General features: G+C 37.4%; 7 protein-coding genes and 2 pseudogenes across 12 annotated transcripts; 3 read left to right on the top strand and 6 right to left on the bottom strand.

The window, feature by feature from the left end:
* Positions 1-29,623: 29,623 nt before the first annotated feature.
* Positions 29,624-32,504, bottom strand: LOC306865587 (phospholipase A2-like). The gene is made up of 4 exons (XM_079410289.1): positions 32,134-32,504; positions 31,433-31,601; positions 30,790-30,896; positions 29,624-30,348 (listed from the first exon to the last, which is right to left on the bottom strand). Exons 1-4 carry the CDS (start codon positions 32,168-32,170, stop codon positions 30,200-30,202), a joined length of 462 nt encoding a protein of 153 aa, XP_079266415.1. The 5' UTR covers positions 32,171-32,504; the 3' UTR covers positions 29,624-30,199.
* A 1,016-nt stretch (positions 32,505-33,520) lies between these two features.
* On the top strand, positions 33,521-56,886 carry LOC306865595 (zinc finger CCCH domain-containing protein 7A-like). The gene is made up of 23 exons (XM_079410301.1): positions 33,521-33,759; positions 35,995-36,100; positions 36,567-36,606; positions 36,693-36,890; positions 37,100-37,258; positions 37,336-37,416; positions 37,581-37,634; positions 37,708-37,747; positions 38,063-38,370; positions 38,462-38,705; positions 42,982-43,013; positions 43,102-43,273; positions 43,389-43,547; positions 43,629-43,834; positions 44,143-44,243; positions 45,257-45,438; positions 45,520-45,590; positions 45,669-45,805; positions 49,430-49,535; positions 49,660-49,768; positions 54,177-54,310; positions 55,310-55,473; positions 55,556-56,886. The coding sequence occupies exons 2-23, from the start codon at positions 36,033-36,035 to the stop codon at positions 55,743-55,745; spliced, it is 2,955 nt and encodes a 984-aa protein (XP_079266427.1). The 5' UTR covers positions 33,521-33,759; positions 35,995-36,032; the 3' UTR covers positions 55,746-56,886.
* Positions 56,887-58,801: 1,915 nt separating this feature from the next.
* LOC306861709 (stannin) lies at positions 58,802-61,993 on the bottom strand. Its single transcript, XM_079404123.1, has 2 exons — positions 61,871-61,993; positions 58,802-60,599 (listed from the first exon to the last, which is right to left on the bottom strand). Exon 2 carries the CDS (start codon positions 60,511-60,513, stop codon positions 60,250-60,252), a length of 264 nt encoding a protein of 87 aa, XP_079260249.1. The 5' UTR covers positions 60,514-60,599; positions 61,871-61,993; the 3' UTR covers positions 58,802-60,249.
* A 1,335-nt stretch (positions 61,994-63,328) lies between these two features.
* On the top strand, positions 63,329-65,539 carry LOC306861717 (lipopolysaccharide-induced tumor necrosis factor-alpha factor homolog). Its single transcript, XM_079404136.1, has 4 exons — positions 63,329-63,487; positions 63,734-63,964; positions 64,841-64,997; positions 65,095-65,539. Exons 2-4 carry the CDS (start codon positions 63,748-63,750, stop codon positions 65,201-65,203), a joined length of 483 nt encoding a protein of 160 aa, XP_079260262.1. The 5' UTR covers positions 63,329-63,487; positions 63,734-63,747; the 3' UTR covers positions 65,204-65,539.
* A 114-nt stretch (positions 65,540-65,653) lies between these two features.
* LOC306868237 (recQ-mediated genome instability protein 2-like) lies at positions 65,654-71,180 on the bottom strand (annotated as a pseudogene). Its single transcript has 3 exons — positions 71,077-71,180; positions 67,340-67,698; positions 65,654-65,798 (listed from the first exon to the last, which is right to left on the bottom strand). The product of its transcript is annotated as a recQ-mediated genome instability protein 2-like (transcript).
* Positions 71,181-73,023: 1,843 nt separating this feature from the next.
* Positions 73,024-85,383, bottom strand: LOC306868247 (uncharacterized protein; the record flags this gene model as incomplete). Its single annotated transcript, XM_079414334.1, has 41 exons — positions 73,024-73,569; positions 73,680-73,920; positions 74,029-74,123; positions 74,269-74,414; positions 74,814-74,947; positions 75,033-75,188; positions 75,264-75,451; positions 75,578-75,701; positions 75,990-76,080; positions 76,224-76,414; positions 76,899-77,028; positions 77,145-77,227; positions 77,326-77,458; positions 77,563-77,612; positions 77,924-78,076; positions 78,166-78,336; positions 78,527-78,739; positions 78,827-78,944; positions 79,028-79,152; positions 79,285-79,415; positions 79,844-79,935; positions 80,027-80,217; positions 80,313-80,438; positions 80,508-80,638; positions 80,846-80,931; positions 81,035-81,243; positions 81,333-81,488; positions 81,565-81,683; positions 82,307-82,446; positions 82,531-82,742; positions 82,844-82,984; positions 83,095-83,185; positions 83,273-83,300; positions 83,383-83,404; positions 83,506-83,528; positions 83,622-83,719; positions 83,813-83,844; positions 83,938-84,114; positions 84,207-84,325; positions 84,844-84,869; positions 85,298-85,383. The coding sequence occupies 41 exons, from the start codon at positions 85,381-85,383 to the stop codon at positions 73,490-73,492; spliced, it is 5,058 nt and encodes a 1,685-aa protein (XP_079270460.1). The 3' UTR covers positions 73,024-73,489.
* Positions 85,384-86,232: 849 nt separating this feature from the next.
* LOC306862577 (uncharacterized protein) lies at positions 86,233-89,507 on the bottom strand. Its single transcript, XM_079405465.1, has 12 exons — positions 89,457-89,507; positions 89,229-89,289; positions 89,085-89,110; positions 88,822-88,843; positions 88,678-88,712; positions 88,446-88,571; positions 88,146-88,348; positions 87,962-88,056; positions 87,757-87,872; positions 87,512-87,661; positions 87,282-87,356; positions 86,233-87,029 (listed from the first exon to the last, which is right to left on the bottom strand). Exons 2-12 carry the CDS (start codon positions 89,263-89,265, stop codon positions 86,823-86,825), a joined length of 1,092 nt encoding a protein of 363 aa, XP_079261591.1. The 5' UTR covers positions 89,266-89,289; positions 89,457-89,507; the 3' UTR covers positions 86,233-86,822.
* Positions 89,508-98,755: 9,248 nt separating this feature from the next.
* Positions 98,756-106,920, bottom strand: LOC306868922 (ubiquitin domain-containing protein UBFD1-like). 4 transcript variants are annotated; one of them, XM_079415400.1, is made up of 7 exons: positions 106,215-106,920; positions 104,207-104,485; positions 103,465-103,673; positions 103,279-103,344; positions 100,210-100,315; positions 100,051-100,133; positions 98,756-99,874 (listed from the first exon to the last, which is right to left on the bottom strand). In XM_079415400.1, the coding sequence occupies exons 2-7, from the start codon at positions 104,466-104,468 to the stop codon at positions 99,764-99,766; spliced, it is 837 nt and encodes a 278-aa protein (XP_079271526.1). In that variant the 5' UTR covers positions 104,469-104,485; positions 106,215-106,920; the 3' UTR covers positions 98,756-99,763. The 4 variants fall into 4 exon arrangements, with proteins under 4 accessions (XP_079271526.1, XP_079271523.1, XP_079271524.1 ...); XM_079415397.1 differs by having other exon boundaries at positions 106,220-106,493; XM_079415398.1 differs by lacking the exon at positions 106,215-106,920 and adding an exon at positions 105,357-105,451.
* LOC306868923 (UNC93-like protein MFSD11) lies at positions 106,264-115,078 on the top strand (annotated as a pseudogene). The gene is made up of 14 exons (XR_013785807.1): positions 106,264-106,399; positions 107,059-107,239; positions 108,104-108,159; positions 108,703-108,810; positions 108,899-108,979; positions 109,487-109,583; positions 111,302-111,360; positions 111,537-111,660; positions 112,094-112,143; positions 112,323-112,388; positions 112,486-112,611; positions 112,723-112,897; positions 113,077-113,212; positions 114,517-115,078. The product of XR_013785807.1 is annotated as an UNC93-like protein MFSD11 (transcript).
* Positions 115,079-144,179: the final 29,101 nt, after the last annotated feature.

A 144,179-nucleotide genomic window follows, 5' to 3' on the forward strand; every position in this document is an offset into this window, starting at 1 on the left:
TTCATTTTGAAATCACCTCTTATTAAAACATGTGGTGGCTCCCATCCCACAGCGGCATCTTACATCTGGTAGGCTAAGCAGGATAAGCCAAGTCAAGCCCACGGCGCTCTTCCATGAACCTATTGTTTGTGACCGTCCCATCTGCTCAGATTCGCCAGTATCAAGCGCAGGAGCAGATGAGAGGGCATCCGCAGGGACCCCCGCTGTAACATCACAGAAGGAATGCTTCATTTGAGGAACCGAATCAACACCCCTCTTCAACCGAAAATGAATTGCACCTCAGAAAATGGAAATTAAATTCTCATGATAAGAAAAAAAATGCCAAATTACTTTGGTCTTCCATCTTTTGAGTAACCCATATTTAAAATAATATTTTCAGTCAGTTGCTTGTTGTATGATGGGAATCTCCACAGAACCAATTGTTTTGAAGTTACTAAAACATTTTCAGATTCAATAAACTTATTTAAATAGATCCGTATTGTTTCCCATTAGTTTTTACCTAAAAAAAAACATGGAAAATAAGTGAATACAGTATTCATTTGCATAGATTTCCATGGCATCTAATCTTTATGGCCAGTGACACCAATGACTGTAACACAACTATAGCCTATAAACTACACAATAGACATGCCAGTCTTTCAGATGCATGTCACCAGGTCTTGTGTGCGCCGCCTCGGCGTAACCATTTCAGTAGCTGTGACAGACTAATATGCGGCTCAAGCCTTCAATAAAAAGGCGATGACAGCATGTTAGGTGAATGAGGATTTGAAGAAAAGGAGTGAGTTCAGCAGGTGTTCCTTTAGCTATGAATCAATTTGAAACTCTAGTTACTATTTCTGATTCCAGAAAACTGTATATTCATTAATCATCAAATGCGAAAGGACAAAATATTTACTATGGCTATTCGGTTTAGTGCACTGTAATTTTTTTTTTTTGGAAGTTTCTGGAGTTGGTTTTAAAGAAGATACTATTTCAGTCTTTCTACTTTGAGTGTTATTTGTCTTTTTTTTTTTGTAATCATGAAATTTACTAAAAAAATTCTTAGTGAAAAGTAAATCCTAAACTTATGTTTTTGTTTTTCAGTGTAGGAGTTTTTAGTTTTAGTGTGATGAAAGAATTTACCCAATGAAATTAAAGGTAAAATCAGCAAGTCTACCACAGTAGGAACTTTTAATGACTTACAAGCAAGTGAAATGTTATTAGACAAAACTAATAGATATGCCAAAGTGTTCCCTTTTTAGAAATCAGACAGATGTTCAATTAGTGTAAATTACAACTTTTAAGTTGGTAAATTGCAGTGAAAACATGGTGAAACAAAGAAAAAACATCATGAGTGAAAAATGAATGATCATTCCGATGTCATGAAATAAATCCTCTTGACAGGAGAAAGAAAACCAATTTCTGGCCAGCATTCCTCTGTGTTGGTTTTTGTTACAGCTGCCAGTGCAAATTTACCCCTCCTCGTAGTCTGTGCTTGAAATAGGCTTATCTTTTGAGGGGCCTGATCAGTTGACAATAGCCCATTTAGATGTTAAAGCTGAGTGCTGCTCTTCTCATTTCTACAAAAGATAATTATTCCTTCAAATAAGTTACTTCAAGACTCATTTTAGCACTTCTGTAAAAAGTGGAATAATAAGGCTTTGAATTATGAGGAAAAACTGAGATTTTGGAGATACAACCGACAATAGACAAAGCAGCACATGCCTGAAATGGTTGGGCTGGGAGCACTATGAAACAAAGACGACGAGGGTCCGGTCGAGAAAAGCTGATTTATATTTGAATGATTGGGACATCAGAAAGGGAAAATGTCTTTGGTGTATTGATAAGCTGCTTTTTTTAGCGCTCGCAAGTCTTGGGAGAAAGGTGGCATCTAAAGACTGTCAGAATGCAGTCTGGAGTCCTGCTGATATCTTTTGTCATAGCTGAATAAATTGTGACTAACAAGGCCAAGAGTGGATTAGCCACAGAGGATTAAACAGGTTGTTGCTTGAGGTTTGTCTAACACCAAACTACTGATTACTGTTTCCATACGAAAACATGCACGAAATGCTACATTCAGCCACTTTAGCTTATTTGGTCGGCAAACAATGTGCCGCTAATGACATGCTGCAAATGGGTGAAAGATTCAGATCGCTAACAAATGCGCAGTCAGAGAAGCTTAAAAGCTTGTTACTATCGTCAATGCTACAAGCTAGAAACGCACAGCAAGCAGTCGCAACAATTGAAGCGGCGTCTTTGAAATCGAGAGGGCCGTGAGAGACATGAGCCTATGAGACGTAAATAATAAAGACACTGACAAACAACGCTACGTGGAAGAAGAAACCGCCGCCATTATCAACGGCACACAATTGATGCACATGTCATCTTCACGGTTACCTCAGTGTGTGCAAGAACAACTTTTTAGCCGTTCTTCAGCGTAGAATTTCCTCAACGGAACGAATCTCGCGCTACGCAGTCTGCGGCATCGCTGGCCGCCATCTTTAAGCACAACTGGGTTTAGTTTGCGATGGTCCTCCCCTCCATCTTTCTTTATCTTCTCGCTTTCCACCCAGCCCCCTCTCGGTTTGTTATGAGGGCTCTTCTTTTGACATCATATCGTGGTATCGACAGGTTCACGGACAGCTCGGTCGGGAATCGGCGAGAACATGGAGCTCTTGCTGCTGTGCTTCACCCAATGGTGGATTCTCTGACCATGCTTGATTATCTCGAAACATATCTGCCGAGGACAAATATTCATCCCAGATCTGAGGCCTTTGATCTGATGAAGGCCCGATTTGAAAGCCCCCTTCAAAGAGTCCTTTATAGACAGCGTTCCCTCAGATGTTCCAAGTAATGAGATTTAGAGTGCTATGATTAATCTAGGCCAATTTCATACACACATACACACACACACACAGACGAAAACACAAAGACATGGACATATGCATACTCGGACCGATCGAATTAAGTTTGCGTTATGATTCCTCCCATCCGCAAATTAACGGAAAAATATATACGAAAAGCGAACAACAGCCCAGCTGGAGATCTTTGATCACGCTTTGGAAAAAAAAATCGATCTGAAGAGGCTTCAACAATCATATTGAAAACTACGGCCGCGCTGTTTCTTCTCGCTTTCATTTGCCCAACGTTGACTGTCCAGACTATTATTCCAGGACGAGCAGCATTTATTTGGACTGGTAATGCTAATCTCGTTGACCACCATCTCTGAAACATTTCACGGAGTCGACTCCAAGAACAATAATGTGAGTTAAGTCTCAAAATGGTTGATGCTCTCACCTGCCTCTCCTGCTGGGTGTCTCCTCCGCTGTGATTTCTGCAGTCCGCCATGACTGGGCGCAGTCGCCTACTTGCCACCCCGGAGTACTTTCTTATACTCATGAATCTCTTTCTGTTTCTTACTACTGTGTTGCTGAAAGATGTGCATCTTTACTTTATGTTGCAGCTTCAGCTCTGCAAGCTGATTGGTGGACGCAAGGACCAGATGATAGACCTTGGAACCCTATTGTAACTATGGCAACAGACCCCACAGGCATGAGTGATTTGCTCCTAATTGCAAAGTAAACATTAGAAATGGAACTGGATCTTATCGCAAAGTGTGACGAACCTTGGGGTGACGATTACAGAAATGCAATAAGCTTTGAAAGGAAAACAAAGCTGAGTGCTGTCCGATATGCTACCCATTCTGAGCAGGATGAAAAGGGAAGCACAAAGACCACTGAGTAGCGGTCCTTTTCAAACAGCTATGCACAGTTTCCAGCGCTTCACGCCAATGCTATTTGATGTTTGGAAGCGTTTCATTCATCGTGAGACAACAACGACAGACCAGCAATGGGAAAAATGCACAAATATACATAGCGAGGCGAGATGAACAAAATCGGTGTAGGCAGATGAGAGTGCTGGAAAGGAAAACGTAGAGAACGTGAAAGATGATATTGCCTTTGTTGTGTAATGTTATCAGCTGCTTACCTTTCATTCGGATTTCACACTTGCTTGTCTAGTAGCAGCCAGGGTCAGACCCAGCAAACCCTTCCCACAATGACCGATTTTCCATTCAAACCATCCTGGCGAGAATCCTTGGTATTGCCTGCCACTTGCATTTGCATTGGCGCCGCCACTCTCAAACAAATTTACCACACACACTTTGTCTTGTTTTCAGGACTTCACATCATGCTGTCTTTGGGCTCGATTCGGCTAGCGGTGGACTCTTATTGAAAAAACAGTTTTGATTCCGCATGCCACACGTTCAAGAACAGCGATGTGACTAGTGAGAAAAGAAAGTCACTACAAAATAGCAGCTGGCCATTAGTCTCAGTGGCCCCTCGGCACCCTGCACAGGCTCATATGTTGGGGGGGGGGGACTCAGGTGGGGGGTTTCTTGACTGAGGGAGGGAGACCGTAGATATATTTAATGAGTCTCTCATTGTTTATCATAAAAAAATACTTTAGAAACTATCTATTTAAAAACTGAAGCAGTTTAACTTATTATTTTACATATTTAAAGAGGCATTTCTTTTATGGATGGAGCACAAATACAGATAATTAGAATAGGTATTAAAATAATAAATGCATTTAATAAACTTTGAATAAATAAGTAATGCCACTTTTTTAAAAATGCACTATCCTTCAAAAGTTAGGGGTCAGTACGATGTTTTTTGAAAAAATAATAAGACTTTTATTCAGCAAGGATGCGTTAAACTGACCAAAGTGGAAGTAAATTACTTAGTAATGTTGCAAAAAAATGTCAAATAATTGTTCTTTTAAACTTTCTGTTCATCAGTTTTCCACAAAAATACTAAGCAGTACAACTGTTTCTAACATTGATAATATTAATAAATCAGCATAATAGAATGATTTCTGAAGGATCATGTGACCCTGAAGACTGGAGACATTGCTGCTGAAAATTCCGCTGTGCCATCACAGAAATTAATTACATTTTAAAATAATTATTAAAATAGAAAACAGCTCTTTTAAATGTTAATACTATTTCACTAAATTACGGTTTTTAGGGTATCTTTGATAACAATAAATGCAGCCTTGGTGAGAATAAGAGACTTCTTTCAAAAACAAATGAAAACTCTTACAGACTCCACACTTTTGAATGCCTGTATCTTTAAATTCAGCTTTTGATTTTTGACCACACTTTTCAGCAGGCATCTAAAATGCAACATGTTATAATAATACTGCTATAAAAATTGCAATTACTTTGATAATATCAGGTATGCAACATTTGTTTTTGTCAGGATTATCAAGATCAAAGAATGTCTAGTATAGCTATTTTAATCATCTAATAAGAGCTATTTTAGCCCAGCAGCAACAGCGTTGCTAGGATTGCAACATTTGTTTTTCATTTTACAACAATAAGTAAAATAATTTCCAAAATAAGTAGATTACAATGAAGGTAAATAACATGCAAACTAATAAGTATATAATAAACCAAGCAACAAGTGAAACTAATATTATGAGTGGAAGTATTAAGTAAACAGATGAAATATTCTAATCAAAGTACAAACAGTTGCTGTGGTGGGACATCTTTTGCTGATGAAAGACTGTCAGTTCACTTTTCCCCTTCAGCAGTGAAAGGGCACATAATAAACAAGGGCAGCACATCATTAAAATACTGCACACCACATACAGAGCATAACAACATTAAGCACCAGGGGAGATTCAAAATCATTTGTTTGGCTCATAAGCAAACAATACCTAGCCATACTGTAGCTGAGGTCAATGTATAGGTCATTATAGAGCAGACTGATGTATTATTCAGAAGAGAATTCTCTTCTAAATAATACAAGAGATTCAACCATTTTTACCGCCACTCTAGTTGACACAAAAATTATTGTATGCATGCGATTAAACAAAAATCTTGGACAAACTGATGTTCTGAGTGCACATTTTAGCCCAAAACGACTAATTAAACAGACAAGAAGAAATAAAAAAGTGCCAAATAATAGTAAGGTATCCATTTCAAGGACTTAAACAGACGGGAAATGTCAGGAGGAGTGTCAGCAAAAACAGAGTGAAATATCCTGAGGCTTTGAAGGTGTGTCAAAAGCGTATCCAGTTTCTTGCTGGTAAAATAAGGGCAGCTAACAATTCATATCGCTTTAATGTTACACCTCTGAAATAGAGCTAACATTAGCATACCCACTGGCATTACATTTTAAAATCAAACGTACACTGACTGAACTGCTCCAGCAAAAAAAAAGGACATTAAATTCCAATAAAAATGACAACAGCCAAAGATAAATCAACAGAATCATCGGTTCTTGATCTCTGTTATCCTCCTCGAGGACTGCACGTCACATGCTGAAATCTATTTTCCTTTGTAAGGCAGACAGACTGTCATTTTATCCTCAGGATCATCTATCAGAATTGTCTTGCAAGAGCTACCGAGAAAGGCTTTTCTCACCTCAAACAGTGAACTGCTTCACCTAACATAATTCACAGCTCGAAGACATTCTCAGGATTCTCTGTTCTCACCAAGACGGTATGAACAGACTTTTTAGTCGACTGTTGCATGAACAAAAATGCCTCATTAAGGGATATTGAGACTCAGGGATGGTTATACCATTGCGGTGCTGCATTGATTTGAAGATCAATGGAGAGCAAAGGTGTTCAGAGGACTGAATCAATTCTGCATAACAATAAAATCCAACACCTCAAAGATCGCTCCATCCCCCAAATGACACAAGCTCACTCGCTTAAGATAAGATGAGACATAGCGTGCTGATTTTGATATTTGATGAACACAAATCAAATCCCACCTCATAAATTACAAAGAGATTCATGCTATGCTAATCTGCATGTTGTAAAATGTCATACTTCAGTATGAGCACACAAAATATATGTGACAAATCTATTCTGAAATTAGTTAACCAAACAACCAAATTCAATTACAGCATAGCCTTCTCATTATCTCTAAAAATCATTATTATTATCATCTCTAAATTATCATTATCTCTGAATTATCATGACTATAATAACTACAGTTACAAACGGTACTTGAAGTTCTCTATCCATTCATTTTCTATTCATAATTTCAGTTCATTAAAAAGAAAATGAAGAAAAGCATAATATAACAAAATGTTGTATTTTTAGAAAGAAAAAGAAAACCATGCAAATAAAGCATACAAAATTTAAAAATTAAAATGTCCAAAAGTATGTTTTGAAACACTTAAGTACATAAAATAAAATTACAAATTTCTGATAATACCACTAAACCAAAAATGCTAATGTTGCTATGGTATTTATTCTATTCTGCTTTGTCATAAAATGAACACAGTGAATTTTTTGCTTTATATGCTAATTATTACTTTTTTATTTTGTAATAACAGGAAACACTTTCAAATACTGCATACCCGGAAACTCTGGTACAAACTTGAATGCTATAATCTACACTGTTTTAAAATCCCAAGTATTATAATAATATTTATTATTATAATTTAATATCTATTATTATTTATATTATTAGACATGAAATATTTGCTCAGCTATAGCAATTACTGTGTGTTCACGTATATAAGTATATATACACATACACTATATATGATCAGATGCCTTTCTTTACATTTGTGTAAAAGGGTATCATATCTCTTTCTGACATCATGCATATTAAATTATAAACTGTGTGAAATATGAACTATGAATATCATTATATGTATACTTTTTCATCTTTGTCTACATTAATATACGTCAAAAGCAGCACAAACACTGTTGGTATGGGCAGATATCACACAGCGCTTTGAAAATATATCACTTACAGAGCATTATTCAAAATATGCCCCTTGTCTGTACAGTGTCTTTCCTATTCGCTCTGAAATCTCAGTCAAGAGCTCAGCATGCTCAGGTTTCAGCAACAAAAATGAGCTCTTCTTGCATTCCCACCCCCATCTTTGTACAGCTCTCCCCCTCCCACCTCTGGCTGTCTCTCCCAGAGACTCTTGTTTATTCCTCCCCTCAGGCTGTAAGATTGGAGCCTGGGCCTGCCATGAAAGAGCGCACACAAAACAAGAGAAGATTAAAGGACAGAGAGATATAAGGAGTGCATCTGACCAAACCATCTGTGCTACTCAAAACCAGGTTTTTTTACCCTACACTTACATGCAAAGGTGTAAGAACCATAGTGCAGGCAACCACATATAGGAAGCTGCAACATAAATACAAACCATGAGGGTTTATTTATGGATTCAGACATAGAGGCTGCAAAGTATACAATGAGTTCAGCGAGAACAAACTAGACGTACGATTGACCCGCATAGAACCTTTTGACAAATACCACAAAACCACATAAACTCCAGTGTAGCTCTTCCCCCAGTTTACATGAGATCTACTGCAATGGATGAATATCAAATACTGCAGATTTATGCAGTTGTATTTAGGGAGGCAGAAATTATATTTCTAATACAAATTTATGAGCTTCACTGTGCTGAACGGAAAATACAAATTACATACTTCTGGAAGGACACAATCTAGTATATTCTTCAAAATCTGTTTAACTTTTTTTGTCTTATAGAAGAGAATATGGAATTCACTGTTAAGGTCATTTAGAAAAGAAAAGAGACAAGAAAATAGACAATGTATTCTCATACTCACACATCATATCAAAATTGAAAAGGACTGATGTGAAAAGGCCCTTAAGTGTGTGCAGAATAATGATCATGCAGTAGGTTATGTGCAAGAAGGGTCTCTGAAAGGAATGTTGTGGACTTAACACAGGACTTTCTTTGTGTGTATATACATGCACCGGCCACTTTATTAGGTACACCTGTTCAATTGCTTGGTAACACAAACTGCTAATCAGCCTATCACATGGCAGCAACTCAATGCATTTAGACATCTAGATGTGGTGAAGACTACTTGCTGAAGTTCAGTCCGAGCATCAGAATGGTTGTTGGTGCCAGACGGGCTGGTCTGAGTATTTCAAAAACTGCTGATCTGCTGAGATTTTCACAGACAACCATCTCTAGGGTTTACAGAGAATGGTCCGAAAAAGAGAAAAAATTCAGTGAGCGGCAGTTGTGTGAACGAAAATGCCTTGTTGATGTCAGAGGTCAGAGGAGAATGGGTAGACTGGTTAGAGATGATAGAAAGGCAACAGTAACTCAAATAAACACTCGTTACAACCAAGGTATGCAGAATACCATCTCTGAACGCACAACACGTCGAACCCTGAAGCAGATGGGCTACAGCAGCAGAAGACCACACCGGGTGCTGCTCCTGTCAGCTAAGAACAGGAAACGGAGGCTACAATTTGCACAGGCTCACCAAAATTGGACAACAGAAGATTGGAAAAACGTTGCCTGGTCTGATGAGATTTCTGCTGCAACATTCAGATGGTACGGTCAGAATGTGGCGTAAATTACATGAAAGCATGGATCCATCCTGCCTTGTCTTAACGGTTCAGGCTGGTGGTGGTGGTATAATGGTGTGGGGGATATTTTCTTGGCACACTTTGGGCCCCTTAGTACCAACTGAGCATCGTTTAAATGCCACAGCCTACCTGAGTATTGTTGCTGACCATGTCCATCCCTTTATGACTACAGTGTACCCATCTTCTGATGGCTACTTCCAGCAGGATAATGCACCATGTCACAAAGCTCAAATCATCTCAGACTGGTTTCTTGAACATGACAATGAGTTCACTTTACTCAAATGGCCTCCACAGTCACCAGATCGCAATCCAATAGAGCACCTTTGGGATGTGGTGGAACGGGAGATTCGCATCATGGATGTGCAGCCGACAAATCTGCAGCAACTGCGTGATGCTATCATGTCAATATGGACCAAAATCTCTGAGCAATGTTTCCAACATCTTGTTGAATCTATGCCACAAAGAATTAAGGCAGTTCTGAAGGCAAAAGGGGGTCAAACCCGGTACTAGCAAGGTCTACCTAATAAAGTGGCCAGTGGGTGTGTGTGAGTGTGTGTGTATGTATATACACTGTCAAACGATTAATCACGATTAATCGCATCCAAAATAAAAGTGCAAAAAGAGCAATTTTGTCTTTACTCTTCCAAAACTTATAGAAGGCACTGTATGTATATATATATATTTATATAAAATTAATCGCATCCAAAATAAAGTTCTCGTTTACATAATATGTGTAATAAGTTATGTATAAATACACACACATACAGTATATATTTTGAAAATACTTGCATGTACATGTATATATTTATATTCATATAATTTATATATATATATATATAAAAATTAATATTAATATTAAAATATATAAAAAATAATATTATAGATAAATATGTTTAATATAAAAACCTAACATATTTAAAAAAAAAAAAGTAACATATGCAAGCATGTGTGTGTATTTAATAATAAATACACAGTACACACACATATATGTAAACAAAAACTTTTTTTTGGATGCGATTAATATATATATGTATATACACATTATATACGTGTATATACGTATATATAGTTGTGATCATAATTATTATCCCTCGTTGGAAACATTAGCAAAGCAGAAAATAAACCTGCATTGCTTGACCTATAAATAAAAATTACAAAAATCGATTTAAGTAAAACAATTGAAAGCGGGGGGAATCACATTATGAAATATGTTCTTCTCCAATACACGTTGGCCACAATTATTATCACTCCTAGTATTCATACATCTATTTTAGCACACCAGGGTGACAATAAACATGAATTGGACATGACGTGAACGAACATGCAGGAGTATAAATATGAGATAACACAAAGTCCAAATTCCTCTAATCATCCAAGGAGTAAAACCAAGGAATATAGGGCTGATGTGCAGTGAAAGATTATTGAGCTTCACAAATTAGAAAGTGGCTATAAGAAAAGGGCTAAAGCACTGAAAATTCCCATTTCCACCATCAAGGCAATAAGTAAGACGTTCCAATTAACTGGAGGACTTATGAATCAGCCTGGAAGAGGATGCATGTCTATGCTGTCTTAATGCACAGTAAGGAGGATAGTGGCCAAAGACTAGAAGAAGGATCGCACCTGGAAAACTGCAGAAAATAGTTGAGTCTTGGGGTCAGAAAGCTTAAAAAAAATGTGATTTTGTGATTTTTTTTTTTTTTTTTTTTTTTAATGAAAGAGCTAAAGGATAAAAATAAAATAAAAATCTGATTTATTTTCACAGCAGAGTCCGGTTGTGGTTCCAGTTATGCATGTTTATATAATTCTGAGTGAGTTGCATATAAAACCAGCCACATACATTCTGTAAATAGAATTTAGAGGCTAGCTATGAGGAACAGAGTTTGGTTCTGATTAAGATGATCGTGCAACACATTATTTTGAACACACTGGATTGTTTACCCTGATACAAAGTAAAAAAAAACCTAGTGTCAAGGCAATCCAGTCCAAAGCCAGGGTTATATCCAGTGCAGCTATTTTAGCCAAGAAACACACCACTGCATTAAGAATCCTTCCATTACTTTTCACATACATTATCAGGTTTAGACAGCAGCTCGATGTATATTATGGGCATGGCAATCATGACAGTGCACCAACAAAATCTCTGCTATGTTTTTTTTATCACAAGTAAAGCCACGATTCAACAGCCTCCCCTGGTGGATGTAACGATTCATATGCAACGAGGATGAGATGCGCTTTGAGCCTTTGGGAGTCCAAAGCATTTTAGCGAATCGGTTCCCTCGGACAATTCACTGCAATAAACTGATTCAAAACAGCGATTCGCTGAGACACTAGACTCATCTATCAGCAACGTTTCAAGTAAACACATGTGAAATGCCTTTCTTTTTATATAATTACATGTGCCAAAAGTCTGTTGTTTATCATTTCAACACGCCACAGCATAGTTTTGGTCTAGTCCCAAACAGAGTCGACTCTATAATGAATCATTAAAAACAATGTTTTCTTCTGGGCTAAAGTCATCGGAAATGACAATTTTATGTAAAACACGACACCTCATCCACTGACAGCGTTAAAACACTTCAAAACATACATTTTTCTTATGGATGCTCATACTGGACAATCCTACAGAGGAAAGCAGATGCAATCTGAAGTATCCATCAGTCTGGTGTCCTGCTGAACTCGAGACCCATTGTTCTCATGAAATCTGAACATGCATGGGTAGCGTTAGGCATGTGTTAGTTAGTTAGTTGGTTAAGTCTAAATGCTGTTTGTGGTGCGAGGGTCCTCTGGTGGTTTATGCATCCCCAGGGTCGCTGCTGTAAACTGGGTGAGGAATAATAAAGGAAGCTGTGTCTTCAGAGCGCAGGCGCGGTGGCCAAGTGGTAAGGCGTCGGTCTCGTAAACCGAAGATCGCGGGTTCGAACCCCGTCCGTGCCTTTTAAGTCCATTACGGTCCTACATAGACTCATATAGACTCATATGCATTGACTTGGTGAACAAAGCATGTATAGCAGAACGTTGCACAGCTCCTGGTGTACTTCCAGACGAAATACACTCAGAAATGGGCATAATAAGATATGTCTGGAGACCTAAATACACCGGATCGCTTTAAAATATCAGGGAGGCTGGACTTCATCCAGACAATGGGTCAGCACCAGACGCGGAGCTGAAGATCATCACATTTCATGAGAGACAGATTTGCTGCCATCAGATAAAGTTGAAGCATAGCATCAAACACTCCGCGGCGCCACTTCCGGATTGTTCCCGGATTTTGTTTTGCATTAGTGCCCCATTCAGATGGAGCTGAAAGTGAAATATGGGAGGATGAAACACGTGATTTCTTATTTTATTTTTTATATCATTGAGCTTTTAGGAGATTTTTGAATTGAAGATGTTTTATATTTCTAACACTATCCGTGGATCAGTACAAACTGATATTAATTAGAGCAATTAATAAGCCAAGTCAAGTCATCGCCTCCATTATAGATATGATCGCCTCGGCTGTAATAATGATTGACCTGCATTTAAATAATAATCTGACTCTAAAAAAAGAATATAAACTCATAACGTAGTGAAATGTGTATTAAAATAATAATAATAAAATCTTGTAGGCCTGATTTTCATTTAATTTGTTTTATATGCCATTATTTCTAAGGTTTAGAAATGTTGTGTTATTCAACAACCTGTAACACGTCTGACGAATTCAAATTCTTATTAAAATAAAATAAATCTATATTATAAAACGGCAAGTGTGAGTAATAACCCGTTAATATGGTGCATCAGAAGCAGCACAGCATCTTGTCTGAGAAACCCGGAAGAGCGGCTTCACCATCATTTCCTCTTTAGCAAAAGGCAATGTCACAATCTCAGCGACAGAGGGCGACAGAGAGCAAGAAATCAGTGCAGCAATCCTACAGGTTTGATTGCAGATCAATAAATCACATATTTTCATGCATTTAAAGACTCCGCGTCTGTCATACTTCAGCGCAGAACAAGAGCGATATAGAGCTACATGCACTCTATCATTAATGCAGTTTAGGTCTTCAGTTCAACCAACATGACATTCTAGTAAAAAAGAAAAAACCTACATAGATGGATGAAGAGAATGCAAAACCTACATAGATGGATGAAGAGAATGCCCCTATGATGAAGAGGCTACTTAGCTGACAAAACGGTGAAAAGAAGTAAACTCGGCCATCACGACTCTGGGGTTTCTAAGAACGTCCCTTCCTAGCTTCTATATTTGGAAATGACTTCTAGGAAAATAGAAACTGCCAGCTCCATATCCAGTTCCACGTGTTTAACTTCGCTCCCTTTTAAAGCAAAAGAAAAGCATCGGGCAGCAGCACGTGAGCGATTTTACAGACTGACACCCATTGATGATCATTAATAGACTGGAGAATGTCAGCGAGGAATTTAGCGCACAATTGGCGTGTGTTGCTGGAAATGGCATCTTCCCCTGCACGGCCCCTGCTTACCTAGTAGCGTGAGCATTGAAGCAATGCATGAGCAGATAGATCTTAACATGCACAGAGAGTCAGTCTGCTGCTCATCTCGCCAGCGGGAGCACGTACAGCGTGCACTCAAAGACACAATATCTGATTCACATCAGCCACATGTTTCTTTCAACCCCGCAGCGCGTCTTTATTCGTTCGAGGTAAGTTTCCAGCGATATTGCAAAGATGTGCGTTTGCGCGTGCTTTCAGGGGCAGGTGTGATCGGAATCGAAATACTTATTAATTCCACTGATGATGAGGATGATGTCATAATAGACATTCTGCTAAACCATACAATGGGAATTTGCGGTTGAATTTAACACGGACATATAGAGATCGCCAACGGGGATGCGTCTTTTAAAGCAACAGCATGACATTTTAGGTGCATATTGCTGCTTTTCGCGGATGTTGCTTCCCGACAGAGGCAGACAGATTGTGTCTGAGAGAGTACCTGAACTCTCTGGGGAGTCGAACACACTGTCTGGGACTCACTGACGCCCAGTTGTCTCCAAACAAACAGCGCTTAATAGGTCGGATAGCGTTTTAATAAAGCCTTGCTCAAATTATACGCTTGAAAAGTTCGTTTGATCACTCACGGTGTTCTGTTATTGCATATGTGTAACATTTTCCCTTGAAGCCATGGCTAAGGTCACTTGCTGTGATAAAAACATCAAATTAATGAACATGCATGGCATTTGCTATATTCAGTTCAAGTTTAGCCTATTTGTATATAGCACTTTTAACAATAGGCTACATATCGTTTTAAAGTATAGTTTACATATATATACATACTATACATATAGTTTCACAGAAAATGCATGTTTCAGTGTTAGTATTTTGTCATTATTCAGAGATGAGTGTGTTGAAGTAATGCATAATGGCAGTAATACAAAGCTTATTTGATGTGGTTAGTAAAAAAAATGCCCAGAGACTGCTGTATATATCATATTACAAAGGAAATTAATGAATGCTTTAGTCTTAATTGTGGTAAATTTATTTAGTCATAATAGCTTATCATTATCTGTCAGTGTTTGAATATACTGTGATTTCAGTGACGGGACTTTGGGGGCAAGATGAGTATTGATCTCAATCCAACTGGCCCGCAAAGTCCCGCTTCTGGGACTCACTCTAACAGCGTGACAAGAGTACATCAAGTTAAACTTAAAGTAGTTATTTCACAATCAACTGTATCAGTAACAGATACTTCATTTAATATGATTACATCATGTTGACATGTTTGTGCCGGATGATTGTTAGGCAAATGGTTTTATTGCATAAAAGTTGTGCATAAACTTGTTCAATCATACATTGGTTTTGCAGCGATTGCATAAAAAACAAAAATCGGTTCGACAAAGAACCTTTCAGTAAACAATTCTTAAAAGAACCATTACTTTCTTAGGGCAAAGAATGGAATGGTTCCATGGATGTAAAAGGTTTTTTGTGGAATCATGAATGCCAATATATATAACATTATTTTTGAGAGAATTGTCTCTAAATCAACACTCTGTTGCAGAAGAATATGATCTGAAACTGCGCTAAAGTTTCTAAATGTAATGCCGCAGGGAGAATGAGGGGCTTTTGGGGGCACTTGTGTTTCAGTTTCACCATCATAATGCCCCTAAAAATCCTTATTGCTCTTGCACTGATCACCATTTATATTTTAGATATTTACATGCATATGTTATGAATGCGTAGTCTGATTTTACTGCAGATGAATTTTGCTTTTGGCATAGAAAGGAGTTGTGTATTCCAAGGACTGACCAACCACAGTCTGCCTACACTTACATTAAAATGACATTGCTAATACCACCAGTTCCATTAATTTGGGAATATCACACATAATGTTTGGTGCTCAGTTATGTTGTGCTACACCGAAGGCAGCTCACTAAATGCCTTAAGTATCTGCTGCATCTACTCAAGCGTTCTGTCATCCAGCTGATGGTGGCAACAATCCGCTTTCATTCTCAGTCTCCATTTTATGTCATGCACAGTTTTATCTTCTTGCTGCAACATATAGAACGGGCCCGTCCCCTAAGGGCCGCTCAAACAGACAGAACAGACAAGCAACAAAGGAATTTCTACATTCCGAGTAAATTCGCAGCTCTATGGTCTGTCGTTATGAAGAATGCTGGTCATGAATGGTTCTATAGGAGTTTGACACTCTACAGGGGCCATTCACGTCAGTCATGATTTAATTATAAGACACTGCTCAAAGCTATTGCTCACAAGAATGAATGAAATTGGAGTAATATAGGCTGCTATGTGCTTTATGTAACAATACATGTATTTTCCTGATACAACAAAATCAAAGGAATGATCAGCAGGAAAAAATCAATAGAAACTTTCGTTAGTGTGTTTCGGTGATCTTTTAGTGCACTCTAAAACACATCATGCCATTTTTTTATAAGAACAAGGGGTCTATTGCTAGTTGGGGGAGCAGGATGTGATTTCCAAAAATGTGAAGAGCCTAATGCCACATGTTAGTAGGGGATAGTTTTGTTACGACTTGCCAAAGTGCAATACTTGAGATTATTGTGTAGTAAAATTTCACATTCTCTGTGTCTATTTTTATTCATCTTAAATATAATTAAATGGTTTATGGTTCATAATCACTACGGTAACATTACATTTATAGGCCTTTTGGCTTGCATTCTGGCTTATATCTCTTTAAAATCTCTGGGCACTGGGCACAAGTCCTCCTGGAATTAGCCGTGGTGCTTTCTCTGTTCTGTGGCTCTGTTACGGCTCAACTCATGGTAATAGGAGAAAGGGAGAGTTTCAGATGGGAAAGTAATTATTGACACCCAACACAGCCAACAGTTCATCCTTCCTCCCTGAACTCACTTCACATGACAGAGCTGTGGTGCCTGCATGTACTTTCATAGATTTTAGTGACACATTTGTGTATTTTAATGTTTATTGATTTAAATTGGAAAGCAACAACCCACTTAAAAAAAAAAAAACTTCTTTAAATATAAGAAAACTCCAAAAAGAGTTCTCACTTAAAATATTTTAACACTTTAAAGCATAGTGTTGTATTTGCTGCAAAGTCAATGAATACAAAGTTATTGCTTATTGTTCCTTTTGACATCGTTAATGCCTCTGAATCAGTTTTAAAGAATGCACTGGAGAGCCTTTTGTGCTGAGTTGGCAGTTCACATTAACAGTTTTACATGAAATGGTTTGGCTTGTCAAAAAGCCCATGTAGAATCTTGCCCTGACAAAAAGAGTCCTCACGTTCCTTAAAGGAATAGTTCACCCAAAAATGAAAATTTTGTGAAAATGTATACACTCTCCGTTCAGGATGAGTTTGTATCGTTATTGAAATTGAAGATGCGATTCAATTCAATTGAATGTAGCACTACTTGCTTAACATCTACAGTGAATGGGTGCCATCAGAATGCGAGTCCAAACAGCTGATTAAAATATCACAATAATCCAAAAGTTATGTAAAATATGAGTCTTCTATACATAATATTGCTTTCTCCAGTAAAAAAAAAAAAAGTAGTTTCGTCTGAATCAGGAGAGAAATATGCACAGATTAAGCACTGTTTACAAGCCAAAACGGTTTCAAACAAAGTGGATTTTGATATGAGACAACAACAGAGGATGCCTAAAAGTGACGGTTTAAAGTTAACTATGTATTAAAGATGGATTTGACTTTCTTACAAACACAGATTGCCACAATACATTAATCAATGAACTTGAGTTGTGTGGATTATTGTGATGTTTTTATCATCAGACGGCACCCATTCTGGTAAACAAGTGATGTAATGCTAAATTTCTTCAAATCTCTTTCGATGTTTTTGTCATGTTTTATTTATTGTACACAAATAGAAGTTAGCAGGAAAGTCAGCAGAGCTGTCATCACTGTCAGTGTACATTATTTGATAACATAAGAAAAGCCAATTATATCTAATTATAAACTAAGCTGTTAGATTAGCTTAATTTTAAAGATCAAAAACCGATAAAAAGATCTTATCGTTTCCCCAAACAAGCAAACCTCTAGAGAAGTGATGGGTTGGAGCATAATGTAAGTGAGAACTCACAGCTTGTGCCTCCTGAGTGTCATTCCATGATTTTTTATTATGTTTATCTTGCATGTCATAGATAGTAGAGACAGACAGATCAAACAAAAAAGTTACTTTGGAAACGGGCAGCAAAAATTGTTTCTCTCTTCTGTAATCTACATCTGCACTCTTTCCTCTGGGTAAATCTTATACCACAAAAACACTTCTGTTTTGTAAACATCACGTGCCTGTAATTTCAGGGTATTTAATTGAATGGATTAATAACTGATAACTATTGCATGCGATAGACTATAGAAAGAATATATTTTTTAAAATTTACATAATTGTGTCATTTTTTATTATAGTTTGTCAGTCTAAATCATTATAGTTTTGTTTTTTAATCAGGCATTGTGAGGTTTAGACAAACTGAACTGAATCCATTGGGAAATAAACTTTGAGCTGAGAATGCAATTATTACAGTTTAAAAAGTATTGTAAACAACCAAATCATCAGTATGGCTCACAATAGGCCAGTAAAATGCATTTTTATACAGTTCATACAGTGCATTGCATAGGCCCTCAGTCAGCAGCCATAATTAGAGAAGAAATTCATGCACACCACTTTCTTCATAAAAAGACCTTTCATAAACAAGCAGAAACACTTAATTTGCAAGGTAGGAAATATCACACCATTAAATATTACTGTTGCGGTGCTTGTAAATGCCGATAGGCAGAGATGGGCACAATTACATCTAAAAGTATTTAGTTACAAATTACAAATACTTGCTCATCAAATGTGTTTAATTTAAAATACAAAATACTGGTATGAAAAAAGTAATTTGTCATTTGAAAATACAAAAATACTAACAATAGTTACAAGCAATCAAGAGAAGAGACAGTGCCATTACATTTAGATACACATATAAGAGAAAGATAAGTGCTTTCCCCTCCTTGAACAACTTATAAACAACATATTTATTAACAACATATTCTTTAAAGGTTTATTTCACCCAAAAATGAAAATTCTATCATTAATTACTCACCCTTGTGTTGTTTCACACCCGTAAGACCTTATGCAACGCAACTTATACATTCAAAGCCCAGAACCGTAGGAAAGACATTGTTACTTCAGTGGTTTATCCTCAATTTTATTGAGAGCATTAAAAAGCATTGTGTTGTGTTCATGCCAACGCACATGAGTGAGTGTTCACTAGAGTACCACAACACGTGTGTTTGGATAATATTTTCAGACATAAAGTAAATTATTTTTTTAGTGTGCAAAAAAAGTACTCGCGTCTCTTAATGAAATTGGATTACTTAATGATATACTTAATGACATGGATTACTTAGTGATGTCTTTTCTGGACCTTGACTGACTGTAGAAGGGCAGAAAGCTCTCGGATTTCATTCAAAATATCGTAATTTTTGTTCCAAAGATGAACGAAGGTCTTACAGGAGTGTAATGACAGGAGGGTTAACAACTGAATTTTTATGGGGGTGTTGAACTAATACATTTAATTGAAATACTGCCCTTCTCTGCCGATAGGTATATCTTAAACGTCAAGACGTAACATGCAATAATTCTTCTGCTAGAAACACCATCCCATGCAATGATTCTCACAGGTCTCAGCAGGGTAAGATATATACAAAAATTACATGTGACAAGTCCGCCTTGCGCAACACAAGTGGCATATGTTTACCGTTTCTTGTCCTACAGTTATATTTAGAAATCAAGAGAAAGTTTGAACTGAAGACAGAGTGCATGTCATTAGAGAGCATCATACGTCACCTTGCTACTTCTGCCATGAGAGTATATCTATATCTGACACAGATCAATCCACAGCTTAAGCCTTTCAACTTCACTTTGATGTCATTTTGCTGATTATTTCAAATATTGCTAACTCTTTGATATCTTTAAACAAAAGGTTGGTTTTAACTGTTACTTAATGTTGTTTATGGCACAGAAAAAAAGAAGAAAAAATGTATATGTGTATATATATATATATATATATATATATATATATAGTTCTTTCCAAATACTGTGAATGCAGTAGTTTTTGTTTACTGATGCCATTGTGGAATTAATTCGCTGTAGTCATGATTTATTTATTCTGTGAGCGAATGTGTCCACTGTCTGGTAATGGGGGTTGCCTAGATAAATCATATAGTATTCGGCTAGTCATATGATCTCAATCATGCCCTCATGAGACAGTCTGCTCAGTGTAAAATAAAATTGCTTGCTGATATGAATGTAGTCTTCATGAGTGGACATCATTTAAAACATATTTTTCAAAAGTAGACTGGCAGACAGACAGATATTGATCCTTTGTGAGAAACGGTTGTGCATTAGCTACAACACAGTAAAAACCGTATAATAGACCAAGTCCACATCTTAAACAAGATACACAATTTATACAGATAGGCTAAAATTTATTTCTTAAAGGGGTCATATCATGTGATTTCAAGTTTTCCTTTCTCTGTGGAGTGTTACAAGCTGTTCATGCATAGATAAGATCCCTGAAGTTGCAAAGACTAAAGTCTCAAAACCAAAGAGATATTATTTATAAAAGTTAAGACTCGACTACGCCCTCCTAAAACGGCTCATTCAAACACGCCCCCACATGTTTTCGTCATGGTGTGGGAAGATTTGCAAAACACCGCCCAAATGTTTATGCAAAGAAAGAAGGCAGGGCTATTATTCTCTCTGTAGTATTGTTGCTACCGCCGGCGCGGTGGAGATGCTGTGTTTCGTTTTGAAAGCAAAACTACTTTGTTTGTGCTTCTAAAAGAGGACACAACTAGAAATCAGTGGTAAAGTTGTATTTACAACACTGTTCCAGAACAGTTCAACCTAAATATTAGAGTGTGTGCAGCACATTTTACAGAGGACTATTTCCTGAACCTGGAAGAGTAGCCTACAATGCTGGCTTGCTCAAAGGCTGTTTCTAAAAAGTGGGGCAATTCCAACTTTGCAAGGACAGTCTGGCGCTTCTGACTCACAGCCTGTAAGTATGTTTTCATATTTAAAGAATTTGTCACTGACTATTCAAACGCGAGTTTTGAGCAGTGTAGAGTAGCGCTTGTTGTTTGTCGTTTCTCCGATCACAAATGCAGACATGGTAATGTTTAAAGACAGTATAAGTCATTATAATCAGTAATTATGTCCCCACTGGATGCAACAAATGCCTCGTTTGTAATGGGTTTTATTGTTTTTGTGTCGTCGCACCGGGACACTGCATCACAACATAGTAAGGGGCGTAGCATTTACGTCTCACGGATAGCTGGCCAATCAGAGCACGCCTCGCTTCTCAGAACGATGAGCTTTGTAAAAATCGGCGTGTTTCAGAAAGGCGGGGCATAGAGGAGCAACAATAAAACAGTGTGTGGAAAATAATGTGTTTTTAGAACCTTAAACCGCATAAAAACATTGCATTACACCAAATTCACAAAATAATGTTCCTTTTTAGCAACGTCATCTGACCCCTTTAAGGTGTTACACTCTTGAGTCTGCTTTAATCTAAAACATTTTACCATTTCTGCCTATTTTCACTCTTACAGGTAACATTAGACTTCAGAGAAATAATTGTCAATGATTGTCCAAATTGTCAGACTGACTTTTCCAGGAAATTACTGCTGTTCACTTAATCAACGTCTTTCTGTTTTACCATTAAAATAACATTAAGCACCAAAGTACGGGTAAACTGGGTGATGTCAATCATCAGAAATAACCTTTAAACACTGTGCTGTTGTCTTCATCTGCATGGCTGATGAGAAGTGCTTTAGTATCTGTCCAATTTGACAGCAATTTTTGACTTCCTAGGGGCCGATTACACATTTTTGCCTTTAAAAATTGCATAATATCTGACTGCAGAGCTCCAGCATTGATGAATGAAAAAGAATGTGGGATATATTTTTTTAAAAGTGTGAAAAGGATGATGGTGCCACGGTAAAAGATGCTAGTCTACCACGTTTATGGACGGTAGTCTGTTTATTATAAGTGTGAGCTGCACTTTTCTCATCTGCTGCTTTGAAGAGAGTTTACCCCAAAATGAAAATGTTATCATTTACTCACCCTCATGTCATTCCAAACCTGTATGAGTTTCTTTTTTCTGCAGAAAACAAAAGAATGTTTTTAAGAATGTTGCTAAGAGTTGACTGTGGCAATTGACTTCTATAGACATGAGAACATAATTTTCATTTTTGGGAATCACTTTAAATGTTTGAACTCTTTAAATTCTGATTGACCGTCAAAGTTTTTATTGTTTAGCAGCTGGAGAAAACTTTTTCTTTTTAAAAGAATTTCCAACCATATTACTCCTCTGTATAATTATAGTTGAAGTGTGGTCTTTGCTATTCTTACAGAATTATAATGATTTTTAAAACCTTATAGTTATTGTTATGGCTATCGTCCTTAGTGTGAACGGGCGTTTAAACAGTGCAGAGTGAGGATGAGTGAACCACCCAAATGATTCAGTCGTATGAACACTTGAACTACTCTGATCGATTCCAACTCAAACTGACAACTTAAACGATTCAGACCTATTGAAAAGAATTGATTCAAAAGGGTTGTTTGCTCCTGGATCAGATTTCACTAGTTCTGATTGCAAACAGCACATCAGCGAATACTGAAGTTTATACACACATCTTTATTGATTAAATATTGTCAAGAAAATGTTGACGTTTTAGTGGTTTACTATGCAATACATGCTACTTAAAATAGCTTTGCTACTGAAAAGCTATGACTTTAAAAATAGTGACACTGCCATCTCTTTACTGAGAAACATATCGTTGCCATTGTAAACGACATTACTGCATAGCGGTACATCTTCTGTGTTTTTATTGTGTTGACCACTGATGTTAGAAAACCCAGAAGTAGATAGTTTGCCACCACAGCAGAGATATCATGACGGTTAACAGTACAAAACTTTAAAGACCTGGGTTTACAAAATAATTATCTCTCACCAAACATGCTATCAAATATGTCTTGCCATCTGGTGCGCATTTAAAAGAGATTACAGACCTGACAATGCTGGTTTTGTTGTTTTGATTTGCCAGTGGGCTCAGTAATGGATCATGCTCTTTGGCTTTCCACACTGTCTTTGTGGTAATCACGAGCACATCACACACTGACTACATGTTCCTGTGATACAGTAAATTGGCTTCTGACTGCTGTCGCAAACATCTTATTTCTCAACACTCTTAAAAATAAATGTTCCAAAGGGGGTTTTGGCAGCAATTGCATAAAAGAACCATTTTTTGGATTCCCAAAGAACCTTTTAGTAAACAGTTTTTAAAAGTGTGTGAAGTGTGTTTTTAATCATCTAAAGAGCATGTTTTTACTATGTTGTCCAATGGAATATATACCTGTATATGGGAGATATACCTACTTGTTCAATGGAAAGGTTCCATGGATGTTAAAAGTTCTTCATGGAACCAATAAAGAACATTTATATTCAAGAGTGTACGGTAACTTTTATTCACAAATGATCATGGATGCAATATCTATATTAAAGGAGTGCAGTACAGTACATTCTACAGCATTCATGACATAGGTTACACTGACACACTTTGAAAAATGTAGATTGTAGATTGAACTTAATAGGATATAGTTTACCTAAAAACCTAAAAATAAAACATTCTGTCATCATTTACTCAACCTTATTTAGTTAGACTTTCCTCTGTGGAGCATGAAAGAAGACGTTTTGAGAAACATCTCATTGTTGATTTTTGCCCTTACAGTGAAGGTCAATGGGCACTAAAACAATTTGGTTCCCAATATTCTTCAAAATATCTTCAATGTTCTACAGAAGATACATGGAAAGACATGAGGCTGAGTAAATAATGACTTTCCTTTAACATGAGCTATTCTTTTAAAGGCATTTCATAATGCAGTTGTGAACCTCCCAATAATACATAAAGAAGCACATGTCAACTACAGTGCAAGTTATCTATTGAGAGGTGTTTTTGTTCTCTTGATCTATTAAAGAGATCTGAGGGGGTGAGGAAAATGCTGACTGGCTCTATTGTCGATGAATGCCTTGCAAGGCTTAAATTTTATGATCCATGCATCCTCTTCCTGCAGGGTATTACCGCGTGGCAAACCATTAGTCTGCATTCTTTGTATCTGTAATGCTCCTGTTGTGTGGGAGAGGAGCGTAGCCATGCTGTCATGAGTCATGGGGTCAGGGAGAAGCAAGAGAGAGACACACACACACACACACATTAGACGAAGCTCCCTAGCAGTTCAGCTCTTAACTAAAACCACATGCCACCCCCTCACAGCCAAACCAAATGAATGAATGTCTATTTTGAATAAAAGCTGAGCCCAGCTTCACACATTAAGGTGGCTGGCAGTCATCTGATATTCATTTGCTAGCATGTTTGTCACATCACTGTCATTTTTCTTGTCTGCGTTCGCAGTGAGGAGCTATTGTAAGTCTTTGGGTTTTGGGGGAAACTCGTTGCGATGATTCCCTAGTGGTAGTCCTTGAAGATTTACTTCCTGTGCGCTCTTGTGGCTGCTGTGTCTTGGGCCTTTTTCAAGGGGAAATGAGAAAGGAAGCCAATGCATATGGCTTTTATTTCTGAGTCACATCTTCAGTGTTTCTGCCCACCGAATGGATTTATAGGTCCAGAGTGAAGGACAAGATGCACATAAATTACATGACAGTATGTGCAGCATCTGTAAAGACAGAGGGCAGTTATGGATCTGTGGCAGGGCTTCCCTATTTGTCATTTACATGTTTATATGACAAGGCCAGGGAAGAGTTTTTAGACTGAAACAGGTAAGACAGGTTACGACTTGAGTCACTGCTCCCAGAGAAACAGCCAGTTGTTTCAGAAAAAAAAGATTCACTGTATGCTACAAGTCCAGACATTTCTCTCATCAGTCAAATCAAACGAAAGTATTAATCACAGATCCATGCTGTCTGTCTATATAGCTAGCTGTCTGACAATCTCATTGAACACATTAATTATTGAATACTACTGGAATCAGTATTTACAGTATTGATGAAATACAATCAAATCATAAAAATAGCTACAAAAAACAACTAAAGTACAGTAAAACTTCAACAGTGTTTCTTCAACTTTTTAACTGGCTTAATGTAAAATGTATAATAAAGGATTGACAACTGTAAACATCTGAAAACATGGTTTGGAAAAGAAGTAAAAAAAAAAAAAAGTAAAGTCGTGACGTATTGTCAAGTATGGTGACCCATACTCGAAATTGGTGCTCTGCGTTTAACCCATCCAAGTGCACACACACAGCAGTGAGTAGTGAACAAATACACACACACACGCACGCACGCACACGCACACACCCGGAGCAGTGGGCAGCCATGCTGCAGCGCCCGGGGAGCAGTTGGGGGTTCGGTGCCTTGCTCAAGGGCACCTCAGTCGTGGTATTGAGGGTGGAGAGAGCGCTGTACATTCACTCCCCCCACCTACAATCCCTGCCGGCCGGGGACTCGAACCCGCAACCTTTCGATTACGAGTCCGACTCTCCAACCATTAGGCCACGACTTCCCCAAAGAAAGATGATGAAAAAAAGATGATGAAATATTATTAATATTATTAAAATAAAGTGTGACCAAAATCTCATTAATAAAAAACAATAATGATTCTTTATTGTTGACAGATTCTGTTTTTTCCCTCAGCAAAATCAAGCAGTTCTGAATGCCATATCCAAAGGCAGCAACTAAGTCATTTGTGGCAAAGAGGAAACGGTTAATTGAATAAACACTCATTTAGTAAATGAACTGGCATCTCTAAACTGGCAGTAGCATGTTGGATCAGTAGCGCACCAAAACAAACATTCATTCACACAGACCATCCAAACAGTCTTGCAATTTGAACAAAATGAATGGAAAAACCCATGAAAAAAATTACAATCATGTTGACTTTACTGACAGAAATGTCATAAGACTGCAGGTCAGCTGATACAACACCATCTACACTCATAACTCTGTTACTTGAATTCAAAGGTTCCGGGAAGAAAAAAAGGCAATTCTTTTTTTTTTCTTTTTTTTCGCCAGTTTCCAGGTAGAAGACAGTGAGAGGAGCTCCATATGCTAGCAGTGATCTCCAGAGACTTCAATTAGATCCATCTCTCTGGGTGTGAAAGCCACAGCAATATGCTATCATGTTACACCAGTTAAGCCATGGTCAGCCTTATCATGTGATTATAATGCTTTCTACACAGCCAAAAGTGAAGTTTAAAGCCCTTTTCTGGCAAGACATGAGGAATGCTTCTTTTTTTTTTTTTGATGAGTAGCTAATGCCAAGCTCCAAATAAACTGCTGATACAATTTGTAGAGCTGTTCGAGTGCAGGTCATTAAACCTTGAGAGTAATTATATGGCTTGCTATTATGAAGGTGATCATCTAGGCTAGATTACACATGGGAACAAAATTACACAGTACTTTACTTTCTGAAGAGAAGCAATTACACCCCTGGTGAAACGTTAGTAATGTTACAACGTTTTATGAACCATCTTAAAGACAAAGCAGTTGGTCACCACCACTAATGTACTGCATGGATGTTCCTAAATGTTCTATTTATTTTCTGTTTGATGACATTATACTAACAAAACCTGTTTATTGTAATCACTAGATTCCTTTAAATGTTTAGAAGAAGCCACTGGAGACCTTCCTGTTCCCTTTTCCCAGGAGCTACTTGTTAAAGGTGTTTAAAGTTGTCGACTGTGATATTTCTTCCTAGTTTTCCACTTAACACTCAATTGAGTCCAGGTGTTCGGGACAATTGCACAATTGTACTCAGAATTCATGATCATGTTTGCATGTTGCCTTTGCCTAGTTTTTGTTCTGGGAACTTGGACAGAAGCCCTCAAAAACACATTAGGACACTGTAGAAAGTCATTTTAAATAAATTTTGTTGCATTACATAAAACATCAAATTGAGTGACTTTTTTAAAGATGGCACAAACACATTTCAAGCAAAAGATTATAATTCTTTGTTAGGTTTAAATGAAAACTACTTTTTCTGTTTTCTCAGTGTCAAACATTAGTGCAACATTATGTCTGTAATGTAGTTATTTTGAGTGAACTTAAGGAGAAATGACTTCATTCGCTACTGTTCAAACACGTGGAGTCATTTTTGTTTTTAAAGAAATTATTACATTTATTGAGCAAGGATGCATAAATTGATCAAAAGTTGCAGTAAATACATTTATAATGTTACCAAAGATTTTAAATATGCTGTTCTTTTGAACTTTCTAATTATCAAAGAATCCTGAAAAAATTCATCAGTTTCCACAAAAAAGCATTGCAACTCTTTCTACCTAGATAATAGTAAGAAATGTTTCTTGAGCAGCAAATCAGTATATTAGAATGACTTCTGAAGTCATCTGACACAGAAGACAGGGGTAATGATGCTGAAAATTGAGAGAAAAGCATAATTGTTCAAGCATAATTTGTTGAACTGTTTGATATTCCCATCTTCTAATAAATTGATATTAAAAATATTTAGGTGTGTCTTAAATAGTTTTGGACTGCTAAAGTTCTTAGATTGATTGATGAATATCCATTTTCCAAGTGGAAAAGTGAAGGGTGATTAAGCATGTTAAGATATATTCCTTTTCATCATTGTTTTATGTTTACCCTAGACCTATATACAACCCTGAAGGACTGAAGTTACAGTTGTTTTGTTTTTCAGCTTCCAGCAACCAGATGCACTTCATGGCGATAGATAAAGAAAACCCCATGCGCAAGGAGTTAATAAGTCAAACAAGTAAGAGCATTGTCTACAATTTCAAGATGCTCTCGGAGGAAGTAAACAAGCAGACATGAAATTAAGAACCCTCTTCTTTCCCCCCTCCCATGTGACTGCAGAGGCATATGACTTCCATAACTTCATCGCTCATTAACCGCTGATGGTAGGACACAATTGAGCGAGTGTTTGTGGAACTTGCCCTAGATATTCAGATCTCAGTCCTTGGCTCTGGCTGTTGGGCAGATCTTCTCCTGTTTCATATATCTTCACCCTGCCTGACAACAGACCATGATGAGCTTCACATGAGAGTCCCGTGTAAGGAGTGAACTATGGGATACAAAGGCCAGTTATGTCCATTTAAATCCCTTAACAAGCACCACAGCAAACAAAAGACAGATAAGCATGATTTACCATGGTGGTATCATTAAATTACCTCATCTACACATGAGCCAAGAACTGAGTTACTTTTATAGATGTGTGCAGTATACGAAAGCACTGTGTGTTCTTTGTTCATTAATGGTTTGGTACACCAGATTTTGTAAGGTCTTGAATAGAGCTAGCACTGGTTAGACCAAAAATGCATAAAGGAAATAGTCAGAGGTATCTTTCAAAACTAATATTCCCTATTAGCATTAAAGCTAGGCATGAACGACTTTAGGCTAGGCCTCGTCTGGGCTTGACTGGGATGGGATCTCGTGTAAAAATCACTGCATTACATAAAATATAGAATTCAAATGTTGATTATATTATGTTGTATATTTTTAAATAACTGTGATAACTCTCAAACAATAAAGTGAAAACGATCAAAATGCTATTGTTGTCTGTGTTTTGTGTGTAAATAAAAACTGATGGTATGATGCCACCTAGTGGTACTGTGGTAGATCTCATGCAACCAGCAGGCCTATGTCTAGTTTCATTCAGCTCATGCATTCACAGAAAAGACAACAAGCTCTATTAATGAACCTGATGTCATTTCTGTGTAATGCTGGGAATGAGAGCGAGGACAAGCATTAGACCTAGAGAAAGGACGCACACCATTTATGAGGAGACTTTTAAGGACACAAGATGGGTGGGAGCTAGATTTCCTCTTTGGCCTAGAAAAGACAACACAATCTTTGATAGGCTTCAGAATTCCCATCGTTCCCTGGATATTAACACATTAATTTTAGGTAAAGGAAATTGCACACCAGTCCAGCTATGGTCGTATTCAAAGCTCTGGAATGATCCATGTTCTGTGTAATTCCTCTTTAATGTTACATAGAAATTCTTCTAGGCATAAACTCTGTATTAAAACTATCTTTCCTTTGGGACTTAAACAAGTATTCAGATTAAGTGTATGAACGGGTATATTTAAAAGTTAATTCAGCGGTTCTCAGCCATTTTCACATTGTTCACAACAACGTTCAAAAGACCACTTTTACATTTTAGTCTAGGACTAGGTTTAAGCCTTGTCTGTGAAACCGGGGGTATATGTCATGAAGCAATTAACTGTTTGTAGTTTTTGCAATGTTGGAGCCCCCTACAGTTAAGTGAGTGGAAATCCCTGTCGTAAATACTGTATATCACTGTCATTAGAGTGGATTGCTTTACATGTGCATTTGTTGCTTCCGTAAATCTATAATTTCGCCCTTTTTGTGTATCCACTCACCAAACTTATACTCTGAATAGAGGTTTGGGACAGAATCATAAGACATTCGCCTTATTATAAGTATCATCAGATTTAATTTGAAACTAGCCTTCAAGATTTAAAAAAAAAATGTACATACAGTTGTTTTAAGTACACCATGGAAGTGTAGTGTGGTGTGGCCCCCTATTGGGCCCTGGCCCCTGGTTAAGTTAAGTGTTGTCTGTAAAGTACACAATCAATATGAAATCTGTGATCTTTATTCAATCAAACATTGATCTATCCATCGCAGGGCTATAGTTTGATGTTTGATAAAATTTTGAGATTTTACAATAAATGTATTATAATTTCTTTTGCCATGAACAATAGTTTGGATTTTTTTTTTTCTGTTTATTGAGTGAATTATGAAAAGAAAAAAGCCATTAAATGTTCCATTGAATCTTATATTCTCACCATCTAAAAAATGCAACTGACATAGTCTTTCAATCACATTGAATCTGCCCCAGATGCAATTAAGTGCTTCTCTGTCTCTAAAGGTGTGAACCAAACGGTCCATACAATCTGAACATCAAAGGTGTTTCCCTGGAAGTTCCAATCCTTTACTTCTTGCAGCTATTTTGTGTATTGTGTCTGCATGTGGAGGTCCTACATGCCTGTATGTTTGTGACACATTTTTCTAAACTGACTTTAAATAATCTTGAGAAATTCTAGTGTGACAAGTAGCCCCTCTCTCCCCCACGGACCAAAGCGGTGGAGTGCTATTCACAAAACACTATGCCATATCTAAAAAATGAGCAATACTGTGATTATTTTGCACATATTTTAATCCATTGACTTCTGAAAGTCAACTATGTAAATATAAAATACAAATTTATGTAGAAAATAGAAATGATTTGAACAATATAAAGTCTATAAAAAGCATCAAACATACAATACAAGCTCAAAAAGATTTACCAAATTTCATACTGGCATTAGTAAATGTTGCAGGTAGGATGAACACATCCACATAGGAAATCTGGCCACAGAGCATATTTCTGGTTGTACGGTGCCTTTCGGAGGCATCTGGCTGCTTCCCTGTCACATTGGCAGAGGATTTTCGCACATCTGTCATTAAGCGTATCTGCATTGAAGACACAAACGTAAATTGTCGGCTGTGTAAAATGAGTAGTTTGCATACAGAGTGAAGGAAACCATACTTTAATTTTTTTTTTGCATTATGCCTCTTCAACAATATACTGAGTGTTTCCTATAGTATGTTAAGGTGTTTACTGCAGGAACAAGATCTTAAAATATCTTGTGGCTTGCTTAAAAACACTGCCTCTTTTTAGCCTGAAGTCTCCCATCTGTTATAATACACACAGTATTACTACTACTTCCTGAAGCTGAAGGAAAAGACCAAACAAAACGTTCACAGTCATATTTTTTTCCACAAGTTCATTTTCCATTTGAAGCTTTACAGACTTTTTCTGTTTCTTATTTTGACCCCAGGCTATTATAATGTATAAAGTGATTCTAAAAGAATATAAATATGCCAGTTTAATATCTAAATAACACATCATACCACAGTCAACCTGATCTTCTTCGCACGTCCACTGATACCTGTCCATTTTTGTCTGACAGCCTGCAAATTCTGCATCCCCATAACAGCAGTCATGTTTGTGGCAACACCTAAAGAAGAACAAATGCCCTTGAGATTATCTGTAATGAAATGGCACACAGGACCTAGCCCAGTTCGGTCTGGTTTTGAATTGTTTTGTCATTATGTAACATATAATTCAAGTAGACTTGCAGAAATACAATGTGATCTCACACACGGAGGGCCGCTGAGAATGTCAGCCAGATAAACTGCTGACTTTGTAAGATTAGATTGAGCAATCCCTCTGTGGAATGTGGTGTAATAATATCAGCAGGATTGTTTATTCATTTTCATCCCGTCTACATCCAAAGAGCTCTTTCACTGGGAACGGCGATATTGGTCTCTGCATCCTAAACTGAGGTTATTGGGACTTGTAATTTTGTGTGTGGGAGAGCTGGGAGTAAGCCTTTTCCGGATGTCTGAGGGAATGCCACAGAAATGGACACACTTTGACCAAGATGCATGCATGGAGTAAATTTAAGAAGAACAAGCAAATTGAAAAAAACTATTTTTGTTGCTTCCGTTACACAGAACTGCACAGATATTTTTAGGTAATGTGATGTCTTACCAATCTGCTCTGTCTTTGGGCCACCCTTGACCCCCGAGACCACAGTAACAGCCGTACATCGCATAAGTTAAAGCTGATCGTCCCGTGCTGCACTTGATCACACCAGCTAGATCCAGCAAACCCCTTTTGCTCCGTGAAGACCTCTGTGGCTGCAGGGAAGCCATACTGACTGAAAATAGTCAAATGGTGAATTTGGTCAAGGCTTTTCATTGTATATAACCATATAACCAAATTTCTTTACTAGACATTTAACATATTATGCTGTTCACTTTTAAAATATTTTGAGACTTATAATGCTATGAGACAATATCCCATTTTGCATTAATGTAAGTTATTGTAACTCTTACATTTACTTAAGTTATTATCTGTAAGTCTCACGAAACAACCTCAAATCTATTGTCCAGAGTTTCCCAAGGAAATAATAGGGCCATTTTTCACCAATTTCAATAATTATTACTAGCTACTATGAGTAAATGCATGCATTTAAAAAAAATACTAAATGCATTACTCAAAGTTGCTTTTAACAATTATTTTTATTTTTAATAAATAAATTATATAAATTAATTATATATAGCCTACTATTCACACTAACAATACATCTCCAGTAGTCCCCTAATCTTATTTAATTTAATAAAAATATCGATGTGCTCTAAGAAATCAGTGTGAGAGTGAATAGTTAAATGAGAAGTGAGCAGCCTCACCTGTAAATAGCAGGAATGTGTGATACAGCGCAGTCATTGTGCTCACAGGTAATAGTCCAGTCTCTGCTCAGTCTCGGATAAACAGACTTCCTCAGTGCTGAGCTTTATTTAGATACTGAGTAATCTCAGGACATCACTCCTACTGTAATCCTCGCTCTCTCTCACTCCTGGAGGCTGCTGTTTCCTCAGGGTTAAAATTACGTTAAAAGTTAAGGTCTGGGAATGTTGGATAATGCACCCCCTTTGATGACTGGTTGGGTGTTCAGCTCGGAGTCGGGACCGCCCTATGATGGCTGGTTGGCTTTTCCATACAAACAGCTTGAGCTGGATCAGCTGCCAACTGGGAGGTCATGATCACGCCTCTCCTGCATCTGTAAATGAACCAACTGATTTAGACTTTAGGGCCACACTGCAGTCTGGACAACTGGAACAATTCGGAAAATCTACACTGTAACATCTGATGTAGTATTTTGTACTTTGTATACAAGATTTATTTCGATTCTTTCTGGAATATTTGATTCTGATTGGTCCCTCAAGGCTTATTTACTACATAAATTGTGACCCTGGACCACAAAACCAGTCATAATGGGTATTGTAGCAACACATTGTATGGGTCAAAATGATTGATTTTTCTTTTATGCCAAAAATAATTATTACACTGTAAAAAGTGATAAGTTGACTTAACTTAAAAAAAGAGGAAACCCGTTGCCTTAAAATGATTAAGTAAATAATATATATATATATATATTAAAGATAAGTGAACTTGACAATTCACTTAACTTATGTTTTTTTAATTATTATTTACTTAATAATTTTAAGGCAACGGGTTTCCTCTTTTTTTAAGTTAAGTCAACTTATCACTTTTTACAGTGAAAGATTTTTAGATGATGTATAAATCTCAATTTGCCAAAACTGACCCTTATGACTGGTTTTGTGGTCCAGAGTCACAATTATGCAAGTGTTTCTCTCCTCTTTCTTCTCACAAAATAATTTACACCCCAATTTATTAAATAAATAAATAAAATAAAAATAAAATCCATTTAAAACTGTGCAAAGACAGATTCAATGTCCATTTAATTTTTCAAGGTGGAAGTAGCTTAAAGATCTGTAAAAATAGACCACTGACTGTATTATTATTATTATTTTTCAGGTGTTTTACCTGTATTTTGAATTTTGCACTACTTTAATGTACATAGCAACAACAAAGTAATTTTATGTAATGTTATTTAACGTCAAATAAGACGCATTAATTAACTGATGTTTAATACACTTCTCAAATTAAGAATTTGGGAAATAATATGCTTATTGTGTACAGTAACTTGATTACAAATTAAATAAATGTTCAGAAACCATAGATACTATGTATAGGCCCTACACACACACACACACACAATTTTACGTTTTATATTGATTTAGCTAGTTAGCATGGCATCGTCGGTTTGGAAATGAGCGCAGCAGTGTCTAAAGAGGGCGCTGTAACCATCTTCAGCCGCTAAATGAAAAAGTGAACAAGACTTCAGGAAGATCACGTTGCCCAAACAGAGACGGGACCGACGAACACGTGAAATCATTACCGATTGATTGTATGGGCCACTCTCTTTCCCGCTGAACACTGATCTATTTAAGGTGAGTATTTGTTTTAGGTTAGTGTCTTCTATATTTTGTTCATATGCTCGGGTGGCCGCTGGGTGAGTGACTGAGTGGGCAGAGGTGCAGGCTAAAAATGCTATCATGCTAGTTTACCTAGCGACTGCTCACACAAGAGTTTGCATGACCAAACATTGACTAGCACACAACATCTGAGTCTTTCTGGTTTCACGGATAAACGGCTCAGAGTCTCGGTGCCAGCCTTACAGCAAAAATGCCCACTGAAGTTGTGCGTTTGTGAAAGCATTTGGCTGTGCTTCAATAATGAGCGAGCTTTCTCTGTAGATTTAGACGTCGAATGCGCTCTTGAACAAACGGGTCAGTTTGAGGCGAAGTTAGTGTTTCTTAATCGCGGATGCTTTGAAACGCGGCTTTCTTTATGAACTATGCGAGAAGTTTCTCTGGCGACATCAACCCTTTTCTGTCAATGCCCCTTGTCTGAAGTTAAGGAAGTATGTTGTTTTATACTGCTTTCCTTGCTGGTTTTGCCGGTGTAGTGCCGAATTCTGACCCCCGCCAGATTATTACCCCCCTAGTATTGTTAGGTTTAGGGTTAGGTGTGGGGGAGGGGTTATGATTAGGGGTGGGGTTAGGATTAGGCAATCAGGTAGCGATTTCAACGAGGGGGGTAATAATTTGGCAGGGAGTCGAAAATAGGCACAACACCGGGTATAGTCCGTAATGAAATGTAGTATATCTTTGTCCGATATGTTGTGAATGAATCAGTTTGCAAACCCGAACAGAAGGATTTGTCGCTCAATCGTTGAACTGATTGATATCTTTTGGGTTTGTGATGAGTTGATAGTGAGAACACTTCTAGAATAATCCAGATATGTGATTACATTTTAGCATTCTTTATATTACCAATACATTATATTTAGTTTCAAGTTACTTTTTCTATGTATTTCTAAGCTGTTGCACAAAACTAATAATTATGGAAGCCCGTTCCCGCCACCTTAAGAAAAAATATGTTAAAGGTGCCATAGAATGAAAAACTGTCTTTACCCTGGCATATTTAAATAATAACAGTTCTGTACATGGAAATGACATACAGTGAGCCTCAAACACCATAGTTTCTTCCTTCATATGTAAATCTCGTGATTAAAAAAGACCACTGAAAAACAGGCGAATCAGAACATAACACCGACTGTGACGCAACAGTCGGGATCACTACGCCCCCAACATTTGCATAAACCGCCCTTGTTCTAAGCCGGCCGAACCATCAGAAGCTCTCTGCAGGTAATGTTATTGTAAATAAACAAGCGCAGACAACAGCGAAAATAACAAAATAAATGTTATGTTCCAGGCCGTGCAGGGGGTGTGAAGTGCAGGTCAAAGCTTAACGAATAGATGTTCATTTCGATGATTTGTTAGTTTTTTTATTAGCGGTCACTTTCCATATGCATCAAATGCATAAGCCCACAGTAGCCCAATCTCCTCTCGCTAGCACAAAGCATCAGTGTTCGTTACCGTGGCAACCGCTTGGTCTTCAGCATCCCACACCGCTTCTTGCAGGTCATGTGAATGTGAAAAATGTGGCTTAAAGTACAATGACTAATTCAGGATACAGTATTATTGATCATGCATACAGGCAAGCATAAGAACCCAGAATTTGAACACAACACCCAAAGTTGCATGTTGAGCGTTTTCCTATAGAAAACCGTTATAGAAAATGCTGCATAAGAGTTGCTGTTTTGCGTTGCATTCATATTTTGGGTCCACCTGAATGCCTGTATATACAGTATGCATGATCATTAAATTATGTACTGAATTTGGTTCAATCTGTCTTTGTACTTCAAGCCACGTTAAGCAGTTTTCAGGTTAAGCGTTTGTCCTGCAAGAAGCTGTGTGGGATGTTGAAGACCAAGCGGTTGCTGTGGTAACGAACAACGATGCTTTGTGCTTTTGAAATGAGATGGCTTGTGATGCGTGAAAGGGATCTATTTGAGCATATAATGTGTCATGGTTTTACGTCATCGTTCAATCGTCGAATTGATTCTTTGAAGCAAACTGTTCTGAAGAACCAGTTTGCACGAATAAAAGTCGAGCATCCCCTCACTGTTGAGAAAACACACCTTTTTTTGAACATGAATACTTTCCCAGTACTTTTCCTATTTCACTATAAGACATGTCGATACGTGATAATTAGGAAAATTTGTTAAATCAATGTAGGCCTATCTGTCTGATTTCTGTATATATTTATATAAATCGTAGGTGTTGACCACAGTCAAGTCCTGCACACGTATGGGAAGATGTCAGCCACAGGGCAGGACCGAAGCAGCCGGTGGCAGGACATTCAGAAGGGCTTGCAGTTCATTCAGTAAGTGTTCAGTGTGTAAACCTGTGAGTCAAGTCACCTTTATTTATATAGCGCTTTTAACTATACAGATTGTGTCAAAGCACTTAACATTATCAAATTGGAGGATAGTGTCAGTAATGTATAAAAATAAGATTAAACGCTCAATTTTCAGTTAAGGCATTTCATTATTGAATTCAGTGATGTCAGATGTGAGCATCAGCAAGTTTTGATCATGAAGAGACGACTTCAGTGGCTACAGAGATAAATAGTTTCAAGCTGACTTCATCCACTGATGTTTTATTTCTGTCCTATCAAAGGAATTTGGTTGCGGTTCAAACACTTTCTGGAATGCAAATTACACACAGCTTTGTCACCCAACCTCACTTTTTCATGGCATGTTGTTTCTCTGCAAATCTGTCATTCCACATGTTCTTTGCACCTGTGTTGTAATGGTTTCAGATTGTTTTCTTAATCTACTTAATTGTAGGTCTACCCTGCCTTTTCCTGGCAGTCAAGAGCAGTATGAGGTATGTGGTTTCCACTCACAATCAATCCAGCACTGATCGCAGTTGTGCATTAGATGTTTATATTATGCACTGATTCGTTCCTCTAGGTGTTCATCCAGAGTTTGGTGAGGAATCTGTTTGGCGAGGGAAATGATGTGTTCCTTGAAGGCCAATGGGCGCGATCTGTTGAATTATACACAGAGGCCTTAAACATAGCAGAGTATGCAGAATCGGAGGACATCCTCATCTCTCAAAGCCTGAAAGAGAAGCTTTATGCGAACCGTGCTGCATCCTACTTGAACATTGTAAGAATATGCATTCATACGTATATGCAACTTTTATTCAGCAAGGATGCGTTAAATTGATCAAGAATGACAACAAAGGCATTTCTAATGTTGCAATTGTTTTTTTTTTGTTTTTTTTCATGCAGTGTTTGATGACGCTTATGCTGCAAAGTTAATTGTCCCAGTTGGTTTTTAAATTCATTGTAATGTTTTTGTGGTTATTGATGCAGGGACTGCACGATCAAGCCCTACAGGACTCTGAAAAAGCTCTTCAACTCAATGAAAGCAACTACAGAGCACTTTACCGGAAAGCTCAATCTCTAAAAGAAATGGGAAGACATCAAGAGGCTTACGAGGTGGTTGCTAAATGCTCCATGGCAATGCCTCAGGTCAGAGCACTTTACTCTTGGGTTTTAATCAAGCCTTTTTACATTACTTGGTTCTTCAAGTTTAATTTGCCTTGCAGGATACTCGTGTGATTGAAATGACCCAGGAGCTTGCCAAAATGTTGGGATTGAAAATCCGTAAAGCTTATGTCAGAAGCAAGGTAAAAAAAAAAAACAAGCAAAAAAATTGGGGTGGGTCTACTTTATAGCTAGTTGGGGAAAAATTAGTTAGTTACAATTGTGCCAGGAAAAATAAAGCTCATAATCCATATTTATTTCTCTGATCAGACTTTTTTTTTTTTTTTTTTTCTTTTTTTGAAATTAGCCTGCCTTAAATGCATTGCCTGGTTCAAGTCTATCAGGAGCGGATAATGATAAGGTAAGATGGTGTGTATGTGTGTTTAAAATAATTAATTTCAGCAACCCTACTGAGCTACTTTATTTCCCAACAGCATACTCGCAGCTCTTCCTCTGTGGAGGATATTGAAATGGGTAAGTCAGTGTATACCTACCATCAGTAATGTTACTACTGGTCAAAAGTTTTGGATCAGTAAGATTTTTTTTTTTTTTTTTTTTTAGGAAGTTAATACTTTTATACAGCAAGGATACACTAAATTGATCATAATGACAGTAAAAATCATTTGTAATGTTACAAAATAATAATTTTTTTTATTAAAAAAATAAAAAATTCACAACTGATTTCAGAAGGTTGACACTGAAGTCTGGAGAAATGGCTGTTTAATACATTAATTTAATACATACTGTTAAATTTAATACATTTAAAGCAATGCCTCCTTGTCTCCATAGAAGTGGGCCAGTCTATGCAGGGCATGGGCGACCCAGTACAAGTCACCATGCCATTGTGTTCTACAGTAAGTGAGAAGGAAGAAGTAGAGTCCAAGCCTCTTGTTGGTGTCATCTCACCTCCGGTCGTCCCGGTTGAGTCCCATAATCCAGAGCCTGTTCCCATGCCCATACATATGCCCATGGCTAACGGAACCAGGCCCAATGACTCTTACACAGTACCAGACACCGGCTTGGACTATGATACAGATATTATCGGGGATGATCTGGATGAGCTGTTGGACAGAGCAAGTCCTCCTGAGATGTCTTTGGTAAGCTTGAGGAGGGCCACATTTCTGCTTTTGGTTGGAGTGCGTACAAGACATGTTAATTATTATTATTTTTTTTTCTTTCCCTACCCAGGATATTCCCACAGTGGATGGACCTATTCCATTACCGACCAGTATTGCCGTCAGTAGTTCAATACAGAGTTCTTTGCTCATGCCTTCCCACCTGGGCCATCCGTTTTTGAGTATGGCTCCACATTGCACAGTAAATTTGCCCGCACTGTATCACAAGCCAATTTCATCGTATTCTCTTGGTCTGGACACATTTTCATCACCCCTGGATTCATTGGATAGTTTGTCAATTTCAGAGTCTCCGACAGGTGCGTTGCTCATCATGGCTTCTTAGTAAGTAGGATCTTAATCCCAAAGTATATTTTGGTTTTTATACGTACACTAGGTTATGCATACAGTGCATGTGACGCAATAGTAGCATAGTACATATGCACCCAAATATTTTGCACTAATTTTGTCCATTAGTGTGGCAACACTACAAGTGGGTCGTATCAACACAGAAGTATACTTTGGGCTTTGGTCATCTCAACATACTTGCATCCAGGATCCAAAATTAGTCATTTGCCTCACCTAAAAATGCTGAGTGAATTAAGATAATTTACCAGCCCTAAAGATTTGTTACTCCGCTATGTTACGTAGGGCTGTGCAGACGAATCGCCTTCGATTATGAACGAGATATTGCGTAGCTTGTCAGTGAACTACAGCTCTGTGTAGTAATTGCCGCTCCATCTGAAAGCAGGAGATGGCGATTTACTGCTAATCAAGAAACCGGCTTTACTGATGAGATGCGCATGATAATCGAATTCGATTAATTGCACAGCCCTACGTAACGTTGCTGAGTAACAGATCTTTAATGTTACGTTGTTGAGCATGTTTCCTGGTGTATTTGTGATGAATGGCATGGGTCACATTCGCTAATAATTGCATGGATTATTCTGTATGGATTATTCTGTATTTGCACGCACAGGAGAATATCTCAAGTAAAATACATTTGTATGCATTTTAGTTTTGTACGTTTGTTCTTAAAAGGGTCATGAACTGAGAAACCAAAATTCCCTTGATCTTTTGACATAAGTAGGGGTGGTTATTGTTTACATTCTATCGATATCAATACCGGTACTTATCGATACTGTTATCGATACTATTTGGTGCAAAAAGATATGATGTGAAAAGTTGTTGAAAATTTCAAGCTATTTTATTACTACTGAACTTAAGCAACTGTATTAAAGCTCTTCAGTCAGGAGCAGGGAGTTATTTTTCTCTTGTGTTTTATTTTAGTAACATTAAAGGAATAGTTCACCCATAAATGAAAATTGTCATTTACTCACTCTCAAGTTGAAAACCTGATTGAGTTTCTTTCTTCTGTTAAACATAAATTATTTTGAAGAATGTGTTAATTTTTATTCTTGTGCTGAACACAAAAATATATTTTGAAGGATGTGTGTAACCAAACAGCTGCTGGTTGCTGACTTCCATTTTTTTTTTTTTTTTTTTAATGTTTAAATGTTTTTTTTATCAAAGTCAGTGGGGACCAGCAACTATTTGGTTACCCACATTCTTCAAAATATATTTTGTGTTCAGGACAAGAATAAAAATGAATACAGGTTTGGTACAACATTAAATTTTGGGGTGAACTATCTCTTTAATGACAATCGGCAGCATGTTTAGTACTGTTGCTATAAGAGCTGCATGCATCTGTTTCTCTCTTAACTGTTTACTTTCACTTTAGACATAACTTTATATTTAAACTGTGTTTTTGACATTATTAGTGCAATCAGACGATAACTAAGTAATCGTGCTGTTTGACTGGCCTTTACTGTACACACGCTTCAGGTGTACTCGCTCTAAATAAGCGCACGTCAGAGCAGCACGCGAATGAAATGTTTAACCGGCAAGGTTTTAAACTAAAGCACACGCAAATAATGTACTTTTGTGATTGCGCATAAGTGCAGTGTCTCGTGAGTGTAACTTTACTTTACTTACTTTACTTTTGTCATTTAGCAGACGCTTTTGTCCAAAGCGACTTACAAATAAGAAAAAGTAACTAAAACTAAAAAGTTACAACTCTATAAATACTATCTACCCACATATTTAAGAAAATAAAGAAATTAAATAAAATTAACACATGCATATAACAACAACATTTCAATAATAAACATATCAATGAAAAAATTAAATAAAAAGCTACTACTATCCCTTGCCGGTGTCCCTGCCCGGTGGAGTCGCACGGTAGAGTCGATGGTCTTTACACTCTTTGGTCTTCACACTAAGAGGGCTTCACACGACGACTGCCGCGACCGCTGCCGCGGTATAATAACCTTCATTATACCAATCTAACAAATGATCATTTCAATTCAGCTGGACCCACTTTCCTGTTTATCAACTACAAATGGCCAAGCAAGTGCACACACTGACAAGATACACGATACAGTACGAGACCAAACGCGATTTCAGCAACTCTCATCCTAGTAAACAAAATAAGCGTTTCCTAGCAACGGCAAATGCGCTAAACACTGAGTCAAGTAAATACACTTACGAGCTGATTTTAAACTTCCGCTGATAGACTGCTTCTCTTAAAGACCACTTCCATTACACTGCCTTCTGCTGGCGCTTGAACCCACTTTCCTGTTTATCAACTACAAATGGCCAAGCAAGTGCACACACTGACAAGATACACGATACAGTACGAGACCAAACGCGATTTCAGCAACTCTCATCCTAGTAACTCTACCGCTGAATCAACATTTGATGTGAATGTATCTCGCGAGTTGCAGTTGGAGCTGGAGCCGGGAGACATAGTAAATACATCACATTTCTTGAGGTAGATGTTGTTTTGTTAGTAAAGGTTTCATTATATTACTGGTGTTGCCTCCTTTGTTCACTATTACACTACTGCATATATTGCTTAGTTTTAACGTGAGCCCCCACTTTCGAACGTTTCACTCTTGCCGCCACTGATTGCACGCAAACACACACCGCACATGCGCACGGATATCACACGCTCATTGAGCAAACGTCGGCCACATAATTCAGTGAAGAAAAATGTCAAGCAGCAGCTTCTAATTAGTCATTAACATTGAAGTATACGGAGATAAAACAACGCAAGTATCGATAACAGTATCGTTTGTCCTGAAGCTTACCGGAAGTCCGGTATTGACCCAATTACGTACCGGTCCAAAAAATACCGGTTCTCTGTATCCAACTCTACATATAAGAGGTCATTTCTTAAACATCCTGTAAGTTTTAGAACTCAATTTAGTTAAAGATTGAAACTAAATGACGATGCTGTGCTGACTATATTGGATCCGACAGTAATGTAGCAACACACACGTGTGAGTAAATGTTTTCATTGCGTAGTCACTGTTTCTTTGTATGTTTCTGAGTATCTTTGCATTTTTGACCTAAAACACAGCAGCTTCTTATCTATGAGGAATGAATGTACACTGTCAAACCTACACAACGTTTAGTCAATCATAGCAGTGGGCGTTTACTTCCGAGTCTACAATCCACCACGCCTATTCAAACAGTGTGTAATGATGAGGGGCGTTAAAACGGTACAGAAAATGGCCTAATATGTCTAAATTATGATGTAGAAATCTTTCTTTATAAGTGGACCTTTTAGAACGGCACAAAATAAAAAAAACAAAGGCAGTTCATTACCCCTTTAACATCGTTCTGATGTTAGTGAATTTGAAATATTCGAAATGACCGGTCGCGTGCAGGAGGTTAGTCATTTGCATAAAACACGGCAAAACCAACTCCATATAAAGGATTTCCATCACTCGCCACTGTTTGCAGATGCGCTCTCGCCTATGAAAGCTTGTTTCTATCACGGAATAAAACATTTAAAAAAATAATTGTGATTTTTCTAACTCTGAATTACGAGATGTGAACTTGCAAATGTGAGAGAAAAAGTCGCAATTCTTTTAAAATGTTTTATTCTGTGGCAGAATCAAGCGTTCACACTCGCCTGATCCTCGCGCAATGCCAAGCTTGTAATTCTCAGCAGTTCTCACAATAAGCACCTCATACATGCCAGCGGTACATGCGTGTAAATCGGTGTTTTTCAGAGAAACCTCACAGCAGAACATACGACGCAGCTTTTCTCACTCTTCCACTTGTATATGATGGAATGTATTTAAGATTAAATTGTATTATTTATTAATTACTTTATATTATATATAATTGTATAATACAATTAATGCAATATACTTGAATATAATTATAGTTGTGCTAGGATGAACTAAATCTTAACACGATTATAAGTGCTTTTTGTGTATGTATGGTTTGAATTTTATTAATTTTTGGTGAATCGTGATTTGTTCTTAAAATGTTCATACGTACATTTCACGCACAAATTTGTGCATACGCAAGCATAGTGAATGAGATCCATTGTTTAATTCACTGAAACTTTAATGTATTAGCCTATAGTGTAGATCCCATGTAGTGTTGAGTATATGTAGGTTTTTTTGGGTTTTTTTTTTTTTTTTTGGTCATCACAAATATTTACTTTGGACCCTGATGCCACTGATTCCTTTGCTCATTTCTGTTTTCTCTTTTGTTTTTTAATTCCTTATGGACCAGATAAACCTTTTAGTCAGCATCATTTTATGCTGGTAAGAGTTCATTTACAACAATATGATAAACATTTTCCTGAACATGAAGCTGTGCTTTTTGGTTAATCTCAGTTATTTGCTCTTTCAGATGAGTAATAGCGACATGCCAGTGCCAACCATTCCACCCATCGGCATGGGTTTCAGCACATCCGATGGGACATTTGTGCAGGATTATCCACCGCAGTTGGACCTTGCCAAGAACCCACTTGCTGATTCCCATGAATTTAAACAGGCCTGTTCCTCATGCTACATTAAAACTGGTAAGTAGCAGTCATGCAGGAGTGTTGCTAGACAGCGTTTCCAGTGTATGACCTTATAAAGATGCAAACACTGAGGTTTTGCATTAGGTTGTTGTTCACCTGATTTTATTTACAGGCCCTGGAGTGCTGGATTACAATTACCATCCAGAGGACCACAAATGCAAAAAAGATTTGCTTTTGGGAAGAACCAAACATTCTGAACTTCCAACATGGAAACTTATTCGGCCGAGACCCACTAAAAACCAGTACATGGGGCCGTATTATATTTGCAAAGGTAATTGCAGTGATCTCCTTTGAGGCTTTATTTTACAGTTTCACAGATTATTTGCTAAAATATTCAAATTCTGCTTTATAGATGTGGCGATTGGACAAGAATGCCAGTATCTTGGCCATTGCACCTTTGCTTATTGCCAAGAGGAAATTGACGTGTGGACGCTAGAACGCAAAGGCTTCATCTGCAGAGAAAATCTGTGTGATCCTTATGGATCTAAACCTAAGATCAATTTGACTGTGCCCAAAATCTTACAGGAGCACCATGGGATATTTATGTTCCTCTGTGAGGTAAAACGTGCCATTGTTTGAATGGCTTGTTTATTGTAGCTATGACTAACTAATCCATGATACATCTGGAGGTCAGCCGACCAAAATAAATCAAGATTATGATTAGCCCTTTTTCCTGTTGGAGATTTGTTTTTTTAGCAGCTGACTGTGTGTCTTTTAACACACCTTTCATTTCATCATTGAACTGGAATGACCGGTTTTCAAACAAATAGATTTTTAGTTTCTCTGTTTGTTTTTCGTCATTGCTGAAATTGGCATTGGTTTAAAGAAGCTGTACAAATACCTAACATGTGTGACTTGGTCTGTAGGTGTGTTTTGATCACAAACCCAGAATAATCAGCAAAACCAATAAGGACAACCCCAGTCTATGCTCTCACCCAGTGACAAAGCATGCGTTTGAGGAAAAGAAGTAAGCATCTCTTCTTGTGAAGACATGTCCAGACACTGAAGATCATTGCACACTGCCTCCGAAACTTTCGTCCGTCATAAAAAAAAATTCTGATCTTGTTCAATATTTTTTTGCGTTTTCGAATCTGTAGCATGCATTTTGATAGGAAGTGATGAGGAATACGAAGAAACGAACATTTCGGACTCGGTGTGCAAATGACCTTAAATGTGCAGATTCATGCTTTGCAGTGAATGCCGTTGGTCTGAATTAATGACTTCATCTGACCAGATCAGGGCTGGGCAATATATTCAGTGCCTTTTTGTTTGAGCATTAAATTTAAACTGTCAGTGGGTCAACTTCGCACCCACACCTTGTCCATGACTTGTTTGAGAGTTAGTTACACTTAATTTTAAGGTGTCCTTGTTAAAGTGTAATTATACATTACAAAAGTAAGTGCATGTAACGTAACAAGGACACCTTAAAATAAAGTGTTACTTGAGTCTTATGACATGATTACAGTAATCAACATTTGAATCGGATCAAAAAAGTTAATCAAAGTTGTCCTAAGACAAGAACGCATTTGACAACTTTGAAGGTTTTGATTCACTTCAAATGTTTACTACTGTATTTTCGGCAAACTATGTCAGTGAATTAATACATTATCACTACATACAAATCTACTGTTAGATAGTATTAATAATATGGTATGAACAAGATCAATTATTAATAAAAAAACTATAAATTATTAATAAATTCTACTATTACTAAATTAAGCATTAAAAAATTGATTATTTTTAAGTAAGTGGTTTCTCGCCCATTTAAGCCATTTCAGAGCAAATACACTACAAAATATGCAGTTTAGCAGTCTTTACTTTTATTTGGTCTAATATTTTTATATAAAGCCTTCTAGAGAGCCAGGTAGTGATGAGATTTTTATTTTTATAGTCTGTATTGCCTGGCCCTAGGTTAGACTGCTTTAATTTAAAAAAAAAAATGTAGTATTAACACTTTAATTTTTTTTTTTTTTTCCTCAGGTGCCTTGTACATTATTTAAGGGACAAAACTGTCAGGTACTCCAAAATCCGTCCGTACTTCCCTCATTTCCAGATGGATCTGTGTAGGCATGAGGTGCGGTACGGCTGCCAGAGAGAGGATTACTGCTTTTACTCCCACAGCCTCATCGAGCTCAAAGTATGGATGATGCAGAGTGAACAAGGTGAGCTGCCGCTCGAGACTCATGAATTATCCGACATGAACGCTGACAGGAAAAGCTAACTGTTGTGTTGGCTTGTTTCAGGTATCACACATGAAGGTATTGTCCAGGAGTCACACAAATATTGGAATATGGATGCTGCTGTTCATGCTCAGGTAGAATTTATAAATTCGTACTAATAGATGGTATACCTGCGAGAGATGTCTTATGATGTTCTTGTGCCAATCCCATAGGAGCTCCCACCGTCCCTGCGCAGCTTTGGACCAGCTAACCTGAAGATGCAGTTTGTATGTTCTCAGTGTTGGAGGAACGGCCAAGTCAGCGAGCCAGACAAAAACAAGAAGTACTGCAGTGCAAAGGCCCGGCATCCGTGAGTCCAGCTCATTTTATCAAAAAATGGAAATTCTGTAATTTACTCTAATTTTCTATCAAACCCAAACAACTTTCCTTCGTGGAACACTAAAGGAGAAATGATCATGAAAGTGAATAGAAGAACGTGAATCCCCTTTAATTTTATAGGTGAAAATGGCCAGTACATTCTTCAAAAATTTTTCCTTTTGTTTCCTGGAAGAAATAAAGTCCAGTGCTTAAAGTTCTCCGGCACCGTGCCAGATATCCGGCATGCAGTGTTTGGCTGTGGAAAGAAATAGTCCTACATTTTAAAAAACAAACACAAAAATTTGTTTATCACTTTCGAGTCCACGAGTTCTCCTACCAATGGTATGAGAGGAGCACAGCTTTCACTCTCAACCAAACTAACATTACTAGCCAATCAGAATTTTTTTGGTCTTATAAACACGAGATGTGCATAATAGTATCCAATTGTTGAGTCGCAGTCTTATGAATGGAGAAGCGCGACAAAAAGCTGCGAGGCGCGATGGTCAAAGATGTCCATGTAGTAGGGGTGGGACAATAAATCGATATGGCGATATATCGCGATCCTTCTCCATGCGATACGAGAATCGATATCTGGCGACAAATATCAATATTTTCATTAATACAATAAGGCGCTCTAAATAGATTGCCTTGCGTCTAAAAATGCGTGGAAATCACGGCCGTGCCATTTCCAGCTTCTTTCCAAAGCACTCTGAGCAACCATGAACCACGTTCTCTATGAAGATGAAGCACGAGGAACCGAAGGATAAACAGATTTCCAGCCACTGTATTAGCTCTACTGCTATATTATATATGTTTATGGAGATGAGAACTAAAAAAACTCCCCCGGAAGTGCCAGAACAGCTATCAGCGTGGACCATAGGCACCGATTATGTTATTATTGTAGAGCGCATATTCAGTCCGTGAGTAGCCTCTCGGCCCGGATCGCTGGTGGATATTGTGATGTATCATTATATGATTGTCTAGCAATATATCGATTATCGTTATTGTGAGCCATGCATCGTGATTATATCGTATCGTGAGGTACCCTGCGAATCCTACCCCTACCATGTAGTGCATATTTACATAGAAAAGCTCATTAAAAAGCAGCGGAGTCATGTCATCTCCATACGATCGATATGATTCCCAGAGCAAATTTACTAGGATTTTTGAAAATTGTGTGTCCTGTTCACACACAATCTCTTATGTGTGGTATGTATGTAATGGTAACTTACCAGTAATTTTCCAGTAAAGGCTGGTACTTATGTGTGAAAGGGGCTAAACTCTTCCTCTGCATTTATAAACTTATAAACCTTTGCCAGCACAGGAGAATACATCAACCTGTGTCTAAATATGCCATGTATTGTACGTCACGATTTCAAGATAAGTTTCTGCATTTGGCCAAATATTAAAATTTAATGAGTTTAAACATCGTTTAATCATGCTGTAAAGTTAACGTCACCTGTAAAGTTAATACACCATTATGTATTATATTTGTTATAATACATAATGTACTTAAGTTGGTTATGTAAGGGATAATCAACGGTTTGCCGTGCATTAAAGTGCCCCTGTTATGGGTAATGAAAGGTTCATATTTTGTTTTTGGGAGTCCCCAATAAAAGGTTGACATGCGTGCAAGGTCAAAAAACACTTTCATTTTCTTATTATATGCATTTATTTTTACCTTACTTGCTCAACGACTCCCAAACGATTCGCTCAATGATAAATTTTTCCAAACCCCTCCTTTGCGTGACTCTAATCTGTGGTGGTTGGTCTATTTCATTTAAAGCAGTGCTGCTTTGTGTACAGCCGTTACCGGGGAAACAGCTATTTTTAAAGGAACACTCCACTTTTTTAAAAAATAGGCTCATTTTCCAACTCCCCAAGAGTTAAACAGTTGAGTTTTACCGTTTTTGAATCCATTCAGCCGATCTCCGGGTCTGGCGGTAGCACTTTTAGCGTAGCTTAGCATAATCATTGAATCTGTTTAGACCGTTAGCATCTCGCTCAAAAATGACCAAAGAGTTTCGATATTTTTCCTTTTTAAAGCTTGACTCTTCTGAAGTTTGTGTGCTAAGACTGACTAGGTAACTAGTCTATGCTAAGCTACGTTAAAAGTGCTACCGCCAGACCAGGAGATCAGTTAAATGGATTCAAAAATGGTAAAACTCAACTGTTTAACTCTTGGGGAAATGGAAAATGAGCCTATTTCCAAAAAAAGTGGAGTGTTCCTTTAACGCTCCATCTAGTGGCAACAAGTTGGCGGGATATATGCTAATGTTTCATGTTGACGTCAACATGAAACGGCTTAAGAGTCGTTTTAAAAACGACTCGTTTCAATGATTGAGTCGACTCTTTCTTTTGAGACAATAACTTTTATACACGGTGCACTTTCAGATTTAAAACTTTGCAGGATGTTTTCATTCACTTAGAGCTGTGTTACACACTGCATGAAAGGTAATTTTCAAAAATCCATAATAGGGGCAATTTAAATGATTTTAAATGCACGACGTGGAGGCCAAGAACCACCTGACGTGAAGCCTCCGCAAAGTGCATTTAAAATAATTTAAAGCACGGCAAACCGTTGATTGTCCTGCTTATTCCATGGTCATTTGTCAAGTTATAGACAAGTTAAAAATAGTTTTGCTCTTTGCAGCGCAATATTTGACCGGAAGGGTAAAAATGATTGTGTGCGCAGCGCAATCTGCGATCTCCGACTTCTCTCTCCCTCTCTCTGTGTGTGTGCATCAATTAAAGCAGTGCATTAATATGGAACAGTGATTAAACTGACTTGGAACGACCTGTGCATTAAACGGTTTTAATGCATACCTGCCAGCCAATCAGAATCCAGTTTTCAGACAGACCATGGAATAAGTTCATTTTATGTATAGGCGTATTACGTTATGTATTTTAACAGTGTTTAATAAAACCATGTAATTACTTGGGTTTTGTTATTTTATTTGAGTCAGTTATTATTGCCTCATCGTTAGTTTATATATAAATAGTCATACTAAAGCCTGGTTTTCACTTAGGTCTATTTGTTACTAAAAAATATCAGAATACTTAATTGTCAGTAGATTACTTCATTACCAAAATAATCCTTAGTTACAGCCCTAGATTAGTTAAAATATTTCTGCATTGTTTTGCTTTTTGTAATTAAGACTAATATTTTGTCATTTTAAAAGTTATTAAAATATTGTCTCTTTCTAGTGAACCAAGGATCTGTTTTTTGTCTCATCTCGTGAGCGTATTATTACACCCCTAGTGTCGATAAGCAGCAAGAGAGCTCATAATTTTCCAAGTTTATGATATAGCTTTCATTCTTCAGGTCAACCATATATTCATGAAGAAAAAATCAGTTTGAATAAGGAAATCAATAACTTTGCCATAGTATCGTTTCAAATGTTAAAGTTGCCACAGTCATTGCATGTGCTGCCCCATACCCAACCCCCGCCCCCAGAAAAAAGTTCAGGCTCAGGATTTTTTTTTTTTTTTTTTTTGCTTTAACCCCTGTCATACAGTTTGAGTAATTTGACAGATTTTTAACTTTAATTCACAAAACTGCCATTTTAACTTAAATATTCTGATAACATCTCATGTGTTACTTTCTGTGGACCAGCTGGTCTAAAGAGAGACGGGTGGTTCTGGTTAGCTCTATTGAACGGAAAAAGTGGACTACAGTTCGACCTCTCCCAACCAAAAAGCCTATTCCTGCTCAGTTTGAAGTAGGTGAAATATTTTTATTTCATGCTAAAAACATTGGCCCTTGTTTTCAAAATGAACATAAATTGATGGTTTTTAAATACTGTCACTGTCTCTTGAATAATTGTTATTCCTGCATGTTCGCAGATTTGTATGCATGTGTCAGCTGGAAAAAAGTGTCAGTACATTGGAAACTGCTCCTTTGCTCACAGCACAGAAGAGCGAGATCTGTGGACCTTCATGAAAGATAACAATAGTAAGTTCCTTATGCATTTAAATGCATTACAGCAATTTAGGAATAATATATACATTGTTCAATTTGATTGCATAATCGTTGTTCAGGGTTTAGGTTTTGTTTTGGCTTTATTGGTCATTATTTTCAGATTATTACAAACAATAGAGTGAGTAGTGTTATGTACTCTTTTTGTTTGTTTAAAGTAATGTTTAATTAAAAGATCATAACTTGGTCATCCTCCCAAATAATTTAATCAACAGTCCAGTAGCTGTAAGCTTATTCATACACTACGGTTCAAATCTGGGGTCAATAAGATTTTAAAATGTTTATGAAAGAAGTCTCTCATGGTCACCAAGGCTGCATTTATTTGATCAAAAATACAAAACAAAAGGGTCAAATTGTGGAATATTATTACTGTTGGGGAATTTACAGTTAAATCCAAGGACATTGTTACATGAGTGAAGACCAGGGATCAGAGATGCAATCAACTGAAGAAAAATAGTTTGCAGTTTTATATGCAGAAGTCAGATTCAATACTCGCAAGGAGTTTGTAGGCCGCTCTGCATACACTCTCCATACAACAGTAATTATACTCTTAACAGAGGTGCCTAGCTTATAGAGGTGCCGAGTTATGACTTGGGTAAAAAAAACTTCTGATTGGTTAAGTCGTAGAAAAACATGCAAAATCTTATCAGATGTACATAAAGTTCAAAGCATATATCCAAAGGTTATTTAGGTGACGAGATTTAGAGTTCACAAGCAACGTGTCGCTCCCAAGACGTAAATGTGGCACGGTAAAAAAATGCACAGACCTAATTACTGCAATTAATATTGCATAGGCTTATATACAATAGTAAAATCCATATAACCTTAAAACAACCCAATCACCTATCAATAAAAGGACGGGAGAAAAGATGAGTTTTTAACAGACATTTAAATTCAGACACTGTAGAAGCAGTTCTGATAGATGGAGGCAGAGTGTTCCATAATTTGATACCAGCAACAGAGAATCTCCCCTCCATAATAGTCTTGTTCTGGGAACCCACGACATGTGTGTATTCTGAGATCTCATTATCTGACAGGATTGTGGATAGTAAGCAACTCTGAAAGATTGGGGAGCAAGACAATTCAAAATATTTAACTCTATAAGGTACTGCAGCGGTAAGCAGTACAGCGAGTGTAAAATAGGTGAAATATGTACCATTTTGAACCAACTGAAGTCGATGTACAGATGAGAATGGCAAGCCAAAGTAAAGCGAGTCGCGAAAATATGAGAGCATGTATTACAGTCTCAAAACTCTTCGCTAATCTACAAAGATGGTAGAAGCCGGCGCTCACAGTTGTGCTAAAATCAGTTTTGTCCTTTTGATCCAAACAAAACAACTTGTTTTATCATTATTAAGATGTAGAAACTTATTTGTAAGCCAAGTTTTCAGTTCAAGCAGACAGGCAGTTAATTGATTTACAGCAGAATTAGCAGAGTATTAAATCACAGAGTATCATAATGATACACCAAATCTCCTAAATATAGATCCCATGGGTAACATATACAGTGAAAACCCCGGTTTTAAATTCAAATTCAAATTTTATTTGTCACATACATATACATACATAGTACGACATGTAGTGAAATGTATTGTACGACTGTCCAACAAATTGTCCAACAAAATTAAGAAAAACCTCGTTTACAAAAATACAAATAGAAAAAGTACAGTAAATATAAAAAAACATATATATATATATATATATATATATATATATATATATATATATATATATATATATATGTATGTATATATACACACACACACACACAAAATACTTGAGGAAATATTAACATAATAAAGGAGAAAGCTTTGGGAATGTCTGCACAGGGGGATTTAACACAGAATCAATAGCTGAAAATAGTGTTCTGGAGCAATGAGAATTTTTGGCAATGATTTCTGACAAATGTTTCCCCTTTGCAGCCTTTTGAAATGTGCGCAATGAGTCCCTCAGCATTTCATAGGATACTTGAAGCCTGTCTTTCTTCCACTTGCGTTCACATTGGTGACATTGCTGTCTAAGCGCCCAGATATCACTATTCATTCATGGTTGTGATCGGTGCTTGAAATTAATAAGCTTGCGCTGTGCGATAAGGTCTAAAATGTTAGAACACCTGTTATTAAAGAAATACAACTGATCCTCAACTTTCATGTTAAAGATAACGAAGTAAAAGGTTGGTGAGCCTCCAAGTACATATCAGAGAAATCATCACTGGACTGCAGTTAAAACACGTGACCAGCGCTCTTGAGTTAATGTAGTACATGGTGAAGGCAACAAAGCTGTGAACAATACAAGTATATGATCGGAAAGAGGGGCATTACATGTCTCAATGTCCGCGATAGACAGACCATAGGTCAAGACCAGATCTAATGTATGGCCGAGGCAGTGAGTGGAGCCAATGACCCATTGCACACAGTTCAGAGAGAACATAAGATTTAAAAAGCATTATTAAAACTGAGCAACCACATTGCTACATTAAACTATGTAAAATGTTAAGCTGGTCACAGTGCCATTCACTTAATGCCTCATCTGCAGTCGTTCTAGATACACATTAATACTGAATTAGCAGCGCTCTTACTGCATGACTTCAGTGGCGCCAGTGCGACTATAGGTTAAAGAGCTTAAAATACGGTCACGCAAGTTAACAGCTTAAAGTATCAGTTTAGATATTAATATGGCAACACTTTACAATAAGGTTCAATAGTTAACATTAATTACATTAGTTAACATGAAATAAGAATGAACAATACTTCCACAGCATTTATTAATCTTAGTTCATGTTCATTTCAGCATTTACTAATGCATTGTTAAAATCACAAGTTGTGTTTGTAAACATTAATGCACTGTGAACGAACATGAACAATGAACGACTGCATTTTTATTAACCTTAAAGATTAATAAATTGTGTAATGCATTGTTAGTTAATACAGTAATGTTAACAAATGACATCTTATTGTAAAGTGTTACCATTAATATTTATTCATCATACTGTTGAACTTGACAGTATTTTCTCTCTTGTAACTTCATAGGAGCTCCAAAGAAGACCGAGAAAGCCAGAGTCTTTCTCTGCCCAACCCCCCAAGGTTTCTATAGATATCACGATATATTGATATTGTGAACTCTTATGGCCACAATAACCGTGATATGAAAAATCTAATATCGTGACAGCCCTATCGAAGACAATAGGGACACTAAAAACATCACAGGAAACGCCAAAAGTAGACGGCCTGCCACACACACCGGCGCCATCTAATCAGGAACTTACCCCAAACATCCTGATATGAAGTACTTTTTCTCAGCTAGAGGTTTCAGAAAATATTCTTCATTATTTTCTAATGTTTAAAGAGAAAAAAATAAACTAAATGCTTTAATTGTAAATTGGTCATGTAGATGAGAGGGCCCTAATGACCTCCGTGATCTAAGCTGTCATTGTAAGTCAGAAGAATAAATGTGTGTTTTCATGTGTTGGGTGCTTTTCTCAAACCAAGGAGAGAGCACATTCCAGTGTGAGACACTATTCAAGCTTCACATGGGAAACTCCTTCAAATCATTTAATATTTCGAAGAATAACATTAATCACCAACTTACTAAACCACTCGAAAGGATATATTGAAGCAGCAATGGATTCCAGAATCCCCTTCATTTCCACTTTCAATTTTAATTTCATTTTAAACTGTATTCCTGTGATGTAAAGCTGAATTTTCAGCATCATTACTTCAGTCTTTAGTGTCACATGATACTTCAGAAATCATTCTAATATGCTGATTTGATGTTAATCAATGTAAACGTCTTTTATTGTGACTTTTGGTCGCCTTTATATACTGCGCTTCATACAGTACAGATTGTTTCATCCATCTCAGTTCAAGTTTTCACACACAAACGCAACAGGTCGGGTCAAACGATTTATTTAATTATGTTGGTAATAGGCACTTAGCTAAAGCCAAAATAAGTTTTGTGGCTTTCAACCTTCTTTTTGATCTGAATGGTGTGTGGAAAACTACTTTTAAACAGAAAATGTCAGAATATTTCCGTACATATTTACAGCTGGTCTATTCGGACGGGATTAACATTACTTGAGGTAATTTCTCTGGACCTTTCTACAGAAGGTAAAAATTGCCATAATCTTGTAAAACTAATCCCGTCCGAATAGGGTTTAAATCCCTTTAGGGGCCCTGTAGAGCACTATTAATCCAGATTTGGTAATCTGAATAGGTGTGTATCTGGATTATTGTGGTCCAATTCAATTTTGCTTTGAAAAACCAGCAGAATATTAAAATGGATTATTCTGATCCAGCTTTTTGAGCACCTGGCCCTCTGTGCTGACAGATACTGATGTTGTGACTGATTTATCATGTATACCTTATGTCTGTGTTTGTGTATGTAGTTGCAGACATGGAGCAGCTGTATGAAAAGTGGCTGCAGTCTCAGAAGCCAGGCTGGAGTGAGGAGAGCAGCAGCAACGCTAACCGAGAGAACGGCAAACAAATTCACATGCCCACGGATTACGCTGAGGAAGTGGTATGGAAACTTGAGCAGCATTCATATTTCTGCACATCATTGTCACGCTCTTCTTACTCTGACACAACCTTGGTCTGTTTTAGTGTCCTATACACATAGACAAGGAAATTACAAAATGCTGACTGTCAAGGACATCACGCGCACACACCTCAGGGGTTTTATCTCATGTTTGCATGCTCTTGTCTGTCCTGCTGCGTCTCTCTATTTTCTCTTGGACTACAGTTTGGTGTTTCAAGAAAAAATTGTTCCACTTAATGTATCTCAACCTCTGCAATGTGTCCCAGTGCATTGTGCTCTCTAGCTGTTTAAACACTCAACACGTTCTGCATGTAAAATTTATAAGGTAAAGTGTAGTGAGTTAATATTAATTGCGAAATACAGATATTGCTTGGCAACCTTACTGGGAGCATTGTGTCGTAACTTAATAAATACTCATGAATCATGTTAGCTCACCAACTGATTAGCAAATACTCAACATCTGTATTTCAGGCAGTGAGTTTGGCCTTCTGGGCCAAATGTCAAATAATTCAATTAATATTCATGAGCAAATCCTTCACCCAAATAATGGTAATAGTGAAATAGTTCACTTTACAAGTAAATTGCATACAGACCCTGAAAAAACACGAGGTGGTTCATTTGTGGCTTTTAATTTGTATTAATATATTTAGCCATTTTAAATGATTTATGTTTTCATCAATATTTGAATGTTCATTAACTAATAATTATATAATATTTCACTCACACACACACACACACATATATATCTCATTCAAAAAATTTGGGATCAGCAAGATTGTTTTATTTTATATTTAATAAATTACTATTGTACCATGTTCTTGGTCAAATACATGTAGCACGATATTGATATACGCATATATCGTGTGTGTGTATAGATAGATACATGTGTAATATTTTGCACATTTTCTTTTCTAAAAGTGACTTAACATTCCTTTTCTGAAAGTGAATACATTCCTCAATCTCTAAATGCTGTTTCATCAGGCTGGCAACCATTGCTGGTTGTGTGGGAAGAACTGCAACAGTGATAAGCAGTGGCAGCAGCATATCACCTCCGAGAAGCACAAAGAACGAGTGTTCAACTCCGAGGACGATCAGAACTGCTGGCAGTATCGCTTCCCCACAGGAACCTTCAAAGTTTGCGAATGGTCAGTCTAACACCACTCTTATCACATTAACCGTTAACAGACGTCGCTGACAGACGTTTTTTTTTTTTTTTACTCGCTCCAGGTTCCTCAAGGGTACCTGCACAGAGGAGGAGCTTTGTAAGATGGCACACGGAGATGAGGAGCTGAAGGAATGGAAGGACAGAAGAGAATTTCTTTTGATGAAACTTGCCAAAGCCAGAAAAGATCACTTGATAGCACCAAACGATAATGACTTTGGCAAATATAGTTTTCTGCTTGAAGATATTAAGTAATGTTTTAATTAATCTGAATCTGTTAATGCAGGGTGTTCTGGAACTATGATGTATTGAATCGGGCGAGCGTGGTGTGGCTCTCCGGAGGAGGAGGGCATCTTCCTTCTGGGTTTTCACTGAAAGCACAGAGCTGGCCTTGTGTTCAGAGTAATCACGGCTTTGTTGCTTTTATCACCGGTTAAAAATAAACACACCATTGCCTTTTATGTTTCTTTTATTAAATAGCACACAGCGGATCACCTTTCAGGAACTGGATTTTGCTCTTGAAACCCAACGCAGAAGACAAGAAATAGCGCATCTGAGATTCCAGTGTCAAATTCCCTCCCTTTTTGTTTTTTTTTGTTTTTTTTCTCTTAACCACGGTTTGTTTGGGAATGTTGGGTCCGGAATCTGTTATTCTACATCCGCACAGAATTACTTTACTATGTTGTGTGGTTGCTGTGTTAATGCCTGTTGGTATTCTATATGGATCGACATAAACACAAAGTCGTGTTATTTTCAGTGTCTGTAGTTCCTGAAAGCAAAATGGCGAGGGAAGTAATACCATAAGTGTATTAATGAAAATTGATAACAGAAACTGACATGTAGGCGAATTATATCAAGACATATTTTATCCACTAGATGGAGACAGAATAAGTGACAACCTGCCAGCTGCACTTCTGTATCTTTATAAATGCATTTTGGGCTGGATCTGCTGTACATTTCCTGTAATATTGCATTTTATTTCCATTTAAATGCTTGTTTGATCTAATAAAACTGGTGTATGCGAGTATGTTTTTGTTTATATTCAGCAAGCATGTTTAGTTAAAGTAGTAAAATCTGCACCTTTTACAGTAAAGTAACAGTAAAGTCACTTACAATGTTACTATTTATTTCTATTTCAAATAAATGCTGTTCTTGAGCAGCAAATCAGCATATCGGAATGATTTCTGAAGGATCATGTGACCTGCGAGACTGAAGTAATGATGCTGAAAATCAGCTTTGCATCAGTAATAAAATGAATTTTAAAATGTTCAAACAAAGTTACTTGTCTTGGTGGGTATTTTTATTTAATTTTTTTCTCAATTTTACCAAGGTAAAGTAAAAATTTGCTAATTTTTTTTGTGTGATTTGTTCCAAATAAAAGACTTTGTTGACGCACAAGTTGCAAAAACTAGACTAATCTTTCAAGCAATGCTGATGAACCGAGTTCACACTGCACACGCTTTGAGATGCGTGGCGTTTTCTTCACAGTTCTGCACTGCATGTACAGGTACGTCTCAAAACATTTGAATACCGTGAAAAAGGTCAATATTTTTTGTCACTCATTTCAGAAAGTGAAACCCATATATTATATAGATTCATTACACAGAGTGAAATATTTCAAGCCTTTATTTCTTGAAATTTTGATGATTATGGCTTACAGATAATGAAAACCCAAAATTCAGTGTTGGTTGGGCCTCCTTTTGCATGAATTACTGCATCAGTGCGGCTTGGCATGGAGGCATTCAACCTGTGGCACTGCTCAGGTGTAATGGAAGCCCAGGTTGCTTTGATAGCGGCCTTCAGGTCATCTGCATTGTTGGGTCTGGTGTCTCTCATCTTCCTCTTGACAATACTCCATAGATTCTCTATGGGGTTCAGGTCAGGCGAGTTTGCTGGCCAATCAAGCACAGTATCACCATGGCCACTGAACCAGCTTTTGGTACCTTTGGCAGTGTGGGCAGGTGCCAAGTCCTGCTGGAAAATGAAATCAGCATCTCCATAAAGCTTGTCAGCAGAAGGAAGCATGAAGTGCTCTAAAATTTCCTGGTAGATGGCTGCGTTGACTGTGGACTTCAGAAAACACAGTGGACCAACACCAGCAGATGACATGGCAGCCCAAATCATCACTGACTGTGGAAACTTCACACTGGACTTCAAGCAACATGGATTCTGTGCCTCTCCACTCTTCCTTCAGACTCTGGGACCTTGATTTCCAAATGAAATGCAAAATTTACTTTCATCTGAAAAGAGGACTTTGGACCACTGAGCAACAGTCCAGTTCTTTTTCTCCACAGCCCAGGTAAGACGCTTCTGACGTTGTCTCTGGTTCAGAAGTGGCTTGGTAGCTCTTTTCCTGAAGACGTCTGAGCGTGGTGACTCTTGATGCAGTGACTCCAGCTTCAGTCCACTCCTTGAGAAGCTCATACAAGTGGTTGAATCAGCTTTGTTTGACAGTATTCTCAAGCTTGACCTTTTCCTACCCAAATTCTTCCTTCCAGTCAACTTTGCATTTAATATGCTTTGATACAGCACTCTGTAAACAGCAACACCTTTCAGTAATGACCTTCTGTGACTTACCCTCGTTGTGGAGGGCGTCAATGTTCGTCTGCTGGATAATTGCCAAGTCAGCAGTCTTCTCCATTATTGTGGTTTCAAAGAACAAGAGATACCCGGAATTTATACTGTAGGGATGGTCATTAATTGAAACTCATATGTAAATATTGTAATATATTGAGATACTGATTTTTGACTTTCATGAGCTGTAAGCTCTAATCATCAAAATAAAAAAAAACGTTTGAAATATTTTACTTTACATGTAATGAATCTAAAATATATGAAAGTTTCACTTTTTGAAATGTTACAAGAAAAAATGAACTTTTTCACGATATTCAAATTTTTTTGAGATGTAAATGTACAGTGGTTTGTCTTCATCTGAGCTTGTTTGATGCATCTAAAGTGTCCCCATCTTCCTTGTGTTGTTATACACTAGCAGCAAGTGATTACAATAAATTACTCTAACTGAAGAAAAAAAACTTTGCATTAGGTCTAAATTACTGAATTCAGCAGGTCATCATCAACCCTTTTTGTGGTTTTTGGGCCAAAAACAGGAAGTGTTTCCAACACAAAGCAGTATGACTAATAAATGCCATACCTTGAAACTAGGGAAGTTTACTTGGCTAACTTATGTTGTAAGAAAACTGTTCATAAATGCTTATCACTTATGTATAATATTTAAAAAGTTAAGAAGAGTTAGAACTTACATTTAGAAGTTGCAAATGCACATAAAACTCACAAGCAGGCATTTTCCTAGTAACACAGGTTTTATTGTCCAGTACAGTCAAACACTGGACAGACACACTGGCTGGAGTAACATAAGCAATATACTGAGCACCTTACTCATAAAAGTTGCTTTTCTCAAATATGCAGATTAAATTAACATGCATGCACTGTCCTTTCTGTATATTGAACAGCACATAATACACACATCAACTGTAAGACAGAACCCAAAACATTAGCAACATCAAAGAAATCATTTTAGCTGCATTTTCAGGCTTCATCTACCTCCCTATATGCCTGACTGTAGATTTTGCCCCTATAGACAACATTTGCATGAATACTGTATAAAAATAAATTATTTCTCTCACTTTCAACTTACATGTACAAACAGCAAACACTGCGATATCACAAAAACATTCAGAATTAACTAAACAAAAACTAATACTGTGAAGGAACAGGTTAAAAACTCAAGACAATGACTTTTCAGTATCCAGTTATGCATTAAGCCATCTATTAAAATAATATTTACACTTTCAAATGACTTCTCGCGATGTAGAAATGTGCTCAACCACCAAAAACGAACACCTCTGGGATCACGATAGTCACCTCAGTCATTGGCTTTCATTCTTATAGTGGTTTCCTAGCAGGTTTAAACCAGTACCAGCAAACGCCGTTTACAAAAACAATTGTATGTCACATTAAAAATGGTAATAAAACCATGATTCTAAACATGTCTAAATATAATGTAAGAGCTTTCAAAAGCCAGTTTACATAATTTGGCAAGTTATGGTCTCCTGAAGTGCTTATTTGTAATGAAAAACATGTTTCTTTTTTATTGCAATTCAGCACTTAAAAATAAAGGTTCAAAACGGGAGTTTTCACAGCAATGCCATAAAAGAGCCATTTTTTGGTTCCCAAAAAACATATCAGTGAACAATTCTTAAAAGACCCTTTTGTGGAATGGTCAAATTCCATGGATGTTAAAGGTTCTTCATGGAACTATAAATGCCAAAAAAGAACCTTTATTTTTAAAAGTAAATGGAATGAACTGGATGAAAAGCATCAAAACAATCTAAAACTTTGACATGGTTGTGAAATCAGTCCATTTAAAATTTGTGTTGAATTTCTTAATCCCAGAGCCAGCTCTGGATGAAAAAATAAAGTAAAAATGCCACCAAAGAAATCAGAATCATCTTGATTTAGCTTTGGAACTCGGCTAAACAAACAAACAAACAGCATTGCACAAAACGCTCACAGTCGTCGATTTCACATTATAACAGGGCTCTACCACCACAAAACGGGCAAAAAAAAAAAAAAAATCAAGTTAAAGCAACTAGACAACTGCATGCACTAGGTTTGTCTCTGTTCATCAGATTGTGGTTTCATTTCAGTGTTGAGTGACACTGTAAGGTTTGAAATTCTTTAAGACTGAAGGAGTCTACAAACATGACACAGTAAGCATTGAGAGAAGAGATAAGAGGACTTAGGTGTGGCTCTCTGTGCCGTTTGGGGTGAGCTTGGTCTTGTGCTCCACCCGCGGGCCTTTGGCCGAATACTGGACCAGCAAGAAGGGCTCCTTGGTTTCACCTTCACCGACAATGCTTTCCTCGTCTTCAGACTGACTGATGCGCTGCAGCCGCAAGTAGCACCAACAACCGAGAATTAAAGCCCCCAGTGCGGCAATGGCAATGAGTATTACAATAATTGTGACAACCCCGGTGGTGGGGCTATGGTCTGTGATAGACATCCTGTCAGTCAGGAGAAGTTCAACAACAGGCCTTCAAATGTCCCAGAGAGGCAGTTCTGCAGAGTTCTTGTAGGTTTGGGCTACATCTGAAAGACATAAGAATCAAGATGATTTAAGCACATATTATGAGAAAATTCCTGAACATTTTCTTTTATGAAGCATCGAAACCTTTGCAAAGCATTTGTTTCAAAGCAGACATTCAAGCACTTATCAAACCGCCAAAGTCATTTGATTTCAGCCATCTAAGCTTTGTTACATCATAACTGTTCAGAAATTTCTATAATCTATAAACCAAGCCCTTCATAAATCAGACAAAACAAACCCTATAATTTCAATAACACATATGTGACCCTAGACCACAAAACCAGTCATAAGTAGCACAGGTATATTTGTAGCAATAGCCAAAAGTGCATTGTATGGGTCAAAATGATCAATTTCCTACAGTAAATATATCAAGACCTAATTTTTGATTAGTAACATGCATTGCTAAGAACTTCATTTGGATTACTTTAAAGGCGATTTTCTCAATATTTAGATTTTTTTTTTTTTCACCCTCCAGATTTTCAAATAGTTGTATCTCAGCCAACATTGTCCAATCCTAACAAACCATACATCAATGAAAAGCTTATTTATTCAGCTTTCAGATGATGTATAAATCTCAATTTAAAAAATGGACCATCATGACTGGTTTTGTGTTCCAGCAGCGTCACAATTTATGCAGACAATTCATAGTTATAATGGTATTACATGATTTGTTAATAGTATTTAACAGATTAAACTTCCAACTGGTTTGTAAAGGGTGTTTTTTAAGCATGTTGGCCCGAGTTTTCGTGTGGTGTTTCGAAACTGAATCATTTTGCTAAGTATTGGTTAAATGATTCAAAGCTTCGTTTCTCCCATCATTAGTTCTCACTCCTTCTTGAGAAATGTCAGGAACATTTCATGCAGCTTTACCAGCTATCACTGCTCAGGTCATGGTTTTCTTCATGAAGCCACAGGTTATGCAACGCTAAGCATCTCGGAGAAGACTTTCCATCTTGCTCACGCGCCAGTGTTAAATGCGCTCGTGCTTGAATTGATCCGAGAGGCACGAGGCCTTTCCGCTGGCACTAACTAACCAAGCGTTACGATTCATGCAACATACAGCTAACGTTAACTATCTACGAAAACGACTGCAGCAAGTATCGTTACAGTCGTTTTTTTATTATTATTTTGCCCAAATGGAAAGACAGCATTCATTTGCCCCCAAACAGTACGATTTATATGCGATCTACACAAGCCCTGAATGGAAGTTTTTTTTTTCTGTACAATTCCGAATACAAAATGAGGAAAATGGATAATTTAAAGTGAAGCTTACCAAAACTAGGCCGCTTTTAAATAATAGAATAAGGCTTATGTAGGTTTTGCGAACCATTGGCGAGAGCTGCAGCTGCATAACCCTCCTCCGTCTGTCTCCAGTGATCCAGCTGTTGTGTTAAATACAGCAACATCAGAAACCAGTCGCATACATTTCTAGCCCGAGCAGATAAATAAATAAATAAAGCTTGTCACTGTACAGGAAATGAGATCACGCCTGAAAAAAAGGCAAATATCCAATCAAATAGGCTAAAAGCAATGGTGTTTTAAGCAGCAGAGGAGGTGCTCAGACATGCAGGCGGATGTAGTACGCGTGGCATTTGTTCTGCATTCACAGACTAATTGAAAAGGATTCATGTATTTGTTTGTGACTATGAAACATTGAATATTGCTATATCTTCCCACCTACAGACACGCACATGTTTTGCACTGATGAGTTACTTTTCTGCAGAAGCCTTTTCACAAAATAATATTGTGTCCAAGTCCCTTGGGTGAGAATTGTAAAAATAGAAAAGGCACAGTAACACAATTTTAATAAAAAAATAATTTACATTATACAAATAATATACCAAATGTTTTACTTTTTACTGATACTTTATATATTAATATATTCATGTACTTGCACGTTTTAATATATTTTTTTATTATTATAAAAAAAAAAAAGAAACAGCACATAGCCAAGCCGACATTATATAATTCTTATAAAAGGCGTTTAATATAAATTATAAAGCATTAACAGGATGCACGATAAACAAACAAAGCAGCTGTTTGTCAGCTGAGTTAATCATCATGAGAGGTCTCTGCCTGGAACTCATGTGACCAAACACGGAACTCGAGGGAACATCTAAAATCATAAAGACCCTCAATCGCTACTTACTAAATCTATCGAGGTATATTGACGTTATGACAGCTCTTATGGTCTTAAGTGTCCAGTTTTGCTCTGACAATCTTACAAGAGAGTTCACCGTTCAGCCCACCCATGTCTGTTGCGCAAATACAGCGAGTGCGTGTCAAAACACTTCGGTCAATCTAGCAGAGGAGTGAAAAATACACGTTTTTACTTTAATTTTTGGTTTGCGCGTCTAATCGCGCACTTACTGTGTGGGCGCTGGGAGCCTGGAGTAGTGGGCGTGCCATAAGATAGGGGGCGTGCCAAAGGAGCTCCTGCGTTGGCCAATCAGCGGTAACCATACTTCCTGGAATAATTCCATCATTTTGAACGATCCCCAAGTATAGGTCTCTGCAGCAAAGTAATGGGAGTTACCAGATCGGGGCGTTTTTAGACCATGTGTCCTGATTGGCTGACGTCATAGTGATGGTAGGTTTAGGGGTGGGGTTAGGTAAGGGGGATCATTTTGTTTGTATGATTGAGAAACTCCCAGCAGTTTGAAAACACCCACAAATGCAGAAACGCCCTCTTTTACTCTGCAGAGACCTCAATCTCACGAGCCCAGCACCCATACCGTAAGTGCCCGATTAGACGCGCACACCAAAAAAAGGTGCTGCTGGCTTGACCGTGTATTATTACTCCGCGTCTAGCTTGACCGAAGTAACGAGGCTAAAAAACAGGAAACGTTGGATAGTTCCTGAGTGTGTTCTCAAGAAAACGACAAAAACCGTAAGTGTTGTTCTTTCAGGCTTTTGTTTTGAACGAGCGTCGCTTTATCGTTTTAGGTTACTCTGAGAACATTTATTTCTCGTCTTGAAGGTGGTATTTGTAGCTTGCATGTATTTCAAAATTGCCTCCGATTGCCTCAGAAAAGTTAACTTCGGATGCATCACGAATTTGGCAATACTGTGAATATCGTTACAATATAACAACCTTATATTTACTAAGAAGCTATGGTTTTTGTTGTTTTTGAAGTATCCGTCAAGGCGATGGCAAGCGCACCCCCATTGGACACATCCACACTTGTGGGACACCCTCCTCCTCCACCATATGAGGAGGTACTGGGATCAATCCCTCAGTACCAACCGATGCCCTATGCTCCAGCCCCAGCTCTAGATATGAAGACATCTGTGCCTCCATATCCAGCACAAGCCTACAGCCCGATGTATCCACCACCACCTGCTCAACCTGTTACCAGTCCAGTTGGTAATGGCCTTTACTCTTACTCCACCAAGGCCTTTTCTGATCACACATTTTTATACTCACGTGTTTACAAAAAACAAGGTTGTATACATCACTCAAAAGATAAGAATAATGTAGATATTTCTCTAAAGACTAACCTGGTTTACTTCTGCCCCACTGACTAGTAGTGCTGTTGATCGACCACATAAACCAACTTGGCCAAACTAAAAACAAAAGCTGGTTGAATCTGGTTCTTCCAGTTGAACACTAGCATAATTAAGTTTGTTCTGTTGGCCCCACTGTTATTTGTTTAATTCGTATTTGTTTTAAATATAATTTATTTAAACTAGAAAATAAATTAAATTTTTATAAGAATATTAATTAAAAAGGCATTTAAATATTACATTTTTATTTATAATTTATTTCAATGTAAATAATGTAATTTTATTTTATAAAAATTACTTTTATATATTTAATATATATATATATTATATTGTTCATTTTTAAAATAATTGTATTCACAATTTAAACAATTATTCTTTAAATAAATGTTTAATATTTAATTTATTTACATTCAATATTTTTTTCTTTTATATAAGAAATTATATTTAATATAAAAATATCTTAATTTGTCTGATAGATCTTTCATTACATATTTTAACAAAGAGTTATGTTCAATAAAAATTATTCCCTTAGCCTTACAGTTATTTACCATGTTAGTGATATTTTTTAATAATTTTATTTTTTTTGGTAAACATAAAAAATGCATTTCCATCAACTAAAATCTTCACACATTGATTCCAGCCCATCCTTTTTGTTAAGGCTCTGATATGTTAAGAGTTCATGTATAAGAAACCTATGCAGCACAGTATTTCTAAGCATTCTTGTTTTTGTACCCAGTATCTGTGCAGACCGTGTACGTTCAGCCTGGTCTGATATTCGGAAGCGTCCCAGTGCAGGCACATTGCCCAGTATGCTCACAGAACGTGATAACTCGCCTAGAGCACACACCAGGAGCATTAGCTTGGCTCTCTTGTGCAGGCCTGGCCATTTTTGGGTAAGATGAAACATTACATAACACACACTCTTATGGTTTTCTTCCTTCACACAAAGACATTGCCTTGATTGTTCTGTTCACATCTCCCATGTTCTAGTTGTATCTACGGCTGCTGCCTGATTCCCTTCTGTGTGGACAGCTTGAAGGATGTGATACACCACTGTCCAAACTGCAGCAGCGTTTTAGGAGTCCACAAGAGAATCTGAAGCAGCTGCAGAACATATAAATGAGTTGTGTAACGTACCCCTCTGTATTTATAATGGGAAAAAGTTACAGTGAATTAATTCTTTAGCAAGAGTTAATTCAATATCTATGCCACTGACACACTGACATGTACACACACACACACACACATATCTTTTCATTGTTAACTGTGATAAGTTTAATCATTTATAATTGCATTTAATATCACAATTGTGAAGAAATCTTTGTTACATTAGATGTATGCATAAATACAGTGCAATTACTCTGTTCTTCTCTGTATCAAACTGATGTAGAAAAATATTATATAAATAAATATTTCTATGCTTTCATACTTAAAAGCCCTGTTGTATATATGTAATGCAATTTCTGTTTGTTCCCTCTTTTTGCTTGGCAAATATTATAAGTGCTGCACCAGAAAACAAACGCATCAGTCTCATGAAGCAAACAAAGATTTAGGGCAAAATCTGCTGGAGATCTTCTACTTCATACATCCAGTTTTTCCTGTGAATCAAAGCATTTTCAGAAAGATCTTTACAGCACGCAACACCGGCTCTGGACTGTGTGACTGGATGACACCCATAACCATGACATATTTACCTGTGAAAAAAAAAAAAAAAGGAAATCCAAGAACTCCATGCAAATGCAAATTCAAGAGTTAAAAATAGGAAAATACCTCGCTCACATCACCTAATTAATACATTTATATTTAGTCATTTAGCAGATGCTTTCATCCAAAGCGACTTACAAATGAGCACAATGGAAGCAATCAAAATCAACAAAAGAGCAATAATATGATAGCTTAACGCAGTACACATAGCAAGGAGTTGTTTTTTTTATAATTTACATTTACATTTAGCAGACGCTTTTATCCAAAGCGACTTACAATTGCGGAATACAAAAAGCGATTAATCTTGAAGAGGCAATCAGACAGAGGAAGTGCTCCTAACATCAAGTCTCAGTCATTGTTCAAATAAGTACAAGCGGAGAGAAAGATAGAGGGAAAGAGTTTTTTTTTATTTATTTTTTTGAGTTTAGGATGAAGTCAAGTAGTGCCGAAAGAGATGAGTTTTCAGTTGTTGCTTGAAGATTGCCAGGGATCCAGCATTCCGGATAGGGGTGGGAAGATTATTCCACCAGCCAGGAATGGTGAACGAGAATGTTCTGGAGAGTGATTTTGAGCCTCTCTGTGATGGTACCACAAGGCGTCGCTCACTAGCAGATCTCAGACTTCTGGAGGGGGTGTAGGTTCGTAATAGTGAGAGGAAGTATGAGGGTGCTGAGCCTGTGGTCGTTCTGTATGCAAGCATCAGTGTCTTGAACTGGATGCGAGCTGCCACTTGTAGCCAGTGCAAGGAGATGAAGAGGGGTGTAACATGGGCTCTTTTTTATAATTATATAATAAATAAAAAGAAAAAACAGAATAGAAGAAGAATAGAGAAAGCTAGTGTTAAGAGGATTTTTTTAAAAGAAAACAAGCAAATAGAGTGCAAGTATTAAGGGGTAAAGTGTTGTTTTTTTATTTAAATAAAAAAGAAAACAGATTAGAATAGAGAGTGCTAGAGTTAGAGGGTCAAATAAAGATAATCATGAGTTGTATTTTTTTTTCATATGGAACATAAGTATCTGTGATATGGAACATGTAAATATGCAAACAGGTATTTTGTTCACTTTGCATATTTTTCCCTTCGTCAACAAGGACCCAGTGAAAGTATGTGCTTAAACATCAGGAAAAAAAGGTGGTACTCAGAAAGCCTAACTCACTATTATATTATAAACTAGTAATAATGATCAATTCTTTGAAATTGAGATTTATACATCATCTGAAAGCTGAATAAATAATCTTTCCATTGATGCATGGTTTGTTAGGATAGGACAATATTTGGCAGAGATATTTGAAAATCTGGAATCTGAGGGCGCAAAAAATATAAATATTGAGAAAATCGCCTTTAAAGTTGTCCAAATGAAGTTCTTAGCAATGCATATATTACTAATAAAAAAGATCTTTACTTATTATCCTAATGACTTTTGGCATAAAAGACAAACCAATAATTTTAACCCATAGCCTACAATGCATTGTTATGACTGGTTTTGTGCTCCAGGGTCACATACAAGCTGCCCTAAATAAAAAGTTACTGTACCAGGACTCAGGCAGGGTTTTCCTTTGGGCACGCTGTTAATGCCGCTGACTACAAAGTTACCGCCGGTCTCGTCCAGAACGAGCAGGGTGTTGAGGTCAGACTGCACCTCCAGCACAGTGCCCTGCATCCAGACCACAGACACCGGTAAACAGCGCCGGTCACCGGGAAGCAGGCGCCTGATAACATACTCTGCTCTCCCGCTTGCTGTCTGACACTCTCGGCCCTCACGCAGCTGGCTGGACAAGACTTTGACCGGAGGATTGCGAGCTCTGTCTGCACTCAGAGCATCTTCAGTGCTGCTGGCTGATTCTTCTTCTTTTTCTTGGCTTTTGCAACTTGTTATAATTGCATATCGACACCTACAGTACAGGAGCGTGTAGATACAGTGGGGATCGAAAGTTTGGGAACCCCTTGCAGAATCTGTGAAAATGTGGATAATTTTACCAAAATAAGAGAGATCATACAAAATGCATGTTATTTTTTATTTAGTACTGTCCTGAGTAAGATATTTTCCATAAAATATGTTTACATATAGTCCACAAGACAAAAAAATAGCTGAAATTATTAAAATAACCACATTCAAAAGTTTGGGAACCCTTGGTTCTTAATACTGTGTGTGGTTACCTGGATGATCTACGACTGTTTTTTTTGTTTTGTGATGGTTGTTCATGAGTCCCTTGTTTGTTCTGAACAGTTAAACTGAGCACTGTTCTTCAGAAAAATCCTCCAGGTCCTGCAGAATCTTCAGTTTTCCAGCATCTTTTGCATATTTTAACCCTTTCCAGCAGTAACTGTATGATTTTGAGATCCACCTTTTCACGCTGAGGATGATTGAGGGACTCAAACACAACAATTAAAAAAGGTTCAAACATTCACTGATGTTCCTGAAGGAAACACAAGCCTTAAGAGCCGGGGGTGAAAAACATTGTCTTCAACCGTCCAATTTTGGTGAGCTGTGCAAATTGTAGCCTCTTTTTCCTATTTGTAGTGGAGATGAGTGGTACCCGGTGGAGTCTTCTGCTGTTGTAGCCCATCCACCTCAAGGTTGTGCGTGTTGTGGCTTCACAAATGCTTTGCTGCATACCTCGGTTGTAACGAGTGGTTATTTCAGTCAAAGTTGCTCTTCTATCAGCTTGAATCAGTCGGCCCATTATCCTCTGATCTCTAGCATCAACAAGGCATTTTCGCCCCCACAGGACTGCCGCATACTGGATGTTTTTCCCTTTTCACACCATTCTTTGTAAACCCTAGAAATGGTTGTGCGTGAAAATCCCAGTAACTGAGCAGATTGTGAAATACTCAGACCGGCCCGTCTGGCACCAACAACCATGCCACGCTCAAAATTGCTTAAATCACCTTTCTTTCCCATTCTGACATTCAGTTTGGAGTTCAGGAGATTGTCTTGACCAGGACCACACCCCTAAATGCATTGAAGCAACTGCCATGTGATTGGTTGATTAGATAATTGCATTAATGAGAAATTGAACAGGTGTTCCTAATAATCCTTTAGGTGAGTGTACTACTCCTAGTTTTTCAGATATGTCATTTATCATCAGATTAAACAGGACTGGGCTAATCACACTTCCATGTTCCACTGTGAATTCTTCTGAGCTTTCTTCACCTAATCTAACACTAAAAGCACGCAGAGAAAGAAAATCCAATATATAATTACACATTTTCCCACCAATCCCCATTTTATCTAGTTTAATTAATAAAACTCCCCTCCACATATGTTTTTCAACATCCAAAAACACAGCTACCATTATTTCTTTCATAATTACAGTTTTTTCAATCTCATTACTTAATTTAACTAAAGCATCAGTAGTAGATTTACCTTTCCTAAAACCAGTTTGGTATTCTCGAAGTGATCTTTTCTTTCCTAAAATTCTTCTTCTTCTTGGTTTTTAACGACGGCTGGAGGTGCATTACCGCCACCTTCTGCTCCGGAGCTTTATATTCTTTATATCAATCCAAATAAAGGTCCGGACGTGACGACTTTGTTTCAAAATAAAGGCACACGGTATATAATCTTTTTACATATAAAAATGAATTAATGTTGTCGATGTTAATATTGTAGAGTCCAAATATTTTTTATTTTTTTGTTAAATTAAATCAATAATATAGTAATGTTATATAGTATATTTTTTAAACAGTGTACACAGTACAAATATATATGAAGAGTTTATTTGCAAAAACAGATAGGCTATTAATCTCAATCAAACTGCAGTATGGTTATTTTGATTAGGTAAAAAAAGAAAAGAAAGAAAAACAACAAACAAAAAAATACAGCTAATACAATAAAAACATGATACCATAATAAAAAAACAGATTTTTGAAAATGTCAAAGAACGTGTCACGAGTCCGGGCCCTGCGATTCTCCCTGTCACCACCAGAGGTCACCATCTCCCTTCCTCCCAGACTCATCTCATGTAATCACGTACACCTGCCACATCACGTACACCTGTCACATTACACGCACCTGTCACGCTCATTACACCCGCAGCTGTTCCCCATCGCCACAGACTATATAATCTCCCCTCTCCTACCACTCTGTCTGGTTGCATTATTTGGCGTGTGTAAATGTGTTACAGTGTTTTGTTTCCAGTGTCTGCTGTGGTCTGGGATACATGCACTGTGCTGCCGTCTGGTACCCCAGACCTTTTCTGTTTAGTTTTTTGTGCCGTGTTGGCCTTTTTGTTTCCATTAAATACCCTCACCTGCATTTGGACCCAGACTTCGCCTTTTCACGGCGTACCGTGACTGAATGCAACCAGCAAAGATCGGTCCAGCAGGGAGGTTCCTCCCCATCCGCCAGGGAGACCGGAGCATGGAGGATTATGCCAGGGACTTCATTAAAGGAGCTCGTCAGTCGGCGACGGAGAAGACCTGCCTCATGGTCTTCTTCTGGGGAGGCCTGGCTGAGCCCTTCAAGTCCCTGGTACCATACTGGGACCCCGGGGAGTCGCTGGAGGACTACATCAACCTGGCTCTGCAGATGAGCGGCTCAGCCTTCAGGTTGGAGTTAGCTGCGGAGCCCGTTCACAGTTCTCCCGAGGCGGTGATCCGGGGGGCGGCGGCGGCCGCGCCCAGTGCCTCGCACCTGCTTCCGGAGCGTCCTGGGCTGATGCGCAGCGTGCGGGAACCCCCGATGAGCTCACGTTCCTCCCGAGACAGCGGTGTTCGCTCACGAAGCTCCCGAGGCGATGGTGACCGCTCACGAGGCTCCTGAGACAGCGGTGCTCACTCACGAAGCCCCCGAGAGAGCGGTGTTCGCTCACGAGGCTCCCGAGACAGCGGTGCCCGCCCACGTTCCTCCCGAGAGAGTGGTGTTCGCTCACGAGGCTCCCGAGACAGCGGGGCTCGCTCACGAAGCCCCCGAGAGAGCGGTGTTCGCTCACGAAGCTCCCGAGGCGATGGTGCCCGCTCACGTTCCTCCCGAGACCGCTGTACTCGCTCACGTTTCTCCCGAGGTGATGGTGCTCGCTCACGAAGCCTCTGAGAGAGCGGTGTTTGCTCACGAGGCTCCCGAGAGAGCGGTGTTCGCTCACGAGGCCCCCGAGAGAGCGGTGTTCGCTCACGAAGCCCCCGAGAGAGCGGTGTTCGCTCACGAGGCTCCCGAGGCCGTGGAGCTCACTTCATGCCTTCTCGAAGCGGCGGTGTCCGCTCACGAGCCTCCCAAGGTGGCTGTGTCCGCTCACAGTTCCCTCGAGGCGGCGGTGTCCGCTGATGTTCCCCACCTTGATGTACCCCCCGAGGCGGTGGAGCCCACCATTGCCCGCTCCAGGGTGGCAGCTCCACACTCACCGCGGTGGTGGCCGCCGGTTCTGCCCTGGGCCTCCATCCCGCCGGCGCTGCCTCAGAGCCCAGGTTCCCTTCCACTACACGGGCCTGGCCCACCATCCCTCCCCCTGTTCCACCTCCCTCTGGACTTTTGGGGGGGTTTGGTGGAACGTCTGGAAGCCGTTCCTTAAAGGAGGGGTCATGTCACGAGTCCGGGCCCTGCGCTTCTCCCTGTCGCCACCAGAGGTCACCATCTCCCTTCCTCCCGGACTCATCTCATGTAATCACGTACACCTGCCACATCACGTACACCTGTCACATTACACACACCTGTCACGCTCATTACACCCGCAGCTGTTCCCCATCGCCACGGACTATATAATCTCCCCTCTCCTACCACTCTGTCTGGTTGCATTATTTGGCGTGTGTAAATGTGTTACAGTGTTTTGTTTCTAGTGTCTGCTGTGGTCTGGGATACATGCACTGTGCTGCCGTCTGGTATCCCAGACCTTTTCTGTTTAGTTTTTTGTGCCGTGTTGGCCTTTTTGTTTCCATTAAATACCCTCACCTGCACTTGGACCCAGACTTCGTCTTTTCATGGCGTACCGTGAAAGTAAACAAACTCTTCATATACACATACGTGTGTGTGTGTGAATAATTTATAAAAAATGTTATGTTTAGCTTTGAGCATTCATTTTACAGTATAGTACAACACACTTAGAACATACCAATAATTATTACGAATTACAGCAATAGAAATAATAACAGTAATAAGAAAATTTAATAACTCTAGCTCAAAATAGAAACAGAACCATAGAGATTAAAATAGACGAGAAAGTAAGAAAATGGGGGGAGGGGGGAGGGCATTATTCAAAATGAGAACATTTCTTAGGTAAGCCTAATATCAGATCTGAGTTTGTTCTTTAAAAATAGTTTGACAGGGTAAATGTTATGGATTAATTTAAATATTTCTCTTTACTTTGTGAGGGAAAAAAATATGTTGCATGGACCATATATTTTCAGTAGCCCCTCACTGCAGAACAAAGATCCAGGGGGCAGGGTTGGGTCCACATCTAGGGGGTGGAGAGAGGTAGGTTTAGGGGTGGAGATGGTAGGTTTAGGGATCAGGGGGTGGAGACGGGTAGGTTTAGGTATATGTAAGGTGGGAAGAGTTGGATCTAGATCCAACCACACCCCCTGGATCTTGTGTTCTGCAGTGAGGACCATCTCTATATTTTTCCAATCAGAAATCGTCAAAGAGGCCATTACAATTTATTATGCTGCAATGGCACACAGTATAGAAAATCTGTCTCATTTCAAAGGCAGCGTCCTCTGGCGGTCGCATTCATATATTTGTGTACACTGTCCCATGTTTATCATCTTTTTTCTTGTCATTGACTTTATCTTTGATATCCCCCATAGGTTCTAAACCACTATACCCTAGTTCAGGGATCCTCAAATCTGGCCCACTCCTGCAGAGTTTAGCTCTAACCCTAATCAAACACACCTGAGCATACTAATCAGAGTCTTCAAGATCATTAGAAGATCACAGGTAGGTGAGTTTGATCAGGGTTGGAGCTAAACTCTGCAGCAGAACCCTGCCCTAGCTCATACCATACACTATTTTTAATTTATTTTTTGGTTAGTATCAGTTTGGTCAAAACTGCAGTACAACAACATGTATAAAATAGAACACATTCCTGAACAGATCCTTCCTGTCTAATAGACAATCAGATTATTATTCACAAGACATAATTAAAAAAATATATATATTTTATTCCAGCTCATCTTGTTTTTAAAGGTAGAGAGGAAGATACATACTGTATACCAACCACCTACATTTTGATTCATTGTTTCTTTACAAACTTCTGTAAAGACTTGCAAAGAAATAATCAAACCGGATAGCTGTTTTGTTCATCATAGAGTACCTTTTATTAATTTCTGCATGATTACATTTTACATTATTAGTTATGATCATTGTCATAAATAAACAGGTACCAGTCATAGAACATTTGACTTTTTGTCATATTCAAGAAAAGCAAAAGGAATTAATATAACGATTCTAAATATCTGAAACACTTAAATATAGAAGCTTTATAGTTTGAGACAGTTGCACAAGTATCAAACGCTACATATCCTATGCTTTAACTAGTAGTGCAACATTTCTTTTTCCATATGTCAATTATAATATATGTCATGTATATGTAGGAAAAATATGAATAGTATGAACAATAGGAAGACAAAGAAAATATGATTATAAACAGATTAAGTAGATTGTAATATTATATTTTTATTTTCCTTCAACTGCAGAGTCTCACAGATATATCATCTTGGTAAGATTACAGTGTGGCTGATCTGGGGTCAGTGCTGCTATATAATCTCCACTTTGAGGATGGTACAAATGAGCACAAGAATGCTGAAGGAAACTGTCCATCCACTGGCTCCGATTCCTAGAAAAATAAAAATGACAATAACAAAAATGTTATTGTTGTCTAACAGACTTCAGTGTTTAAAAACGGAATTAGATAATCCGTGAAGTTGTTTTTTTTTAAACATGTACCTGGAGCGCCTGCAGTGGTTTTGACAGTGGTAGCTTTAGTTATCACTACAGTGGTGCTAGTAGACGGAGCAGCAGTTGTGTCTGCTGTTGCTTTTCCTCCAGTCAGAGCGAGATTGAGTTTATCCAGCTCTGACTGTAACTGCAGCGAGATCCAGCTCCGCACAACGGTTTGGTTTTCAAATGTTTTTAGATCCTGCAAATTGTTACCAAGAAGACCCACTACATCTGATAGGGTGAGGTTCTGTAATATATAACAAGTGGGCATTTTATCAAGTCAAATATGAAAATTAAGCAGTGCATCTTTGATGAAGACATAAAGGAATAAAATGAAAAGTTTTTCTTTGCTCACCGAGATCACGTTTGTATCCAGATTTATGAAAGTGGACAGGCTCATGTTGACATTGTATGATGACAGATTCCTAATGTAGCCTAGATCTGCTCCTCCTACAAACAAACAAAAAATACAAATACTTAATGGGAACTAATTATCTGTCAATCCGTGTGCAAACCAAAGCTGTATGTGCATGTGTGTGTGTCAAGGTTCAGAGATCATCATTCAATGGGCTTGACATTTGAAGGGCGTTCTTACCCAGATAGGTTTCAATGAGCTGGAAGGCTGACAGGATGGCACTTTGACCGCTTGCAGGGGACATGGGAAATGCTTTGTTAGCGATGGTGAAGAGTGCCTTCTTTTTCTCAGATGAACATTTTGACACATCCAAAGCATCAGACTCCCTGTTATTGAGGATTATAGAGAGAAATCTGGTGATTAAGTATTTAAATGGAATGCAAATATGTAAAACTATGTACTGTCAGAAAATATATATAGACTACTTTTCAAAAGTTTGGGCTCAGTGAAAACGTTAATACTTCTATTCATCAAGGTGGCATTAAACTGATCAAAGTAACAGCAAAGGCATTTATAATGTTACAAAAATATTTCTATTTCAAATAAATTCTTTTGAACTTTCTATTAATCGAATAATCTTATGAAATATCATGGCTTCCACCAAAATATTACTTTTTTTTAACATTGAAAAGAAATTTGTTTTTGAGCAGCAAATCGACATATTAGAATGTTCTCTGAAGGATCATGTGACACTGAAAACTGGAGTAATGGGAACTTTTCTTTACCGCATACTGTCAGGCAATATTGTTGACAACATGCTGCCATTCAGAGAGCAGAGATTTGGTCCTTTCACTAGATTGAGCTCAGTGGCAGTCAGACTACTGCTGGCACTCAGGTATCTGGTAATGATTAGTTCACTCTGAAAGATAAATAAATATATTAACACCAAACCATATATTTTGCATCTGTAAAATAAGAAAGATTTATCATGTCGAAATCTGCACCTGTGCAGAGGACCAGTCGCCATCGTTGGCGTTCATGAGCGCTGCCAGTGTGTCGGATTTAGTGATGTTCCATTTACTTATTTCATCCACTGTTGCGCTCCGGGACACGGACTTCAGCACCTGGACCTGATCATCTGAAAGCCCATTTGGCAGGATCTGATGGACAAGAGCAACACCTCTACATTAAAACTGTCCTGAATGATTTGATCAGATTTTATTACGTCATATTACCTCTTTGAGTTTGTCCAAAATGATTCTCTGAAAGGCGCTATCCTCAATTTTTTCACAGAGGCTAGCGAGGTTATCCCTCACTACGGTTGAACTCAAACAGTGGCCAAACTGCACATCATCATATCCAAAGGGGAAGGAGTCATCGCTGATGATAACACTAGTGATGTTGCCCTTGGTACAGTCACTCGCTTAAAACCCAAGTGAATACATGATATAAGTTACTCTATTCACCTCAATTTCCTTTTTGGATAAACTCTCTCATTAATTTTTAAATTTAATTAAACAATAATAAAAAAAACATGAAGATAGCATACCTGCCCTCTTGACAACTTTTGAAGTAAAAATGATTGCTTTAAACAGCTTTTTCAGTTGTAGCTTCGGTGTGTTTTGTCCACGCACAAGTTTTAAGAAGCCTTTCAAGAACTTGGCTAAATCTCTCTGTTTAAAACAAGACGGATGTTTAAAATAACACAAGGTTGGTTAAAGACATTGTGACACTGAAAAAAAAAAATGGTGTAGGATTTAATTCTAAACAATATTCACTCAGAAACTGCTTGTAAATTCCACAAAAAATGACAACGAAATGCAAATAGCACACGGAATCAAACATGAAAATTTTAAGTAGTAAGACTGAAATAGTATTTTCTTGTAAAACATACTCCAAATAAATAAATAATATGTTTTACAGTGGAGCTCAACTGTGTATAATGTTCACACGCAATGTACCTCCATGAATCTTCCCCAAAAGCCTTGTGAGAAGTACAAGGGCAGAATTCCCAGATCATCAAGCGTTTTCTGATTCCACTTTTCTTTTGGTCTAAACAGTACAATCATATTCTTCCATTAACAGACGATCATAACCAGTGCACTTTTTTAAACAACTGGACAGAATCAAGACCGAAAATAACAGTCTCTGGATAATAAGTTGACTCAGAATTCTTTATTATCAAGATAACTTGCCCATATTTTGAAGTTCCCATCATAAGAAGGTCTTGCATGGCTGATATTTGCAAATCGGAGAGATCTTTGCAGTTCTTCAAGTACTCAAGGATTTCTGGGTCTGAGTTTCTGATGACGTCACCGCTCACAGCACATATCAAGTTGCCCAGCACTGTCAGATCCTGTTTCTTGATGCTTGTTCCATTAATGCCCTGAAGTGAAAAATAAGAATATGCACAGTTTTAATAAAATACCTAAAGGCTGTGACACACCAAGCTGGCGATTGACCATCAGCCAATGCCTGCTGTCCCTGAGCACCTGTCAACCCAGTTTTTACAGTTGGACCACTAGTCTGCTTTTTTTGGCCTAGTGACCTTGTTGAATTGGCGGCAGAGCCCGTCGGTGAGAGAGATCACTTTGATTGACTGTTTAGCTTAAGTGAACCAGTGCACAAGAAGAAAAACAGAAGTAATGAAACCAAGCAATCCACAACTCTTACAATTTTCCTTTGTGAATAATACACACATACTAGTGCCACCTGCTTGTATTTCCTCTTACAAAGATGCAGAACATAAGTGCTAGTCTGGCAGCGGTGTGTCCAAATACAACTTTGTGGCCTTTCGTCACTACTAGTTCTTTGATATCAGTTTGGTGTGTGAGGGCTTTAAATGATCTATATCATTGGGCGATACTAACCAAGCAATCTATAGCATTCCTCAACAAAATGTCCCTTCTTCCGCTCAGTGTGCTTGAAAAGACTGAGAGATCTGCTGCTCCGACTTGCGTAAAATATGCTTTGCAGAGGGTTTTGTTGATTGTTTCATAACTGAAGAGGACAATAGACAAAGTATTTTACAACTTCAGCAAACAATATTTTTTTTTACAGGAATAGATCACTGACAAATTTCTAAGCATGGTACAAAAAAGACAGTAAGCACTTACTTGAAATACAGCAACATATCTGAATGATAGTTTTCATAATCAAAAGGTGATTCCTTTCTTATAAGGTTGTACATGCAAGTCAGCTAGGAAAATAATTAGAAACAATGCATAATCATTGTTCATGGTCTGACTTGAAGCTTAACTGATCGCATGTTTGAATATCGTTCTTGTCAGTGCTCACCTGAGTCTCGCTCAGCACCACCTTAGGTCTGCTTGATCTCCTTCGGCAGGCTTTGATCAGGCCTTTGATTTTGGTTTGGGTGAATTTCTGCACTCGTGAGCATGTAAATCCTTGCAAAACTTCCACCGACAGGCTGAAGAGGAAACAAAATCAAAAATGTACAAATTTTGCTTTCAGTGCATATTCATAAGGTATTTTAATACATAGGCTAACAGTTAAAAAAGCAAAAATACTTACTCATCAGGTTGATCAAAAGCATTTGCCACAGAATCAAAGAAAAGGACTGCCTATAGAGAATTTTAGATAAAAAAAAAAATGCATTAAGCAGGAAAACTATGTACTGTACATCGAAAAATTAAACTCTTAAAAATAATGGTTCTTTATTGGCATCAATGGTTCCATGAAAAATTGTTAACATCCATGGAATGTTTGCATTGCACAAAGGGTTCTTTTTATATAGGAAAATTATATAGGAAAATGGTCTTTAAGGTTATTAAAATGAAAATTTTAAGAACTGTTCAATCATAAGAAAACCAAACATGGATCTTCTATGTTATCACTGCGAAAACTGTTTTATATTTATAGTTTGCTATAGTACCTGTTCAGGTTTCCACTTTTTTTTGTTAAACTCTTGCAGAACTCTTATTTCTATATTGGTGGTAATCTCCAGGAACTTTCTTGGAATTTGAACGGCCAAGTCACTGGGAATGCTTGTCATTAAGACAGATGGTGTCGATCCCATTTTGATTATCTAAAGATAAAAAAAAGACATTTAAATGCCCAACTTATATCATTTGCATTTGAAATATCTCTTAATATGCATATATGCTGTTCAAGTACCTGGCTCACAAAGGTCTTCTGAACAATCTCTGGGGCAGTCACTATGCTTTTTACAAATTCTGTGTTTTGAGCTGTTAGAAGAATATGTATCGGCTCAATGTTTGTCAGTACTGATGAAGGGATCCCGCCAACCAGCGATCCAAGACTTAGCAAATTGTTAGGGGTGTTCAACTTTCAGAAAGTAAAAAAAAAAAAAAAAAAATTTATTCCTTTTGAAGAATTTAATGGTCTACTGAAGAGATTATTTTGAAAAACAATGTACTTAAAAGCATCTTAAAAATATCAAGAATTTTAGCACACATTTTAGCATACACTAATTTTAACACGTTTTAAAGCAAATGTTCTCCACTGGCGACTTTACCTTAAACTCTCCACTGAGAAGCAGTCCTACAATTGCCTTGGCTTGTCCGAGGGACCATCCAGACGTACTGCCCAGTGTTGAGAGACTACTGATAAGAACTGATGGAGGTACTAAGTTTAATTGTGTAGTTGTTAGGCCAACAATTTGGCTTCCCAAGCTGGTAATAGTACTAGCATCTATGGTCTTGATGTTTCCCGTGAGGGCAGTAGATATCTGAAGACGAGTATAAGGAATATCAGTCAGTAACATCATGATTACACAAGGAAATAACTTGACTTTAGGTTTTAATGGAATATTTACCGCAGGATCCACATCGGAGCAAGATGTCTTGAAGTTTCCAAGAATAACATTAGTTTCACTCTCATTTAGTTTAGTGAAGGTCGATACTGGGGCATCGCACTGCAAAACTGAAGGCAAGCTATTGGAGCACAGAAAACATAGTAAACAAGCTGAACTCAGAGAACGCTCTGAGATTGTGATCTTGTTTCTGTTCTAACTTACTCAAAAAGTTTAAAGTTGGTGTTTCCTAGAAAGACGAGTTCAGTGTAGCGGCTGATGACTTTCTTTGGAAGTGCCTTTTGATTGAACAGCTTTATGTTTTCAGGGTTCACAGCGAAGATTTTCATCTGCAAACAAAAAAATCAGACAGGAATTAACAATATGCATTAATTTGCTTTCACCAATATAACGTCACACAAAACATGGTATGATAATGCAAGTATTGACGGTCTATATGAACAAGTGGATATAATTCATACCGTATTCTCAGGGCCGAAAGAGTAGAGATCGTCCAGAGTCAAGAAAGTTATAAATACGCCAATGTTGTTGACAAACCATGCAGTTGAATTCAATCTTGCATCAGAGAGGTTGTAGCATTTTGCTTCAGAGCCTAAATTGTAAGAAATCATATTAAAATGTTCTGTTTTTCATCCATCCATCCATCCATCCATCCATCCATCCATCCATCCATCCATCCATCCATCCATCCATCCATCTATCTATCTATCTATCTATCTATCTATCTATCTATCTATCTATCTATCTATCTATCTATCTATCTATCTATCTATCTATCTATCTATCTATCTATCTATCTATCTATCTATCTATCTATCTATCTATCTATCTATCTATCACTATAAACCAGAGTAGCCTGTATGTATCAGAACAGTGAACAGAACTACAACAGAACTAGATGTTGCACTACTAGAATATTGTACAACCACATTTAAAATCAATTACTTAAATCCAAGTCATTTATTGCATTCTTAAGCAAAGAATAAATATGCTTATGAAGAAAAAAGAAGACTATTTCACCTGTTTTCAGATATGTCTTGATGGTGCTGTACACATCCTGACGGGAAATCTGAGAATCAGTAAGGGTGAAATTGCTGCCTAAAACACCGACCCTAGAATTAAAGAGAGCATTTGAAAGGTTACAAAAGACTTTGCATTCATACCTCCGAACCAACAGATTTCACCACAGCCATTTACACTTACATTTTCTTGTATGATTGGCAAGATGCGCTCAGTGTGTCTTTTGACCCTATTAGATCTTTGTTCAGGAATTTCAAGTAGAGCTTTAGTCTACGGTTAAACCAAAAATCAACCTCTGTCTCATTGTCACTTGTCAACGCCAGAGGCCAGACACAGGGAAGAATGGCGCTTTTAACATGATCTGGAACCTCTTCCTGTAAAAGAAGAAAAAATGGTGAATTTAAACATTATTTTAAGTTTCTCTACATAAACGTCCTTTTAACATTTGACTATTTATTTTAAAACTCACGGTTTCCAAGAACTCAGGGGTTTTAGCAAAGCTGTTAAAGATGGCACAGATTTGTGAATCGTTGTTCACCACTTCTGGCTGTCTCAAGTAGCTTCCTAGCTCAGAAGGAGCTATAGAGTTTACAATCTGAAATACACGAGTCAAACATCAGTTTAGCACTGATCATCAGAACTGAAGAGATGATATGCAGTGTACCTCAGATTTCCGAGTTGGTGGTATCAGAGAGAGGAAGGTGTTCACATTTGGAAGCGGCCCAAAGCCGTACAGGCTTTCGTTTAGGAATGTGATAAAGCTGTTATTTCTGTAGCACCTCAGAGACTGTGGCCCTGCAAGAACAAAAAAGATCTTACTATAGCAAACGTTATGTCTTGGTTCATGTCAGATGGATAAAACAAGATATTGACAAAATGATTTACTATTTTTATTTCGTTTTATGATCTGTTTTATTATACAGCCTCCACACAGGGGCGGTGGATTTAAAAAAGCAAACAAAAAAACGATGTGATGTTTATGTCAGTGACATGAAGAAATACCTTTGATGGATTGAAGAATGTTACTGTAGACTGCATTTTTGGTGTTTATGGGTAATGAAGGTCGAGCAACATCTAAAAGCCCCAGACTGTAAATTGAAATGAAACAATCTATAATCTCTACACTCATAAAAAATATGAATCATGTATTGCAAATGTAGATTTATTGCTCTTAAAGTCTTTCGTTCTTACGCAGTTTGAGTGATATTGCAGTCCCTTGTGTTGAGGATGGTGAAAAATGGAGACACAAGGCTTTCTGAAAGGTTGGCTAACAGAGGATTTAGTCTACTCTGGATCCAGACAAGAACTTGCTGATTAGTGATGCTCAGATTAGACAGGCCGGCTCTGTCAAATATCTGTTTAATCAGTGCTGCTTTTACATCTTGTGTGAGCTGGATGTTCTGATCAGGAGAAAATTATATCGGATGATTAGCACAGTTTTATGGATCTTTTAGGTAAAGTTATTTTAGCATAAATGTTCGGTTAGCACCTCAACTTTTGGGGAAAAGAGGTCAAAGAAAGCAGGAAGCTGGCAATCCTTAACATGCTTTGTGACATTGATGACGCTGTCAGGATCATTTAATGAACCAGGAGTTACAGAAAACTCAACTAGCTGTCTTAGACCCAGAAGATGTAGAACATCCACCTGAAATGACAAACAAAAGGACTGTCACAATGTTTTTTACCTTAAGGAATTCTGCATTAATTGCATTAGCACTCACCGCTGTGAAGTTTCTGTTCAGTGCCACGAGGTCCTTTAGGGAAGCTGACTGAACGAATGGCCCAAAGTTTCTGTTGACCCACTGCAAACTGCCGGGTGTGTCTTTAAGGCACCCGGGATCTGGAAGAGCAAAAAGAACATTTCCATTGTGATTCATTATGTTAGTTCAATATGAACTTTCCAGGTGTTTTTCCTCATCCATAAAAGGAGACAAAGTAAGTACTTGATATTTAAATGGGACAAGACCCAATATGTGACCCTGGACCACAAAACCAGTCTTAATAGCCAAAAATACATTGTATGGGTCAAAATTATAAATTTTTCTTTTATGCCAAAAATCATTAGGATATTAAGTAAAGATCATGTTCCATGAAGATATTTTGTAAATTTCCTACCATATATATATCAAAACTTCATTTTTGATTTGAAATATGCATCATTTGGACAACTTTAAAGGCGATTTTTTCAATATTTAGATTTTTTGCACCCTCAGATTCCAGATTTTCAAACAGTTGTATCTCGGCCAAATATCGTCCGATCCTAACAAACCATACATCAATGGAAAGCTTATTTATTCAGCTTTCGGATGATGTATGAATCTCAATTTCTAAAAATTGACACTTAAGGCTGGTTTTGTGGTCCTGGGTCACATATTTGTACAGATGACTTCATACTGTAAGCACTTTCATACTTTTAAGTTGAATTTAAAGCAGTAAAGAGAATAAAAAATATTCAAAACCAACCATTAATGTCATTGCGAGAGAGAAAGGCTTTCATGAAGTCTGTGTAGATAAGATCAGCCTGTGTTTGATTGCCATTGTGTTGCAGTGGATTGCAAATGTCTTGTCCATCTCGTAGAGGTGCGTTCACAAAAGTCGTAGTGCTGAAAGATAACAAACCATATTTACTTTTTATTTTAGTGCCTGCAAAATTGCATTGTCACTTCCAGTAAGTCAGACCAACTCACATAGTGCGGTAAATTTCACAGGTGAAGTTTTTGGTGCTGAGGCAGGACAGGAGTCTTTGAGATACCGATGGTAAGAAGGGTTTTAGTCGCCCCTGGAACCATGACTGAATGAAGACAGGATCTTTCAGTCTCTGGGGACTAAAGCGATTGATCCGGATGTCAGCAATCACATCCAGTACATCAGACAAAGACACACCGCTGGCACTTGGAGTCTGGAAGTAAATGTATTTTACAGCATATATCACTTTAAAAATGTGTAAAATGAAAAAAATCAATCAATCAATCAATCCATCAAATAAATCAGGCTTCATACCTTGTTGGAAAATTTCAGCAGTGCATCATCAAGGTTTGTGCTGGTTTTGGTGAAGAGCAGCTTCCAGGTGTCTTTTGTCACATTGCTGGACAGTTTGCAAGCTAACAGGTCAGCCACTTGTTGAGAGTTTAACTGTGACAGCTGATGACACAAAAGAGCTTTTATCAAAACTGAAACAATAGCACACATATAAAAAAAACAATGAGGCAGAGACTAAAAGAGCAAAGCGTTCCTCTTCTGTGTAACATTACCGTTGGGAGACAGGCGAACTGCAACACAGTGAAGTTACAAAGTCCAGTTGTGTTTGGAGCCGCTCCGCTCAAGAACTGATCCACAGCAGAGCTGCAAACCAGAAGAACATGAAGCATTTATTACAGACCATCTTGAGCTCAGTGTTAAACTCGTTTGAGTGCAGACAGAACAGCTCACCTGTTGACACTTGCACAGAGGACAGACTCTAAAAAGGACAAAACAAAGACTTTGAGTTTTAGCAACATCAATGACATCTTAAACCAAGTCAAATATGATCAGTCACTCACCATTTACAGGAGTCGCTGTGCACTGCAGGAGTGAGAACAAACATTATGTTACATTTTTTTGTTTGTTGAACCATAAAATCAGACATTGAATATGAACATGGTCTATTGTTCATCATTACTTACTTGGCTCGTTCTCTCGATGCACTCTAGAGGGAAATAAAACACAGTTCACATTTCAATTCAATTTTGATGCGATCATGTATTCAGGAGCAAAGTGTTATTGCTCATCTGTGTCTCACCATCAGGAGGAATCATCATCACCGAGTCTCTGATCGTCAGCAGGGCTTCAGACTGGTTAGGAGCGACTGATGATAATGCATGATCCATCCTGTCAAAACTGATTCAGAGAAAAAAAACACATCCGATGTGATCTTATTCTACACTAACACATCCAGATCAATATTTGTTGTGCTTATTAAAAGTGACTTACATGACTTTGTAGTTTTCACATCTGAAGTTTGCCTGCAGGATAAAAGAGAGATCATGATATTGTTGTACAGGATCAGTGTTAAATGTAATTTCTACACAGATTATGAGTGAAGCTGTATTAATCACCTTTCTGGCCTGTGTCTGAAGAGAGTGGAGGAAGTTGTTTAGTTTGTCTCTGTTGGAGGCTTGAAGAAGGAAGTCAAAGACTTTTGTGAGGATGTTTCCTCTGTCTTCTGGTTTACCAGGAGGACTGAACACCAGTTCACCCAGTTGCCCCATTGTGAGAACAGAAACAGCATCCACCTGCAAATGACATGAAACTTCATTCACATGCATTCACAAAGCTATTACATATGCGTCTTCAGTCAGTCTTTAATATTCAGTAACTGACTTACAGCTGAAAAATTGCGGCTGAAACTAGAGAAATCTTGAAGCTGTGCCAACGGAGAGAAACTGCCGAAGTTTTGCAGGATGAAGTCCACACTGTTGTTAAATGGCAATGTGCAGTCGACACCTGAATTAAAATAATGAAATACTCTGTTCATTACTGATCATCAGAGGAGGCCATTTGAATAGAGTCAAATACAGTTCAAGAAGCATCAATAAAGCATTTAAAAAACATAAACTAATTATATACGTCAATAAATTATTCATTTTGCATAAGTCTGTTGAACCAAATGATCAGTAATGCCTACCTGTGTTTTGAAGTCGTGACAGGAACGGACGAATGAAGTCATTGAGAACAAATCTTTGTGTCACACTGTCCATCAGTCCAAAATTATTATTTAGATCCACATAGCTGTAGCAATGAAACATTGCATTACTACCTTGTTTGTAATAGGTCAATTGAAAGCAGCTGTATAAGTTTGTTTTCTCCCCTGAAATATGCATTTCAAAGTAATTCTGATGATACCCTGATTTCCAATAATGACCGTCAACTCACTTGACTGTAGAGTGCGCCAAAGTAGCAAAATATGCAAAACTACATACAGTTGCTTTAAAAAAATGAAAATTTGCTTACAATTCACTCACCCTCCATGATGTAAATGAGTTTGTATCTTAAACAGAACAGATTTGGTGAATTCTAGCATTACATCATTTGCTTACCAATGGATCCTCTGCAGTGAATGGGTTACAGGCTTAAGTTAAACATGTCTTAATGACGGATTTGTTTATTACAAACACAGATCTTTTTTGCTTACAAAATGTGAATTGAAGGAGTGGAGTCGTGTGGATTATTGTGATGTTTTTATCAGCTGATTGGACTCTCATTCTGATGGCACCCATTCACTGCAGAGGATCCACTGGTGAGCAAGTCATGTAATGCAGAATCTGTTCTGATGAAGAAACAAACAGATCTACATCTTGGATGGTTTGGGGGTGAATAAATTTCAGCAATTTTTTATTTTGGGGCTAACTATTTTACTATTTATTTTGGGGCTAACTAACTATCAAATGTCAGTTGAAGGGAACATGATGAACGTACAGTGCCCTGTAGGCCTCACAGCTGAAGGCACGTGTGTTGACGCAGGACAGGAATTCACGTGGGATTTGAGGTAGCAAGGGCTTCATCTTGATTTGGAACCAGAATTTCATGAACTCAGCATCTTTGAGATTTCCAGATGTGAAGCTTTCTGCTGGCAGTTCTGCAAACAAGGCTCCGAGGTTGCTTTGAGATGAGTTTGTCACCTGAAACCCCAAAAATGTCTTGTCAAAAAAGGCAGTCCTTTGAATGTAGCACAATATAATATACTGTGTATATATATATATATATATATATATATATATATATATATATATATAAAAATATATATATTTTTTATTATTACCACTCTAGACTGCTCCATCAGTGTCTGCAGTGATTTGGAGAGTTCAGTAATCAGAAGTTTCAGGTCTTCCTCAGTGAATTTCAGATTTGACTGGGCGACACAATTAATTGTTTTTGCCAGATTCTCTTCAATCTGTGATGTCTGCACCAGAAAACAGCACTATTAATTTTGGAAACTGCGATCTAGGGTGTAAACCAGTTTGAGACATTTATATCTTGTAGCATTCCAGTTTTTGCTCAAAAGAACAAAACCACATTCTTTAGATGTGTGACCTGCCAGAAGGCTTGTTGGACTGGATAAGGGTGTGGATAATTACGTGCGAGATTGAAATATTTAGGTTTGTGAAAGACACACTTACATGACAGGAACTGTTATTGCTGGTGACTTTACAATTGTCGACGGGTTCTGTGATTTCAGGTTCTGCAGCACTGAACAAAGCATAAAGAGCACAGCATTAATTAAAACACATCAGACATGCCTTGAGGTGCATATGTTTCTAATTGCAGTTCATATGTCCAGTTATCTCAATGGCAGTCCTAAACATACACTGCAACACTGCCTTAATCAGTCATTTTAATCAGTATTTTTTTTTCAAACATGAAATAATAATCCTCAGAGTAAAATACATTTACTTGATAAAAAATGGGGGCAATTGTAAATAGAATGTAGTTGATTTTTCTCACCCAAATAAACAGGAGGATGATTTCTATTCTGTAGATTTTTTTCTTGTTTTAAGCATAAATGTAATTTAGTGGGGTTTATGATTAAAACTAACAACAAAAAAAAATTAAATGAACGTTTTTATTGATAAAACATACTGAGAGAGTAAAAACAAAAAATCTTCTACAAGTTGGTCCCAACGAATGAGAAAAATTATCCAGTGCCTGGTGTAAAAAAAATGTCTACACTGCCTCAAACCACCAAAACAATGTTCTTCCGCAAAACACAATCTGTTTATTTTTTTAAGCACTAGAAGGCTAAAATTAACTTTAATTCCATATTCTCTGAAAACGTTTGTCTTTATATATTGCATTTTTTATTAGAAAACAGGACAAAAACGCTGTTAAAAAGAACTTTTGGGACTAATCCTGTGCAGCCTTTCAAAGAGATCAAAAATTCTCTGCAACCTCTTGTATGTTCTTAGAACTCTAATTTGGTTTATAATGCAGGTAGAAACTCTACTCACAAAACAGAGTTGGATATTTCTGTGATGCCTGGTAAAGTCTGGTTAGTTAGCAGAGATCTCTTTATCACAGGAAGAACCACAAAATGTAACCAATCACTGAAGTTGCTGATGCTGAAATTATTTATTGAGATTTGGCTGTCAATGCTCTTGGTCCAGTTCACCAGAAACTGTATCGTTTCGTTTCTGATACTGCTGACATTTGTCTGAGAAAGAAGAAATATTAGGGCTCACAATTAAAAAGGTTAATTAATGGCAATTAATTAAAAATGTGACGCTCATGGCACAAGATGCTGAAAAACAAAGAGAGGCAGTATGTGCATTGATATGGAAATGAAATAAACAGTATTTTGACTTCTAAAGCCACATTTTGTAATGCCTATTCGATGTTTTCATGTGCCACAATAATGTTATGTATTTCAATTATTAATTTAATAAAGAAAAATGATAAAACATACCGTCTGAGTGATGTTCACACATGTGCGGATGAATCTTCCCAGTGGTCTCAAAGAAAACAAGAAATCGCTGAGATTCTACACAGAAATGTGAAAAGAATTAGGATCACCTTCCTCATTTATGATTAATCACTGGCCTGATTAATAAGCACCAGTCCAGCTCCATCATCATCATCATCGTCATCAAGTACACAAAACTCATATCTTATCTGATCAAGGCCATTTGAACTGACATTGCTCGTGTTAAGTGTTACGTTAGAAAGCGGCTGCAGGAATGTCTGGAAGATCTGAGTGATGGCATCGAGGTTTAACTTAGCAGATGCTTCCAGCTGAAAGATCAGCTCAGCTTTCTGCTCTGGGGTGAGCTTATCTAGGACAAGCAGCTGAAAAGAAGCAGAAAGATTGAAATAAATCATCTATACCAACAGTATGCTATGATTGATTTCTACCATAAAACTGCCTGGTTTAATTCACTTACCCCATCAAACTTTGGATTCAGAGCTATGAAATCACCTAGACTTGCGCTAGCAGAGAACGATTGGAAGTTCTGCAGAAGCCAATCCCCAGTGATGCTTGTACTGTTGACACAGCCAGCTTGAAAACAAAAACTCAACATTAGCTAATCAAGAAGCAAACTCCTTGTCGTTTTAACATCTGAAATATTAATGGACAAAACCAGTTACCGTCAGTTGTATTTCTTGCCAGAAAAGGTTTTACGAAGTTCTGATATACCATCCTTTGCCTCGCAGGACCAATCTGCAAGCTTAGATCCTTCACTCTGTAAAAAGAATGTGAATTAAGTTGATCTTCTCTGACAATAAATAACTAGAGAGAATAACAGCCTGATTTATGCGTGGTAATACACACAGTTCTTGGAAGCTCTTGCAGGTGAGGTTGCTTTGACTCAGACAGGAGAGCGTGTCTCTGGACAGCGATGACAGGTATGGACTGAGCTTCACTTGGAACCAGAGCTTCGCAAAATCCACATCTTTCAGTGAACCCGCTATTGAGCCATTCGTCCTAACTTGATTTATGTACTTCACGACATGACTGATGTCAAGTCTAGATCTCTGTTTGGAGGATTAAAAAGGCACTGAGTAGATGACTTCCTTTTAAAAAATGAGTAGTGAGTAGTTAATGTGTTTGAAATATGTTGATGTTCTTTACCAGCAATGCGTACAAATCAAAGGCAGTGTCTGTAAATGTTTTGAGATTATTGAGATTTCCCTGTGATAAATCTGAAAGCTGTATCCCGGAGCAGTTGAGAGTGGTGTTGAATGTTAACAGTGTGAACTGAAATAGGAATGAGGAAAAAAAAGCAAATGATATTATCAACATTCCACAAATAAAAGTGAAAAATAATATTAGCCACATCATATTACACCTAATAAACACTTACTGAGGAGCACGTGGAACCATTATTGGAAACTGTGCCTGTAAAAAGCAAAGAAATTAAAAATAATAATATGAACAAATGGCATATACTGTATGAGCAATTAGACTGAAATATTAAACTTTGTGACAAAAGTATTCAGAAACGCACCATTTTGAAACTCCACCAGACACTTTAAAGAAACAGAAAATAAATAAAACTGTTCATTGTAAATAGTAAATGATTCATCACTCATCTTTAAGTTTTATTTCTGTCGACCCGTGAAAACTACTTCAAAATAATAATAATTAAAAAAATATTATTTTAATTTAGCAAAACTAGGAAAATTATTGCGTAAAGGTCAACTTGACTTGACTGAATACATTTAACAAGGCGTATCCACAAAATAATTTTGTGCAGAAAGTGTTACATACCTGGCCATTTATCAGTGTGACTAGGCCTATAAAAGATAAGAGAGTAAGTCTGACTCATGAAAAGTGTCTCTTTTAACATCTATAATTTAAATAATACATTATTTATAACGGTAAAAAAACAAAACAAAACCCAGCTTTACTTACCTAAAACAAACAGTGCAGAGAACTGAAAGTGCGCCATGACACCACTGATCCTAACAAGACACTGCATGAAAAATTATGACATATTTTAAACATGATATATTAATTAAAATGATTATCCAACTATTCTCATTATAACTATTCTAGTTATAGTAAATATCATTCTAACTAGTAGATTTATATGTATCTATTCAAACATAAAAGGTGTGCAAGGAGAGTGTGAGTATTTACCTGTGGCAGGAGTATCTGTGTGTGTCAGTCAGACAGCTCAGCAGGTGCACTATTAACTGAGGTATCAAAAGTGGATGGGCTAACTTATGCAAACGTCAGTCAATCCAAAACAAGACTAACTACTTCTGGAAAGGGGCAAAACAAGCAGGTGGAACGTGCTATATCACATTACGTTGCTACCAAAATGTGTCTGCTAAATTAGGCAAGTCCCTTTTCAACTAACTGAGATACACCAATTATTTTTTACATTTATTTTTACCCCAGAAGGGCAACGTTTTCTTTTTCTTCTTATATCAATCTTATGAATTGTCTAAAGTTCATACTGGTAAAAGTTGCAGCTTTTAAAATGTGCACTTCGCAATAATATCAAATGACAAAAGTTTAAAGTATGTTTTAAATCATGTTTCAATAGTCTTTTGTTGTGCTTCTAAGAAGCAGATGTAAAGTACTTGATTAGAATTTTAAACAAAGTATAATTTAGTGATAAATTGAATTTAGTGAAATTGAATTTAGTGATAAATTCAAATAAATAAAAAAATGCACTAAAATTCTATTTCATTTTTATAAATGTGTAATTACAAATACATTTAACTACATGACATGCAAGTTTCACAAGTTTCAATAGAGATGACATTAAAGTATAATTTACTTTAACAAATGCTTGTTAGAATATTCATCAGTAAAGTTTATTATTATTAATAACAATATCTTTTAAGTGAATTCCAAATATTGTAAGATTCTAATTTGGCTGTTGCCATTTGCATTGTAAATGTTTCACTGACCCTTCTATTTGAAAATATTAATAATCTCTTTAAAAAACATTTAAAGGGATAGTTCACCCAAAAATGAAAATTCTGTCATAATTTACTCACCTTTATGACGTTCCAAACTTATATGAATGTCTTTTTTCTACTAAACACAAAAGAAGGCAATTTGAAGAATTCTGGTAAGCAAACATTTGCTGGTATACTGTGGAAGTAAGAAACTTGGTTACCAACTTTATACAAAATATCTTCAGAAGAAAGAACCAGAAGTTCAGCAGTAGAAAGAAACTCAAACAGGTTTGGGACAACATGAGATTAGTAAATAGTGACAGCTTAAATTTTTGGAATGTAATGTCTTTTGTGATTACACATGAATCAATAGCCGCATCAATAAGTAGTTTATAAACCATGTATAATTACACTAAGTGCTCTATTGTATGTTTTGTCACCAGCTTAATTGAGCCTTAACTTCAAACAATGGTATCTGGATGTTGTTCAAAGTGAGTAAGACAGGCACCACTTGTGAAACAACCATTGACTTAACCTGTTTAGAATGTCAAACCCGCATTCAGACCAAACCCACCTAAACGTATACAATGCTGGAAGTGTTGTATTCCTTTAGAACCCAGTGGAAGATAAATTGTGTGCTGATGTGTTAAATGACAGGTCTGGAACAGGTGTTTCTACAACATCATCCTGAACAAGATAAACAGAAAACAAAGCTACAAAACAACAGCCGAACTACTGCAAAAATATATCATAGCCAGAAACTCTTTCATTTACTTAATCTGGGATGGAATCAGTTAAGAAGAGAAACTCAACTCTAATCAAAGATCGAATCTGTTCTGTTCTGTTCACAGACATTCTGGATTTTTTAAGCAATACATGTGCACTTGTGTGGAAAGACTTTATTTCAGACAGAGACAGACAAAATCACAGACTGTAGGTAACGTCAAACCACACTCATCTTACAAATCTATGGAATCTCTTCTGCATTGAGTGCAAGAGGCCAGAACAAACAAAAGGTCATTTCAGTACACTAGGAAACATATCTAAAACATCTAAACCTGAACATTAACCTTAGGAAAATTATTTATCTAATTAAAAAAAACTTATTTTTAATAATCTAATAAAAAAAACTTATTAGATTTATTATGAAAATAATACATCTAAAAAAAAATACTACTTTTAATTTACAGACCAGTTTCTCAGTTGAACTGACAACCAATGCATAATAAGCATCAACGAAGAATTCACTTTCTATATGATAATGTATTTCCTTCTACCTGTTTATGATATTAATGTAGTGAGTGACACAAATATCAGTAAATATTAGTAAAATGAAATGAATTTCTCCTGGTCTGTGACAACCACAGATTCACTTTCATCTGAGATGTTTGCATGAATTATGAAACCTGTTCATTTTTTGTGGTTGACTTCAATAAGAAACTACCCATCAGCCTCTGCAAAATGAGAGCGAGAGAGAGAGAGAGAGACATCTGGAAGTTCTGGATTATTTTGGTGAAAAAGGGGTATTTCTTAATGTTAAAAACTTGCATCAGTATCAGTGCATATGACAAATCTTTGCCCAGTGACGACCTTTGTGAAAAAGCACTTAATTGTATTGAAAGTGCACTTGTAGTGTCATATCTTAACAGTATATTTCAAAAAGATAATACAATATTAAGTTAATAAATAGCCACTTGTAATTAGGGCTGGGCGATATGGCCAAAAAATTATCACATATCGATAATTATCACAATAAATGTCAAATCTTTATTTTTTCAAGTTTAAAGCCAGATTTTTGCTCCAAAGTGAAAGTTTTAGAAACCAGATCATTAATGTTCCTTAACAAAATCTAAAAAGAAAAATGTGTTTCTTAGTTTCTGTATGTTTTAATGAGTGATATTGTTTCAAATCAAGAAACAGGTTTGGGTTGCCTGATAATATTAATAATAATGATAACACTTTTTTTTGTCTTAGAAATGCACATTTGATAGTAGCTTGAGTTAGAATGCAGAGGTACATTTTTGTTCATTATTAAAATCAGTAACATCTGTAAAAATTGTAGCAAGTGTTTTTTAAGCATTGGTCTCCCATAGTAGCATTTAAATCATGATAAACACAATTTAAACAACATATAGCACCGCACTACCATGGTAAAAATATAACTATATGTTTTTTAGGTAGCCTGTTTGTATGTATATAACATATATTTTAGTTTACCATAAACGCTTGTCAGTACATTCATCAATTAAAATTTCAAAGACAATAATGCAATGCATCACATTGACTCAGGAAACAGTTTGCAGTGAGGAAGAAAATTCAGACACAATTTATTTTTGAAATTCAGAATGTCTATTTTGTATATTGTGTTTGTGCTAATTTGCACATTGTCTATTTTGTATATTAGTACATAATTTGTTTTATTATCCGTGTCATGTCCTGTCGTTGTCGTTCTGTTGCACTGTGGAGCTACTGTCACTAAAACAAATTCCTCGTATGTGTAAACACCTGGCAATAAAGCTAATTCTGATTCTGATTTATGGCAATATAAAATATTCTGCTGACATAAACATGTTTGGACGTGTGAGATAAGACTTCAATTGCTTCCCTTTATATATTGTTTGTATTGAATTGTTTGTAACCATTACATTTTGTTCCTTTTATCCAAATGGTCAGTGATAAACATATGTATTTATTACTAACACTACTCGATCAGATATTTCTATTCATATTCCCTATATAGTAATGAATGGATAATTATGGCAACCAGGATTCGTTTGGATAAAAAAAAAATATATATATATATATACAGCCTAGCAAAAACAGTAATAATGTGAAATATTAAAACAACTATTTTCAGTTTGAATATATTTAACATGCAGTTTATTCCTCTGATGTCAAAGCTGAATTTTCAGCATCATTACTCATCATTGTCACATGATCCTTAAGAAATCATTCTAATATACTGATTTGCTGCTCAAGAAACATTTCTTATTATTATCAATGTTGAAAATATTTGTGCTGCTTAATATTTTTTGTGGAAACTGTGACACTTTTCAGGATTCTTTGATAAACAGACATTAAGGTAACTTAATTGAAATTATAATTTGTTCTGTAATTATCAAAAGCACAATATAAAACCAAACGTTTTCTGATTTGTAAGTGGATCTAGACATAACCAAAAGTAATATTCCACTATGTAATTAATTCTCTTAAAAAGCACACATTTAGACATGCAAAACTCATACAGTCCACTTATGTATTGGTAAAAAACATGATGTAAAATGTTGCTTGCAATGGTGTAACAGATGTATGTTAAATGATATGACAAAAACATCTCTATAATCATGGCTGTGCCCATTTACGGTCACAAGATGTTCTCAGGAAGTACACCAACAATGTATCAACAATGCTTCAGAGCATTTAAAACACTGACTACCTGCGATTTATACAAGTCAGCTGTCCTGCAGTGTAAGAAACAGGTGTATCTTGTTATGCATGTCCCAGATATTTTAGGACTGGGGGTGACACACGGTCACAGCTCATTTGGATAATTCAATAGAGATACATTTACCAGCACTCACTGATAAAACATTCCTCATCCTCACACAGCAACAGTGTTTTTCATCAAACTGCTCTGCTTACGAACAGAAACTGTAATAATAATAAAAAAGGGTCGTAGTTAGGATGACAACTCAAGCTGATTATTTGAAGATGACTGATGAATTTGCATCTGACAATATATAAGTCATATTGGATAAATGTGGCTGCTAAATTAATAAATGCAAATTAAATATAAACAATTAAAACATAAAACGGTTAATTCTGTTTAAACACTTTATGAAATAGTTCTGCTGCTCTGATTGGTAAATGCAGTGTTTCAGATAGATGGTGCAAACCACCTGTTTGGGAATTTTGGGGGGGATTTTGAACAATCATTTACTTAACAGAAATCATTTACTTAACAGAAATAGTGTATATACCTTTACAAAAAGTGTGTACCTTTTGAAAAATGGTACGATTTGGTCTACTTTTCTCAATTTTCACTTATTGCGGTTGTAGTCCTCATATGCAAAATACTTTGGATAAAGAGTCTGTTACCTTCTTTACAACAACAACAACAACAACAACATTTATTTATAGAGCACATTTAAACACAACCGAGGTTGACCAAAGTGCTTTACAAAGAATAAAACAAATAAAATAAGAGAAACAAGGACATCAACAGACAAATAAAATCCACAGAGTACAGTAAAAACCCCAGGAAACATACTAAGGAATGTTATAAGCCAAGGTGAAAAAATATGTCTTTAAATATGATTTAAAAATACTAATAGATGGGGCACGTCTGATAAAAGGAGGAAGGCTATTCCAAAGCTTCGGTCCTGCAATCACCACGATTTTTAAGTTTAACTCGGGTCACACGATCTCAAGGTTCTAGACGGGGGAATACGGAAGCAACAAATCGGTTAAGTATTGAGGAGCCAGATTATTGAGGGCTTTGTAAACAAACAATCAAATTTTAAAATCAATCCTATACTTGACAGGATGCCAGTGTAGGGACATTAAAATGGGCGTAATATGTTAATATTTTCGCTTCCCTTTAAGCAGTCTAGCGGCTGCATTCTGAACTAACTGAAGACGAGAAATTGAAGACTGAGAAATACCAGAAAAAAAAGAGTTACAATAATCAAGCTGAGATGTTATAAAGGCATGGATAGCTATTTCAAGATTTTTCCTAGATAGAAAGGGCCTAACTTTACTGAGAAGGCGAAGTTGATAAAAACATGACTTAACTACAGCTGAAATCTGTTTATCAAATTTAAACTGGAGTCAAATAAAAAGTTCCTGGCACACTGTGTGGAGTAAGGAAAGCAAGGTCTAAATTAAAATCAGCATTTTCCCTAGGACCAAACAAAATAATTTCTGATTGAAAATAATGTTTTCGTTCAGGTGTAAAAAATAGCTTGAAAGCCATAGCTTAAGTTCATTTAGACAATCTAACAATGGTTGAAGAGAATACTTATTATTACGCTGCAGGGCAAGATAAAGCTGAGTATCATCAGCATATACTGTAGATGAAAGGAGACACCATATTTAAAAAAAATGGAGGCCAAGGGGAGCAAATACATACAACACAGACCCAAGGATCGAACCTTGTGGAACGCCACAATCAAGAGGAATGTCAGTTGAAACGCAGTGCCCTATTTGAACAGTAAAACACCTATTTGACAAATAAGAATGAAACCACTGTAAAACCAGACCACGAAGTCCTACACAAGACTCCAGGCGTGACGGAATAATTTTGTGGTCAACTAAGTCAAATGCAGCGCCTTAAGTCCAAGAGGACAAGAGCCATGGGTTTCCCTGAATGTGTCATGAGAAATATGTCATTTAAGACTCTTAGCAGAGCCGATTCAGTGCTATGTAGAGCTTTAAAACCTGATTGAAAGACTTCATTAATGGAGTTTTCTGACAAGAAAGACTGTAGTTGAGCCAGTACAACTTTCTCCATAATCTTTGAATCAAAAAGGAAGATTTGAGATGGGCCGAAAATTGGAAAGAGATGTAGGATCGAGGCTCGGTTTTTTAAGATATGGTGTTACAGTAGCCTGCTTATACAGTACCAGTTTGTAAGCATTTATTAATTACTGATAACAGACTTGGGACAACTGCATTCATAATTTAAGAAAAAACAGAGGAACTATATCTTGTGGACATGATCCACAATTTCCTTACAGGAGTGCAAGTTGAGTGGCTCAAACACAGACCATGTAGAGCAGAGCAAAGTATAAACAGTATGAGACATCTGAGACCTAATAGCCATAATCTTGTTTGTGAAAAACTTTCCAAAACTCTCACAAAGGAAAACAGAGGGCTCAGGGAAGAGTTTGACAAGGGGATTTAAAGCAGAGTCAATGGTGGAAAAAAAAGGACACAAGATTTATGCGGGTTTTTAGTGATTAGATCAGAGAAGTAATTGCACTTAGCAGCCTTAGCTGCCCTTTGGAACATAGTAAGAAAATTTCTCATGATCTCATGTGAAACCTGCAATTTATCCTTTTTTCATTTGCGCTCGGCTTGTCTACAAGCCTGTCTGAGAGAATGCGTTGTTTCGTAATGCCAGAACACTTGCGCCGACTTATGACTTCTAAACTTCAATGGTGCAACACTGTTCAAGATAGAGGCACAAGTAACAAGTAACTGAGATGTTCATTGGCATACAAGTTGTGCAATACAGATTCCATTTCTGAGGAGTCCCATACCTCTTTATTGATGAGATCATATAGGTTAACAAGATTAAAAAAATAATCCAGTTGTGTTGTACCGCCTCCTGCTACACACCTGAAGGCATATTTTTCATTCCCCATGTCAGCGATAGTGATCAAAACCGGTCTCTTTTTTCCTTCTTAACCTGAGCTGTGCACCTGTGTCCATGACAACCAGTGTTGGGCTAGTTACTCGAAGAATGTAATATACAACTCATTACTTGTTACTCCTTTCAAAAGTAATATTGTTACTTTACTAATTACTTTCTGGCAACAGTAATTAGTTACACTATTAGTTACATTTTCTTCACGCCCCACAAAAGTTGTAATCTTCCACATAAAATTCTTCTAGAATGATACTAACAACATATTTCTGCCTCATCATTTGACCAAAATCCACATTGGATCGCAGTCAGAAGTTATTACAAACACTCAATAGTGATTAATAGTGACATTCAAGTAAGTGTTGTATTATTGTCATGCGTAGCTTGAAGCAAATAGTAATTTCTCCATTACCCATATAAAATTATATTTCATTATGTATTTTATCACATCGCATAAGTTTGTAAGAAACAGTTTATTTTCCAAAAATATTTTTAATTATAGTTATAATTTACCAAATGCTGATCAGAGGGATGTAATGCCAGAGTAAAGTAAAGCCACAATTTACACGACAGTGTTCAGATGATCAATATAATGCAATAATTCTAGCTGCTGAATGTAAGCTTTTCCATATTCCAAGCTTGCCTGCTGCACTGGGGCCATCACATGCATGAAAATTATGAAAATAAATCTAGGAATTATTTGATGGTTGGATTTTAAATCAGCGGAGTTAAGGCATCAAAAGTAACTAAGCTGTTTTATGGAAACTGTAATATTATCACTGAAATCTTATTAGTAATTAGTTACACTACTAGTTACTGCAAAAAGTAATATTATTACACTAAGTTACTAGTAACTAGATACTGCCCAACACTGATGACAACAGCAGATTTTTGGAAAGCAACTACTAGCAAAAAACATATTAAATGTACTGTTTAATTGCAATTTAAATAATACATATGAGATATATCTGTTTAATTGGGACCGCTCAATAAATGAGCTTTTTAGCTATTTGAGGTTAAACAAAAGAAGAACGTGATTGATTTGCATGTAAATAAAAACATTTACACAAAATCGAAAAAAAAAAGTACTTAAGTATTATTTTGCTGCATAGATTCATGAACCAGCTTGCATTAATATGCAGAATATTTGAATGTAGTGTTTTTATTATATAATATACTCAGAGGCACTATCACTAGTTGATACTGAAAGACTTCAGCCATCAGAGAGTATTTTGAAAAAAAATGCTAATACTCATCCACAGACAGCTGTATAATCTTTCAAATGAAATATAATTATAAATAATAGTTATATCTTACTACATTAAGGGGGTGATGCATCTAACTTTGCTGACAATTTACTCACTCTAAGGCCATCCAAGATGTAGATGAGTTTGTTTCTTCATTGGAACAGATTTGGATAGATTTAGCATTATATCATTTGCTCAGCAATGGATCCTCTGTAGTGAATGGGTGCCGTCAGAATCCAAACAGTTGATCAAAACATCACAATAATTCACAAATAATCCACATGGCCTGTCCATCAACAAGTGTCCTGTGAACGAAAAGCTGCATATTTAATAAATTAAATAATATTTGTATTAAACAAATCCATCATTTGTAAATTCATTTGTAATAAAGCATTTTAACTTTAAACCATCTATTCTGTCCAAAATATGAGTATATCTCCTGTTGTCCTCTCGCATCAAAATCCACCGACATTTTGGCTTAGAAGGGTTTTGCACTTGTAAACGGTACTTTATCTGTGCATATTTCTCTCCTGATTCAGACGAAGTGACCTTTTCACTGGAGAAATCAATATTATGGATAGAGGACTCATATTTTTGCAGGAAGCAAAGGTTTAAAGTAAAAAAAATACCATAATGATGGATTTGTTTCTTACAAACATACAAATTTTCACTTCACATGATGTTGACTGGACTAAATTCATGTCATTACTTGTGGATTGTGATGTTTTTATCAGGTGTTTGGATTCTCATTCTGACGGCACCCATTCACTGCAGAGGATCCATTGGTGAGCAAGTGATGTAATGCTAAATCAACATCTTGGATGGCCTGAAGGTGATAACATTTTCATTTTTAGGATGAGCTATTCCTCTTACTATTGAACTAGATACATATATACTGAAATATATGGTTTAGGGAGAATTTATATTTAAATTGTGAGCTGATACATAGAGTTTGAAAATTAAAAATGTAAGTATACAGTCAAATTTATTACAGAAAGGTCACTGAAATTCTTCCTTCCTTTGGGCTTTATTGAATAAAAAAATGCTTATCATTGGTTAGCACCATGTTTGAAAAAACAACATGCATGATCAGAAAAGTCAATCATCAGCAACTTAGTTAAATGACTGAGTATTAAGGGCACATCAATACTGTTTTCCCTAATATCACATCTGACTTGAGAGGGACTTGGACCTAGAGATGTTGCTTCATTTAACCATGAAATATTAAGAAGATATTGCCTTTGTCAAAGTATCATGTGGTTGAAAGTACAGAGGCTGAGCAACTGTACTCTTGGCTTTTGGGTTGTAATTCTGCATCAAGGCTCCTGCTGTCAAGGCAAAATGAGATGAGCTCTCCATGTGCTATTAAAAGTCTTGGAAGAAAATGCTGAATTTTTTGAAACATAAAATGCAACAATGCTCTTTTCACCATGGATTAATACCATATTTGAGTGTTACATCATTGCCGTTTTTCATGTAAACTCTAATCTGTGCAATGATAAAAACTGATTGTAAAATTAACAACTGAGTGAACTATCGACTTTGGCAAGATTGCTTGAGTTGTATGGTAAACCGAAGAATATACTAGATAAAATCTTTCTACTGCATCGATCATTTTCCTTAAATAATTTTTATTTCTTTCAGAATAACTACGAGAAATGTATATGCAAGTTCTGTACAATTTTCTGTTTATGCTTGGGATTGCTTTAAAAAAACGAGTGGTGAAACAGTTTGAAAAACGGGATGCTGACGCTTAGTGCACTTAAAACCCCCAAAATATTTTGTCCAACAGCAATCCTTCGGTTTGCTCTGGATATACTTCAGAAAAATCGGTTCTTCAGATTATTTTGTTGGCTCCAGTTAATGTTTTCAATCTTTTGATCTGAATCCCAATTCTTCAGTGTCTGTAGAGGCACGTTAAAAATACTGCCATTTTCCGAGAACTGTGTCTTTGATTGCATCAACAAACTGTGCAGGCACCCAGTAGACCCAATATTGTGAGGCTTCTGTCGGACCTAGCTGAAATGCCTAGGGTGACAAACAAACAAACAAAAAAAACATAATTATATAGATATACACATTATCTGACAAAGTGTTTTCAGCAGCACCAAAAAAATTTAAAGATAAGTTTAAAACAAAAAATCTGCTTGAGGAAGAGAGATACAGTGCATAGTTTGTTAAGAGATGCTGCGATAAACACATACCATCATATGATAGTCCTCGTGACCCTCTATTGGCTCAGTCACAACATTTTTGATTGAACCCATCGGGATTTTTTCTGTTCTTTCTGCAGGCCAGAAAAACATCAACATAAGCATAAACGAAGTATTGTGGATAAATGTTTAATTAAATGATGAAATCACCTTTTGTTCCGATCCACAACTGATCCTGTTCCAGTTTAAAAGTGAGTCGTAATTTTCCGCCAGATTTGTTGTACATTCCTGATAAAGGCACTGTTGGCAGACGCTCCTGTTCAACAAAAAAAAGAGATCACTCAGATGTCATTAGTGTGCACAAGGAACTTATTCTGCATCCTTAAAAGAACCTTACAGCTGGGGAAATGAAGGACATGATCACTAAACCGCCATGCACATGATGCTGTACACACACAAACACATTGGGTCTCATTCGTGAAACACGAGCAGAACGAATAAATGTAATATACTGACACATATCCGGTTTTCACACCCTTGTTTACGTTTACTTAAGCCATAACCGACTGTATATTCTCCACACGATGGACATTTTGACAGCTGTGTGTATCTGACAATTAAGGCGCACGGAGAACTGATCGCACATGTATACGTCTGCAAGATGTCTGTTAAAGATCTCTTGATCTGGAAAGCATCTGTTGTCAACAAACATCTGACAGACGTCTTTCAGATGTCAGTTTTACATACGTTTTAACTCACAAACATCTTAAAGACATCTAATAAATGTCTATCTGACATCTAAAAGGAAACGTCTTACAGATGTATTGGAGATGAGCAAACACTCTAAAAAATATGTCTTGCAGTTGTAAATGCAAATGCCAAATAGATGTCTCTGAGATGTACGTGTGCTATCAGGGGAACTGGGATCGCGTGGGTTCAAGTTAGTCGATAACGAATTGTGATAGAAAGGTCATTTTGTTCTACGACAAGCTTGGTTACTTTTGATTAGGCTGTTTTCGTGTTACAGTGTTACTCACTCTGATCACCCAGTCGTAAAGAATTTTGAAATACAGGACAAAATATGATTTTTTCAAAATAAGTCGGGACACTAAAAATAGAGCGGGAAAAATGGGATGTCTGGTCACCGTATGGAGAAGTCAATATTACTGGTTACTGCTTTTTATATTTAGTAAAACATTTTAAAAATGAAATACGTAAACTAGTAATATTTCGCTGCCATGGATATTCCAAATCATAGCACCTAAAGCGTCTCAGCTGGAAAAATGCTGTACCACCAAAACGTTTTCAAATCGCCATCAGCTGGACGTTTAAAAAAAAAAAAAAAAAAAAAAAAAAAAAAAAAGAGCGCCTGACATTTTTTTCAGCTGGCTAAAAACTCTTTGGTGGACACGAAGTTATTGAATATTTATTTTTAGGCATATGGCCTATTAGTCTTTTTTGCATTTACGCATTATACTGGAGCCAAACACCCACAAAACATAATTTAAAGCCATTATTGTGTTAAATGTGATACGTATTAAATAGACATAACAAAAAGTACCTTTAGAAAGAAATGTTTTGATTCATGAAAATGTAGTACATATTTAAACCTTGGAGTTGTGATTGATGATGAGCTAAATTTCTCAGACCACATTGCTAAAACTGCCTGGTCCTGCAGATTTGCATTATACAATATTAAGAAGATCAGGCCCTTTCTCTCGGAACATGCAACACAACTCCTTGTTCAGGCTCTTGTTCTGTCCAGACTTGACTATTGCAATGCTCTCTTGGCAGGTCTTCCAGCCAATTCTATTAAACCTCTACAATTAATCCAATTAATCCAAAATGCCGCTGCAAGATTAATCTTTAATGAGCCGAAAAGAACGCACGTCACGCCTCTGTTCATCAATTTGCACTGGCTACCAATAGCTGCTCGCATTAAATTCAAGGCATTAATGTTTGCCTACAGAACCACCACTGGCTCTGCACCCCTTTACCTAAATTCATTAATTCAGACTTATGTGCCCTCTAGAAGCGTGCGTTCTTCAAGTGAACAACGAAAGACACACCAAAACACTTTCACTTTCACTGACTTTTTCATTAACTGTTCCCATCTGGTGGAATGACCTGCCCAATTCAATCCGAGTAGCCGAATCCTTACCCATCTTCAAGAAACGGCTAAAAACTCATCTGTTCCATCTTTACTTGACCCTCTAACTCTAGCACTCTCTATTCTAATTTTATTTTATCTGTCTTTTTATTAAAAAATAATAATAATAATAATTATCTGTACTGCGTTAGGCTAACCAAGACTTGTAATAGCACTTGCACATTGTCGCTCTTTTGTTGGTTTTGATTGCTTCTTATGTCTTCATTTGTAAGTCGCTTTGGATAAAAGCGTCTGCTAAATGACTAAATAAATAAATAAATTACACAAATGTTTCGGCTACAAGAGCCTAATAAAAGCCATGGAACATAAAAGAAGATATTTTTAATTTGAGATAGAAGATAAAAACATCTCAGTGTTTTTTGTTCATACAATGCAAGTTATTAGTAATCATAGCAGCTTGGTTACCAACATTGTTCAAAATATCTTCTTTTATGTTCTGCAAAGGAAAGTAAGTGATATAGGTTAGAAATAACACGAGTGAGTAAATGATGACAGAATGATGCTATTTTTGGGTAAACTATTCCTTTAATGTTTATGGATACTCTAAATAAGAAATTAAAACTGCCAGTCGGTGGCGGTAAACATCTTGAGTCAATAAGTCATTCATTGGATTTGTTCAAATGGCTGATTGATTCAGAAACCAAACACCGCTGCGTGATGCTCAGAGACGCAAAACCATTCTGCTATGGCTTTATAGGTAATATTTTCTTGGCAAAATTGCACAATAACAGACATATTTTATTGTTTAAAATAAAACAATATTAACTTCTTATTTACTAAACTGTTGTTTGAAATCAGATTTGCAATTGTGCTATTCGGGACAAAAACTCAAAGGGACATTTCTGCCCCAATATCTTGAATTTTAGGGGCCCATAACTGCATTTATGGACTACATTACGCAGTGAGTTGCTGCACTTCATCCTGTTTGTCAACAGGTCTGGGGCGGGGCCAGTGCATTAACTGCATTAAAATATTTTAATTACGTTATTTTTTCATAACTAATTAATTAAATTAACAGCCCTAATATGCATAAAATTTATTTTGTATGGCATGTGTGCGATGAACTGCCACAGTCTAATCATATCCTATGCCTCACAGGTTTTGCATACCTTAGCTCCTTTTATAGATGGCATGACATCATCTGGTTTTCCTTTGTCCAAAACTTTTCTATGTTGCTGAGAAAAAAAGCATCCACAAGCACATTTATAAAGTATACGTACATAGATATATTTATAGGAATTCTTTCCATCATAACTGGTTAGAGTTCACATGATGTAAATAGGTCTCCCACCCACCTTTTGCCTGCACAATGGCTCCTTTTTGTTCTCCTCAGCTTTAACCTCTTGCTGAATAACTTCTTTTGGTGTATTTACAGCTAGTACATCATTTATTGTAGATCCAACCACCATAATCTTTGCACCATTTGTAACTTTGATTTCTCGAAGCGTCTTGTCCTCTGGTAGCAGTCCTTTGTACATCACTTTCTGCATAGCAGGTGGAAGACCTGATAACCATACAAAACACACGCAAAAAGCATTTGTATTCAGTGATTTCAATCCTGATATAATATGGTGGTTTCATATTACTTTACGAAGTCTCACCATGAAGCATTTTATTGATGTTTTTAGTAGTGACATGAGACAGACCAAGGTAGTTTTGTGCTCACAAATAACAATATACAGTACAAAAACAACAATTTGATAGTGATGTTTTGACACACCAACTATTTCTACTTACTGCATTTTAAAATTATAGTAATTGCTGGAGGATGTGCATTCTGGGATGCTTATGAACTCTTTTGAAACCGATTTAAAAAATCTGATCATATATCTTTTCATGGGGTTGTTTTTTACTTGGAGAATGACAGACTCTGCCAAATTAATTTAAATTTTGGATGAATTTGTTTCATAATTGATGAAACAATTTTATATTATCGCCAGAAGAGGACAAACAGGTACGTTCTCCATGGTCTCTCCTTGAATGACCTCAGTGAAACACAAAGTCATACAGTTTTGAATGACATGACATGGTGATTACCAGTGAGTGTGTGAATTTTCTCTTTCAGTTTAGAACCGGTGCCATCTAAAGGAATTTTAAGGTCATATTTGTTTTTGTTCCAAATGATTTTCACTTCCACCATCTCTTTCCCCTCGTCACTTTCCTCTCCATTGCTGACAGCAGCGGGCTGAGCTGATGTGCTTTCACCATCGGTAAGAGATGCTTGTTCAGTCCCTGCTGCATCTTCTCCAGCAGCTTCGCACAACACTTCTGGTACCTTCTGCGTGACCTCAGCCTCCATTCCTACTACCTCACTTCCTGTGGGAACAATTCTCAGATGAGGAATGATAATGTTAAGGAAATTTAGTTTTCAAGGTGCAAATATTGACCTGTTTCAGAGCACTCATATGACAATGTCAAACTGTAATATTAAAATAAAACTAACTAATCTTCATAGGACAATACGTTAAAACCACAAAGATACACTTCTGAGAAAACTAGGTAACTATCTAAACCTTACAGATAAAAGCCGAATTTGTTTTTATTCAACAGTCTCACCCATTACTTGCACGTTTTACTTCTCAAATAGTCCTAACTACAGATTTGAAAAGCTAAGCGACTAGCTGCTGTCCAAAGGCTCAGAAACATCTAGTAAATTCCCTTATCGTCATTTGAACCCAACTGTTGAACTAAGACCAGTAACTGTAAGCATGAGCGACTCGACAGACCCTGTGTTGTAATCGGACACAACTGGCTCATCGGTAACTTAGCCAGCCCGCTGTGCTAATATTCGCACGCTCATATCAAGACTGTGTCTCAAAATTCAGTGAGCCGTCTATGTAGACAGCATCTTTGGGTACTGTGGGTTCGATTGGAACCTTTGTTTAAACGTTCCAAACCCTTCCGCGATGCCGATAAGCATTAATCGAAAGTTCCAGAAATGGTCAAACGTTTCAGCATCCCTCAAAATGCTGTCTAGGTACACTGCTCTCTAGATTTTATAACACAGCCGAAGTTTTCGACATGGCTAATCACAGAATATCTAGCTATTATTTCACCCTGACAAGTTAAAAGAGCGTCCATTCAGTGTAATACGAGTGTCAAATAACTGGAACAGATGTAATACGCCGCAAAATAACAGCGCAAAGACTGTGCAAATAGCATTTAAGTACGTTTTCACGCTACCTACCATCCTGCGCCGCCATGATGATTGTGTACAATATGAGGAAAGGCTTCTGGGAAAAAACGTGCTGTCAGTGAATGAGCTCCGCGGCTTCCCGTAGTGACTTTGCGATTTTAAAATCTGGTTAATGGAACGTAACGAGGACTTTTTTGGAACTATGAATTCAGTGATATAAAATGGACAAAATTCTGACTTATTTGACAAAAAAATGAAAGAAAGTTGAAGTTCCTTTTAAAATTATTCATAAAATTAATCATAAACTAAAGTAATTTATAGTTTACTGTAGTTTATGATGAATCTTATGAATAATTTTATAATAGTATTTTACCCAATTGCTCCTTTGTCATGACAAATGCCCATTTATTGTACAATTGTTTGTTGCAAGTTGCAAAACATTGACTTTTCTAATTTTTCCAAAAATGAATTTATCCCCAAATAACCGTATTAGCAATATTTTTTAGTAACTCTTTGAAAATATTTTTTTAAATAAAAAATAAATTTTAAATACAATAAATTTGAATAATTTTTCTTAAGTTTAGTTTTTTATTGCTATTCCTTACAATATTTTACATTCATAAATGTAAATGTCAAGAAATGTGCTGAATCTTAAGAAACAAAAACATATTATTTATAGACTCTTCTACGGTGTAATACAATAATTGAAGTATTGTGACCCTCTTAGAATATTTAGCTTATTGTCTTTTTGCTTCTAAATTGTATTCTTTGTTGCAAATTCAAAAAGAAAAGAACATAAAGAGGATCCCAGATGTGACGCAGCCTCTCAACTTCAGATGATTTCCACATAATAGCGATTGACTCGCTCTCTGTGGATATTGCTTATAGATCTACAGATGATCTACGTACCTTACCTTGAGGGTTTGGTGATATTTCAGCGCTTACACAGTCGATAGCCTTTGAAAGCAATATGTAAACAAGTGCAGATGAATTCGCGCACATTCTAATGTTCATAAGACATAAAGTTAATCGCTGCTGATTTTAAAGATCGCGCGTGACCGATGCAACAGGGACGGCGTGTTAAAGTTAATCGGGTAAGTTATTGCTGTGATACAGTGTTATTGACAGCATGTGCAACTAACTAGCACAACGCTGCAGCTAACCTCAAGGATACAACTTGAAATGTATTAAAAAGCTTAACGATACAAAGACACAATAACTCCAAGCAGCATACTAGGCTTTATCTATCTATCTATCTATCTATCTATCTATCTATCTATCTATCTATCTATCTATCTATCTATCTATCTATCTATCTATCTATCTATCTATCTATCTATCTATCTATCTGTCTGTCTGTCTATCTACCTATGTATCTGTCTGACTGTCTGTCTGTCTATCTGTCTATCTATATATCTGTCTGTCTGTCTGTCTGTCTATATATCTGTCTGTCTGTCTGTTTGTCTATCTATCTACCTATATATCTGTCTGTCTGTCTATCTATCTATCTACCTATATATCTGTCTGTCTATCTATCTATCTACCTATATATCTGTCTGTCTGTCTATCACATGGATTTTGCATTCCAGTAACTTTCATCTCATGCTTGATGGCCACGAGGCGCGTGCACGTCTGTGAACAAGAACTTGTATTCGTTAACGTTTAACTGCTGTAATGGATATAATTCAATAATAGTGTAATATACATGATGTAGTTAACTAATTACTCAACTACTCAACTTGTTTTCTAACAGTTTGCTTTCCTGCATGCGGATTTATTTACATGGACCAAGACACACTAGCTGAAACTCTGGCATCTTACATGAGGATTTAAATGAGCTGAAGATGGCGGATATTAGGACATATAATGTTGTTATTTTGGGAATAGGATTTTTGCTCATTTTTACAGCCTTCACCACCTGCGGTAATATCGAAGTATGTTGTGTTTCATTCTTATTGCATGCTATATAAGCTATAAGACAGAGGTATGATAGGATGGCGTGCTTCATTATGCTACTGTTTCAAAATATGTCTGAAATGTTTATTTTTGTTGTACTGAAATTTTAGCAGTACTTATGCTAAAACTTTGCAATTGCAAGCCTTTAAAGTTTGCTGCAGTTTTAAGTTTTTATTAGCAATAGTTTCTGCAAAAATACAGCGAAAACTAAAGTTAGGCTATTTATTGTGATTTTATTAACACAGTTTTATTGCAGTAACAATACCAAGGTGCCATGATAAATAGCAAGTGCTTTTATGTTTTATTTATTTATTAATTTTTTTTGTGAAAAATGACATTCAAAGTTTTTCAGTTGGACTATCCGAAAACAGTCTATTGTTGAGGTAAATCTGGATCAGGCGCATCTCGTGTTTTTGATTTTCCCCATCAGTCAATGAATTATCCTGCATGACTAATGGGAGAAAGAAATTCAGATGTTAACCTCACAGTCACCCCACACAGAAAAACCCACAAACTCAATACTCTCATAAGATTTAACAAATAAGGTTAATTTATGTGTTGAAAGATTCAGTGTAAAATTAACCATCTTTAATATATTCACATTGACGTAACAGTAGTTCACATATCAAGCAGTGTTTTGCGGTATACATGCTTCTTGTACTTCAATGATTTTTAAATAGCATTTTTTAAATAATTCTTTTACTTTTTTAAATGCATGTAGTTTTTTTTGAGTTCGCATTCACTCATTTATTTAACTTTTTTGTAACTTTATTTGTCATGCTACAGGGCTATTTAGCTCAACAGCAAAAAGTTAGCTTATTTATTTATTTATTTCCTTTTAGCAAACAGTGGTGAAAAGCTTGAATAGCACTAATTTCACTGGGAGTGGGTATCACAGGTAAGATCTCAGTCCCTCACCTTTTCTACATCCCATTTTCATAATTTAGAGATTTATGATGGATATGCAAATATAATATGCTGCACTGTAAAATAAATAAATAAAATGCTTGCGCCATTGTGTTACAACATATTTGTTTCAATCTAATTCAACATATTATTATGTTTATTTTTCTTGATTTATTGAGACTTCATAGCTTTAACTCGGTTTTCTTCATCGGTAATTAGATTACTGTAATTAAAGTGGTTGAAAAATTGTGTCGAACTCATCACAGTAAATTGGCACTAGTTTGATTAGCAATTAAACTTATGTCACTTAAACACTGGTGAGTTTGTAATTGTGACAAAGAAATGCAAAAGAGACCATATGCAGCAGTTTAATGGTGCATTATTTCACACTGCAATGAATGAATAATAAGAGAAGTAGAGGCTAAAAAGTGATATCACATTTTCTAATGTCAGAAATTGAAGGTTCTGCAATATAAATTGTAGGTGTATATATAATGAAATCGGATATCCAATAATTTCCCCTTTTTCTTTGCAGCCTTGGAATAATATATGGAGTTTTTTCATTCTGTAATGTGTTAGCTCCCACTATCGTTGCAATAATTGGACCACAGTTTACTATGTTCTTGAGTGGAGTTCTTTATAGGCAAGTATTTCAGATTTCTTTGTGACTGTTCATCTTCTAGTCATCATGCCACCATTGTCTGCGTTGTTCACTTCTGTGTGTTTTTCAGTGGTTTATATAGCTGTATTCATCATTCCATCATCATGGTCCTTTTATTTCACATCAGTGGTAATTGGCATTGGAGCAGCCAGTAAGTAGATACTTAAAACACACAATCACATTTATAGTGTGTTTAAGTTCATCAAATATTTCATCACCTGTAAGCTAATAATTGTTATCACCCTCAGGCCATCAAAGAGTTGTTCATCAGTTCGTTTACTTTAACCACATAATCAATGAAATGTGTTTTCTCATTAAATACAAAGCTTGAATGCAGTGCTGCAACATTTTCTCAGTCAGTGTGGTTAGTCTTTTGTGTACAGTACACACTTCTACAGAAGTGTTTTACATTCTTAAATGTCTTGATATGGTAGAGGCAGGTAGTTTCCGCTCAGAAAAAGGTAGTATAATTGCATTTTGTTATACTGTTGAATCCATTATAGTCAGTCAATATGAATTGCAGGCAATAATCTAAATGACAGTTAAAAGCTATTAAGAGGTATTTATAATTAAGTAGTGCAACATGGCTCATATTAGCTCTAAATTCATTTGTGATCATCATTCTAATTGGCGCAACGTGCCTTTTTTCTATCCACAGTGCTTTGGACAGCTCAAGGGCACTTTCTAGTGGAGAACTCTGATGCTTTTACCATCAACAGGAACACAGGATTGTTTTGGGCTTTACTGCAGTGCAGGTCAGGAAGAGACAGCAGCAAACACTTACAGAGAATCAGCCTGATGCACAATTAACCCGGAATTATAATCTGAGATTCACTTTAATATATTACCCTTAATCATCAGTGATCATCAACAGTAAACTAATATGGAATGTTAGGAGTCAAATAAATAGATATTTATCAACAGCATCCAGATTAATAACTCTGTCTCTTAAAGCTGTAGTTCATCCAAACATACTAGATGTTTTTCCAAACTCATGTTGTGTTCTTTTTTCTGCGAAAGAACACAAAAATTAGATATTAGGTAGAATGTCTAATTTCGTCTCATCCATATAAAATGAAAATAAATTTAAACTGCCAAGCTCTAAAAATAAAACAAGGACATCATAAATACAGTCCAGATTACTCTATATTTCAATGTACGGTACGTTTAATTTTAGTTGGTTTTAGTTTTGTTGTGTGTTTTTGTTATCGTTTTTTAAAGGGGTGGTTGACTGTTTTTTTTCTAGGCTTGATTGTGTTTATGGGGTGCAGTCTAACATGTGTTAAAAAACACATAATTTTTCACATAATTGACCTTTATTCCACACCGCTCTGTCCCTTCTCTAAACACGCTGATCATTTCCTGCTTTTATGAAGCTCCTCCCTCAGAAATATGCGATGGGCTCTGATTGGTTAGCTGGCCCAGTGTGTTGTGATTGGCTAAACCACCTCTAGTGCGTGTCTAAACGTCCCACCCCTCAGCTCAGCGGTATGTCCTCAGGTTGTATTGTAAAGAATGATGTCATCTATATTGCTTATCAATTTGAGCCCGATTGAGACAAGACCTGTGCAAGCACGGCTCTTAATGGTATGTTTGTTTGTTGTTGTCTCATACTTTTAGATGCGCTGTTATTTGTAAATGCTACTGCACTACTGTTAGCTTTTAATATATGGTTTTATCCTGATTAAAGCTTTAATACAGTACAGCGCGGTTGAACATTGATTTTGAAACTTGAATCCATTAGAATCGTTAGAAGACAGAATTGCAATTCATATATGAATAGATTTTTACATGCACCCCTAGTTTTCTCTTCCTCTTCTCTAAAGCAGCGCAACATGGCCTTGCCCCCTTTGCTGCATGTTTCCGGGGGCAGGGTTTATCTGGATTTGTGAGGTAACAAACCCGGGAAGTAGCTCGTTGTAGTCCCTACAAGCCATTTTTGTAGGCATTAAACTGCCAGAATTTTAAAAGACTATATCTCCGTTTGCATTAAACTTTCAGTGCTGCAACTTTGCAGATATTGTTTATGTTCAAACAGCAACATAACACACTAAATAATGTTAAAAAAATTCAAATCGCAATCAACCACTCCTTTAATATGTCTATAGTTTTTACTAATTTGAATTCAGTTTTAGTTTTAGTTATTTTAGCACATCATATAAATCTTCATGACAATGAGATATGTTACCTTGGCAGTTTTTTTTTAATTAATGTAGTTTTTTTGTTTTTTTGAAAGTGGTTTTAGTTTAATATAACGTTTATATTATTTATGATACTTCATTGTATGGAAAATGGCAGCTTGGACATTCTACCTAAGCCCTCCTTTTGTGTTTTACTGAAGAAAATAAGTAATATGGGAGGAGTTATGCAAACTTACTAACCAAATCAGTAAAACCATCAAGAGCTATGTTTTAAGCACCTAAAACTGTCCATGATTCCTGTATGAAAAGTTCTATTTGTGTTTTCTTTCCAGTATGTTGTTTGGAAATCTATACGTTTATTTTGATTGGAAAGGAAAAACTGAAATTTCAGGTAACATGATGGTTTGAAAATTGTGTTTTGATAAAAGCTTGATTGTGGTCACTCTTTTATTTAACTTCTCTAATCTCTGCTAATCACAATATATACTAACTGTCTCAAATGACAAAAATATTTCAAAATTTAAACATAAATTGAGATTTTGTTTCTTCATATTTTTTTCTCCACAGATAGAGACCGAAAGATTATGTTTATTGCTCTGCAGGTTATCTCAGCACTCGGGACACTGAGTTTTCTTGCACTGAGGAAGGTCTGTCAGTAGGAGGGCCAATCTCTTTTATCAACAAGATTGAAGTAAATTCACTCATTCATTTAGTGAATCATGATGGTGAATGGGAGTTTCCACTTTGCAACAAAAACAAAAAACATTTCCTTTCACAGATCCAACAGTAAGGTTTTGTTCTGCTTCCCAATCTGGCCAGAAATTCAGATTAATACTTGTCCCGCCGATATTTTTAATGTACCAGCACAGAAAAAAAATGAATGTGTGTTTTTAAGTTCTTCATTTTAACAGACAAACAAACAAATACATAAATAAATAAAAATACAACAAATAATTTGAATTGGTTTTTAATGTCCAATAATTACTGGAAATGATAACCAAGAGAACCCCAACTATAAATTCATCAACTTTTGTTGGAAAACGATGGTGATTGCTACTTACTGATTCTTACTGTTTGATTTCTCATTGGTAGCTGATATAAATTGTTTTGTAATGTTATTTTAGATATAAACAAAGAGCTACGTCTGCTGTGACGGAAGCTAAAACAGAGTTTAGTAAGTTCGTTTGGCTTAATTTTCACATTTGTAACACGATCTGCTATTTTTTTTAATAAAATTCTTTAGTCAAATAATTAATCAAATAATTATTAAATAAATTGTCAAATTGGACATCCATTCTAAAGCTTCATGAGTTATTTTTTATTTTATTCAAACACATTTTTTTTTCCCTTTAGAGACAATTTTGGAATTCTTCAAAACAAAAACCATATTGTTATTAAGTTTCAGCATGGCATACAGTGGTAAGGACATCACTAAAGGGAACAGCCATTAATAATAATAATTCCATGAGCATTTGAGCATGATGTGTATGTTTTGATTGCTGCTGTCTCATTGAAGGTTTGGAGCTGTCATTTTACAGTGGCGTTTATGGAACCTGCATTGGAGCCACGGCACATTTTGGTGATGCAGCAAAAGGCTTAATCGGCATCTCAGGCATTGTGGTGGGAATCGGAGAAATTGTTGGTCAGTGCACTTTCAGTATGCAGAAGCATCTACCTTGATTGCTCTTGGTATTATATGGGCAGATACTTTAATAGGATTGGATTTTGATTAGCTGTTGTCTCTTGTTTGCAGGGGGAGGATTGTTTGGCCTTGTATTGAAGAATAACCGTTTCAGGCGTACTTCAGTTGTCTTTTTAGGGATGGTTGTGCACTTTGTGGCCTTCTACTTGATATTCCTCAACATACCAGATGATGCACCTGTAGTTTTCCAAACAAGCTCACAACATAAGCCATATCTGGTACCAAGGTAATAAATAATTTAAAACAAAACACAAAAACTGGTGGGGAATGCATCACCTGATAAAAATGGATACACTAAATCCAGTATAAGCTGTTTTGGATAATCTGTTGTGCTAAATTTTGTTTCCTAAAGAGTGCAGTGTTGCATTGTTGATCTTTGCTGTGTTCATTTATTCACTTGTGTAGTGTGTCCATTGCCCTGCTGTGCAGCTTCCTGCTGGGTCTTGGGGACAGCTGTTTCAACACTCAACTCTACAGCATTCTGGGCCGTGCGTTTTCTGAGCAGAGTGCACCAGCCTTTGCCATATTCAAATTCATACAGGTAACCACAGTCTGCATTTACTTAAATTGTATTTTACTTGAGATCAGCAAGACTGCCGTTATTGAATCAAAGAATTACAGGCCAGTTTGCTTGCATAATACTGTGTCGTAGAGTATTGGGCAATAGAAACTGTGTAAGAATTTTTTAAAAATTAATTAATAATTAAAGTCGTGGCAGTCGTGGCCTAATAGATAGAGAGTCGGACTTGTAACCCAAAGGTCGTGGGTTCGAGTCTCAGGTCCGGCAGGAATTGTCGGTGGGGGGAGTGAATAACCAGTGCTCTCTCCACCTTCAATACCACGACTGAGGTGAGACCCTTGAGCAAGGCACCGAACCCCCAACTGCTCCCCGGGCGCCGCAGCATTGGCTGCCCACTGCTCCGGGTGTGTGTTCATGGTGTGTGTGTGTGCACTTGGATGGGTTAAATGCAGAGCACAAATTCCAAGTATGGGACACCATATTTGGCCACACGTCACTTTCACTTAATATTTTTATTTGATCAAGGTCTTGATCAAAAGTGACAGTAAAGACACTTTAATGTTATAAAATATTTATTTTAAATAAATGCTGTTCTTTTAAATGTTCTATTCATCAAAGCTATTCAAAAAACCCTGAAAAAATTTATCAGTTTTCATATAAATATTAAACACCACAACCGTTTTCAACATAATAATAAGAAATTGAGCAGCAAATCATATTAGAATGATTTCTGAAGGATCATGTGACACTGAAGACTGAAGTAACGATGCTAAAAACATCAAAGGAATAAATAACTTTTTAAAATCTATTGCAATAGAAAACAGTTATTTTCACAATGTTATTGTTTTTAATGTGTTTTTGATCAAACCAATGCTGTCTTGGTGAGCGTAAGAAACTTCTTATAAGAAAAGTGCGTGTTTAAGTGTTATATAATAAATGAAATGTATAAATAAAAAATAATTAAAAAACAACACGTGTGCATCTATGTATCTTTGTGAATCTAATCAGTAGACTAATGCATAGCCAGCATTCTTACATCTTAGGCTACTTGCATGGATGATGGTATTCTGAGAATTTGAGAACTGCTGGTTTACATCAGTAGAATGTCTGATTAGTATGTAGAGATTCTGAAAGTTTGAAAGAAATAAATAAATTCTGTGCTTCATTAAAAGCTTTTTATTTTTCCCTTCAGTTTGGCACATAAACTATACCCATGACCTTTTCTTATGAAACAAATGCATTTAAAGTTTCAGTGGCCAATAAATAAGGTGAAGTGTATTCGATATGAATTCGATTCAGTGTCAATAAAACACTCCCTCTCTCAGTCTATATTTGCAGCTGTGGCGTTCTTCTACAGTGGTTATGTTCTGCTAACCTGGCAGCTCCTCGCGATGGTCATCATGGGATTCATGGGAACGCTGTGTTTTTTCATGGTGGAGAGGATGCAGAATATTTCAGCTGACACAGAGGAGTATTAGATTGAAGTCTTTCTCAGGACACATTTCAGTAAGTGTACTACTTGCACTATCTGATGTAAGATGAAGTTGTTCGTATAAAACACTACACGTGACTTGTGCGAAAGTGCCTTTGTTTTTATTGGACTTTGGGAACTTAATATACAGATGGGATTACAATGTGTAACGCGTCTTGTTGTAGACATAAAGGCGCTCGACGAAAGTATAACCAAAGAGTAAGCTTTAATAAGCAGCATCAACACACATTAGACATTAATATACTCAAGATCGGACAAACATAATGGCAAAACTGAGGACTTATAAAGGGGAGGAACAAACGAGGAAACAAGGTAATTAATAGAACACAGGTGATGCATATAACTAATTAACAGAACTAGGTCAGAAACTAAAGCAGGAAGAACCAAATAAGGACAAAAAGGAAACTAAACAAACAGTTCTGTTACACAATGATTATTTTTTTTTATTTACATGCTATGATAGAAAGTTGTTAGTTGGAGCTGGATTACACTTTTTCCAGCTTTAATGGAATTGTATTATGTTAAATTTGATATATCAAATTATATTACATTAAAAGTGCACTTGGTTTGGTTATGCTTATGTTGTGTTGACTTACACGGAAGTCGTCTTATACTGACACCTAATGGCATAGTTACAGCATCATGCAAAAGAGAATGTGGAATTTCCCTTGACTTATTTATTCCATGAGCATAAGTGTCAGATAACAGCTGGTTTAGCAAGATATCTGGTCATGTGATTTCATGTCTGCCCCCATAATTGGACCTGCTCCATGTAAAATATAACAGCTTTTATTATGCTACTAAAATGACTGGAGCCTTTATCTCATGTGAGAATTTAAACAGATTTTATGAAGTATTATCCATGTTTATAATGAGGAAAAAATACTTGAGTGCACCTTGTGTAAAATGATGTTGGTGACAATCAGATGATGGCTCAGTAATTAACCTCTAAACTGAAATATATGTACACCACTATACACCATACAACTTATACTGAAAAGTTCGGAATCATTAAGATGTTTTATATTATTGAAATAAATCTCTTATACATATACAGTATATAGAAACAAGAACTATATTGTCTACACACAGTGCAGCTGTATCATTTCAGTTAAGAAAGCATTTCTCTCAGGGCCCTGCTGTATAATTGTATGTTTTTTAATAGGCTCTTTAACTCTCAAAGGCTAATGACATGCCAATTCACTTTCAGAAAGTGAACATTTCTTTTCTAAAAGGATACTCTTTATTGTGAACCGTTTTAAAATTGTTAAAACCATACCAATTAAGCGGTTCAGATACTGAAAGCATTACTCCTAGATAGCCAGACAGTGATGTCATGTCACAAGACCAGTTTAAATAATGTTTACACAAATGTCTTGAAGACACAAGTCTTCTTGGCTATATAACATACATCATACATCACAAAAGTGCTGTTTGTCGTAAACTAATGTATATCTGAAGCAACAGCTCTCTAGGCGTGAAGTTGCATGAGATTATTTGTTCTGGAACCAGTTTAGAAAATCTGACTTTTTTATGATTCAATTGCCTATAATAAGGAAGCAAATTAATAATTGAAGCAAGTTTTACATTACATTTTACATTGCATAAGATATTTTACACAAATGTCTTGTTATGCATAATACATGATTTAGTTCAGTCTGCATTTTGTATGTTTTAATGTGTAGTTTCATGGCTTTATTGCATTTGTACCATACGCCTGCTACACTAGCTACATTTCATTTGATTGCAGCTATCTAATCATTTGTGTCATATTGTAAATATTTGTGTTTAGATTTAACACAAAAAAGATTTGTGACAATTTGATTTTTGCATTTGTAATTGACAATCAGTATGGAATGTTCTAGCCTTTTGGGTTCTATTTGATGTTTTAATGCATTTCAATAAATAATAATAATAATTATTATTATTATACAATGTGTACATGTCTTTGTATAAATTAAACATGTTCAAGTCTTTTGATTATTATTTTCCACATTCTAGTTTTAGTGCTTGGCTTTGTGTGAAAAGGAAGCCCTTCGTGAGGAAAGAAAATCATCAAAATATCAATAAAATCATGGGATTTCCAGTACTTTTTTCTTTCGATGACTTACATTTTGATGTCTCTGAATTTACAATTGTTTATCAGGGCCACTGCAGCTATCATAAAAATTTCAGTCATAGCTATTAAGTGAGACTGGAGGCATTTCTAACAAAAAATATATAACAAAAGCGTGTCATCCACAAAAATGCTTAATATATACTGTATATTTGTTTATTTTTGTAGAAAAATAAAACGTTGGAAAAACACGAGACTGACACTGCAATAAAAATAATAGTAATATTAACAGATGTAACTCTCAATGTGCATCAAACAATAAAAGTAGGGTAAACGTACCTATTAAGCTCACCAAAATGTACATTGAGACATTTTTAGTGCACAAGATATTGGTTTAAGTACAAAAAGTTGTTAAAATTAAATATTTATCTCTCATACAAAAATATTTAATTTTATTTTAAAGGACAAAACCATTTCAATTAAGATATGCATCATTAAAAAAAGTCTGGCTTGCTTAATGGGTATATTTTTGTACCCTTTAAGCACACCCCTGATCCCATTAAGCTCACATTATGCTTTATTAAAATTATTGCTTATTTTAAGGAAAATCTTTTAATTTTTTGAATTGTAAAAATACATATTTTTTGAAGGTACAAATCAATCACAAAAAAAAAGCACTAAGATCAAGCAACAAGGCATTCAAGTGGATCAGTTATTTATCTAGACTAGTCCACATTCAGCTAAGTAACACATTCAAAAATCAAATAAAACATTTAAAACATGGGAATGAACACAGAAACTAGCCTCATTATGATACCTCTTTTTAAATGGATGTCAACTTATATAGTCTCTTAAGGCTGGAATACACTACACATTTTTTTGTCCTGATTTTCCACAGATTTACAGTCTGGAGAAGTTGATGCTAGTTGCCAAAGATCAGAGCCAGTCTGCAGATTTGAGTTGACAGAATCCATAGAAAATAGATTAACTTAACTTAAAGTGGCAATCATCATAAATCATCATAAATCGTCTGTTTATGAAGTATTTACATAGACGTTCAATGTGGAAGAGCTTAAAGACAGCACACTGAGCTTAATTGGAGCAGCAACAGTCTTTCATAAATTTCATGTAATATTTATTATAAAATGACAAGATTTTGCTAAATAAATAGTCTAGGTCATGTATTAAGTTCATACATATTTTAATATGAACAACTATTATTAACAATATCTATGAAATGATACTTTTTCTTATTGATGTCACACTGAAGCTGTGTGATTTTCATAGTAGTGCACCCTTTAAGCTCACCTTAAATTATGAAATCTTTCAAAATTACAGCACTGTAAAACGACAGACCAGCAATAAACTGTCAGTTTATTATATTACGGATGTAAAAGTACAACCCAGTAATGCCTGTGAAGTAATATGTTAGCGTAGTCAGCTAACTGTGTTCTGTAGCAACCCCAGCTAACAGGGAACGTTCTCCTAACTTTGGCTAACGTTCTCTAAAGGTTCTCTCAAAGTTATCAAAAAACGTTCTTGCAGTAACGTTAGTAGAACGTTTTCTTAATGTTATCTGCCATTGATAAACGTTCCAAAAACGTTAGCATAAAAACTTTATAATTGCCTTGTTAGTGGAACGTTCTTAAAACGTTATCATAAAAACATTATCATTGCGTTGTTAATGGAACGTTCTTAAAACGTTAGCATAAAAAACGTTATAATTGCACCGTTAGTAGAACGTTCTTAAAACATTTTCTTAAAAACATTATCATTTTGTTTTTATTGAAACGTTCTTAAAACGTTAGCTTAAAAACTTTATAATTGCACCGTTAGTGGAACGTTCTTAAAACGTTGGCATTAAAAACATTATCATTGAACCGTTAGTGGAATGTTCTTAAAACATTAGCATTAAAAACATTATCATTGCGTTGTTAATGGAACGTTCTTAAAACGTTAGCATAAAAAACATTATCATTGCACCGTTAGCGGAACGTTCTTAAAACGTTAGCATTACAAACATTATCATTGCATTGTTAATGGAATGTTCTAAAAACATTATCAGTAAAAATGTTATCATTGCCTTGTTAATATAACGTTCATACTGTAACAGACACTGACAAAAAAAAAAGGATTCCTGTTTCCCAAAAGGAGGATTTTGTAACATTGTTTTGAATTGATCTCATTAGTGTTCTGTGCAGTAGTGTGTTTTACAGGTTTGTGTGTCATCTGAGGCCAAAGTTTTAGTCTAACAAAAGAAAACACGTTTTTGACTAAAATGTTTGACCTGGAAGTTTGAAAGTTGCACAAACTGGTGTGTAGTTTTGAGATTGCGTTAACAGTTGTGAGAAAATGTGAATTGTTTCATGAATTGTGTGTCCACTATAGAAAACAAAGCACATGGATAAAATATCTTAAAAACAGTAGGCCTAAATAATAATTTAATAATAATTAATTATTTACTATTTCATTAAAAATAGACGTTTCACAAAGCTTTTTTTTCCCTAGCTCTCAGGAGGAATTCTTGCAATTGTTATTTGATCATCGTTACTCTATTCAAAAGTATGTGCATTTATAACGTGATATGATGGGCGTGGTTTTGGAGAGTGCGTGCCGTGCGTCATCCAAACACAGCGGGACTAACTCTTTGTCAGAGATTCGTCCTTTTGATACAGTGATTGGGAAGATTTGCTTTTTATCTCCCTCTTCCGGTCGGAACAAAAGAATTAGACAACTGTTTCAGGCTGAGATAACTTCTCTCCCATATACTTTATCCCACTGGAATGGTCTATACGATAATATTCCATGGAAGAAGGTGTGGACTCTGTCATCTAAATATTTAATAACTAATAAGGTGAAGGAGGTTTCTTACAAATTACTTCATCTTTTCTACCCTGTTAAGCTTTATATGAAAAAAATGTTTCCAGATATTGATTCTTTATGCTCCTTTTGTGAGGCTGAAGATGAATCTATGTCCCATCTCTTTTGGGAATGTACATATGTTAATTTATTTTGGAAGGATTTTTGTACTTTTGTATATGCTTTTTCTTCACAAAGTTTATTTTTGTTATATAAGGATGTCTTATTTGGTTGTCATAACTTTACTAAAGAAGACAAGGACAGATATTATCTGATAAACTTGTTCATTTTTCTTGCAAAATTCTTTTTACACAAATGTAAGTTTCAAGGTGCTAAACCTCACTTTCCTGTTTTCTGTAAGGACCTTAAATCTTACCTGGACACTCTTCTTACATCCAACAATTCCAAAGATCTTAAAACTGTCTCATTGTGTCATTTTCATAATATTTTCACGATTTTGTAACTAACTGTATTCCTAATTGCACTTACCCCTGGCATTGTTTACTTAATTCTTTGTATGTTCTTTATGGCATTCAATAAATAAAAAAAAACGACTCTTCAGAGACAGAGGGTTTCAGGTAAGCTGAGTGAATTTTGTTGATTGTATGAAAAATACTTTGATCGCAATGTTTATTAGCTTAGTTTTGCAGCAGTTACTATTGTTTTAATGAGGTTATGATTAACATTGTGAATGATTTTTCTCGAAAACTGCTAACGTTACCGCCATTTACAGAGCTATTAGCAGGATTTAGTATGTATAACTAAGGAATAGAGTCGAAATTACGTTGATAGAAATTTTAACTAAGACCGGATTTTTCCCCCGTGCCATTTAGTTAACTCTTTCCATATATCAAAAATGTTTTTTCACGCTCTTGAGAGTCACCAGGCCGGCTAAGGTCAGCTGACCGGAGGGGTTGAAAGCCCGCGCATTTTTTCCTACAGCGGTAACGTTACAGTTAGTTTGACGTTTGATATTCATTAGACATTCTCGGTTTCATACTCTTTGCGTGGTTTGTGTTTTTATATACGGTAATTTACTGAATCCATATTTTTCATATGTTTAATGTACTAATTACGTACTTTGACAGCCATTAAACTTTACCGTTTGAGATAAAAGCTAGCTACATCCACACGAAACCAGAGCTTTCCCTATCCGACCTGTTTTTTCCCCTCCTCTCAAGAAATATCTGCGTAACTTGCACATTAAACCACGAAACCGACACAAAACTGTGTAGTATACATGCCAGACCAGCACGTGGCGCTGTAATTATACCACAGAGATACACTAAAAACGGAAAAGAAGACTTGGACTATGGGCATAATAAATCTTGCGCGCGGTATACAAACGAACATGAAACAATACATTTATTAATCAGTGGTAATGTTAGTTAATAAAAAGACAATCGTTCAGTGTTTGTTCATGTTGTTATTGCTGTTAACTTACCTGACGCGGTTTGACTAGCGATGAGACGTGGGGCGATGACATCATCGTTTCACAAAATGTACTGATTGTTACTGCTGTACACACGAAAACGCTTGCCACAAATGAATACCTCGAGACAAGTTAACTCATAAGCATAACTCATGAGTGGCTAATCATTTATTGATCATGCAGAAGCATTAAAAAAAAAAAAAACACAACTTTGGCTGTACAATTTTTTTTTATATATCTTATCTTCTGCGTGAGCAAGTACAGCATTCCAGTGCTTTTATACAAAATCTCACCACATTTAAATGTAACACTGTTGTCTTTTTGTCCTTCCAGTATCTCCTGAATTCCTCTGAAGCTTCAGTCCACTCTGATGTCCCAGTGATTGAAGCTGACATGGAGATGTCAAAGTGACATCATTAAAAAATTGTTGTCATTTATAATATCGTCGCCTTGGAATTATAAGGTTCTATCTGCATTCTGAGTGGTTTTGAGAGATTGAGCTTCAATCTTTATTCAAAGTTGAGCTTCACATATAGCAAAATCGATATGGGGAACAAGTCTCTTTCCTACATGAAAATGACAGAGACCCTAAATGTATTCTAAATATATAATATTAAAATCCTCTCAAAGTTTTAAATGGGGGTTTTTGGAACAGGTCAAATGCAGATAGAAACTAATTCTAAAAAGTCATTTACCGCTTGGAATTATAAGGTTCTATCTCGCAAAACATTACCTGAAGCACCAATTTTCAAGAAATACAAATAGTTTATTTATCGTTTGTTTTAAAACATAAAATAATCATACTTCCTTACCTTTTGAAACAGGGCTCGATTTGAGCAGGTGATTTTTTTTTTACCATCACTGCCACCGTCAAAGTGCATTTCCCCAGTATACATTCAGCATCTGCCTCATTCGCAATCTCAATATATTCTCAAAACTATCGTTTTCAGCATCTACACAAACGACATTTTGATCGCTATTCACCATATCCACCATCAAACGACAGTGACAGTATTTCATTATGTACAGTAATTGCTCTGCAATAAAGCCATTCAAGCCAGTTACATTTTTGCAGATGATTATTTGTTTTATGCATGCGCTAATTATGAGTGAAAAATCTCATCACCATTGTTTTAAACAGTGCCACATTGTGAAAAAAAGGTGAACTGCACTTATTAATTATGCAGATACGTAATTATTGTTTAATGTTCAATCTTTCCTGCAGTTACGGATTGGTTTATTCACAGATAGAACCTTATACCAAGTTAGGGTTCACCTTTGTAGATAGAACCTTGTTGTTTTCTAAATAAAAAGTCCTAAAATGTACAAAACTTTAAAAAAACATCACATAATGTAAATAAGTTGTCACGGAATAAGAATATATGAATAACAAAATTTTGACATAAATGTCAGATAGAACCTTATAATTCCAAGGCGACGATATATCTCTGTATCTCTAAACCGTTCTTATTTTATGTTTCAGATTTTAGTGTTTAAGCTGCTTTCATATGTACATTTGGCCATGTGTTTGTTTCACAAATGTTCTTAATATATCTAAATATTTTCTATGAATTCAAAAATGTCCAGTTAAAGATTTCTGATTGTTTTGTTTTTCATGTTTTCAGGTGTTTTCAAATTGATCTGAACTGAAAATACTGTACGAACTCCAAGTTAATTACAATATGAACTGAATATAACTACAATAGAACATAAAGTATTCATTTAATTGATTCTTTGTATATGTCATTGATTTTGTTCACAATAATGTGATATCCATACTTGTTGCACATTTGTGACCCTGGACCACAAAACCAGTCAAAATTTATACATCACCTGAAAGCTTAATAAGCCTTATATTGATGCATGTTTTTTTAGGATAGAACAAAATCCTATTATTGAGAAAATTGCCTATAAAGTTGTCTTAAGTGAAGTCCTATGCATATTACTCATCAAATATTAAGTTTTGATATTTAAGGTAGGAAATTTACAAAATATTTTAATGAAACATGGTCTTTACTTGATATCCTAATGATTTTTGGCATAAAAGAAAAATTAATAATTTTGACCCATACAATGTATTGTTGGCTATTGCTACAAATATACCCGTGCTACTTATGATTGGTTTTGTGACCCAGGGTCACATTTTATTTAAGTGAAAGGAACGTTGTTTTAAAAAATGTTTTTATAATCTTAGAAAAATATTGAGAGTGTTTATATAATGAGTGAATTGAATGTTCTAATAATGTTTTGAATAATGTTCTTATAACCAAAGAATAACGTTAATACGTCTAAAATAAGACCCTTCAACAATAATGTTTTTCATAATTTAATGGAAACGTTAGGAAAACGTTATTAGAACATTAATATAACAAAAAAAAAAAAAAACTGAAACGTTCTAAGAACGTTTTTGATAACGTTCTTATAACCAAACAAGAACGTTAATACAATGTCTAAAAAACTGGACATTTTGAACGTTCTAAGAACATTCAAACATAACGTTTTTATAACTTAATGGGAACGTTAGGAAAACGTTCTTAGAACATTAATAGAACGTTTTAAATAACGTTCTTAGAACATTAATATAACCAAAAACTAAAATGTTCTAAAAACGTTTTTGATAACGTTCTTAGAACCAAACAAGAACGTTAATACAACGTCTAAAAAACTGGACGTTTTGAACGTTCTAAGAACATTCAAACATAACGTTTTTATAACTTAATGGGAACGTTAGGAAAACGTTCTTAGAACATTAATAGAACGTTTTAAATAACGTTCTTAGAACATTAATATAACCAAAAACTAAAACGTTCTAAAAACGTTTTTGATAACGTTCTTAGAACCAAACAAGAACGTTAATACAACGTCTAAAAAACTGGACGTTTTGAACGTTCTAAGAACATTCAAACGTAACGTTTTTATAACTTAATGGGAACGTTAGGAAAACGTTCTTAGAACGTAAAATTGTTAGCTGGGACTACGCTATGTTGCTAAAACTATGTTTTTGGATCTAATGTAATTATTTCCCACATCCAAGTTCCAGGTTATAATATGCAAAAGTCTGAACATTAATCTCTTAATTTTAAAATAAATCATGAAATTTACCCAAAATAAAGGATTAAACAATGGAAAAATTATTTAAATGGCTCCTCTTTTGGTGAATGTTTTTAGACAGCTTTCAAAATGGCCGCCAGATAGTGTGAACACATGGAGATTCGTATCTCAGTGTGCATTAATCTGACTCAAAACACCGCTCTTCCGTTCCGATCAAAACATCAAACAGGTTCTCTCCACTCAGTGATGCACCCACTGAGAAACCTGATGAAAGTGCTCTGGTTATTGGCGATTCTATTGTACGGAACATGAAAATAGAGACACCAGCCACCGTAGTCGAATGTTTATCGGGAGCCAGAGCGCCTGACATCTTGGCAAATTTAAAAGTGTTGGCTAATGCTAAACATAAATTCAGTAAGATTGTTATTCATGTCGGCGCTAATGATGTTCGACTTCGCCAGTCGGAGATCACTAAAAATAATGTTAAAGAGGAACTTGCAATAATAATGTTTGTGTGAACTTGCAAGTACGATGTCAGACACTGTAATATGCTCTGGTCCGTTCCCTGCTTACCATGGTGATGAGATACATAGCAGACTGCCGTCACTCAATGGCTGGATGTCTAAATGGTGCCCGCAGAATAACATAGGTTTCATAGACAATTGGAAGAATTTCTGGGGCAGACCTGACCTGTTGAAAAGAGATGGTCTTCATCGCTCTTGGGGTGGTGCCGCTCTTCTCTTTAGAAATATGGCACATCGTCTTAGAGTTCGTACTTGACTAACTGGGGCCCAGGTCAGGAAGCAGACAGACTGGCTAAACCGACCGTCTGCTAGCCGCCTTACATCACAGAAGTCAGTTAATTCTCAGCACATAGAGACCCTTTCACCTAGATATCACACTATTGAGACTGTGTCAGTTCCCCAAACTAGAAAATACAGAAAACATCCAAACCAAAGTAAGAGTAACAATTTAATTGATGTTCAACAAATAAAAAACAGATATCATACAGATAAACAAATGATAAAACTTGGCTTATTGAATATTAGATACCTTTTTACAAAAGCACTTTTTGTAAATATGATCACTGACCATAAACTAGATGTGCTTTGTTTGACAGAAACCTGGCTAAAACCAGATGACTGCATTACTTTAAACGAGACTACCCCCCAACATTACAGTTACAAACATGAACCGCGTCCAAAAGGTAAAGGGGGAGGTGTTGCCACAATTTATAGCAATATTTTCAGTAATTCTCAGAGGTCGGGTTTCAAGTATAATTCGTTCGAAGTAATGGTGCTTCATATAACTTTATCCAAAGAAACAAGTGTTAATGATAAATCCTCTGTGATGTTTGTACTGGCTAATGTATACAGGCCACCATGCAGACTTTATTAAAGAATTTGCTGATTTTCTATCTGAGGTAGTGCTGGCTGCAGATAAAGTCCTAATTGCTGGTGATTTTAATATCCATGTTGATAATGAAAGAGATTTGTTGGGATCAGCATTTATAGACATTCTAAACTCCATTGGTGTTAAACAACACGTTTCAGGACCTACTCATTGTCAAAATCATACTCTAGATTTAATACTGTCATATGGAATTGATGTCAGTGGCGTTGAAATATTGCAGCAGAGCGATGATATCTCAGATCATTATCTAGTTTTGTGTATATTCCATATAGCTAAAGCTGTAAGGCCAACTCCTTGTAACAAATATGGTAGAACCATCACTTCTACCACAAAAGACTACTTTATAAATAATCTTCCTGAATTATCTCAATTCCTCAGAATATCCAATAGCTCAGAACAACTTGATGATGTAACAGAAACTATTGACTCTCACTTTTCTAGCACTTTAGATACGGTTGCTCCTTTACGCTTAAGGAAGATTAAGGAAAAGAGTCCAATACCGTGGTATAATGAGCACACTCGGGCCCTAAAGAGAGCAGCCCGGAAAATGGAGCGCAGCTGGAGAAAAACAAAATTAGAGGTATTTCTTATTGCTTGGCGGGAAAGTACCCTATCCTACAGAAAAGCATTAAAAACAGCTAGATCTGCTTACTTTACGTCTCTTTTAGAAGAAAACAAACACAACCCCAAGTATTTATTTAATACTGTGGCTAAATTAACAAAAAAAAAATAACATCAGCAGGTGCAGACATTACCCAACAGCACAGTAGTAATTACTACTTTACTTCCAAGATCGAAACTATTAGAGATAAAATTGTAACCATGCAGCAGTCAGCCATAGTATCGCATCAGATAGTGCACTATAGATCCACTGAGGAACAATTCCACTCATTCTCTTCTATTGGAAATGAAGAATTGTATAAACTTGTTAAATCATCTAAACCAACAACCTGTATTTTAGACCCTGTTCCATCTAAGCTCCTAAAAGAGGTGCTTCCAGAAGTAATAGATCCTCTTCTGAATATTATTAACTCATCATTGTCATTAGGATATGTCCCAAAAACCTTCAAACTAGCTGTTATTAAGCCTCTCATTAAAAAACCACAACTTGGCCCCAAAGAATTAATTAATTACAGACTGATCTCAAATCTCCCTTTTCTGTCAAAGATATTAGAAAAGGTAGTATCATCACAACTATGTTCCTTCTTAGAGAAAAGGAAGATTTCCAGTCAGGTTTTAGACCATATCATAGTACTGAGACTGATCTCATTAGAGTTACAAACGACCTGCTTTTATCATCTGATCGTGGTTGTATCTGTCTATTAGTGCTACTGGATCTTAGCGCCGTGTTTGATACTATCGACCACAACATTCTTTTAAATAGACTAGAAAATTATGTTGACATTAGGGGAAGTGCACTGGCATGGTTCAAATCGTACTTATCTGACCGCCATCAATTTGTGGCAGTAAATGAAGAGGTATCATACCATAAGTGCAGTATGGAGTACCTCAAGGCTCAGTACTTGTTCCCTTACTTTTCACGCTTTACATGTTACCCTTGGGAGATATAATTAGGAAACATGGTGTTAGCTTTCACTGTTATGCTGATGACACCCAGCTCTATATTTCTTCGCGACCTGATGAAACTTGCCAATTTGCAAAACTAACGGAATGTACAGTTGATATCAAAAACTGGATGACTAGCAATTTCTTACTGCTAAATTCTGAAAAAAACAGAGGTGTTAATTATTGGACCAAAAACTTATGCATGTAATAACCTAGATCACTGTCTAATACTTGATGGCTGCTCTGTAAATTCTTCGTCATCAGTTAGAAACCTAGGCATACTTTTTGATAGCAATATTTCCTTCGAAAAACATGTTTCTAGCATTTGTAAAACTGCATTTTCCATCTTAAAAATATATCTAAATTACGACCTATCCTCTCTATGTCAAATACAGAAACTTTAATTCATGCATCCATGACCTCAAGGCTAGATTATTGTAATGCTTTATTGGGTGGTTGCTCTGCACGTTTAATAAACAAACTCCAGCTGGTTCAAAATGCAGCAGCTAGAGTTCTTACTAGAACCAGGAAGTATGACCACATTAGCCCGGTTCTGTCAACACTGCACTGGCTCCCGATTAAACATTCATATACATTTTAAGATCTTGCTAATTACCTATAAAGCCCTGAATGGTTTGGCACCTCAGTATTTGAGTGAGCTCTTATTGGAACAATCTACCTAACACTGTTCTGGAAGCAGGCACACTCTGTCAGTTTAAATCTAGATTAAAGACCCATCTCTTTAACCTGGCTTACACATAATACACTATCGCATTTCTATAATTCAAATCTGTTAAAGGATTGTTAGGCTGCATTAATTAGGTCAACCGGAACTGGGAACACTTCACAAAACACCTGATGTACTTGTTACATTGTTAGAAGAATGGCATCTACGCTAATATTAGTCTGTTTCTTTCTTATTCCGAGGTCACCGAAGCCACCCAGATCCAGACTGTATCCAGATCAGATGGTGGATCAGCACCTAGAGATGACCTTTATAGCCAGGACACCTAGATGAGCCCCAGAGACTGATCCCCAGTGAAGACCCTGTCTCCAAGACGGCCATCGGGACAAGACCACAGGAACCAGATGAGTCCTTTGCACAATCTGATTCTGCTTTAGCCTAGATTTAAACTGCTGATTTTGTCTGGCCAGAGGAGAATGACACTATTTCGACAAACTATTTCCCCGTCTAAAAACTAACGCTGATATAAAGCCACCCAGCTTTATATCAAGCCGATTTAAAGCTGCTTTGACACAATTTGCATTGTTAAAAGCACTATACAATTAAATAATATTGATTTGAAATTATAGGAGGTATATAGTAAGAAACACATCAATTGGTTAAGACATCAAGTAATCAAATTATTTTTTCTTTTTATAATCTGATCTCAAAAATAGAACTGTGCTTAATGGGTATGTTTACCCTATACAGAATCATGTTAAAACAGTAACATATGACCTCTTTAAGCATGAGATGCCATACAATTCAAGGTTTTGGAGTCTAAAGAAGGAATTAGCATTTAAAGGATAGCTCTTATTGCTCTTGCTGCTCTGAATTGTTCAACACATTTTACTTGAAATGGAGCAACTGTAGATTACCAAAAAAAAAAGGATTTATCATTTGTTTTTAGAGCACAGTTAAACACACTGATATGAACAGTCTATTTGAATAATGGGTGAGACATGCAAAGAAGTGGCCCAAGAACTTTGCTGCACAGATGTAGGATCTTGGCCGGTGCTCTGGGGGAATTTCAAAGCTCCACATGCATTAAGTGCTTGTTCAGTACTGATGCTCGTGCTCCACTGTCCTTCTGTGCTCTTTGTTAAGCCTGATATTTTTCATCACTTGGGGTGATGCTGCCATCATGCATAAAAGGATAGATTGGATTTGTGAAGGTGATAAGATTCTTAATGATACACTTCTCATAAACATCTGCATATTTTCCCTTTTCCAAAACACTGCTGAAGCACTGATACAATTTCTTATCCTCCTGAAAGTCTAGTGTTGGAATCTCTACATGGATTGGAGAGAACTTCATAACAGATGGAGGCAAAATATGACCCTGTTAAACATGAGAGAGAAAAAATAAGGGATGTATTTTGATACACATTATGATGAATTATTAACATTATTGATGGTTATTGCAGGATCTTTCTCCCACCTTCTCCTCTCCAAGATTGGCATCTATTTTTGGCTTGGAGATTTTGTCCCACCAATTCGTCTTCATTCTGTAATGAAGAAGTAAAGTGTGTCAGAACTGAATTTGTCAAGGATGCATGAAGGAATATCAAAAATCTAAAGTTTTATCGAATGATGGAAAAACAAAACAGAGAACTCACCTCAAAATGCAGAAGAAGATAACACAAATGATGATGATTAAACCAAAACAGAGAGGTGGCATCACCATTTTGGCTATTTCATTTGGGGATGAGGCTGTAAATCAAATATACATTTAGTCATTTAGCTGACGCTTTATCCAAAGTGATATACAAATGAAAACAATAGAAGCACTATATAAACAGTAGTTTGATCAGGATTATAAGACTATTAACACAGATGCAATAATGACTTTGAGACAAATATAGATCGACTTACAGGTGGTGAACTCAACTGGTGCGCTCTGGTCACTAGATATACTATGATCATTATAGCCTGTGCTCATTGTTGCTGTCAGAACGTAGTTGGTATTTGGCTGGAGATTTTTGCCCACAATTTCAAAGGATCCCACAGTGTTCGGCATCATCTTTGATATCTGTATGAAAACACACATATATATACAGTGGGGCAAATAAGTATTTCATACACTGACGATTTTCAAGTTTTCCCACTTACAAAGAATGGAGAGATCTGTAATTTTCATCGTAGGTACACCTCAACTGTGAGACAGAATATTAAAAAAAACAAAAAATCCAGAAAATCACATTGTATGATTTTTGAATAATTAATTTCCATTTTATTGCATGAAATAAGTATTTGATACAATAGAAAAATAGAACTTAATATTTGGTACAGAAATCTTTGTTTACAATTACAGAGGTCAGACATTTCCTGTCGTTCTTGACCAGGTTTGCAAACACTGTGCAAGGGATTTTGGCCCACTCCTCCATACAGGTCTTCTCCAGATCTTACAGGTTTTGGTGCTGTCGCTGGGCAACATTTAATGGGATATGTATATTCCCATTCATATTTAAATTTTTTAGCACACCAGGGTGACTAGGAGCATGAAATTGTCCAGCCATGCCTTCCTGTTCCACATGATTATAAATATTAGAAACACAAAGGCCAAATTCCCTTAATCATCCATCACAAGGTGTAAAGCCTAAGAATATAGTTCTGATGTGCAGAACATGATTGTTGAGCATCACAAAATAGAAAGTGGCTGTAAGAAAAAAGTTAAAGTATCGAAAATCCCCATTTCCATTATCAGGGCAATAATTAAGAGGTTCCAATCAACTAAAGATGTAACACATTTGCCTGGAAGAGGACATGTCTATATCATCCTAATGCACGGAGAGGAGGAGAGTTTGAGTGGCCAAAGACTCTCCAAGGATCACAGCTGGAGAATTGTAGAGATTAGTTGGGGTTAGAAACCTAAAAAAATATATATCAAACATCCCCTACATCATCACATATTGTTCGGGAGGGTTTCAAGGAAAATTCTCCTCACTCATCCAAAAACAAACTCCAGCATATTCAGTTGTCAGACCCGACTGGAACTTCAAATGGCACTGGCTTCTACGGTCAGATGAAACTGAAAAAAATAGCTTTTTGGCAGCAAACCCACCAGATGAGTTTAGTACAAACAGGGATACCCCATGTCCACAGTTAAATATACTGCTGGATCTTTAATGTTGTGGGCCTGTTTTTCTGCCAGAGGTCCCGAACATCTTGTTCAGATGCATGGCATCATGGACTCTTATCAAATTCCAACAGATAAAAAGTCAAAACCGGACTGCCTCTGTTAGAAATCTTATAATGGGCCATGTTTGGATCTTCCAACCAAACAATATTCCAAACACAAATATCAAAATAAACATGGGTAACTGAGCACAAAATAAATATTTTACCATGGCTGACCCTGTCCTCTGACCTGAACCCAACAGAAAATGAGTGGGGTGAACTGAAGAGAAGTACTATCATGGAGCTGTGAATCTGAAGGATCTGGAGAGATTCTGTATGAAGAAAATGGTCTCTGATCACTTATCAGGTGTTCTCCAAACTCTTCAGGCATTATAGGAGAAAACTCAGAGATGTTACCCTGGGAAAAGGACGTTGCAATAATTGGGTGCCAATAATTGTGGTCATATATATATAAATATCGCACAGCCCTACTGCTAATCCAAGAGATTCACATACTTTTGCAATGCACAGATATGTAACACTGGATCACTTTTCTCAATAAATAAATAACAAAGAAAATATTTTTCTCTCACTTGTTTGATTCGGTTCTCTTTGTGTTCTTTCAGGACTTATATGAAAATCTGATGATGTTTTGGGTCATATTTATGCAGAAAAATAGAAAATTCTAAAGGGTTCACAAACTTTCAAGTAGCAGGGTTCAGATCACGCTACAGGCTATGTGCAGAATAACGCATGGAACTGTCAATTGATTAATCGTGATTATTTGCATCCAAAATAAAAGTTTTTATTTACATAATATATTTGTGTGTTGTCACAGTGCACACAGCAGGGACGAACTAGGAACACGCAGACGAGGATGTAAGCTGAAAATACAGTCTTTAATGACGTCATAAAGGCAGGGCAAGACAAGGCAAGGCTGACACAGACAGGAACACCGGGGAGTAACGAGTAGACCAGACAAAATCAAACTGAACAGACAGGACTGTAAATCATAGATAACGAGACAAACACGGCTGGAAAAGGATTAACTAATAATCACATATAACAAGGACAGGAAACAAACCAAATATGGACACAAGAGGCGGGAACATATGACACACACGACAGAGGACTGACATAATTCCCCCCTCCCGAAAGGCTCGTCCCGAGGTAGGGGGGGTGGGTGCTCTGGAGGCCCCTCAGGACAGACACGGACAGGAACACAGGACGGGGACCTCCAGAGTGGAACAGACAGATGGACCATGGCGGAGCTAGAAGCTCTGGAGGCCATGGCGGAGCAAGGGGCTCAGGAAGCCAATGCGGAGCTGACAGCTCTGGAGGCCATGGCAGGTGGTCTTCGTGGCCGTGGCTTCGTCCCTCGGCCCGGCCACTCCAGCCAGACCCCCCCCCCCCAAATTTCCATGGGGCAGCTTGGGGGTATCAGGAGCCCTCGGGGGCTAAACAAACAGGACAAGACAACCCTCCGGGGCTAGACAAACAGGAACAGGACTGGACAGGACAGCCCTTCGGGGCTAGACAAACAGGAACAGGACAACCCACAGGAACAGCAAACCCTCCTGGGCTAGCTCGGAAGCTGAGGCTTCTTCTGGGCATGACAAGGAATCAGGGGCCCTCACAGGGCAGCTGGGAATGGCCTTCTCGGCCGTGACTAGAGGAGCCGCCTGCTCTCGATGATTAAAACTGTGTACATGTGTACTGTGCGTATTTATTATGCATATATAAATACACACACACACATACAGTAAATATTTTGAAAATATTTACATGTATATATTTATCAGTGGCGGCTGCTGGTCTTTCAAAGAGGGGAAGCTCATTTTCGGCCTACATCGTAAAAATTGTCCATTTATTTATACGTAAATTCTGCCATCGTGTGCAGTTTGCTAGCTGGCTAGTTCACCGCCTGGCCTACTGTATGAATGAATGAATGAACAAACGATCTAAAAAAACATTAAACTCGATGGAGGAAATGTGGGAATTAGGTTAAACTGAAACAAGGAATGTGGTGTATAATTGTGTGAAATGTATAATGAAAATTGGCCAGCAATTTCGCCAAGCAAATATCAAGAAATAGGTTGCAGCAGTTTGTCTTTTGACTACACTTGCAAAGTCCACTATGGGACTGAGCTCGAATCAGTGTTGCCAACTTCTTTCGATGGAAAGTAGCTGATGACGTCATACGCTAATTAGCATATTCATTACGTCATCGCGTCATATTGCCTTTTACATTTGTTTGTCTCTCTGTGCTCATACTGTATTTTAATGCAGCCAAATTCTCAATAAAACTGTTTTCCTTTATATATTTTACTGTTTATGTTGTCAGTCAACGGGATAAATATGAAATAGTGACTGAAACGCAGCCCTTTAAGAATACATAACCAGCTCTCCCTCAAGAAGTTAGTATGCACAAAAATCATAATTTATAATCGAGCCGTCGTCTGATTAAATCAAATAATACACACAAGATAAGACAAGACAATTCCTGTGCTGTGATTTCGGCTATGTTTGCATGTAAAATTAGAGAAGCAACATAATATCTATTTGAACTGAACGCGCTGCTCCTCTCAGCCGCTCACTGAACAGAGAAAGAGGTGCGTGCGCGCTGACCTCGCGCCGTTGCGGCAGTACCAGCGATCAGAGACTCGCTAAGGTTTGTCAAAGAAGTCGCTAGATTTGTCGCTAGTCACTTTTGGGGAAAAAGGTCGCTAGGGTGGTCTGAAAAGTCTCTAAGTTGGCAACACTGTCTCGAATAGCTTCAGCATCAGCGACTTCTTATAGGACACAATCGCTGTCAATCAAAAGGAGATGCAGTCTTTCGACAAACCCTCCAATCATCACGCAGAAGCCCGGAGTCCAGCCCCACCCACTCCTCCATTCACCCCCAGAGACGCTGAGCGTCCGGGGGCGGGACATAATCGCAGCATTTATCCAATGACCGTCTAGTTTCGAAGCACTGAAAAAAACTGTTCAAAGCAGCCCCATAGAAGTCAATGGACGCTGGGCTTCAACAGGCAAATACACTGATGCTACGGGAATATATGAGAAGGAAATCGAGTCACCTGCTATATGCAGCTGATTCTGAACGAACTCGTCTCTGAGATGAACGTGTTCTAACGCATTTTTAATCAATAAAATGTTAACACAATAGTACATGTTTGACCATTAATTTTTTGACATTATAGGGGAAGCCGAGCTTCCCTTGCAGTCTTAAAGAAATCCCCACTGATATTTATATTCATATAATTTATATTATATATAAATATTTAATATTTAAACATAACATATATTTTTTAAATATATTGTGGCGGGAGGAGCAAACGACCGACACAGTGGGCGTGGCGTCAAGCCTCGGAGAGGTTTTTATTAAACAATAAGGTATAAAATAAAGTGTCCAAAGGGGAAAAAGTGTCCAAATAAACGGGGAATCTGGTGTCCTCGTTGTGCCGCGGGGCTTGTGCAGGAAGGTAGTGTTCAGAAGGGAAGGGTCCAGGGAAGGGGCGGAGTCCGGTGGCCGCACGCGCTCCCCTCTCGGGGCCGGGAGCGAGTGGCGGCGGCGTCTCGTGCGCGGCTCCTTCCATCTCCTTGGTTCCCGGCGCTTCTGGGGGATTCGACGGCCCGGCATCCTGGCCCGTCAGCCGTCTCACGGGTGCGGCAGTCCTCCTCGACGCACCCTTCCTGGACCCACGAGGACACCAGCGTGCATGCACGGGGAAGAGACCGGTCTCCCGAGGAGAGGCGCGCTCGGCGTTTAAACGGCGGCGGTGATGAGGCTCTATTCACGTCAGGTGCGCCTCATCACACGCCGCCAGCCCTGCGTGTTCAGCGCCCCTCCTCTCTCACACACCCACTCCCGTCGGGAGCCTGGTGAAGGGCGGCGAATACGGGACGGGGTGGTGATGATGGACAGGGGGGAGGCAGCCGACTCGTCACAATATACATGCTTGGTGTGTATTTATATACAGTGGGGATTTATTTTTTTTGATCCCCTGCTGATTTTGTACATTTGCCCACTGACAGAAGAAAGAAATGATCAGTCTATTATTTTAATGGTAGGTTTATTTGAACAGTGAGAGACAGAATAACAACAACAACAATCCAGAAAACCTGTCCACAGAAGCAATCAATCAATCAGATTCCAAACTCTCCACCATGGCCAAGACCAAAGAGCTATCCACGAATGTCAGGGACAAGATTGTAGACCTACACAAGGCTGAAATGGGCTCCAAGACCATCGCCAAGCAGCTTGGTGAGAAGGTGACAACAGCCCAGGTAGCCAAAACGGTTTGGCCTGATAATGGCCCAGATCCAGCAGGCCAGAAAAAATAACTCGGCCTGGCTGCGGTTGCCAGACTCGGCATGGACATGGGATGAATGATGCCCCAGAATCAGCCCAAATACACTGGCCCGAGTCCGGCTGCCAAAACCGCTGTCATTGGGCCACAATCACGCCGACAAGAATTGAAACACTTCGCCGGTACTGGCCCGAGTCTGGGTACTAAAACTGGGCCGACACCACCGGCATTGGGCCACAATCACACCGACGAGAAATGAAACACTTACCCAGTACTGGCCCGAGTCTGGGTATTGAAACTGAGCCAACACCACCGGCATTGGGCCACAATCATGGCAACCAAAATGTTACACTTAGCCGGCACAGGTCCGACACTGGTTACTGAAACTGAGCCGACACTGGGTCACAATCATGCCGACACCTAGCCGGTACTAGTCTTGTTCGCTAAATTAAAAAATATATATACTTATACTTACTCATACAGAATTACAACTTCTAAAATATGTGTATTAAAGACTCCTTCCAGATTTTACATAAAGCCAGAGCTTTGAATAATTTATTTTTCCACAAAATGACATAAGATGGCTGTGGTGAGTGGGGCGGGGCCGAGAGCCGTGGGAACGGAGCGAGGCCGGTGGAGTTAATGATAATGAGCGACACCTGCGACACTCACCGGTCTCGAGTCCCACGGAGGAGCTCCGGAAGGACAAAAGGAGGAGTGACGACAGTGGAAGACGAGAGAGGACCAGGCCTGGATATTATTTGGTGTTTTGTGTGCGGCAGTCGTCCGTGAGGGGCTGCCGCTGTACTTTTACGTTTGTTTATTTTGATTATTAAATCCGTAAATGTTTGCCGGTTCCCACCTCCTTCTTCCCGACCTACGAACTTTGTTACATTGGTGCCGAAACCCGGGAGGAAGGAGGGACACGCTGTCAGAGAGCCCTCGCTGCTGAGGGGGATCGCGGTGCTGAGGAGATCGGGCAGCAGGGAGTAGCGGGGACGGCCGCTGGCTGCCCGAGGCGACGGTGGTGCTGGAGCGATGGAACATCAGGTGGGACGGAAGACTCGCTGCCGTGCTCCTGGGTCGAGGAGGGGGGCTGCCGTCCGAGAGGGAGCGGAGGAGTCGGCGCCATTCGCCGAGTGGCCGTAGCCTGCTGCCATCCGCCATGATGGGGAGGAGCAGGGAATGGGGGACTCGCTGCCGGCTGCCCTCGACCGGAGGAGCCATCGCCGTCCGCCAGGAGGCGGAGCGTCGAGCTGTCCACCAAAGAGGTCCAGTACCATCGCATGGCACCGCGAGTGAGAGCCTCTCAGCTGGTTGAGGACCAACCAGCAGTGTGTCCGGGAACCGGACCGAGTTTTTTTTTCCTCTCTCCCCTCTCTCGTCTCTGTCACTCCTCATCCTTCCGTCTCCTTTTCTCTCGCCTCGTCTGTCCGTACCCCCAGGTACGCCGCGGCCGCCCTGACGGGTCCCCCCCAGGAAGGAGAGGGGGGGGGAGTAGAGCGCAGTCTCGAGGGTACCCCCCGGCCTGCGAGGGGCGATGGGGGTATGTGGTGAGTGGGGCGGGGCCGAGAGCCGTGGGAACGGAGCGAGGCCGGTGGAGTTAATGATAATGAGCGACACCTGCGACACTCACCGGTCTCGAGTCCCACGGAGGAGCTCCGGAAGGACAAAAGGAGGAGTGACGACAGTGGAAGACGAGAGAGGACCAGGCCTGGATATTATTTTGTGTTTTGTGTGCGGCAGTCGTCCGTGAGGGGCTGCCGCTGTACTTTTACTTTTGTTTATTTTGGTTATTAAATAGTTAAATGTTTGCCGGTTCCCGCCTCCTTCTTCCCGAATCACGAACTTTGTTACAATGGCATCTACTTCCAACTAAAAGAAAATATATATTTTTTTACAGTGTCCTTTTTAAGCCTACATGTTCTTATGCATGTAAACCGGGTGTGTCTCACTCGTACTGGAAAGTGAAGCTGCGGGCTCTTTGATCGCCCCCTAGTGGCTGGCTGCAGTACAGGTCATAAACCCCGCCCTCTCCATGTAAACAAATGGGACTTGAGTCATAACAAAAAAATGTATTACACTTCCAATACAATTTTCCAAAATATGATTTTGGTCATTTAAGGTAATTGTTATCACGCTGATATATGTACAATTGTTCGTTTTTGTGGTAAGTTTGATTTTAGTTTAATTTGATGTTCTAAAAACGGGGCATGTCGTTATGGTTGATTGGGTCTGCGGGAGTTTGATTCCGCGGCTCCACCTCACGACTCTACTGTGCAGACTCTGGCTCCAAACCAATCTCTACTGCGCAGACTCTGGCTCCAAACGAATCTCTACTGTGCAGACTCTGGCTCCAAACCAATCTCTACTGTGCAGACTCTGGCTCCAAACGAATCTCTACTGCGCAGACTCTGGCTCCAAATGACGTCATTTACTCACGATGGCAGCAGCCATACTGAGATGTTTTGGCTTCACTTTTCTATAGTGGAAGGAGGCGGAGACGCGCCGTCCATCTTTTTTTACAGTCTATGATGTCAACATTTTTTACAGTCTATGATGTTACAAAGATTAAGAGTTTGACCCTTACCCCATTTCTTTTCATGCATCCCCACCAACTACCCCATGAATTACCCCATAACATCTATATGTGCCATATGAAAGTGTTGTGGTCAGATGAGAATGACCCAAAACACACGGCCAAGACAACAAAAGAGTGATATATAGCACCCGAATTGTTAGGGACTGGGTGACCAGACGTCCCGTTTTTCCCGGGAGTCACAATTCGTTGTTGATTAACTTAAAGTTAGTGAAGGCGGGATAGGCAGAATCGCGCTGATAGAAGTGCTCTCTTCACGCTCCACTCCACTCCACTTCTTCAGTTCTCATACAGTGCACGATCAGTTCTCAGTTCTCAACGCTTAAATACACACACAGCAGTCCAAATGTCTATCGTGTAGAGTCAGAGTATCTCACGTATCTCAGTCGGTAATGGCTTAAGTAAACGTAAACAGGTGGGTGAAAACTGAATGTGCGTCAGTATTAAAGTAAAAAGTCGTGACGTATTGTCAAGTATGGTGACCCATACTCGAAATTGGTGCTCTGCGTTTAACCCATCCAAGTGCACACACACAACAGTGAGTAGTGAACAAATGCACACACACACACACACACACACACACACACACCGTGAACACACACCCGGAGCAGTGGGCAGCCATTTATGCTGCGGCGCCCGGGGAGCAGTTGGGGGTTCGGTGCCTTGCTCAAGGGCACCTCAGTCGTGGTATTGAGGGTGGAGAGAGCGCTGGACATTCACTCCCCCCACCTACAATCCCTGCCGGCCGGGGACTCGAACCCGCAACCTTTCGATTACGAGTCCAATTCTCTAACCGTTAGGCCACGACTGCCTTCCGTCTTAAATGGACAGCATTCCTAATTATCGGTGTAATAAATGTTAACCAACAAAAGATGTTAAATAAATGTATACTTAAGTAAACCTACTGTATCTGAAAAATGAGTTTAATTTGTATCTCTACCAAAAAACTAAAATTTATTCCAGTTTTTCCAAATTCAATCCTTGATTCAAATTTCTCATAAGCTTAATTGATTTGGTCTAAAGAGAGAAGAATTGATGACTATTTTTGTTTGAATACTACATATAAAATCGCTTCCAAAATAAATGTGGGTAACTGCAGTTTGACTAAAAGTAATGACTAAAAGTTTACAAAAATGCAATGACTTTTCATCGACTAAAGCTAGATTAAAACTATGAAAGACTCAAATGACTAAAATGTGACTAAGACTATTAAGCTTTTTCGTCTCAAGATAAAGACTAAGACTAAATCAAAAATGCCTGCCAAAATTAACACTGGTGTGAGAGAGAGAGAGAGAGAGAGAGAGAGACAGGGTCACATCACAGAGGAGTGTACAGCCCGTCAGAAATCGTCTTAACCGCAGCTTGTTTGCAAACACATACGAGCATCATCACTGTGTCTGTCACGTGACTCTGTTCCCCTCTCGGGCTTGAACTGATGGTAAAACTAAGGACATTATTAACTGTCTTTACTTTAATTTTGAAAGCTGAAGCTCGCGATTATGGAAAGGGGCGTTACATTTCCAACGCGGCTTTTGGTGTTCGGCCAATCACAATGCACTGTGTCAGCTTGCCAATCAGAGCAGACTGTGCTTGTCGGAAGGAGGGACTTTGTAGAAAACGAAGCATTTGAGAGAGGCGGGGCACAGGAGAACTACAATAATGTACAGTATTTGAAAAATAATGTGTTTTTTGAACATTAAAGTATGTCAACATTTTCTGTTACACCAAATATACAAAATAATTATCTTTAAAAAAGCATCATATGACCCCTTTAATGATAAAAAACGTCTCCGGTTACTATCGTAACCTCGGTTCCCTGAGAGACGGGAACGAGACATGGCATAAACGCCTTGGGGACTCCCTTCCTTCCTAACCTACCTGAAATCTTATTGCACAATGCCAGTGAAGTTGCAACTCTCACTGGCCAATGCCAGCCAAGACGGCTAACAGGGGCGGGCGATTTAGGCACATAGCCCAATCTCGGCTTGAGTGTGACGTTACAATCACCCAGTCCAAACTGCATGCAGTCCGCATTCACCGAGAGCGCTTACAAATCCCCCACACGCTTGACCGAAGCAAGGACGAGCAGCAGTGCGGTTTTAAGCGACAGCTCCCTCAAGCCGACAGTCTGAAGTTGCTCGAAGGGCAGGAAGGCTAGCGCCTCCAGCACCAGAGTCAAATCCCAGGATGGAACTGTAGGAGGGCGAGAGGGTCTCAGTCTTCTTGCACCTCTCAAAAATCTGATAATCGTGCTTTCCCACTGAGCGCCCGTCGATAGCGGTGTGAAATGCTGATATAGCTGCAACATAAACCTTAAGCGTGGAGGGCATACTGCCGTCTTCCATTCGTTGTTGCAAAAAATCCAGAATGTCAGACACGGGGCAGTTTTCTGGGTCTCGACCATTCGATTCACACCATCTCTCAAACACTGCCCATTTACAGGCATACAGGCGTCTTGTAGAAGGGGCTCGCGCCTCCTCAATCGTGTCCACTACGCGGCGAGACAGCGAGCCCCGGTTTATCGTTTCCCGTACACCATCCACACGTGAAGTTTCCACCATTCGGGATTGGGGTGCCATAGACAGTAGATCCCGCCTCAGTGGGATCAGCCATGGGGGAGCCGTTAGTATTTCCAGCAGATCAGGAAACCAAGGTCTGTTCGGCCAGTACGGAGCGATTAATAACACTGATGCTATCTCATCTCTGATTTTGTGCAGCACTTGTGACAAAATCTTAAGCGGGGGGAACGCATACAGACGGGCATTCGGCCACGGCATCGTTAGCGCTTCCCCGCCTAGGGGAGAGCGTGACAGAGAGAAGAACAGAGGGCAATGAGTGTTCTCCTTCGTCGCGAACAAATCCACCTCTGCTTTTCCAAACCGTTCCCATATTTTATTTTTATTTTTTTTTATTTTCTTAAAAAGGATCCCCATTAGCTGACGCCAAGACGACAGCTAGTCTTCCTGGGGTCCAGACAATACATACAAAACACAATAGTTACATTCACAATTACTCCCAAATATATCACATATTTATTCACATAAAAGTACAATAAAGAGTAACAATACTGAAAATACCTATTAAAATAATAATATAATAAGGAAAAGCAACATAGCACACGACACAACCTCACTCAACCAATCCAAATGATATTATGATGTTGAGAACAAATACAATTTTAGTCTCTTTTTAAAAGCAGTTTTTCCCTTGATTTCACGAATAACAACTGGAAGATTGTTCCAAAACACAATTGACCTATAAAACACAGTCCTTTTCATAGAATCAGACTTAGGTAGGGGTAAAGAAATCTGTTGACTATTCGCCCCTCTTGTGTAATGTGAATGCATATTTGAGCAGTAAATTATTTTATCATAAAAAAATTTAGGAGTCTGAGTGTTAATAATTCTATGAAAATATACTAACATATTAGCAGATAGTCTATGCTTGACCATCAGCCACGCAAGACGTTCATGCATCTCTGCAACACTAGTCCTAGAAGAACAACCAAGAACCAGTCTTGCGGCCTTGTTTTGAGCCACCTGTAATTTTTTCAAAAGACTGTTTGATGCAGCAGACCATACAACAGAACAGTAATCCAAATGACATAAAACCAATGTACAAACAACACGACAAAACAACTGTGAATTTAGAAACCGTGCACATTTACGGGTTACTGCAACAGCTCTACCCATTCTAGCAACAACTTTATTGATGTGATCAGACCATGACAATGTGCAATCAAGCCAAAGTCCAAGAAGCTTCACCTTTTTCACTTGTTGTATATTTTGACCATTTACTTGTATATTAATTTTAGGATTATCAGATAATCTATACTTAGACCCAAATATTATACTCGTTGTTTTTGATATATTTAGAACAAGTTTATTTGTTTTAATCCAGTTATACAATTTGCTGATCTCACAAGACAGAACCCGATTAAGCTCTGAACATGTAGGGGCTGCATAATAAAGAGTAGAATCATCGGCAAACATAGTCAATGTAGCCTTACTGAGTGTATATGGCATATCATTTGTAAAAATTGAAAATAACAAAGGTCTAAGGCAGCTTCCTTGGGGGACACCACAATCCAGGGACTTGCTACAAGATAATGCACCATTAAAATAAACTCTTTGCGACCTCTCCGACAAATAGCTCTTAAACCACTTGATTACAGAGGAAGTAAAACCATAACTAATAAGTTTAGAAATCAAAATTTCATGGTCGATCACATCGAAAGCAGCACTGAAGTCCAGTAATAGTGTACCCACTAGCATTGAATTATCAATTGATGTTAGCCAGCTGTCCGACATTTGTGTCATTGCAGTGCAGGTAGAATGACCAGACCTATAAGCATGCTGAAACTTCGTAATCAAATCATTGTTAGAAAAGTAATCTTGCACTTGCTCAAATACAATCCTTTCCAACAATTTACTTAAAATAGGCAAAATGCTAATAGGCCTACTATTTGGACCACAGAATGTTGATTTTGTGTCTTTGGGTAAAGGAATTATCTTGCCCTCCTTCCAAAGCATAGGACACACACCATTAATCAAACATCTGTTGAAAATGTGACAGATTGGTTTAGAAATATGTCCAGCTGATAATTTCAACAGCTTACTATCCAAGTTGTCTGTACCAACAGACCCACTAACAATCAAAGATCTCAGCAACATTTCCACCTGCACAACATTAACCTGATGAAATTCAAAACTACACAGTTTATCTTTCATAATACATTTTTCTATCAACTCATTGGAGTTGGAATCAACAGTAAATTTCATTGTCTCTCTAAGGTTAGAAACCTTTTTAACAAAGTAATCATTAAAATAGTTTGCAATCTGTATTGGCTTAGTCAAATAAACTCCATTCAGTTCAACAAAATAAGTACAAGTAGATTTTTTCCCCATGATTTCGTTGAATACATTCCACATTCTCTTACTATCTGTACCACTATCGTTGATTCGCTTCTGAAAATATTTTTTCTTTTTCACTCTATTCACCTTGGTCACATGATTCCTTAGAGTACAATACAAATTTCTGTCCTCAAGGGAGTCAGAAAGAACAGCAACCTTCTTAGCCTCGTCCCTTTGAGCCATTAAGCTCCTTAACTCCGTATCAACCCAAGGAGCACTTTTGGCTTTAACTGTAAATTTCTTTAATGGGGCATGATTGTTAACCACTCTCATAAAACCATCCATAAATAAGTCAAGGGATGCGTCCACATCCTCAATGTCACATACCAAATCCCATTTAATATGATCCAGTTCATTTAAAAAACTCTCCTCATTAAATGCCCCATAAGTTCTTTTCATAATAATTTTAGGACAGGCTCTAGGCAGCTTAGTTCTCCTGGAGACAGCAATACAGTTGTGGTCACTAAAGCCAACAGTTACAGAAACTGGTGTTGAGCACATATCAGGATTATTAGTATAAATATGATCAATACATTTTGATGTTAAAGATCCTGTATTGTTACTAGACATTCTTCCCATATCATCCTCACTGTCCTGGGGTTCAGTCTCCATTCTCCGTGAGGAATCCCGTCCCTCGATAGCATATCTGCGCCGCTGTTCAGGCAGCCCAGAACGTGCGCTGCTCGAATGGAGAGCAGATGGTGATCGGCCCACAGCAAAAGGCATGCTGTCTGTCTGTAAAGGGCTCCCGAGTGTACTCCGCCTAGTCTTAGTACGATATGGGTGAGACCCAGGCACAAACTCGTGAGTGTCCGGGGCCTCAATGGGTCCCGATCATAGCGTGCAAATGTTGGACATGCTGGAACGCTGAGAGGGAAATCCGTCTTCTTGCGTCTTCTCCACAGCTGTCTTCAATAGGATGTGTGAAATAGGAAGATTCTGAATTTATGCTGCCAAAACAGTGCATTATATAGCGGCGGGGCCCTGCCCCTATAAGCCATCTTGGCTGGCATTGGCCAGTGAGAGTTGCAACTTCACTGGCGTTGTGCAATAAGATTTCAGGTAGGTTAGGAAGGAAGGGAGTCCCCAAGGCGTTTACGCCATGTCGAGAGACCGCTCTCGAGAGGGAACTATATCAATATGGTTTATATTATCTATACATTATCCTTACATTTTCATGTACTCCTTTGATGCCGTTGGTCAGATTTATTCTTAAATCTTCCAAACTTCTTTTTTCATACTGGTCATCCCAAGTTACATAAAAGTTTCCATTTTCAGTCTTTTGCACTGATAAGACTGGAGTTTTCGGTTTGACTACAGAAAATGGAAAACACATTTGTAAATGTGTGAGATAAGGTCAGATTAAAATTTAATTCCTTAAAATGATCATTTTAGAACTAAAAAGTTTGTAAATTCTACAAATGCCATTGAAAATGATTAATAATAACTT

Source organism: Barbus barbus (assembly GCF_936440315.1).
Source record: "Barbus barbus genome assembly, chromosome: 4".
Lineage (NCBI taxonomy): Eukaryota > Metazoa > Chordata > Actinopteri > Cypriniformes > Cyprinidae > Barbus > Barbus barbus.

Bases quoted from the DNA above. Each gene is read 5' to 3' on its own strand.
- LOC306865587 (XM_079410289.1), bottom strand. From the start codon at position 32,170: ATGACTGCGCTGTATCACACATTCCTGCTATTTACAG. The intron at 31,602-32,133 runs GTGAGGCTGCTC...GACTATTTTCAG, and splicing joins CACATTCCTGCTATTTACAG to TCAGTATGGCTTCCCTGCAG. The intron at 30,897-31,432 runs GTAAGACATCAC...GTTCTTCTTTAG, and splicing joins CCCAAAGACAGAGCAGATTG to GTGTTGCCACAAACATGACT.
- LOC306865595 (XM_079410301.1), top strand. From the start codon at position 36,033: ATGTCAGCCACAGGGCAGGACCGAAGCAGCCGGTGGCAGGACATTCAG. The intron at 37,635-37,707 runs GTAAGATGGTGT...ATTTCCCAACAG, and splicing joins CAGGAGCGGATAATGATAAG to CATACTCGCAGCTCTTCCTC. The intron at 45,806-49,429 runs GTGAGTCCAGCT...TCTGTGGACCAG, and splicing joins AGTGCAAAGGCCCGGCATCC to CTGGTCTAAAGAGAGACGGG.
- LOC306861709 (XM_079404123.1), bottom strand. From the start codon at position 60,513: ATGTCTATCACAGACCATAGCCCCACCACCGGGGTTGTCACAATTATT.
- LOC306861717 (XM_079404136.1), top strand. From the start codon at position 63,748: ATGGCAAGCGCACCCCCATTGGACACATCCACACTTGTGGGACACCCT. The intron at 63,965-64,840 runs GTAATGGCCTTT...TTTTGTACCCAG, and splicing joins ACCTGTTACCAGTCCAGTTG to TATCTGTGCAGACCGTGTAC. The intron at 64,998-65,094 runs GTAAGATGAAAC...CCCATGTTCTAG, and splicing joins GCAGGCCTGGCCATTTTTGG to TTGTATCTACGGCTGCTGCC.
- LOC306862577 (XM_079405465.1), bottom strand. From the start codon at position 89,265: ATGGCGCACTTTCAGTTCTCTGCACTGTTTGTTTTAG. The intron at 88,349-88,445 runs GTAAAGAACATC...TCCTCCAAACAG, and splicing joins TTGATTTGTACGCATTGCTG to AGATCTAGACTTGACATCAG. The intron at 87,873-87,961 runs GTAACTGGTTTT...TTTGTTTTCAAG, and splicing joins GGCAAGAAATACAACTGACG to CTGGCTGTGTCAACAGTACA.
- LOC306868922 (XM_079415397.1), bottom strand. From the start codon at position 106,319: ATGAACATTAGAATGTGCGCGAATTCATCTGCACTTGTTTACATATTG. The intron at 103,345-103,464 runs GTGGGTGGGAGA...TTTTTTTCTCAG, and splicing joins AGCCATTGTGCAGGCAAAAG to CAACATAGAAAAGTTTTGGA. The intron at 100,134-100,209 runs GTGATTTCATCA...TCTGGCCTGCAG, and splicing joins GTTGTGGATCGGAACAAAAG to AAAGAACAGAAAAAATCCCG.